The sequence below is a fragment of the Hirundo rustica genome, chromosome 1, assembly GCF_015227805.2.
Source record: "Hirundo rustica isolate bHirRus1 chromosome 1, bHirRus1.pri.v3, whole genome shotgun sequence".
In the NCBI taxonomy this organism is placed as follows: Eukaryota; Metazoa; Chordata; class Aves; order Passeriformes; family Hirundinidae; genus Hirundo; species Hirundo rustica.
This window is the reverse complement of record NC_053450.1, coordinates 124,545,722-124,689,900: the sequence shown is the minus strand read 5'-3', so window position 1 is coordinate 124,689,900 and position 144,179 is coordinate 124,545,722. Positions and strand designations below refer to the sequence as shown.

Sequence of the window (144,179 nt, the reverse complement as noted above, 5' to 3'; positions counted from 1 at the left end):
TGTTTAATTATAGATCTCTTAATTTTTCTTTAAAGCATGTTTTCTATTATTTTACCAAAGGAAATGGGGAAGTTACTTGCCATCAATAGATGGATAGATAGATAGATAGATAGATAGATAGATAGATAGATAGACAGACAGATGGATAGATGAAACTTTTCCATCAGTGCCCATTTAAGTTTGTAGACTCCTCTGGCTGTGACGCAAGAGGCACGTTCATCTCTGGGGAAGCCTGGAAAACCCTGCACTTACACCAAGACAGGTGTTTTCTCTGTCACTCTGTGATTCCAGAAAAGAGATGTAGTTCAAGCTTAGCTATGAGGAGCTATATTGCACATATCAATGTCTCCAAAGAGCAAGAAAAGTTAAAAAAAAAAAATCTGTTTCCTTGAGAAAGGTGGAAAGCGCTCTGAAAGCTGGTTATGTAGTAAATGTTGACCAAGTGAAGCGTGAAAAGCAAACGGATGGCACTGGTGAGAGAGCCAAGCTCCAAGCCCTAGCAACACTGCTGAATTCTGGCTGACCCCTGCAGAGGGGAAAGTAATCGCCTTCTCTTAGAATGTAAGAACAAAGGTGCTCACAGAAAAGAAACCAGGGGAAGAAATGTAATGTCCCCTGTGCTGCAAAATAAGGAGAGTGAAATTCATCAAGCAGCACTACAGTTTTCTGCACAAGGAAAACAAGCCAGCTCCAAAGGTCTGTAGGGGAACAGCCTGGCACAAGATGGATTGCTGAGCATTGCCTCACTATTTGTGCTCAGCTTCTGAGAGAACTGTATGCAGGGCTCTGTGCAGTCAGAGGTACTGGTTTATAAGGTACATTGGTACTAGAACTCAATTCCTAGTTCCATCCTAGATGTTTTCTTGAAAACAACTCAGTGATCACAGAGGTCTCCAGATGCCCATGCCAAGGGCAGGCACATATTTTATAAGGGTGTTTTTGCATTAGCCACATGACAGAAGTCAACTTTTCTGGGATGAACGGCTGTCTACAGAGATGCTCTACAGATTGGCAGACCACCATGGGCTGGTACAGACATGAGCTGCCTACAAGTGCCAAACTGAAGAAACCTCAGAGAGAAACCTGTCACACACCAAATCAAGCTGTCTTTCCTTGCAGCTGACACAGTGGGGGTTTTTCTCAGACCTCCACAGATATTTTGCTTTCACTGGGTTGAAAACATGTATTATGAAAATATCTGTGTTTTGTTTGTGCTTAACCAGATACAGTTAGGCAGCTTTAGCAGCTGTGAAGTTGGGAAGGCAAACACTAGTGACCTGTTCTTTTTTTTTTTTTTTTTTTTTTTTTTTTTTTTTTTTTTTTTTTTTTTTTTTTTTTTTTTTTTTCCGCAAAAAGGGAGCCGCGGAGCTGTTTTAAATCCCAGCAGGAAATAAATGTTTGTTGCACAGTGCGCATAACTTCGGAAAGCAGCTGTCCATCCTCCCACTACCGTGGAAGAGGCGATTGCTGCTCTCATGGCCTGAAGCGTAAAAGATAAAAACTAAAAGCTGCCCAAATAAAACCGCTGTCGGCGCATTGCTTCCTCCTGATCTCCTTGTCCGCGTGTGCCCGCAGCAGCGGGAGCGGGATCCGGCGGGACCTGTCCCAGCGGGAGCCGGACGTTTGTGGTCTGGTTTGCGTCTAGCAACTCCCACCGGACGCGCTGTCCTGGCATCCCCGTGGCGCGCTGGGGAGCAGGTACGGGCAGGCAGCAAACAGTTAATTCGTGGCACTTTTGTGCACAGCTGCCGGAGAGATGCTGAGACAGGGATTCGTATTTCACACGTTCCCCGCGGCGCGGGGGACGATCCGCCAGTGCTGTTCCATAGGGACCGGACGCTGTAAAGGGTCAGGAATTCCCTCAGACCCCGCCGCGCTGCCGTGCCCTCCGCCCCCGGCCCCTCCCGCCGGCCCCGCCGCCCGCCCCGGGGCCGTGCGGGCGGAGGGACCGGGCGGCCGCCGCTGCGCCGGCGGAGGGAGCAGCGCCGTGCCCCCGCCAGCGGCAGCGGGAAGGGGCCGGGGAAGGCCAGCCCCAGGGAGAGGGGGGACGGGACGGGGCGGCAAGAGGCGCAATAAAGGTCTGAGCCGCCGGCTGCGGAGCTACGGCCCGTGCCCCCAGCGCGGCTCCCGAGGGGACCCCGGCAGCGGCAGGTGAGAAAGCCGCCTTTCCCCTGCCGAGCCCCCTGTCCTTTGCTGACCCCCCCTTTCCCCTGCCGAGCCCCCTGTCCTTTGCCGACACCCCCTTTCCCCTGCCGAGCCCCCTGTCCTTTGCTGACCCCCCCTTTCCCTGCCGAGCCCCCTTTCCCCGGCCGAGTCCCCTTTCCCTTGCCGACCCCCCTGTTCCCTGCGAGCCCCCTGTTCCCTGCGAGCCCCCTGTCCCTGGCCGAGCCCCCTGTCCTTTGCCGAGCCCCCTGTCCCTGGCCGAGCCCCCTGTCCTTTGCCGAGCCCCCTGTCCCTGGCCGAGCCCCCTGTCCCCTGCCGAGCCCCCTGTCCCTGGCCGAGCCCCCTGTCCCTGGCCGAGCCCCCTTTCCCTGCCGAGCCCCCTTTCCCTGCCGAGCCCCCTGTCCCTGGCCGAGCCCCCTTTCCCTGCCGAGCCCCCTTTCCCTGCCGAGCCCCCTGTCCCTGGCCGAGCCCCCTTTCCCTGCCGAGCCCCCTTTCCCTGCCGCCGCGGTCCCGGGCAGCGCTGGCGGCCGCCGCGGGTGCCTCCTGCCGGCCCGTGGGGGGCTTTTCGCAGGGAATTTCTGGGGTGTTTTCTTTCCCCCTCTCCCGGGGTGGGTATTGGGAAAATGCAGCGGGGCTGTGTTCATTATTTTCAGTTCTGAAGGGTTTGTTATTTTGAAAACCTGAAGAGCCACCAGCATCCAAGTCAGTGAGAACGTCGTTTCTCGATGGAATCTAGTGTCAGTCTGAAGGAAGAAAAAAAAAAAAAAAGAAAAAAAAAAAAGAAAAAAAGTTGTTTGCTTGGTTTTTGAGGGAACAGGGGTTGGACAAAACCTCAAGCTGACCCCACAGCCTTGGTTTGACCGGCACAGCAGGTTCAAAAATTAATTCTTTGTGCACCTTTTGGTTGCATCACCATGAGACTCCTCTTCTATCTCTTATCCAGTAAGATGGATGCATTTTAAGAATTATTTAAGTCTAGAAACCAAGATGTAGAAATACTGATACTTTACAGTGTCAGTCTTCTTGACCTCTCCTCCCTTGACTGTGTGTCATTTTGAAGACCTTCTGTGCCATTTACTTTGACAAAGGTCATTGATTTATCTGCTGTACTGGCTTTTTAGCACGTGTGTTGAGAGCTAGGAATACAAGAACTGTGTAAAACTTGGTGCCAGTTAAAATCTTTGTTGCAAATGAGTTGTTTTCATGAGTGCAGTGTCCAACAGAAAAGTCTAGGAACACTTCAGTTGTGCAAAGCACAGCTTCCCTTCTTCCTCCTGTCCTTCCAACAGTGGAGTCATGCTTATGCTGTGGCAGGGATCCCCGCTCTTTCCTACCTCCAATTGCTGATCTATGTCACAAGTAGGCTGACCTTCTTGGAGAGGATTATTCCTCTGCTGGGGAGTTGTCTCTGTCCCTCTTAGCCCTCTGCTCTCTACCATTCAGTGGGCTACAAACTCATTTTAGGAGTCACTTACTGCTGTGTATGCTTGTTGGTGTGACAGAATTAACCAATTCCTTTGGTGTGGTCCCAGACAGCACTCGGTTTAGCCTGTACTCTGTAATGGCTATTAACTGTTTCAGGTAGGCTAAAAGCATTTTGAAATGAAATGAAAATTTCAGTTCTGTATTTCTCAGCAAGCAGAGAAATTCACAGTAACTTACAGAGCTGCCAAGCCATGAAATACAGAGCCCTGACAAAGAAGATTCTGAAGAGTTAGTTTATTTTTGGACATGAAGACACAATTTATCATGAAATTATGCTGTCAGAAATATTTTTCTAGTTCCCACTAACTTAAGGAGTCAAGTATATACAGTTGAATGGAGTTAGGTCTGTGGGAGTCTTGTCTCATCTCCTAAATGCAACTTATTGGTATCTGGAAGGAGTACCCTGATTCTATATCTGTTACCTACCAATCAGGCTCTCTGGAAGATAAGACTATATGGATTTTTAGGAGAACAGAGATGACTAAATAACATTATGTATATTAAAATATGGCACTGTTGAAAGGTGTTATGTCATATCCAGGGATGGTTTTCAAAATATGATGCGTATGATCATATTTCCAAGCTCAGAGGTCAGTGAATATCCACAGGGAAGCTGGAAAAACAAGTTTGGGAGGAAGAACAAAGAATATGTATGTTTGTGTAGTATAGGTTATTCTGGAAAACATTTTTTGGATTTGACACTTGCCTATTTACATGTCATGTTTTCTTCACTCCGTCCAAACAAAACATGCTGAGGTTCTGGCTTCTTCTATGCATCAGTTGTTTGAGAGCTCTGATGGGCAGCTGAAGCCCTCCTCATCTATTGTCTGTCTAAAGAGAAACGGGGCAGTGGTGTTGTCAAACCAATAGCCCACATCTCACTGGATTCAGGTGCCACGTGAAGTGGTGCAGAAAGCTGTCTGTGCTATGAGGAACACCACAGAGTGCCTTGGAATGGAGAACAACAGAAAGGGCCTTCAGTTTGGGGAGCTGGCTCAAACACTGCTCTAGCACACAGTGGCCTTCAGGCTTTTATATCTGAATACATGTGATAAAGCAAGAAATAAAAGAAAATAAAAAGATTTATATTTTAACTGGCACCAGAGACAACTGATGCAAAATAGCTCTTATGAAAGTGCCTCTTTTTAAAAAAGTAGCTATCCCACTTTTTATATAATCATCAGAAGTGACTTGTTGCTGGAGGCTTAGTTCTGTGTAGCATGTCACCCCTTCTTTTTATTGCCCTTTGTATAATGGATGTGACTGCTGTCATCTGAATTGTTTACTACATGAAAGATATATTCTTCCTTGTGCTGTAGTGCAGTGCTCAAGTCTCCAGAGCCATTCCCAGTACAGTGCAAGGTGATGTACTTCTTGTCCAGTGTACATCACTGTGAAAGATGAGGCATGAGTCACTTCCCTAGTGGGCTGTGGTGACTAACTGCCTCTCCTTCAGGAGCAGCAACATGGAGCTGCCACACCAGCAGCCGGGCACACAAGGAATCATCACCTCAGATCAGCTCTCTGATGACTACGTGATGTAAAAGCAGTTCATTATGTTGCAAGACTAAAGACTTTTACAGCTCATAAAGGAGGAAAGCTCATAAGAGAAGGAATATTTAATTTTGCACGAGGTTTCCTAAAGTTCCTAAAGTGCTTCTGAAATGTAAATCATAAGAGATTTGTATGCGAGGTTTCACAATGTGTCACATGAGAGCTATTAGGATTAAACTATAAAAACAATTACTTGTATAAAATTTTCTTAAAGAAAAGCACCTTCTTTTAGTGTACATGTCATAAAATTCTTTAGAAATCTTGTGCTTTATTAACAATTTGTAGAAGACATTTAGAATTAGGAATAGATACAAAATGTTCAGGGCATTTTTTGTATTGTAAGTGTTCTGGGACTAACATGAAATATTTACTTTTCAACTTTTCAACTGAGTCTCTATGAACACTTTGAAGAAAAAGGGGAGAGAGAGAGAGAGAGACTGCAACCAGACCAGACTCCTACCTTTGCAATAAAATTTCCTTAAAGTTACGTTGGGAACTCTGCCTTATAGCAACAGTGGATTTACACTTGATACAAAAAGACAACATCATGGATTAAAGGTTTTGTCCTGTTCTTTCCTGCTCCCAAGTCATGCCTTGATCCTGATCTTGGTTATTTGTGTCTCTTTTCCAAAATTTTAAGAAGGTTTGGCTCATCAAAGTAACGTGCTTTTAGATGTTGATACTCCAGTTCTGTGGAAAAATTTCTGATGTACAGATGCAGGTCCAAATTTTGGCTTTAGGGAGAAGAATGTAATGGTTCATGTCCATAACTCAGACTTGGGGAAACCCAAATTTGAGACTAGGAAAGTCAAACAGGTTTCAGAGAACAGTTTTTAATTATTGCTCCTGCATTATTATGGAAGAAAATTTAGTTTCAAAGAGGGAATAAACGTGTACCATTTACGCTGCAGTATTACAGATATTGTGTATAAATACCAATGGCAATGACAGGAAGACGAAAAGTATTCTTTTTGTCTGCTAGCACTTTGTTAGCAGTGTTCAGATTTCAGGTTGGTCATTATCTTTTCAGTTTGATCTTGAGAAGCAGTGGTTATGAATAGGGGCAGGGATAGAACCACAACTCCCCCGCCGAGACGGAAATCTCTTTCTGATTGAAGCCCATGACAAAACTCCCATCAACATCAAAGCAGAAAGATTTCAAGCACAGCAACCTGAATGCATCTGAAATCCACTGTTGGGCAGCTTGGAAAGGTCAAGGTTTTTTTCAAAGATTAGTAGGGAAAAGAAAAAGACTGAGAGCAAATCATGACTAGCATAAAGAGAAGGGGAAGTTGACAACTAAGTTCATAGTTCCTTGCTAAATCTGTGTTTATTAAGGAAGCTAATTTTTGTGAAAACTGATACAGGCATTCAGCTGGCTTAGGTGTTTCTGCCTCAAATGAGAATGGGATTATTTTTTCCCTTGGTTTGATGTTAGAGAAACAAATATATAAGATTTGGTTGTCACAAGTGGTATCTGTAGCATTATTGAGGAAGTCAACTTGCATATTCTGCAAAGAGAAGACAGAATTTCCCAGATTATTGCTAAAGTTTGTATTTTATATAACTTTTGATTTCCCTGTGTTTGTGTTATAAAAAAAAACCAAAACAACAAAAGCATTGTCATCACAAAGTGCTTAAAATTATTTTTAAATATTTTAAAACCTTTTGCAAAGGAGATACTGAAAGGAAAATATAGGGTTTTGACTTGATTATACTGCTCTCTCAGTATATACAGAAGGAGTTTAATTTATAACTTTGGTATTTAAATCTAGCAGTGACATCCAATAACATGGTTTTAGTGTTCAAAACCAGGAAAATAACCCCCCCACAATGACATTTTTGCTCCTTTTTTCCATAATGGAGCAAATCCAAACCCAATCAGATTTACTAAGTCCTCGAAGTGTAAGGAGTTTATTGTGTTAAGGAAGCATAAATTACTTCATAAAGCCACAAATGAACTCGTTAAATTAACGTCTGCCTGAGGAGTCTCTAGGGAGCAGTGTAAGGCATGCCCTCCTCATGGATGAGATGGGAACTGACCTGTGTGACAGATGTCAGGAGGCTTTTAGGAGAGGAGGATGGGCTGCTGGGAGAGCAGGCTTCTGCTGCCCTGGAGCAGCTGGTGGTGCTCAGGGACAGGCTAGGGTGGAGCCTGAGCTCCAAGGTGCTGGAGAAACTCTTTGTTACTTTATCAGGCCCTAAAATATTAGATTCTGGAAGAAGGATGGTGGATAAACCAGATAAATAGAAGTGCTGTGGTTTTCATCCTGGCTTCTCCAGCTTTCTTTTGCCCGCTTGTTTATCTGTTGCTTTGCAATTTTTACTCGCTTATGTGTATGCTGAGGTTGCTCATCCTGTTCATGTCTTCACTGTCAAAACAAGCTAAACTGCACCACAAATTTGTAGCTACTTAAGCAAAAGCAGCTTGCATCACTGTTTTCCTTATTGTTTCCTTTTGTGTTATTTTTCAGTTTCTTGTTTGTAAGTCACTGGCACAGAAAGGAATCAGTGAGACATGTTATGGATGTAGTGGAACATCTCAAGCTGCATAGGGTCCTAAAACTGAGTTCATAGCAAGGGTTCATCTCCTTGAATTCTGTAACTCAAAAGTTACTTGTCAATTTTGATGTTTGTCACTGAAAAATGTTTTAAAGTATTTTTTGGTACAATTAGTGTATTTTAAACTGTAATTGTTTTGTCATATTGAAATATGAATTTTCAGGAAGTTATATTTTCAGTTTATTAGTTTCAAATGTAAGACTTAAACAGTCTGTAGAGTCATCAGAGTTTGGAATCAGTTGAAGCTACGCTTCCAAGGTACAAAACAGAGTTATTCTCTTGAATTACCTTTTAAATGTGTCCTCTGTTGCCTTGAGCATTTAATGCAAAATAAACTCATATCATAAAAGGCATCTTATTGTTTTTGGTGAGACTAACACTAATATCAAAGGATGGCATTAAAAAGGAGAGTGTCACTACTAATTCAGGTGTGCCTCTCTTACTTGTAGAGACAGCAACAATATGAGCTGTGTTCCAGAGAGCTCACAGCTTAAGCAAATCTGAATCTTTATTCCAGTTTGTGACTGACTGCGTACAGAGATAACAAATAATCAACTGTTGGATTAATGAAGATTTATAATCCTGTCAGTAACAAATGTTCTGAAGGCTCTGGCCAGGGTCAACTCCTTGATCTGTGTCATGGCAGTGAAGCAGGTGTGTTAGGCAGAATAGTGTAAGTACTAAAAACTCAGCTAAAACTGAGGCAGAACTGATGAATTGGCTTAAGTGAGAGGGGAAAAAATAGTGTGGAATAGAATTTAAGCTTTAATGCTCCATAAATATTTTATTAAAATGCTTTGCTGTGTATTCTTCATTTCTCTTTTTGCAAATTCTGGCAAAGTGTAATAAAATATATGAAATAAGGTCTATGTAATAATTTATGTTTATGTTAACACTGATGTTTATTCAAAAAAATTATCATGTTACATTAGGAAATTAAATTTAAAAATGCAGATTTTTTCACTTCTGGAATAACTGCAAGGAAACATTCAAAGGATCTGCAGCCAATAATTTTTGAGAGGGTATTTGGGCATGGTTTTGATTAATAAATACAGCTGAAAAGTGATCTGTGTCTTTATAAGCAGTCTTTTACCTCTGTCTTCAGGATTATTTTTTTTTAATTTTTTTTAAATCTTATTCTAGTCAGAACTAAATTCCAAATTTCTGTGTTGTTCATCGTTAAAGTGCAAATAGGAATGGGGATGCACTATCACGAAGTAGTATTTATTTTGAAATTCAGGGGCTGTTTTTGTACTTTGCAGACAAGATTCTAATTCCAGGACACTGCTACCTGCAGTTGAATCAATGGTGGTCACAGCAGATTCGTGACACTGTGAGTAGGGATTCTGCTGTTCTTCTGCATGGCCTCCAAACTGAGCTGAACTTCTGGAAAGAAAGAAAAGATGACATTTTATAAGCAAGAAGAGACAACATTTTATTTAAAAATAAACAAATAAGAGATTTTAGGTGTTATTGCAAACATCGAGGAGAACTTCCTTTTGGATTGCCTGTCTCTATGCGCTTTGAAAAATGAGGCACCAAAACAACTTTATGCTGGGTTTGTTTTGCACATAGTGTTTTCCCAAAGTAATCAGGGTTTGCATAAATTACAAAAGAAAACCTGAGTTAAATATAAGAGAAAGTTGAAGTTAATGTTAAGGGATTAAATAGCAGTAAGAGATTCTGTTGTTCTTGTCCGTCACTTCTAAATTTCTTCCCATGACATTTCTCACACTCTGTAGAAAATGAGTTTGGCTTATATCCAGGAAATTATTGCCAAATTTGGCCATGAATCAGACAATATTGATCAATTATAATAATCATAGCTTGTTACAAGCAGAATAGCTCTTCTTAATTGAAAAGTGTAGGCAAGGTTATTTACTTTCCAAGTGCAAAATGTTGACAGCTGTGATATATGTCCTAAAGTTAATTCGTGTTAAAAGGATGTAAGATGTAATTCAACCCCTAGAAATATAAATTTTGTTTCTAATCCAGTATACCAAGAGTTAACTAAGACGAAAGCTGCACAGAGAGGGGTGCAGGAATTTCTTTTGCCAGAAAAGACACAGGAGGGACACAAGAAAACTATGATAGGAATTACCCGGAAAAGGGACACGAGGATACTTCTGCCGGGAATCGTTAAAGGGAGAACAAAGACAACGGAAAAGGGAGATGGAAGCCCGGAGAACCAGATGATTACATCAGATCGATATCTCATCTGTCTCCTCCCGAAATTAACATCTCCACACCACAACTGGACACAATGATTAAAGGCATTGTCCTCTCGAGCAACTCTATTCAGAACCCCAGAACTGGAACATGAATATCTAATGAGGCTGCCTTGGAAGAGGGAACCTCAGAGTCCCAAGTTTCTCTCAGCGATCCAGTGTATAAAAAGAGACGGCTCCAAGCCAGAAATGTGAACTTGGGGGGTGACATACTGGCTAAGTGCGTTGCCGCGTTCACCCAGCGCCGATCCCGGGCTCGACGCTGTCCTTTTAATTGTGGCTGTCTGAGACTGTCATTCTGTCTCTCAATAAAATTCCAAAATTTTGATTTATCAAATTTGGTCGATCGTATTTATTACAACAGCTGTGTTTAATCCTCATCTTTTTCCATGCTTGTTATTCGGTGTTGTGATGCCATGACGCCAGATGAGTGAGAATTGTGAAGATTCCCGTTCATTCCCCACTTTTTGACTTTTCCAAGGATTTCAGCCAGTGTGTGTCAGTCTTTATTTGCTAGTAGGCTTGGGACATATTTATTCACTAATTCTCTGAGTGTACTTTCATTTTCTATATTTTTGACAGGCAACCTTAATCTTCAACTGTTTTCTTTCTCTTTTGTAAAATTATTGCTTCGGTGTTGTCTGGATTAAAAAAAAAGAAAAATTGTTGAGATCTTAAAAGCCAAAGAAAGCAGCTGTTACCCTGCTTTTCAGGATGTTTTCAAGGAAGTAGAAGATGGTAAGGGTAGAGTGAGTGAGATGTACAATTTGTGTAGTCTTTGTATATCTGCGTAAATGTAACAAAGTAATCCATAATTTGTCTTAACATGAGAGTGTAAGTCATGGTGCTAAGTTATTTAAGAGATGCAGGAGATTTTTATGTGGTGAGATGGCTCATTACTTGTTTGTTTGTTTTATGTGGATACTTTTCCCATCATAAAAATAGGTGAGAGAGACAGAAGTAGCAAAATAAATTAGTATGTGCACTTTTTTCAGCATTGTTTTTGATACTTTAAATGCAGTAAATCTGTAGATAGATAAATTCTACTGCTAAAAAAATCAAGGCAGATAGCAATAAAGAAATAATTAGCTAATATAATACTTTGCATATAAGATTAAACTTTAATGAAATATAATGAAATACCAGCTTCTTACATAATATTATTCAGTTTAGGAGACATTAGTTCTGCCAAAAGCTTATACTTGGAAATATTATTGTACCTATTTTACTCCTGGTTAAAGATTGCTGATAAAGGTTTGTAGTAAAACCTGAAACAGTCTAATGTTTACAAATTTATTTATTTTTTAAATGCGTGTTAAATTTTTGGGTTGTTGATGGAGGTCATAATATTGTATTAGCAAATTGAAATATAGGGAAATAGTTTTAGTGTTGATGTATGCCTAGAAGAAAGGACTGAAAGTTCTCTGTTTCATGAGGTGTCTTTAATTAGCCAGTAGTCTACAGTGACAGAATGCAAAAACTTTAGATCTCTTCTGAAGTTTTGAAGCCGGAGATATGTGGAACACCTACCAGGTGATAAGCATTGCTCACCAGGACCTTGCCACCTGTGCAGGCTGGCATTGCTCTACGTCTCTCATTTTAATAAATTTTTGAGCAGGAGAAGAACAGGCTTATGTTGAACAGAGATCAAAAAAAAAACTGCTTGTGTGAGTCTGAATTTTTCCCAGGTCCTTCTATGCCAGCAGGAGCCTAGAGCAGGTGTGTCATGCCTTCTGCTGAAGGGCAAAACAGCAGAAACTTCTGCAGTCTGTGAGAAAAAGTTGTCAGTTTGTTAAACTTCCAACTTGAAGAAAATGTGGAGTCTCTTTCCTCTTTGACGAAAAAGCCCAAGCCATCAAACATACTCCAGAGGTTGGAACACAGCTCTTTTTCAGAATGCCAGGATGCGCTTGGTGCCAGATAGGTTAGGAGTATCAACTGATACGTAATTAGACCACAGGCCTGTCCAACATACACCCTGTTTAAAATCGCTGCAGGCTTCACACTTGTTTTCCTTTCACTCAAGGTAGGAGTTTCACATTTCCGTGACCTAGGCATCTGTGGTGATTCCTGCTGCTCCTTGGTCTGGTTGACATCACTGAGAGAAACTACAGACATCCTAGAAAGGTGTTGAGCAGCCTTGGCTACCAGAAGTGGAATGGAAACCATCACAGCCACTTGATGAGCCTTCGTGCTATTTCATGAGAAATCTTTAGCTGTAACATGCCACTAAAACCTGCATGTCTTTCTGTTTTAAGTAAATAATTGTCTTGCATTCCTCACTGAGTCTTGGTTATCTTGGAAATTATCCTCTCTTAAGCTAAAGTGCTTTTTCCCTTTTATACTTTTACAGCACTTGTAAAAGCCCGAGATACTGATCTCTTTTTGAAACCACTGGAAAAATACATTCAGCTCTTTTGAAAGATGAAATTCCCAAAGATCTTTAATTTAATCCCACTTTTATTTTACGTCATCTGCTTGATATGGAGCCACTCTGAGTTCTACAGCACGCCTGCATGAGTTGTAGTCACAACCTACTTATTGATCAGGCAGCTTCAAGTAAGGGTCATAAACCACCTAAGTACCTAATAAACAAATGTTACTTGATACACAGGACGCTATTAAAAAGGACATGGATTTAATCTGTGTTTTAGCTGCCTAATAAGCACCAAAATTACATTACAGATACTTTCAATCGGTTTTAGATTATTAAATTTGAAAATGAGATGAATAAACAGTTGTGAGATAGTCATAGTACTGTGTACTTAAAGAACAAAATATGCTTCTTGTCTAGTGAAAAATTCTCTAGGAGCCATATAACCTTTTTAGGATGGGTTGCTGCTCCTTACTGTCCTTTGTTGGTATAAGTTTGCTGCCTTTCTTCTTATCACACTTCTTAGTAGGTATTTCTGTTTGTGAATTTCAAAATGCTGGTAAAGTTGCACAAGCCAAGAAAGTGGACTTTGCAAACAGGCTGTGAATGACCTGCCTTGAGGCATTTTTACGGTCAATAAGCTTTCCCCATGTTTCCACTAAAACCAAGTGTACTGCTGGGAGCGTGAGCACTTTTAAATCTTGGCAGGCAGACATTCTGTAGGGTTCACTGTTCTGGAGCATTTTGTTGATCAGGAAGTAGGAGAATTAGGCTTTACATATTTGTGTGTGCTAGGTTTGATTCTGGGGTTGAGGAAGCCCACTTCTGCAAGTTTACTAAATGATAAAATCTAAGAGGACTCATATTACCTTTCTGTATTTGTTGGCACAATATATGTTACAGGAGAATTAGTACCCAAAGGCTATGGCAGTGTTATGTCAAACAGGTGAATGGATTTCCAATATCACTTTTACTGGGAGGAAGAAACTCCCTTTACTGTGTTATTTTCTGAATGTTCACTGTACAGAAGATGATACGTAAGGGTCAGTTGAGGATGCTCTGGGAGCACCTCAAAAGTGAGCATTTCATTATGAGATAATCATAAGAATCATTTGAGATAAAAATGTTAAAATATAATTGATGTTGGGGTTTGTGTTTATATATAAATTGAAAAGTAACTTTAGGACTGATGTCATGACTACATTTTGAAAAGTGACTTTTAAATTTTTTTTCTGTGGTTCATTTATTTACATTCTAGTCTAGATTTTGTTTTTCACCAAAAATCTTTCCAAATAAGAAACTGAAAAAGCACTGGAGCATGTGAAAATAGCTAAAACTACCTTAAAAAGGTTTAAGGATTTATTCTTTAATCACAGGAATCTGTTGGAGAGTTAATTCACCTATGCCAAGGAATTTAAACCATGGGATTTCACATCTGAGACGTTGTTTTCCAGATTGATATGTTCCCTAAAAGCTCACTGAAGATTGAGGTATTACTTATTATCTACACTGTTGGATAAATACGGTATCTGGGAAATATGGGCTATTGTCAGTCATGCAGACAGCAAGGCTCAGGTTTCTAATATCTGGAACATAAAATCACAGTGCATAGAGAAGAGTTAAGAGGGTTGAACAGGATGAGAATGTCACATGCTGGACAAGGAGCAGACTAGTAATAGCATTAGGAGAAATTGCAAAAGTGATTCCTAAATCCACCCCTTCTTAGTGTTTTAAAAGTTGTTTTTGTAAAATGCTGGTCTCCACATGCAGCCCATGGCTAGAACTTTCTCCTAAGCATGGCACCTGCCCCTAAGAACTAAGGACTCATCTATTTAAAGCTATAAAAATTGTAGTGTTTTAGGCTAGTCCTTGGATGAACACCCTTCCTCTCCCTTTTTTAAATATCTTCCTTAAAGCAAGGGAAAATGAAAAATCTGAGGTCAGGAAAGACGTATTTGTCTAATATTGTGGTTAGTCAGCTGTGTAGGGTGGGAGCAGCCTAGCTTTTGGTTCCTGCTCCTGGAGCCTTTTTATTGCTCTTTACTGAAAGAGGAAACTGTTGTAGTAGGAGTCAGGACTGGCGGCTGATTAGAATTACAGAATCATAAAATAGTTTGTGTTTGAAGGGAATTTTGAGGATCACCTAGTCCAGTTCTCCTGCGATGAGCAGGGACATCTTCAACTGGATCAGGTTGCTCAGAGCCCAATGCAACCTGGCCTTGTGCGTTTCCATCGGTGTGGCATCCCCAACTGCTTCCGGCAATCTAATCCTGTATCTCACCACCCTCGTACTAAAAAAATCCTTCCTCCTAATACTCAGTCTAAACCTACCCTCTTTTAGTGTAAAACTACTATCTCTCATCCTACAGCAACAAGCCCTGCTAAAAAGTTTGTCCCCATCTTTCTTATAAGTCCCCATTAAGTACTGAAAGGCCATGATAACATGTCCTCAGAGCCTTCTCTTCTCCAGCCTGAACAACCCCAGTTCTCACAGCCCTTTCTCAGAGGAGAGGTGCTCCATCCCCCTAAACATCTTTGTGGCCCTCCTCTGGACCCATGCCCTTCCAGGAAATATGAGGCTCACTTCTGGGATCTGAGCTGGAAAATTATGTGCTTTAGCTCTGCAATTATTGAGACAGTGTGCTGCTCCATCCCACCCCTTAAAATACTATCCAAGAGTGAGAAATCCAATCTTACCGTGCCAGACAGTGCCCACCAGCACAATGTCTGACAGTGCCCACCAGCACAATCTGCGAAAGGGATTTGGGGTGAACGTGTTGGATCTCAGCTGTCTGTCATCACAAAGACAGGTTGAGGTGCTTTTGGTGAGGGAGAGCTGTAGGTGCTTGGGAAGAGCATCCTGTGCCAGCATTTTTACAAACGTGGCAGCTTGTGCCCGTCAGAGATGCTGTGCAGCACCACTGCGCGTGCTGATATCTAAACATACAAGGAAAAAGTTATTTTCATCCCATTGGGGCATAAAAAAATTACTTCATTCGAGTGAAATCAGAGACCGTAGAAATTAATTTGGCACATGTTACAAAAGAGGTTAAAGTGAGTTCAATTTTGTTCCTCTGGGAAAGATTTAAGTTTAATTTTCATAGCAACATTTTCTGTTATTGTAATAAATCATGTGTTTATACATGAAAGTACGTGTTTAGGAGGGCTTGCTCTTTTTCATCTAGGTCTTTTTAAATTCAATCTGCTGAAATTGAAATGGACTTAAATGTGTATGCTCTATGGGACAATTCATTTCCGCTTGTGTTTTAATCCTGGAAATGAATCAACCAGGGTGAAGTCTTGCTGGAAATACCTGTTGTTCCTCCACCTTTTCTTTCATAGTAACTATTTAAGATAGCATAGACTTAACTTCTCATTCTGCCAAACCAGAAGGGAAACAGTCAAATGACAAAACCATCTCAAGCATGGGTTTATTACTGACTTTTTTTTTGCAGAGATTAATAATTTTTTATTAATTTTATGAAGGAAATTTCCATTATTATGTTGCAATTTCAAAAGCTGAAAACACTGGTTTATGGTGGATGAAAGGAGCATAGTTAAAGTGAGCAGTTTCTGGAAAGCTTTTCAGAAAGAGAATATACAGTCCTGTAGATTACAGTAATACGTTAACATTGTACCCTGTACACGGGGTATTATTATTTCCTTGTTTATTCAAAAGTAACTTTAAAATTAGAGGTTGTGACACTGGGAGTTTTATAGTGCTGAATTCAAGTAAGTGTGAGATAGGCTTCCAACACAGCTGGGTTCAGTGTCTACCATTTGTTCTTTAAGACAGAAATTAATTTTCTTAAGAATAGATTTCTGGATGGATTTTCCTGATCAGGTGAATTATTTAGAAGTGTCATATGTAGAGACACACTCAGATGGCTTTCACCATTTTTAGTGGATAAACTAAATTTAAGTGAATAAAATAAAGTGAATAAAATAAATTTGGATTAAGTGGAACAAAATACCCCAGCAACATTGCCCAAAATTTTTTTTAAAATAAAAAAGCTTAATTTTTCACATATAATGCACAGAACTGTCAGTTTTGTAAGCTTTTCTTCCTGAGCGTTAGCATGAAATTTACATGCAGTTCTGGTGCAGATACAAAATCATTTGATTATACTCAAAAGATAGAGAATGTTTTTAAAATGTTGGTATAGAATTCTTGCAATAAAAGCTAAAATAATTCCTTACACCATGCTCACCAGCAGTCATGATATGTCTTTATGATAAAACAGACTATCTATTACTGTACTCTTTTAGAAACTTTTTTTGTAATTTTCAAAATCTTGGTGTGAATTCATTGCTATAAATATCCATGAACTCAGAAAATTGGGTTTTTGGAAGGATTTCATCCCCTTCTAACATAAATTCAAATAAAGATGTACTCTGTCATATTATGTAGTTTGCTTTGCTGCCTGCTGGCTAGAGCTGGCAGGAGGGCAGCCAAATTCTGTCTCTTCTCCTTCATTTTCACCCTTCAGCTTTGTGGAGCGGGGTAATATGGATTAAATTCCACTTGAAGTGAGGGGGCTGCTGAAGCCCAGGTGCGTCCAGCTCCAGGTGCAGATGTAATGGGTGCCCTGGGATGACTCTCCTCTTCACTCTCCTGATCCAGAAGGGGGTTCTCCAAGCTGTGTCCCTGTGCTGGCACCTGTGTACCCACAAGGCTGCTGGGTTTGCCCAGATGCAGACCATTAGGAGGTGGGCTATAAGCTTTCCTGGTCTCTGGGAGCTTGGATCTGCTGGATGGCAATTTTGGCACTGTGCTAAGGAGAGAGATTACTGCATGTGTGAGGAATACTTTTATTTTGGTAAGATATTATTCAAACAGGCAAATTTTTGGAAACAGACACAAATATTAAAGTTGTTAAAATAATAAATAAAAAAATTGATTAAAATATATTAATGATACTTATAAGAAAATTATTAACAGAATATAGAGATTTTCTGTTCCATTAGATGGGGTAGGAAGTATATTCTCTGTGTGTATACACCGGTTTTTCTTGCAAGTATATATCTTAACCTAGGTAATTAAAAACCTAGAGGAATGTTTATAAACCAGATCTAAACTAAATGAACTGCTTCTGCTTACTTCATGCAGAAGCCTTGCAAATTTGTTAATGGCTTTGGTCTAAAATCCTGGTACTTCTTTCAAATCCATGGCAAAGCTTTCCATGTCTCAGGGTCAGGACTCACTCTACTGTACTTCTAAGTTTCATTGCTCCTGATAAAATCCTTTAGAATTTAGGGTAAATTCCTGCTGATCCCTGCACAAAGCTGTCTCAAAAAGAAGAAGTGAATGGCAGCAGTGACCTACTGCTGCCTTTTTTCTTCCTTCTGAAGCATCAGGAAACTCTGAACTAGCCTTGTCTGTGGGAGATGTGGATTCAAGACATCCATTCTGAGGTCTGTGTGTAGTTTACCTGGTCTTGCCTTTACCTCTGGAGGATTCCCTGCACACTCAGTATATAAACATAAATTTGGCGACATGCTTGAACAGCAGTTTAAAGCTGCTAGGTAGAGTACAGAAATTATCTCTTTCGGTCAGACTAGACTGTAAGAGGGTTTGAATTGATCCATTTTTGAGGTGATGAGTGCTTCCTTAGTGACTTGACTGACTCAGGACAAAAGCAGCCTTTCTAGCACCGTTCTGAATGAGCATTCTGTGTTGTAAATTTGCTGACTTTCCAGCTTATTGCCAGGGAAAGCACAGTCAATGGGTATTAGTTTTCAAGTTTGAGCCATTCTTCCTCATGCATGCAACCTTAGTGTTGACAGCAGAAGTACAGGTGAAATACCAAGCACCAATTACTGCACTGGTTTTACTGTCACCACTAAAGTATTTATTTTTCAGGTTCTTCAGAAACTATTTGCCTTTGGCTTTTACAGTTCTAATCAGGATCTTTATCAAACAATAGCTGTCATCTTAAAGCCAATTTATTTGTCAGAAGCTTCAAAGTTTGTGCTGTTAAGTGCATGATATATGAATAGTGTCCACATATTTCCAGGAACGACCTTTACATGCTTCTCTATAAGCAGGAATGTGTTTGGTTAAAATGTGACTGGAATTTCCTGAAAACCATAACAGAGCAATGATCTGGTTTATGGTGTGACTGGGGTGGGGGGTGGAGTCTGATCCCAAAAAGGATAAAAGGATGCTTAGCTTTCAGGGCACAAATGTGGGCTTCTCAGAATTACTGTTTTAAATCAATTCTTGATAAGTTAAATTTATAGATCCTTAAAAGCAAGTATATTCTAATTTAGTCAGGACTATATCTAAATTCCTTTATTTGTCTTGGAGAAGTGCAATAGTTCATCCTGTCATAGGTTTTGTATATATGAGTGGGCTTGCACTGTGTATTTACAAAAAACTCAAAGAAACAAAATCCACATTAGTTGAGGGATAGAGAGAGTTAGAAAGGAAGAAGATAAACAAGTTAATTTTATGTGCCTATTCAAAAATGCTGGGTTTTATGTAAATATCCACCTTGGCTGCTTATACTTCTATTTGTTTATTTGTTTTTCAAGTGGCTTGCAACAGAAAAGAGATGCAGACAAGCTGCAAAGAAAAAAACTCTGAGATGATTAATGTTTAACATATTTAGCAAAGTAACAAGTGTAGCTTTAGATGTACATGTTGCTGTTTGTGTTGCTGATGGAAAAAAGCAGAAGGTGCTGGAGCTCTCCCTTTAGAGCCAACATGAGCTTGCATTAATATGCACTTCTATTTTCTGCTCTGCTATTATTTTTCCAAAAATCTTCATCTGTTAACATGGTTAATTACCTTGAGTATTAATAGAGTACATCTGTGCTGTAGAAAATGACTGTTGTTCTGTTGCCTGATACTTGTGGTAGCCATGGATTAAGACAACCTAATTAAATGTAACCGATTCAGAGTCAAAAGATACTGTTTACTTAGTGAGTTGACTTCAAGTATTTGAGTAGCTGAAGTCTGATGTACGTAATAACCTTCTTAATGCATAGGCATAATTTGGCCTTGTAGAAACTTGAGAAGATCTCTATTTAACAGGAGAGTTAACAGGATGAAACAGTATAAAAGTAAGAGGAAATATAGATGGCTATCCCTCTTACTATGCTTCTTAAACAGAGGTGTCACTAGTACATAAATGTACTGATTTTGTAGTGGTACACTTGCATTATATCTTAAACTGTTATTTAAAATCAATCTGTATTTCTAGGCAAATGCTTCATTTGCTAACTCCGTTTCTGTTAAAAGAAAAAAAAAACAAACAGACAACTATCACTGTTAATAGTATCGATCATTGCTTGTTGGTTAAAAGAGAACTGAAAAATCTCAGAAGTGTGTTCAGTGACAGAGGTGAGCTATGTGTTTAGCACTACTATATGCCATCCATCAGATTTTTCTGCCATTGGAAAAACATGTATTTTATACTTGTTTCTCTCTCTCTCTCTCTCTCTTTTTTTTTTTTTTTTTTTTTTTTTTTTTTTTTTTTTTTTTTTTTTTTTTTTTTTTTTTTTTTTTTAACATTACAAGAGTTTGAGGATGATTATACTAATTTTCAAGCCAAGACACTGGATCTTGACACACATGTTACCTCAGTTTTGTGTAGGATTTCATGACTGTTCTAGTTCAGAATCTGTGTTCAAAACCAGTACCCCTACACATGAAAGTGTTTATTTATTATTAGGAAGATAATGTTCTGCAGTGCTTAAATTACAGCTTTAGTTAATATATTTGTGAATTGAATGCCTTGAAATACTGACATATGTACTGCAGCTGGGAATCAAACTGTGTTCTATGATTCTATTCTTGCTTTAGTGATGTTCTGACTGCAGGTTCCTTCCAGAAGTTAGCCCATTGCTAAAGCCAGATCTAGAATGTAATTCAAAGAAGCAGGGAGATTTTCAGCTCACTAACATACTGTATTTTGCATTTGTCTGCATGAGGCACAGAGAATCTATGGAAGGCAGGTGTGTCCAGGCTCTCCATCCAGTGTAGCACATAGTTAACCCGGGTAGTTGGAGCATGTTTCTGCTGGTGCATGTGTTATTCTTACACAGGAATAATGAAAGCTTAAGATAGGAAAGAACTGATTAGAAACAGAATCTTCAAATATGATTTAGGAGTTGTGATGCATTGTACATGAGTAAGTGAAGTCACGTTATTAAGTAAGTATGTCAATGTTCAAGTGAGTGGTTGTCCTGAAAGGCACAAGGATGTGAAATCTCACATTTCTGTCAGCCTTGATGAAGTCTCTAGTGGAGTATTGTGCTCAGGCATTACGCCTCAGGAAAAATGATCTGTTGATAGCCATTGAGGTTGAAGAAGAGAGAGAATGGAGATAAATCTTCAAATACAATAAAGATTTCTGCATACAGGAAGCATATAATCTATTCTCTACACCCAGAACATACTGAACTTAATTTAAAGTGTTTAAGGTTCAAGTCTGATGACTGAGAAAACCACTTTATGCCAAGCATAATGAATTGCTAGAACAGATTGCTAGAGGAGGTGACAGGTTCTTCATTATTGAAAAATCTTCCAGGGAGAGCTAGAAAAACCTCTTTTGCAAATTGCATAGGTACTGCAAACATCTTCTTGGAACGTCAGCTAATTACTCTTGAAGTTGCTTTAGGTGTACATTTCTATGACATTGTATTATATTCAAACTGCGGCAGAGTATTGCAAATTAGATGTGAGTATAAGGCAGTAATAATGAATATTTAGCTAGTAATTTTGAATAAATGAATTTTCCTTAGGTTGACACTTTCAGCATTGTTAGCAATTAAATGAGTATCTTGCATTTAATGTTTATCTTGTTTCTTTCTATATTTGTTTTCTCCCTGATTTCAGATAATACATACGTTATTACATCTACTCATTCAAAAGGCAAATAACTTGTCTTAACTTTACACATAACAATGAGAATGGAAAGCAACTTAAAGAAATCACTTCTGCTTGCCACTTGTTTGGTAAGCTTTTATAGGAGTAGGTGCTCTTTTTCCCTCTAGTAAACATTAGCTTTCAAGTAAGACTTGGAATTTTTATGAGACTCAGGAGGAAGAGCAGAGAGACTTATGAGAGAGAATATATCTGAGGAAAAAAAGGGGGAGAAAACAAGTCAGAAAAGTAGAGGGTAGAATTTCCCTCAAGAGGTGGACTGGATCCTTGTGTGTCCCTTCCAACTCAGAATATTCTGTGATTTAGAAAGTATCAAGAGTGCAGGGTACATGTCTGGAAAGCCTAGTTCCATACTTTTCAGGACCTGAGCTAATCTGTCATTCTTTAGCATTCTAGAATTTATCTATTGAGGCCAAATTAAGAGCATATTTAGAACTATAAGGTTTGTTGGTAAGGACATGACACATACCAACAGTATAGCTTGGTACAGCGCCAATCTCTGTACCTCAGAAATATTTTGGATGAGATTTCATGTTGAGAGTATTATAGAAAGAGAATTCTACTGCTTTCTCTGCTGTTTGGGTTTTTTCTCTTTTTATTTTCATTTCAAGCTTTCAACCATCTTAGAAGCTTTCTAAAAAAAGCCCCTGTCTGTGGCAATAATTACCCTAAATTGCAATATTTCATTACAATTGTTTAGTGAAGAACCAGATAACTGTGAACGAACATGATGAACACATTAAAAAGGTATTGAACAATGCAAAAATAAAAGTGCATTTTCCTGCTGCTTCATAATACCTTAATTTATATTCTAATAAGTGAGGGGTTGAGGGGGAGTATATAATTAAATCATTAATGAAGATATTCTGGTTACTTTGTGAAAGCTTAAATGTTCTAAAGAACTGAAGGAACAAGTACAGACATTTTGTCCTTACTTTTTATAGGAGTCCATGTAGAGTTTTATTGTTCTATGGGGACAAGACCTTCCAAAAAATTTATGGGGGACCTAGACATCCAAGTTATTTGAAAATTGTGCTCTGTCCCTACCTCTTGTCCTGACCCTAAGCAAACATGCTTTCAGGTGGGAGCACAGAGGGTGGAAGCTCCTGTGAGAGCTTTAGACACATACAAATTAAATTATTGAGTAATAAGTCCAGCATTGAAAACTGCCATAGCGAATACCATGCAAAGAGTGGAAAACTAAAACTTTCCACCAGAATTCATTCATGAGGTGGTGTCAGCAAAAGAGAACAAAACTGATTAGGTTTGGGGTTTTGCCTTGCAGATTCTTATGAAGTCCAGAAAATACCTTTATTTCTTAGAAATATGTTAAGTTGAAATCTCTTGAGCAGTATGAAGATCAGACCTACAGTAAATGGAATGTTCAGGTGGATTAAATTTGTCAGTTTAATTTAAACCAAACTAATTAAGCATATTCCTCAAAACCAACTCCTGATGGTGAATTTGATCCTAAGTTGTGTACTTAGAACTGTAATTAAATATGTAACTGAAGTTTGTCTTTGATTTCATAGTCAAAAAATTACAGTAATATTCTAGGGTATGAATGAATCTTAAAATCTTAAGCCTTATGTATTTTTATAGAATCATGCAATGATTCAGGTTGGAAAAGGCCCCTAACATCATCAAATACAGCCTTAAACCCAGCACTTCTGAGTCCACCACTAAACCATGTCCCTAAGTGCCACATCTACGTGCCTTTTAAATATTCCAGGGTTGGTGATTCTACCACTTCCCTGGACAGTGTGTTCTGATGCTTGATGACCCCTTCAGTGAAGAAATTTTTTCCTAATATACAGTTTAAACCTCCTGTAGCACAACCTGAGACCATTTTCTCTTGTCCTGTCACTTGCCACCTGGAAGAAAAGACTGACCTCCACTTGGCTATGACCTCCTTTCAGGCAGTGTAGATATCATAAGGTCCCCTGAGCCTCCTTTTCTCAGGCTAGAGAACCCCAGCTCCCTTCTCTGCTCCTCATCAGGCTTGTTGGTTTTGTTTTCTGGTCGGGAAATCTAGCTGCCCTGTACCTGCTCAGGGGAGAGTTCTTTTTTTAAACAGTAATGAAAGTCATTCCTGTAGTAAATGGTTTCCCCAGGAACACATGCAAGAGTGTGATAATTGCAGTTAGCTCTTGCCCTGTAAAATGCGATGGTTCCTTTAATTTTTCAAACCTTAAAAAGCCCTTAAATCCTTACTCCTAGATTGCTGAATACTAATTAAGTGATGTCTCCTGTATGCTTTCTCATACTTGGGTCATTAAAATGGTATTTTAATGCTTTTATATCTGAGGGTAAATGAAAAGTAAACAAAAACTCATTGTGTTGAGGTTTCTGAAAGGATAAATATAAGATGAACTGTTTCTTCCTTCCCTTTAGATAGAGGTTATTCCTTTATTTAGAGAGGTGAAATATTTGCTGATGTTGAACCAACCCAACATTGCAGAGTCTGCTTTAGCTTTATGTTAGAAAAGGAGCAATTATACGAATCTTCCTGATTGTGGGATATGTAGAGTGTGTGTAGCTTTTCTTTTGCTCTTTAAAGACAAGTTTTATGTAAATTTTAGAAAACTGGTTCAAAAAGAGGTATTGTATTTTGTTCTAATGTGGCCCATAGTCACTTTTTGCTAATTTTTTTTCTTAATAATGACCAAATCATGTTCATTTTCGTAAACCTCCTCTCAGACCCATATAGAAACTCCAGTGAGTGTCTGTGTTACTTTGCCTCCCATATCACACGTTGCAGTAGTTTGTGACTGTTCAAATATGGATTCAAAAGGTAGAATTTGATGGCTGTCAGGTGGTGCTGTCTTACAGACATCCTCAACCATTTTTTTCTCATATAGTCTGCCACACATCCATCCCAGTTAGATTTTTTGTGAGTGACAAGTGTAATTTGGGGGAATTATCTGAATTAAGAAAATCTGGTTAGAAGAATAGATGGGAAAGCACAACAGCTGTCATGTTTCCTACTGACACTAAAAGAAGAACTTATTAAATCCTTGTTTTAAGAGCAGCATCTGCATATGAGAGACCTTTATTTGGTCTGTTTTGGGATATGCACTGCACTGTGAATTCTGTTAAATAGAGCTGAGTGAAAGTTAAACTAGTGCTTTTCATCAAATAATTAAAATTTCTCTGCAATATCAGTGAGTTTTCTGGACCATGGTGAAATTTCTATTTCTGTGCCCATCTGGTCTAGTATTTTTGGTAAGATTTTTGATGTGTGCCTTTACCTGGTTTTCTAGTTGCTCTGAAGTGACTCAAATTTGAGCTTCCCTTTCTTGTACTTTTGATACAGACATAAACCCCCGTCAAGGTATCATTAATTCTTTTCCAGTTGACAAAAATTCTATGACATAGAGTATAGCTTTAGTTAAATATTTCATCCAATGTGTTCTTATTTGTAAGTAGATGTTGGAGTATTCTCACTGCTAATATACAGATTTTACTGGTATATTCCTACCATGTGTGACATTTTTTTCTTTAAAGGAAATGTTACTCTGTTAACTAGGAACTGTACAAAGAATGGAATGCCATTAAGAATAAAGCTCTGTCAGTATAGCACAAAGTAATTTCTCTTCTGGCAACTGGCATAACAGTTAGTCAGAAAAAAGTGCATTTTACTTGACATATGTTGAATTCTGGAATCAGTCCTTTTTATTTCTGTTTTTTCTTAATACGAACATAATCAGTGACAAGTGACATTACCTGTTCTTCATGGATAAGCAGATGGAATTCAGAGAAAGATTTAAAATGGAAGCTACCTTTCAGTGTGATGCAGAAAATCCATATGTTCATCTCAATAAGGTGATGAGGATTCTCAGAAGAACATATTTGCTTGCAATATATTACTAAAAAAGTTAATGATATTTCAATGCACACATTTGTGAGTTGGGTCTTTTCAGTTTTTGTTAGGTTTTTTTTTTTTTGTTTGGGTTTGTTTTGAGGGATTATTTTTGGAGGATTTGTTGTTTTGCTGGTGTTTTGAGGAATTTTGTTGTTTGTGGGTTTAGGAATTTTATTTTTTTTTTTTTTTCCAAGATGCTGGTATAGTTCTAGCACCACCAAATCCACGATTCTTGTTTTTCTTCCAGTGTTGCATATGCTTACCAAAAAAAATTTAACAACTCAGAATACTTTCTCATTTTCCTTTACACAGTCAGCATAATGTGCTCTTGAGCAGAGTTGCCTAAAGTAGACTATTAAGTGTTTCTTTTTTAAAACATTGTGAGGGGGCTTTGTTAACATTTATACAACTTTAAGAAGCGGTTTAATAAGTTAAAGAATAAAGAATATAAAATAACTTCTTTTTATGCAGCATTTCTCTTGTGGTTTCAGTATAGGGTGCTCTGCATGCTTTTGCTTTCAGTGGCAATGCAAATGCAGCTTTGTAGCCTCTTTGCCATAATTCTCTCAGCTTTTCTTATCTTGAATCATACATGCAGGATCTGTAGATTTCACTGACAGGTTAAGTAAGCTCAATATAACCTACAACTGTATTTTGAGTGTTCCTTCCCTCTTTCAGGCAAATCAAGAGCTTGAGAAGCTGGGAAAAAAAAAAAGTTTCTAATGCAGGAATCTACAGAGATACCTGAAGTATCTATTTCAGGCTACAGGCATGTGAAACAATGTTGAAAATAAGCACAGTTCCTCAAGAAAGTGTGGGATATTCATGTTTATATTAATGTAATATTTTTCTTAAAATTAGTTATAGATTTAGAATAATTTTAAATGTTCTGTTTTTAATTTGATCCTAGAAGTGGTTTAGTTTTGACTAAAAAAAAAAAAAAAAATTAAATACCAAAGATTTTACTATTCCTTTTGTTTTTCAAATAGTAATTGCTATCTTTTAGGATACCCAGAGTAAAAATATCTCTGTTCCCAAGTCAACCAATTTCAAGATAATCCCGAAGCAAAACAAACTTTGTTGTTTCCTTTAGAGCTTTCCTAATAACCCAGAACTTGCTTGATTAATTAAAATAACTGAGTAAAAATTCAGAAATCCATTCAATCCAATTCAGAACTCAGGTCTGTACATTAAAAAGCTCTACAAATCTACAAGCAAGAGTCCAGAAAAGTCGGTGTACAGACCTGTGTGGGAAATCAGTCTTGCGAAGTTCTGTTTCCCTAAAGATGCTGCCTTTCATAGGCAAGGTTAAAAATACGTGTACCAAATCCTCTTTCTGTAACTTTGTTTGTAGCACCCCCAGGAGGAGTTGCAGGGCAGCTTCCCAAAATCTCCCAGGTGCGCCTGTACGTTACCCGTGGATATAGGTGAGTGCTTAATGGCGTTAGAAAGTTGTGCTTGTATGTTTTTAACAGGTGTTACAACATGAAACAGTTAAAATGCTTGGTCTTTGAGTTGAATTTAGAGAAGATGGATTATTATGTGTGCTTGCTAAGTAATGGTGGTGTAGGAAAAAAATTAAGGCCCCTGAGCTATAGCTGTAGGATGGGCTTTCTCCTGCATCCATTTATCTGTTTTGTAGCAGAAACTTGTCTTTACCAAATGTTGTTGATGCTTTTATCTGTACTTTCTGCTTCAGAGCAGCATTGATGATTGGACTGAAACCCAGTGGAGAGAGATTAATGTGGAACAGATGGATGAGCAGCTCAGAAGGTTTGCCAAGGTAGGTTCCACAGCCGTCTATTTCTGCAATTTATCTGTCTCAGTGCCGCCCCTTCCTCACTCTTCCCACCCACTTAGATGTTTCGCTGGGTTTATTACTCACGTCCAAGCTGAATGTTCTGGAACATGCTTTGTTTTGGGGGCTTTCCTTTAAAACCTTATTTTTCTGAATGAGTTTCCAGCCCCTGTGGAGTTATATGTAAAAGCATGCTGTCACTTCTCTGAGCTGAGGCAGTATGGGGAACAAAACAGAGGGTGGGGGGTTATGGCAGATCCCTCGAGACAGCAATCACTCTTACAGGTGGAGTTTGCAGATGCTCATGTGCTCTGCTCACAGCCAGCTCCAGAGTGCTGGGAGCTGCAGGGAAGGTACACATTTTTAAAGGGAGGACACTTCTTTTCCTTGAAGTATTTCAATGTTTTGTTGGGAGTAGCCCTGCAGAAGAAAATTCCAATGGGAATTCCAATTACAGTATGAAGTAAAAATAACAACAAAGACTCACTCTCCAGACTATTTGCAGGACACTACAGCTGTGCCTCACAGACAGTACAGTGATTGAATACAAAATCTTGAACCTAACAGGTATAAAGTTTTTTCTTGTTTACATGTTTGTTTCATTCAAAAATAAATTATCTTTATTGCATGCCCATTTATTTGTCTTTTAAGAGAAAAATCACACTTCATCGTGGATGTTTTTCTCCTGAATGCTTCAAAAGTGTGAAATCCACCTACCCGGTTCCGATACTATTTTTTCATTTAAGAAATCCCAGTGATTTTGATTCATAGGCTATAACATGGAGCAGTCATTGGTTTTCAAAATTTGAATAAAATTCTTTTAAACCATTTTGAAAAAAAAAATTAAAGACAAATTTCCAATATTTTTATTTTTAAAATCAAAAAACTGTGAAGCTGACAGCATAGAAGAGAGTGTAAAAGAATTTTTCTGTTTTTCTTCAATATATCAATGGTTTATTACATACAGTTTTAATAAGTGCACAAACTTCTTTTTAATGCAGGAAGCTCCAAAACAGGATTAGCACAAAATTGTGATTCTTTTTTTACAGAAAGAAAATGAAAAAATTAATTGACTGTCATCATTTTAAGTAATAGATACAAATTTTAAAGGGGTTTTTTTCCACTTAAATTTAATTAGTCCTACCAAGTAGCAACAAAGTACTGCAAACATCCCCATCATTCCCCAAGGTTTCTAGTCTGCAGATACTGAGTCTGTATCTTACATCGGCTTCAATGTCAGCTATGCAAATAAACTCACTTTTAGTGTTATGAAGTACAAAATACCAGAGTACATGACAAAAGAAAAGAAAACAAAAACAAACAAACAAAAAACCCACCAAAAAAAAACCAACCAAACAAAAAAAAAACCAAAAAAAAACCAACAAAAAAACAACTGTAAGAGCATCAAGAAATATTTCTGTTAAGCTGATGAAGTCCACGATTCGGTGGCAAATCTGAAAGTACATCTGGTACCTAGAGTGCATATAACTTATTGAATTGTAGTTTTTTGTTAGATTCAATTTGAACACTTTGTTATATGCTTATGTCAGCCTTTTCTTTTTCATTGACTTAATTTGCTCTCTGATGTCTCTTTTAGGTCAGTCTTTTAGTAGCAGAAGACCTACTCAGACCTTCTGGGACTCCAGTTTCATAAAGGTAGAAGATGAACTCCAAAGTGTAGTAAGAGTTAAGTACTGAAAAGGTGAGAGATGTACTTTCTCTTTTCTTCTGTTTTTGCAGAATAGTATGTAACAAATTATTTGAATAGTATGTAACAAATTATTTGTTTATGTTTTGTTGCAAGAAATTAGACATAAACTGAATATTTTCGTGTGACTTACCCAGGTATCAAAATTCCCAGCCCAGCAAAATGAACTTGTCTGTGGTGTAGTTTATCATCACTGTGAATTACATATGATTTAATTAAATTCCTCAATTCCAAATATGAAATGTGATATATATGTATAGACAGATGTTATTATTGTTCTTATTATTCCCAGACTTTGGAAGATATCACCCAAACATGGACTGCCATGGAATTTTCTTACCAGGAGCATAAAAGAATAGAAATTCCTTTAATAAAGTCCGATGAACAGCTGCTTGAAACATTACGATAACAATTAAACAAGAATTTAATTATTAGAAATATTATTATTATTGTATCAATATTAGTCACTCTCTTTATATACTTGGCAAATTAAAACTTTTTTTCCTGAGTCTTTATTGCAGATTTATATTTTCTCCAGATGTTAGTACTGGGAATTTACATGTATGCTGTGTAATTATATGTATTCTGAAAACATTCCTGTTTCCATGTAGAAGTTTAAAAAAAATAACAGCTTTCTAAGCTTGTTATTTCTTCAATTTTTTTTAATCCTTTAATAATATGCTGTTCATTTCAGTGTTTAAAGATGTCTTCTCTGATGATATACAATAATAACAATTTGTTTAAGCTCTTGTTAGCTTTAGTCCTCTCTTTGATAAATTATTTTGATTAGTGCAGTTTTTTTCTGGCATTTTTGTTTTGTTTGTTTTTCTTGTTTCAGATGCAAGTGATTCTGAAAAGTAAATAGGTGGTATATTTCACCGAACAAATGAAAGGCTGGTAAAGTAAATTAACCATGGCAGATTCTGTCATTTCCTCTTGGATGGAATTTCAACGCATGTGGTATCTTCATCAGAGCAATTATCTGCCTTGTTTTACTTTCACACAGACTGGCAGTTGTTGATGTCACAATTTGAAACAAAGATCTGCAGGTCATTCCTTCACATGTCTATAATATCTTATTTTAAAAAGCTACTTCATTAGCTTTTTAACCTCCTGGAGGCACGTAGAAATACAGTACTGCTGAGGTGCAGAAATCTTTTCTGCAAACTCCATATCATATAGGGAAGTGTGGGTTGACATACAAGTTTATGGTCTGTTATTTATTAATGGCTAAAGGTAATACAACAATCAACATAAACTCTTGAACTGACACAAAGCCTTATGCCTTAATTGGTTATTCTGGCCAAAAAAGTCACTGAACCCTTGCATAGTAAAGATGATAGTTTTGTGTTGCCAATACACCTGTAATTCAATCCACAGATGCCAGGAGAAGGTCTCATCATGTACAATTCTGAAAAGCTAATATAAGATAATGTTCTCTAGGGAGCTTCTGTACTTGAAATTTGAAATAGATTTCTAATTGTTTAAATCTTCAATTTAGAAACATTTACAGCAGCATGTCTCACTATATGCCAAAAAACCTACATTTTTGTACAAGTTGAGAACCCTGTTAAGAGCACTGAAATGATTTGGGGTGCTTAACATGCATAAGTTTCTTCATGGTGTGTATTGAAAAAGATGTTGAGCTTTCATGAGAAAAAATACTCTACATTAATAATTCTGCTAAAATCTGTCATTGTTATCTTGTTGAAGAGTTTTAATGGTATCATCAATGATATCTGCAGTTCTCTCTGTTCATTTTACTTTTCCTTTATATTCAGTCTAAACACTGTCAAAATAGGTGTTTGTGGCTTTAATTATTTTTCTTTTCTATCTAAGAAATAGAACTTAAACCAAGCTGATTAGGCATATTCTTCCAGCTCTTTTTCCCATGTCTTTCTTGTCCCAGTTTAGTAAATCATATGAAGTAGAAAAAGTAAACTTGAGAGTTGAAATAGCTCCCTTTCTTTCTGTACAGCTGTTGGTGACTGACATAACAAATAAAGGAAGTGTAGTGGAGACTAAAAGAAAGTGAAAGGTATGTGAAAACTTTGAACCTCTGCAGCAGAGGTAAAATTTCCAGTATGATTACAAACTATTCTAAAGTGTAATTCTACAACAAGAAGGAAATGAGAGCTGTCAGATTTTTGTATAGGTGTGAGGTTCCAGTGATATTTTGTGTCATTTTTTTCTATGTGACGTACTGGATTTCTACTGCTTTTTACACGACCAATTAAACTTGAGGCATTGGTTCATTATTTAGGGGGTGGCATGATGTTAAAATTGTCAAAAGTCTTAAAAATATGTTCTGTTTGGATCAAATTCACTTTCTCTCTATCCCTGTTTTACACCCTGGGAGCTGGGAGCCCTTTCACACTTGCAACAGGAGGTGGTGGATTTGTGCAACCAAAGTTCTTCCACACACTTAAGGGAATGCCTTGAGCTTCCCACCTGCATTCACTCTTCTGGCTTTAGAGGCACTGTCTGTTTCTTCTTGCAGGAAAATATTGCAATAGGAAGTTAAAAAAAAAGCCCAACACAAACCTGTGTCTTGAGATGTCACTTTTTGTTCTGAGAAACACCAAGCTAATAGCTGGAATGCATCAGTCAAACATAAATAAATATGGCTTACTTTTCTTTTCAGATAGGCATATAATTGAATACTTTGATCCTTTATACTTTTTGTGTCAATACCAACATGTGTTTTTCATGTTTTTAACTCTTCGTACATCAAAAATAATAGGTGTATCTTTTTAGAAAGTGATTTCTTTGCTCTCGCACTCAACTGATTCTTATCTACTTCTTCGTTTGGTGGTTTTCTTTTTAAATTTTTCTGCACATAACTGCCTTGTTGAGTTAGAAATTTTTTTCTCGTGCCTTACTTGCTAAGCCTGGGCTCTTTGGAAGGTTGAAGAGGAGTTTCCCCTGGCCAGACTTATCTTTTGGGGGACTTTTCTGGCACAATTCTGTTCCCTTGGTTTCCTTGGTTTGAATTAAATTTTGTTCCCTTTCATTTTCTGGAAAAGAAACATGAAAGACTTGTCACCTTCTCTGTTTCTTACAGTTGTGTTATTATTTTAAATCAATAGTGGATTGATGTTTTAATGTTTGGTCTGATTTTTACCTTAACTGGGAGGGAATTCCCCAGCTTTAAGATTATTTGAGGCACATGTCATTAAAATCTCTCTCTCTTTTGCAGACACTGTTTTTCTGATTTTTTTTTTGGCTGTATACTTAGAAAGCAAGCACATACTTTTTCCTCTCTTCTGTTTTGGTTTTTCAGCAGACTTGCTAGGCATCCTTTAAAGAGGAACACAACCAAAACAGCTGAGCCTCTTTGTGTATTAATGTATTTCATTTTCTCTACAGAAAGTTTTCCAGCTAACCTTGTGATAATATCATTGAACTGCACCACTGCGATGAGGAAATTTCTAACTTACTTTGAAAATAGGAACATTTTGCCTAAGGAAGGTAGTAAACCCTTTTTTTCCCCAGCTAAGACAAATACAAGGTGTTCAGCAAGAAGAGATGAGAGATACGTTACAAATCCCGATCTGTCTTTGCCATAAATTTACCAACATGGAAGTTGCATTTATTTGGATTTTTGGGTTGTAGGTTTGCAGGAATTAGAAATGGAAAAGGGCAATGAGATCATCAAATCTATTCTTCTAGCACAGATTGATCAAATTTCAGGCAAGCAATGCATAGTGATGATAAGTAAGACTGAAAGATCTATGGTAGGCTGTTACTGTCTGAGCTGCTGACCCTTGCACAAGGAATGTTTTTGTAGCCATCCTTCTGTGTTCCTCCCTTGAACAATGATCTGCTGGGTTTTGTGACACCGGTCTGTATGAAAGCACGGGCACTTTGATGTATTTTAGAAGCTTCATACTATGTTATCTACATGCCAGATGATACTCCTGGCCTCAGCTACCATCCAGCCAAAGCCATCAATTCTCTGAGTGCTACAGTTTTTAGTGTGCCTCAGGCAAAACTTTCTTTTGAAGGGCTGTGAGTTGTAACAGAAGAACTGATGCTTTCAGAGGTGATCAAGGCTTGAACATGGAGCCTTTTCAAACGTGATGGTTGGCCCTCATAGATTCTTCACATGACTAAATCTCAGTGATTTGTTTCATCCACATATAAGGCAAGCAAACAAGCCTTCTGTTTTAGGTGTCAGGCATAGGGCATGCTGATGTGTAGACACTGATTTTCAAGTGGTCTTTGGTGAGATGTGTAGCTACAAAAGGCATTTAGACCTCAATAGGCAATTTGTAAAATAAACATTAGCCATAAATAATAACAATTTCAAGACTTCTCTGTTTAATATTGAGCTTTGTCCTTCAGACTCTTCTGACAACTGACGGAAGTGTAATTAGCTCCATTCACTGATTTATCATTTTGGCCTAGTTTTCCCCATTAAAACCTTGTGTGTAGTAATCATGCAACAGTCGGAGAGTCATACACTTTAACAGAGGCACACATTAGTGTGATTGACACAAATCTAACATAAATGGTTTCCTTATGCGTCTGGCATTTTTGGATGTAAACAGCCCATCATCTTACCAAACTTCCTGACAGCATTGCTGATCTTAAATTTCAAGAGAATACAGAGGAATATACAAAGGTTGCCCTTGGGACATACAGGAGAGAAAAGGAGCATGTTCTGTTCCATGACAAATTTAGATCTAGTGATCAGATAGGTTGAGTTATGTGAAATCTCCTTCATGAATTTTGCTCTCTTTGGGATGCAGATTAAATAGGCACTTTCAACTGCATGGAATACTACTTTTAATTATGTAAATTTGGAAAAAAAAGAGAAATAATAATAAACCCAGAAAATTTTGTTACCCAGTACTGTGTAGTTTGCTAATTATTTTATAAATTGTCTGTCTTCCTCTTGTACATAAAATGTTTTTTAAAAGAAGCGTAGAGAGTTTACTGTTTGGAAGCAATGAAAATGAAAAAACCACCAAGTACTCAAAGTCACAGAACTGATCAAGACTGTGGTTGAATGTTGTATTTCTCATACTTTCTCTCTTCTGCTGCTCTTTTTACTTTGTCTTCTGTTATAGTTTCAGATCCCCTCCTGTCTTATCTTTAGCACACACCTCTCCAAACCTCCAGCACTCTCACACATCCCCTACCAGCTGAATTTGGTTTCAGCTGGTTCTGAGCCTCATATTTGCCAACTGGCCAGCCAGTATGTGTGATAACTGGAGAGTGGTAGGTCAGGGAGAACAGATCAGCAACTTCTGAGACAATAACCTATTGTTCTCAGAACAGCGCTGAATGCATAAGCACTCACATTGCATAAAATCAATGTTGCTTGTGGTTCTAATGATTGATTGTCGCAGCAGGGAGGCCCCAGACTGAATGGACAAGTATATGCAGCTTGCCTCTTGGAGATAGTTTCTCCAAGATACAGCTACATCTGAGCACATGGAGACAGAAAATACTGTATTGTCTGTGCTTACTCCGGGGCTGTGAACACAAAAACTCCAGACTTTCATATTTGGAGCTCTAAGACAGTATGTCTGGGTTCAAGTCAAGTGGATATGTAAAAAACCCTGGTATCTCATCTTAATCCTACTGAAGGTACAGTGACAGAGAAAATGGAGGGAAAATTCATTCTCATTTCAAGTTTGTAAAAAGTGCTGACGTAAAGAAAATTCTTTGTGAAGATTAATGAGATGAACTTCCTTTACTTTTAGTACAAAATATGTCATTTATGTTATGTGCATAAATTTATCCATGCTTGGGGGTTTTTTTGCTTCAAAATGTGGGGTCTTGGTTGCTACACCTTGAGGAAACTGTACACAATGCGCTATTTCTCTGCTCCATTTGTGGCCTATGAAGAGAGGCAGAGAGAACAGTGAGTTTTTGACCACCCAGCTCAGGCTGGACTTAGTGCTTCTCAAACCTGGTGGGTTTTAGATGCTGGGCTGAAAGAGAGCTTGACAGCAGCCCTGAAGGATTGCCACAAGAAGCAGATATGGACAGCTCCTTCTTGTTTGAGAGAAAATGAATACAGTGTGAAAATAGTCATATTAGAATGTTTTTTGTATGAAATGTTAAACATATTAACATATTACTATAACATATTTTACAGCACCTACGGAAAAAAGAAATACGGCTTTTTGTCAATTTCTGCTAAGTCATGAGCATTTTTATCACGTCTTAATTACTGGGGTTTTGTGGGATTATTCTGAACTGAGACAAAAGCTAAAAGCAAAGATACTGCTCCAAGGGTGTGCTAAAAACAGATTACACATTCAATATGTGTACAAATATTACACCTGTCTATTTGTGTAATAAACCAAAACTACTGTGTTTGTTTAGTCAAACCAAGCAGTTTACGTCTGTGTTTAGTTTTAGTCCCATTTCAGGAAGATACCTTGTGCCATTTGATTTTCTGCTTTACCCTTTTTTATCTCAAACTTCTCCTGAATGTTTTTCCCCTGCTGTGAGTACTCTTTCTCATTGTGAAAAGTTTCAGTAGTTTTGGTTTTCTACTACAAAGTAGAAAAGAGACTTTAAAGGGGTCATGAATATCTGTCAGAAGTGTCTAAATTTTCCCTGTAATAGAAAAGGCATTATAACTTTCTATTAATATTTCCCTGTATTTTTATAATTTCCTCCTTAAAATTACTTGCAGTAGCTGAGATTGGGGTTCTCCCCCCATTAATATGAAACCTGAATAATACTTCGTCACTTCGTATCACATAACTCTGTATAATCATTTATATCGTATTTTGTTTTCATCTCCTTATTGCTTTGTCTATTTTTAAAATGTCTCTGATCTTTCCTAAGGACTATTTTTAGTTTGCCAATAAATGTTCTCGTACAATTAGTACAATTTTGCAATGCCTGATACGTATCTCTATGGAGATTATAACCACAGAATTTTCAATTTCATTTCATGTACAGCTTCTTATCCATCCGTTCCTCCTACCCTGCCTAGCTGACCACCTGCAGCATTTCTGCTCACCTTGCTGTTGTTTTGGAGATGGTTCAAATTTCTGTTTAAACCAGCATTTTTTTCTGGCATCTCATGCTGAATATCAGAAAATTTGTAGGTACAAGCCAGTTTTTAAGATGAATTAGTTCATGATGTGGGCAGAACTAATTTCTAGTAGTAATAACGGTAGACAGCACTGGAAGCCATCTGGTTTTAGAGGGTTACCTAAATCTTTTCAGGTCACTGAGCTAAATGTTCTTTATTACCATGCTGCTTGGAGAACTTTCCTCAGGTGATCATGAAAAAATCATGGCCATTTGCACCAAAGACATTCACGGCAGAGATGTATCAGCAACCCTTCGAGCCCAGAAGGTGCATTTTTGAATCAGCTGTATTTTGCATTCACAGTTTGTTCTGCCTTCAGTAATTCACAGTGCGTTTTGCTCTCCTTTCAGAGGCATGTGAATCTCCAGAGCATCTCCTCTTGGTGTGGTGACTTTTTATAATTTCAGACAACTGAAATTTTGAATGTTTATTTAAACCAAAGTGTTCACTCCATGTAAACTTTAGTTCAGGTAAAACTAATGCTACTGGTTTGAATGAACAAAATGTTTCACTGAATTGGAATTTAAATAGGAGAGAATTCTTATTTTCGCCCTGAGCCTCAGAAATAAAATGGGCTTTAAAGGTGGCATTCAGATAAGAAGAAACAAGGCTTGAGGAGTAAAATGAAACTCATTGCAGACAAAGAAATGTTGACTCATTAATTCAGCTCCCTTGCAAAGGCTGCATTGCTTATGTTCTGCTGCAAGAGCTCTAGTAAAATTATCTTCTGTTGCACTTGTATCTGTATAAAAGCACAAATACCTCGAGTTGCATCTAATCCTTTATAATAGATTGTAGTAGTTGTTAGTCATAAGTGGCTGGGAGTGAGGTATGAGACCTGCTGAGACAGCTGCAGCTTTGTGATGGGTGCCATTTGCACCACCTGAATAGCTCCTACTTGGCATCATGACTCTTGGATGACTCGTAGGTCTTCAGTTCCAGAGCTTTTGCTTGGCTGTCACAGGTATGCCATAGACGGGGTGATGTCCAGAAACGCTGTCTTGCCAACATCACTGATGCTTGGTTTCGGTACTTTTATGAGTACTTGGGAAATACCCCTTGGCAAGTTATTACACCTTTGACTGGCAGGTAATGACTGCTACCAATAACAGTGCCTGCTTTATCTGTTTCATGGAATGAAAAGCTAAATGCTTCGTAGAAGTTGAGATTTCTTTCCTACCTCATATGGGTATTATGAGGTTATCAAGACACAATATATTTGAGAATGAATGTGCACGTAGCTGCACATACTTAAGAAATGGTATGATTTTAATGGTCACTAGATTTCTAACAACTGAAATATTTTTTGCCTAACTTAGGCTATATATTCATTGTCTAGTCTGAAGGGGAATATGAGCAGATCTTTGCCAAGGTTAATCAGGAGTTTTCAGCAAAATTTTTTTGTTCATTTGTGAAAGTCCAAACCAGAGTAGGTTCCCTTTTCCCTTTTCCCTTTTCCCTTTTCCCTTTTCCCTTTTCCCTTTTCCCTTTTCCCTTTTCCCTTTTCCCTTTTCCCTTTTCCCCTTTTCCCTTTTCCCTTTTCCCCCTTTTTCCCTTTCCCCTTTTCCCTTTTCCCTTTTCCCCTTTTCCCTTTTCCCTTTTCCCTTTTCCCTTTTCCCTTCCATACAGTGAAACATTTTTCTTCTGGGCATGTTTTGGCTCCAATGTGGAATTTCTTGTTAAAATAAGTGATCCAAAAAGATACGCTCGGGCATGCTGGCTGGCTTAATGCTTACAACACTCAGCTGGGAGGCCGGATTCTCAAGACTTTTAAATAGGCAAAGCAGCAACTACTCCTATTTCCTGTCCTAAGTGATCACAAATAGGATCTTCCTTCTTGATAAAAAGTATTGATCTAGTTCATTTTCTTTTCTAAAATAAGGACTTTCCATATAGTACCACACCATGATTTTACATGAATATGGAAAAGATACATTTGTGGTTTAGGACATTAAATTATAATGAGAAAGTGGACTTGGAATAAATCATCCATGAAACATAAGAGTTATAAAAAAGCTCCTGATCTTGTAGAAGTTTGTTGCAATGCAAACAATCCCTTTACATATGTTAAGACGTTATATTACTCCAACCCAGGCTCTCCACCTAGCAGTGAGTGGTGCTCCTGCAGGACCAGCTGGCACAGATAAGACAGAGACCATGGAGAGACCATGCCCTTGGTATGGTGGTGAAAATTATCAACTCTTCAGAACACATGGATGATGAGGTGAGATGTCCCGTTAAGCAGTATGGAGATTGTTTAGCTTCTTTTTCATGCCAATTACATTGGAAACTGTTGCTTTCAAGAAAAACTGTTAACTCTTTTAATTTTAGTCTGTAGAGAATATCTATAAAGGTTTGGTCCAGACAGGAGCTTGAGGGTGCTTTGAGGAATTCAGTCATCTCTTGGTAGAAGTCTAGTTAGTAGTGGCAGTACAATTAAAGAGTATCCACGATAAAATTAGGAAGAAAAAGGAGTATGTTGGGAGTCCTTCCTTGTGCTTTGCAGGCTTTAAATACTGAACCAGTAATATCTTCCTCCAAAGTTCCTCAGAAACTTTGTAAATGAAGGATTAGATGGTAGCACAAAATTATCTGTGTAAGGTACTACCCCCAAATAAATTTCTCTTCAAACTGTAGGAATAAATCTGAGTAAATCCCAGTGTTAAAGTTTTGCTATTGAAATCAGTTCAACTCCTACCATGGGAGATCATGGCACCCTATGGATGAGAAGTTTGGAGGGATTCAACTTTGCAAGAAGTCTCAGTGATTCCAGGACTCCCCCGTGCTTTTGAGATATATCTTGTTTTTCCACTGCCTCGTGTTCACCTTTCTTCATTTGGTTTTTGTTTACTCTGTATTGTCTCCTGGCCTTTTCAAAACCTCTGCATCCCTACTAGTCTCCTTTATTCTATGTTTCAAAAGATGACTCTTCCTACAGACACACACACTCTCTGTGGTTCTAATAGTCCAGCATTTTCCTTCTGAATTCAATACCAGACAGATTACAAAAAGCTGATGCCTACCAGTGAAATACCTCTGCTTGCTAAGGTCTAGTAAGTTTTCTTTTTTCGTAAGTGGTATCTTTCTTTTAACAGAGGTGTATTTCTTGGTGAAACCATTACACTTGAATCCAGAGTTGGAATATTTATTACTATGATCTCTGGATGTGCAAGTCAGAACTACATGAGAGCCTCAGGTTCCTCATTCATACTTAAATATGATAAAATTAAGGCTGGTCATTTAATTCTGTTCAGTATATTTCTGAATGGGGAAAAAAACCCTTGATTTTTTTCAGTAGTAAGAAAGAGCGCTGAGGAACAAATTTGCTGGTTTGTAACTGGCCTGAACACAAAATCCAAGATCTCCTCTTTTCTAGTACGTAACTTAAGTAATGATTTTTAATGAGGAAATTTTGAAATTGTTTACCAATAACATTATTACTTCATGTTCCTTCAAAAATAAGATTTAATGAGTTTTTTTATTTGTGTCATTAAAATTTCTGGGGTTTTGTTCTAAAAGTTTGAGCAGCCATATTTAGAAAAGAAACGGTAACACCTCTAAAGGCAACCAAGCCTTTGTATAAAAGCACTAAAGCGCTCTCTCTCTCTCTCTCTCTCTCTCTCTCTCTCTCTCTCTCAAAAAAAAAAAAAAAAAAAAAAAAAAAAAAAAAAAAAAAAAAAAAAAAAAATCGAAGAGCCTTAAAAGGGGAAGGTGTTTTCAGCAATGGTTGTGTTGAACTTGCCTCCCAGACCCTGTAGAGCTGCTGGCTGTGCCCCCAGTGATCGGTGGCAAGTGACACCACTGCAGCCTGTGCCTGCCCTGAGTTTGGGCACTACTTGTCTGTGTTTCTCAGGTGCCTCTTTTGTGCAGAAATGTTATGGAATACTAACAATCACCAGTGCCTAATTAGCTCATTTTGCTTTGAACCAAGGTCCTTGTCAGCTTTGATTGACATTCTTAATTGTGACTCTCTTGAGGTCTCTTTTTAAAAATGTTTGCACACATCAGACGTTTGATTTAGCTGACTTATTCTTACCGTGCTTAAACACTAATCTGTGTATTTGGATTATGGGGTATTTTTTCTTCCCTTCCCTGTGCCATGGTTGTCCCTGACATTGAACTGGTCTCTGAAACGATGTTGGCTGCTGAAGGGTTTATTGATGCCTGTCTGTTAGCCAGGAAGTTCATCACCTTGTAACCTCTCTGCAGGGAGCTGCTCCCTGAACAGGTGAGTGTTCTTTGTGCTTCTGGATTTAATACGAATCCATTAGCACACACTCCATACCAGTGCAGCTGAATATTGTGTAACAGGAGGGATTTATGCATATTGTCTTATCTTGTATTTTAAAGACACTTTAAATCGTGTCCATCCTTAATGAATTGTCAGACATGAATCTGGAAAAAAAGCGTTCCTTCTTCTTACCATTGAATGTTTGTAATGTGTTAGTTTTGCATTAAATAATTGTATATCACCATTTCATACCTGGGATGACTGACTACATTGTGCTGCTGTGTAACACCAGTGTAAATAACTACCTTCTGGAGAAGAGAATAACAGAATAGAAATTATTTGGAAAAACAGATAGTATATTGTAATTGAATGAATATGTCTTTAAATTTCTCCCTGGTAAAAACAGTGACAACTGTCTGAAAAAAAAAAAAAAGGGGGGGGAAAAAAAGTAAGGGGGGGATGTGGAAAAGCATTTCTAAATAATTCAATTATTGTACTAGAAAAAATCCGTATTCGGAAATATTATCTTAAAAATGTAAACCTTAAAAATTGTATGATTTCTTCCCTGCATGCATGCTGTTTTAATCACCTGCAGCTGCATAATTTTTCACAAGATATCCCTAATATTCATTTTTATCAATGGAATAAGAACTTTAAGAACTCTGCAACCTTAAGCTATAAATTCAAATAGCAGGCAAGGCCTCTATGAAATAAAAAAAATAATAAAAAACCCCCACTTTATTTTTATGCCTAAATTTCAAAATTATGTCTAAATATCCTGAAGATTTCCTGACACATTTTTGCAGTTTTCTAGTGATAATGAAATTAAACCATGCATATCTAAAGATAATTAATATTGCTTCACTAGAACAAGGATTCCTTGAGTCTAATGATTACTTTGTCGAGGAGGCACGTTCTGAATTGAGAAAAGTAATTTATATAATGATTTGTCGCTTCAGTACTAGTCATAGTTACAATAATAATATTAACATTTGAAGCAAAATCTAGAATGTTCTTCTTTGTTTACTTTTTAGCTCTTGTTTAATTTACTCTTGATGGAAATGGGAGAAATCAAATACCTCTGAGGAAAAAAAAATCTGGGCTTCTGCATAAAATATACAGCAGTTCAGAGAGTTCTGAGGTTATTGCTCCAATGTTGGGACTTTTAGAACTTTAAACGGAAACTACTGCAGAACAGGGTTATCAGGGCTTTCAGTGCATGTGTTGTGAAGGGACTTCTGGTCCTCTCATACCGTGGCAAATAAAGTCCTTCTACACTGGACAAGCCAACACCAGTCTTATTTTAAGATATATATCCTTCTCTTTAACACCCTTTCAGACAGCAAAACAACAACAAATTTTTTTTGTGAAACAATAAAAACACACAACAACAGCAAAAACTTTATTACCCCAGATTTTTTTTTTTTCTTGCTGATCATGGACTGTCTTGAGTTTGAAAGTTACCTTTTTTTTTTAAATTATTATTATTCTTTGTGATATACTTAGTGCACTTGTTTCACACTTACAGAGTAACTGGTGTCATGGAAGAGGATAGAGGAATGGCAGCTGTTGACTTAAAATGGTATATTTTTAAGTTGTGAATTTGCTTCCAGTTTTGTTGTTGTTTTGGGGTATGTTTTTTGGGGAGAAGGGGTTGTTTGTCTTTTCCTTTTTTTTTTTTGAAAGGAAGGGAGAATAGATAATACTAGTAGTCTGTATTTATAATGAATTCCTAGGTCTAGCTGCAGAATATGCTTTTAAATTTTACCCAGCTGGTAGCCAGTTAAGAATAGGGAACCAAATAGTGGGATACAGAAAATTAAATAGCTATAGATATATTTCAGCCTGTTGTTTTGTTGGTTTTTTTTAGTCAATCTCTAATACTGACTGAAAGACTTCAAGTGAATAAAAATATCTTGTTTTACTCTGTGTGTAAAATGATTTTTTTCTTAATAAACATTACCACTTAGTTTTATTTCATATGCTAACCTAACTAGTTAAAATGTTTTTGTAGGGCTGTTATGACTGGGGAACTCATGCTATCAAGTCAGCTTTGGTGATTGCAGGGTCCCTGAAACAAGGAGAGAAGAACAGACCTGAGGATTGGGTAAAATATGTTTCTGGTGTTTTGCCTTTAAATAAAAACAGAATCCTAAAAAAAATTACTTCATGCACCTGTGATACCTTGTTTACCCTCCTTTTCCATGTGCTTATGTGAGTGTTAAGAGACTTCAATTTGCATAAAATAGTGACAGATGACATCCCAATTTTCACAGGCCTGATCAGTGACCTGTTTCCAGCTCTGGATGTTCCGAGGATGAGGAACCTACAGCTTGAGCAGATGGTTAAACAATCTAGCCCGGAGCTGTACTGGCAGCCAGAAGAGAACTTTGTTCTCAAAGTAAAAGAATTCATTGTCTTTAATTACTCCCCTTAAGATTTTTGATCAAAATAATTGCCAATGGGTTGGTTGTACTTGACATGAAGATTATTTTTGCATATGTTAAAGCATTGATAAAGTGTCTCTCAACGACTCAGTATTTCAAAGGCATTTCATTATGGCAATAATGTTCCTCAGTATGATAAATAAGTCCATAAGGAAACCTGTGTCCTGATTGGAAAAGCTGTGTACAGTGACAATCTGGAGTGACAAAACCATTTGTTTGTGCACAGTAAGAAGAGTTTGTATTTGGTAGCAAATTCATCGTTGGTCAGATATTTATAGTGAGGTAAGAAGAGTAAGGGAACAAAAACGTATAAATAAGAAGGTGTGAATTTGGAATGCGCATGGCTACATGTGATTTTTTTGTGCTCTGGCTTTTATGTATAGTATAATGCACCTTTTGCTATACACATTAAATGCATGCATGTACATGTATGCATGCATGTATAGTCACAAGAATTAGTTGCCCATAAGCTAAATTTAAGCACTAATTTAGTTTAATTACAGACAGGGTGAAAAAGTGAAACATAGAAACACTGGTTAGTAGACAGACCGAACAAAAAGTGCGTATATCTGCACCTTTCTTTAAGGAACATCCACACCTGCTGTGTGTGACAGCACACCCCTTACCTTTATTGGGGTATGTTGGAAATAACCAAGCTGGTTGAATGTGACTGATCAGAAGATTTATAAAGGATTTTGTGCTCTTCTCTCTCTTGTTCTAGTATCCTGACAGAAGGGTGAAAAACAATAAGGTATGCCTTTGGGGTGTTCTGAACCTTACAATCAGCTTTCTACAGAGTATTTTTTTTCCTGTTAACTGGGTAAATCAGAAGACAAGCACTGAGGATCATGAACTTATTCCTGTTAAGCTTTGGAAAATCAGAGTGAATACTCTTCACCAAAAACAGAAATCTACAAGCAGCCAAGTTATTTCTATTCTGTCACTCATACAACTATTTCTTTCGAATCAATGTATTACTTTAAGAGACTGACTTCATTTTTCTGAATGATACTGTACAACTGATTGTGGAATCCACTCTGCTGAAGCAATGGTAGAACTGTGATAACTGTATCCTTGGGTTTCAGTTCTGCTGGACTGTGTGGCTGTCTGGCAGAATAGGATTTGCTCTCACTTGTTGAGGTAACTGCTTTGATTCCTTTGCACAAACTCTCTGATCATTTTCTGAGAGACCGTGTTGCTTGATGCAACCTTTGCTTTGCTGAGGCGAATCTGCCAAGACAGTGCAAGCTTATTTTCTCCTGTTAAAGGGAATAAGAATGTGGAGGGGGAAAAATCTTGTGAATAATTCTGTTTCTGTGATAAGAACTACAACTGGAAAGTGCTCACTGTGTGTCCCTTCTGCATAGTGGGATGTTCAGCTGGAGGAGCAGCTGGCAGTGTGTCACTGTGTTTGTCACTGGAATTGCAGGGAATGGAAAAGGTAAGGTACCTGCCTGCCTATGTAACAGGTTTTCCATCTTGCATTGTAAGAAATTGCCACAGCCCTTGCATAAAAAATTCTTCATGTTGCCTTTGCCTGAGGCTGCAGGGTAATAACACTCTGCTGAGGCCACCCGGTCAGCCACATGATGAACAATAGAAAGTTCAAATGTTGCAAGCAAATTCTACATTTTTTGGGTTGTTTGCATGTCCCAAAGGACAGTTAATCATGGCATGAAGTAATGAACATTCAATTTGACAGATAGACTAAGTAATACTTTGTTCTGGAAGGAGAAGCAGGATGTTTTAATTAGGCTTCTAGACAGACGTAATGGAATTTCTTGCCAAAACACTAGACAAATAATTCTAATACAAAATGCTTGCCTATTTCTGCTACTTAGTGTTGGCAGCTGCATAGATTTTCTTCTCCATTTAACACTTCCTATTAGAATTTAGTGCAGAATAAGCTATTTCAGACTGGGAGTCTCCTTTCTTATCCTTAGGCTTAATGGAAATTTGGGACTAAACCAGCACAGAGTAAATCGATGTAAACTGTTGGCTGAGTGCAGGGATTCAGTCAGAGATCCAGTTTGGGGAAAAAGACAAAAATTCCTACTATATGGAAATGGTGTCACTAACGCTCGCCCTGTTCCTTCTCTTCAGGTTCTGGAAGTTCTTCATCACAGTATGTGAACACAAAAAAAATACCCATTTGGAATGGACTTAATGCAGAGCTCTGGCAGCTGATGAACTGTACACCTGTTTTGTACGCCAGGAAATCTGAGAGTAGAAAGCTGGCAAGAAACACGTGCTCTTGCTATGATGTCATTCTCCATCCAAAATGGAGAACACAAACATGTAAGAGATAGAATTCTTCTGTTTTTCTGAGGTTCTGATACAATGAGATGTGGGTGCAGGGCACTGGTGGTTCTGGAAGGGTTGGAGGGCAAGGCAGGATGCAGGTAGACACAAAGTATTTGCCTGCCCAATGCAGATCCAGCTGCCTTGAAGGGCCTGTTATTTTCTCCCCAGACCCATGATACCTCCCTTATCTCACCCATATCATTAAGCCTAATGACCGTCTCTCCTGTAACCAAAACAGAAATAGGTCTTTATTACATAAAATGCAGTCATTTTGCTGTATTGAATGCTCACTGAATTTTGTTATTTTTAATAACCACCTTATAAACAAGCAAAGGAAGAAAACATGGGTTTCACGTTACAAAAGCTTCTTGTTTCAGTGATGTGCCATCTTCTGAGGTTTTAATTGCAGCGCAATGTTGTTGTTGATGCACTTAAGTGAGAAGATTCTATTGAAATATAATTTGCATTTCTCCTGTCATCTTCTCTGAGAGGACAAGCCAATATTACCCATGACAGGCCAAAAAGTTTCGTTTTAAACAGGGACATATATACTATGTAGACTGAATCCCTCAACACTGTTACAGATGCTTACAAGGTGAGCCATTGGGACACAATTACAGTGGCTTCCTCTCTACTTGTTTTCCTGTTTTCTTCTTCCTCTATTTTCCTGGAGACTGTTTTGCAGTGTGCATTCCTTTTTTCTTTTATTCTTGTAATTTCTTTGGTTTTCACTAAGTAATTGCTAAGTATTCACTAAGGTATTGCTAAGTAATATTTTAGTACCTAATGGACACTTTGTCTTACCTATCTGGCACAACAAAAAGCCTTAAATTAGCCTACAAATACTGTAATGTTGATTGTTCCTCCTAGGTGTGAGCTGATGTAATTCAATATATCAATGATAAGTTTATTGAAACTGGTATTTGGAAAGTCTCTCAGTAAAACAGATTTAAGATTCCATTATTGAAGTCCTTGCACCACTGTACCTTGGAAGGCCTAATGTAGGAAATTTAAATCAGTCAATCTAAGCACAGTAGGTTACAGACTTCTTCTTTCCTTCTTATTAGTTATACAGCTAAATCAATTTTTTGGGCTCTCTGAAATGTTATAATGTAATGAAATCCAAATCTAAGATCTGAATGTAACCTTCAGAAAGTGAGTTTTATGCTTTCCTGTCTTAGAAAGTTAAACCCTAGTAACTCTATGGTTACTCAGCAAGGTGCCTGGTGGGGTGAGCCATACAATCTAACTTTATCTGAGAAACAGAAAGTGGCTTTTTCAAGAAACATTTTGGAGCACCTAAATTTAGAGTCCTGCTCTGACTCATCTTCTGATTATTTCTATTGACCTTGAGAGAGATTTTTCCCTCCTCTGCTTTTATCTGCTTTCAGGAGCACTCACATCAGCAAAGCAGGCTAGTCACCTTTTAAAGTAATTAAACTCTAACAAACTCATACAAGGTCAAGTAAAATCTTTTGAATTTTTCTTCCCCTGTGATTCTGGTAAAAAACTCTAGGCATGTTCAAACAGAGTTTGTTTAGCTTATTCAAGGAATAGTGTACACATTGTGTTGCAGATAATTCTCTGCAGCGCTGTAATGAACATGATTGCCCTGACCATCTTGTTAAACAGCATATCTTAATTTTCTTTTGCTGAAAATTTGTAGATGATTTCTGGGTTCTGACCCTTACAAGCAATGAATGTGTGCCTATGACTGAGAATGTGGCTGCTGTTTGAGGCACATATTTAAGAGCTGCTCCCCCAGCTACGATATCCAGAGCTGGTATTCATCATCCAAAACCCCAGCACCTGGAGTAGAACTTGTGAGTGTCTGTTGTTACTAGTTGGCATTTTTAACATCCAGTTTGAAGATTAATTGGAACAAACTCCATTATTTATACTAAGTCTTCCTTCTAATTTTCATTCTGTTAATTTATTATTTATTTGGTGGCCACATATACCCTCAAATAGTCATTTCAGAGAATTTTGCCATCAGTTAAGTGGTTTTTTTTTTTTCTTCTCTTATGTCTACTGCTTAATCAGAGCAGTATTGTGGAGGGCTGACCCTGGTTGAATGCCAAGTGCTCACCAAGACACTATTACTCCCCCTCACCAGCTGGACAGCAGGGAGAAAAATATGATGAAAGACTCTTGGGTCAAGGTAAGGACAGGGAAATCAAATACTCAGTGTCATGGGCACAACAGACTCAACTTGGGGAAATTAATTTTATTTATTACCAATCAAATCAGAGTAGGGTAGTGGCAAAAAAAAAAACCCAAAACACCCAAACCTTACAAATGCCTTCCTTCTACTCCTCCCTCTTCTCCAGTTTAACTTCACCCCCAGTTTTCTCTGCCTCTTCACCCCATAAGCACAGGGGGATGGGAAATGGGATTGCAGTCAGCTCATTGTTGTCTCCGCTCCTCCTTTCCTCTCAGGGGAAGTACTCCTCACACTCTTCCCCTGCTCCATCACCGAGTCCCTCCCATGGCAGACAGGCCTCCATGATTTTTTCCAACTTGAGTCCTTCCCTCAGGCTGCAGTTCTTCACAAACTGCTCCAGCCATGGGTCTCCCATGGGGTTACAAGCTGTGCCAGCAAACCTGCTCCAGCATGGGCTCCTCTCTCTGCAGGTTTGTGGAAGGAGCCAAAGGTGGCCTGTCATTTCTTTCCAGTGCAGCTAACAAGCAATTTCCAAGTTCCCATATGAAGCTATTTTGAGAAAGAGAAGTTCCTTTAACACAACAATCTATTCTAAGGGTGAAAAACAAATATAATAACCTATAATAACAAGGGATTTGTCCCATGAGAATCAGTAAAGAAAATATGTAAACAATGCAAGAATAGATAGATTTGATGGACAAGTAGAATACCTTTTATTAACTTTTTACCAGAATAATTAACAAGAAAGCTATTAACCAATTAAAGTTGCCCACAAGGTTTGTAAAGACTGTATAAAAGACAACATGCTGCCATAATAAAGAGAGCCTTCTGAAGATTTTACTGTGTCACTCTGTATGTCATGTCTGCCTCAACAGGGACACAGGTTCACAGGTCCTCCTAGAAACCTGCCCTAGCACAGGCTTTTCGTAGGATTCCAGCCTTTTTCTGGTATCTGCCTACTTCTGTGTGGGGTACCTTTCATCCACAGTAAGAGAAATTCAGGCTCCAAGTCCATTCAAATCATTCAAAATAATGTCCACAGCAACTGTCCACCGCAAACTGAAGCCTTAACGTTATCCTATGGCAACATTTATGCACAGATAATTTTTTTTGCCAGCTTAATTAACTTTGCACGAACAATGTGTATGAGATCTAGAGGAAGCAAATCACTTCATCACCTTTCCGCTACACTCTTGAGCAACTTAAAGAGTTATATTTGTGGAAGACAAGTTGTAGAAGGTGTAGAAAGTATGTTGTATACACTTGTCACTGGAGGAATAGAAAGCACGAGCTATTAGTTGTAATCGCCTCAGTCTGTAGTTATGATTATTTTTGCACTTTTTTTTCAGTGTGTTCTCCATAGGGTATTCTCAAGTGATTCATGGTGTTTTGATTGCATTCCCTTGTATTGTACAAATTTTTAATGCTTAGATGAGTAGGAATTTTCCTGGGGAGATTAGAAGTCTGTGGACATAGAGACATGGATCTGATGATCAAATGATATAATCCATTATCAACTCTCCTGTTCTCTTTGAGGGTTAATATTTGATAGGAAAATGCAGAGCTTGGAAAAGAAAGATTTAGCAGGAAAGGAAGCTTTTAGGTGCTCACAGTAAGTAAAGCTATTTATTGCAAATTATTTATCCAAATGGTTTTAGGTAAGGTGAAATCTAGGCCAGAAATTAAATTGAAGTAGTTGAGAAATTGAACCACCTACATCTTTCACCAGTCTTTGCTTCTATAACAGTTACAGGGAGACTGGTGTTCTGTAAAGCCTTAGGTGAAACGAATGCATTTCAGCTACAATCAGATTTCAAAAGCTTCCTATTAGAAGTTGAATAAAAATTTTCAAGTAGAAATACTGTGTAAAAAGTAATCCAGTAAAACAATTTCTTTTAGTAATTCTTTGAGAATAAAAGAATGGTGTATCTTGTTTCATCACTCTTTAGAATTTAGTCCCAGCCAGAGAGAGAGAGAGACAGAAATTAGTTTGCTTTTAAAAGTAAACTGTGATGTGCAAATGTTTGATGGGGTTTTTTCCGTTTCAGTTCTAGTCAACCTTCGTTCATACATTTTAGACTGTACATCCCCCATACTTTACTGATTTACTTGTAATAAAAGGCAAAGCAGTCTTGCTTGTCGGAAATGCTTGAGTAAGAAAAACAGTGATTATAGGCAATAGGCTTGGTGCTGTCTCTGAAGACAACAGTTCTTTCAATTACCACACAACATCGGCATTGCTCCTGAGCAAGTTCCATACAGATGTGTGAAACTTATCTTCCCTCAACAGCAGTGATAAAATATATAATTACAGCCTTATCACAACAATTGGCTATTGCTCTTGGCTGGGCCTTGGCAAAGTTCATTGCTTTGCAAACTGGAAAACTTTGAAAGTTGTGTCAGGCAAGGGGAAAAGAGGAGGATGAAACTGCTTGGTGTAAACTGGAACTGATACTGTGCTCCCACAAGTTGCTGTCTGATTGCAGACGAGAAAATTTGGCATTACCTCTGCTCACAAGAAGCCTTGAGCCAGCTTTGCCCTAGCTTGGATGTCTCTGCATGGTGCTGTAGGTGTACCAAAATGGGCAGACAGAAGTTGAGTTTGCTTTTCCTAGGTACCTTAAAACATCCAAGGAGGGTCAATCCCTGTCTGTGGAGTTTGGAGTCTCTGTAGATGAAATGCATACAGATCAAAGGAAATGGAAATATAACACACAAATGGAGAGGGCTGCATGTTGGCCAAAAATGTTATACTGGTGGTAGATTTTGGAACAAGAGGGGTCAGACAGTCAAAGAAAAATAGGCTCATCAAAACTGTCTGTTTTGCTCTTCATGAAGAACACAATCGAGGGAGAGCCCAGCTGTCAGTGGATATGTCCTCTTTGCCAACCCTTTTTTTATTCTTCCTGTAACTTGAACAGGAAACAACTATACAGAAAAAACTATGTGCCCTCTTTGCTGTACAACTTTTCATGCCATGAAAAGCACTAGTAAAGTAAATTAATACACTAGCTTGTAATTTTAAATGTCTGGGAGAAGATACCAAATTTTTTTTCAGTTTTAAAAGATTTTTATGATTTTAGAAGACATAAGATAAAACCTTTGGCAGCATTTAAGTGTGTTTGATGTGTAATTCAACTGCTTTTGCAATCAGTAGTCTGATTTTCCAATCTACATGGTTGCTAATGGATTGTATTTTCACCAGCTTTACAAAGGTAAGTATAAATCCACAAATCTTAATTGAGTAAGCTTTTACTCTGTCTTGTCTTTTATGTCTGGTGTTAATTTCTTCTGTATTCACATCAGATAAGCAAAGACCATTTTGTCTTCTTTATACCTTAGTTTATTCTTTGAAGTGTTTCCAAAATCATCTTACCATAGAATCTGGCATTAACAGAACTTAATAGCCTTTTTGCCCATCAAAATCAATGGAAAAATTAGGAGAAAAGAAGTTTGCTGTGCGTCAGAGTGAAATCATGAGCTGTTGCAAACTGTCATAACTCCTTTAATGGGGAATCAGCCTTAAAACGATTTCAGAAATTCCTCTGATCAGGGAGGGATTTTTCAGCTAATGATTGCCATTCCAGTAGCAACCATGGCCATGGCTCTAGACTACAAAAGCATAACACTTTCCATTGCAAAGACAAGCTGATGAAAGGAGCTCCTGGGCAGAAAAGGCTTTGTATTCTTGCAGGAAAATTCTTAAATAAACCAAAGATGTGGAGTTAACATCACAGGGGCTTGTTCTCCAAGCCTGTTACACCCACCAACAGTCTCGTGACATAAAATTTGAAAGTTTATGAGTATTTAAGGATTTGCTGTGAAGTTTTAGTAGTGTACCTTCAGATTTTAAGTCAGTGTTGTAAACCATCCACTGCTCCTTCTAAGAAAAATTAAGACAGGTACAAAGCAGTGGACTCATATCACTGTCCACGGCTCTTCCTTCTGCCCACTGCTCTTCAGCCAGGCTCCTCTTGTTAAATGCTGTCCTACCAAGTCCCTCCCTTCCCCTGTCACAGCAGGTGAACTGCATGACAATCCAGAAACAAGTAGATTGTGTTCCCTTTTCATTGCATTCACAGCATTATCTCGATGAGCTGTGACAGAATGATTCTGTACTGTCATGTGTAGATCAAAATGACGGCCTCTTACATTATTTTGTGCTTGCATGTACCAATGTTTCTTCATGGAAAATGCATTCAAGTGATACACTGAAGTGCCTTCATGTGTCTTATGCCATCACTCCAAGCAATTATTTGGAACAGTCAAATTGTGGATTGTTTTCATAATGGAAAGAGTCATTCACAGGAAATTGCACAAATGAGCAATTTAAATTAAGCCTTAGTTCATAAAAAAGAGCTTGAAAGATGATTTTGTTAAAGTACAGTGATTCACAACTGTTCATTGCTATGTTCTTTCCATAGTTCAGAGGTTAAAAGATTTTTCTTACAGATCATATCACTTTTAATCTGCAGTATTTTCTGTCAGTTCTCATCTTATCTGTAGCCACATAACTTCTTTTGAGTTATCTGCTAGAGTGGGTGAGATTAGTATGTAGTGTAGCGTTTTATTTAGCATTCCCCAAGGCATATGACTCACCCACTCTGTCTCTAGAACAGCAGAAAATTCCAAAATGTTGCCTGATGGAGGCACGTTCTGATGGAAACTAATATTAGTACATTAATTCTGGGGTCCTCAGTGATACTAAAGTCTGGAACACTGCCACAGAAAACAAAAATTTGCAAGTGTTTATAATTTTGGACATTATTTAAAATTTAGATCAGGTTAAGGATCAGTAGGGATGATTCCTAATTTGGGGCTTAAAATTATAGATACACATTGAGCTAAAAGAACAAAATTGTCTTTTATAAAATTAAGAGACTTTAAGACTTTCATATGCGTATAGTTTTTGCAAAAACTATGTGGTAGGAAAGCAGGGTAAGTGCAGCCACAACTTTTGCCCTCAAAATTTATGCTCATCCAGTTGCAAATATGTAGAGGTTCTCCATTTCTGTCCTGTCTTTCAGCACACTTCACTCTTTTCTTCTTGTTTTACTTCTCCAGTCAGTAACCATCCTTTCAGCTGACTGTGACTAGACAGAAACAGCCTTGGAAACATTTGTTACCTTCATTGAGTTCGCCAGTCCAAATCACTGTTGAGGTTTGCAGATGATTAATTTCACTGAAAAATCTATGACAATACTTCTGTAGTCCTACTGGAAACTGCTTGTAGGATGTACAAAACTTTTGAGAAATCTCTTTCTTCTTGCTGAACAGTATTGAATTTGCATTTGATTCTCTGCTGTGCTGTAAGGATTTTAACCATTGTATTCCCTAAATATTTCATAACCCCCTTTGGTTCAAATCCCAGCTCTGAGAGAGAGAGAATTTAGGCTGCTTGTTGAAGATGAGAGCCTCAGTCACTGTGACATACTGAAGTTTTCCTTGAAGTCCACCTGTGGTTTTATTTTGTGCAAAATATTTTCTGTGATAATTTGAACAAAAATATATGAGCTAGGAAGGTAGATTGTTAGTTTTCCAGTCCTGCTTTTATAAATTCCTGGTGATTTCTGCAGGTTTTTGTTTCCATGCACAAAATTGAAAGATTGCAGTTAGAAATGTGTCTGTGGAATACTTCACTAAGTAGCAAAAATCGAGGATCTCATTGTACCAGAGTCCAGCATTATAATAACGCTTAATAAATGTTGTTTTCTTCTGTATTTTCAACATGACTTAGCAGCTTTCTGTAGCAATTTTTTTCCCTTACGCATCTAAGGGAAGCAGTGCAGTGGGATAAAAATTGTATAAACTCAAAGTTTATGTCTCAATGTTTTATAATTCTGATGAATACAGAAGGGTCTTTGAGTTAATTTGTTCACTGTTGTAGTAAAAATGTAACCTGATGGTCTGCATTGACCATTGTGTAAGCACCTCATTTGGGGGAATAGGCTGAAATTTAGTACAATCACCTTAATATTTCTTTGTCTGGGAGATGTTATTGCATTAGATTCCTGATTAAATGATATCTATTATTCATGTTTTTTGCACTTTACTTATTTTGGTAAAGACCTTATTTAATCCTTCCTGGGAGAAAGAAAATAATCTACTCAATGATTAATTTTTTGAGTGTCAGGATACCTGGGGATTTCACATTCAAAGCGTTTCAGTTTCAAAGGATGCAGATGGATATGTGTGAAATTTTCAAAAGCTGTGAAGTAGTCAATCAACTAAATCAACAAGAGTTTTCTGTAACTCAGAATCCCAGAGTGATATATTCTCAAAGACTATCTGTGAGTTTCACTGATTGCTAAGGACTTCAATAGTCAAAAAAAAATCCCCAACCTTGCACATGGTGAAATGTTCCATAAATTTTAGCCATCATGAGTTTGAATTCTTGATTTTGTTTCATTTCAGTGTTGCTTCATATGGTAATAATTTTTATGCCTTTGTGTTACATTTCAGGGATGTTTGGAAAAAAGCTGGAGAAGGAACATGGTCATGTCTATATTCCAGTAAAAGAATGAGGAACTTTCCTGTTATATTGGTGATTTGAATATGGCTGAAGCGTATAGGTGTGGCATGGTTTGGCCTCATGCATTGATTTGGCAGCATATGGATTGTGGATGCTGGTGATCATTTGCTTCTTACTTGATGTTACAATTTTTATGCTGTGGTCCATGATGGCAACCTTAAACCACAGAAAAAACAGAAAGCTTTAAAATTAATTTATTAAAGAGAAAAGCATATGCCCCTGGGAGATTATAGACTGCTTTAGGAAAGAGAAGCAGAGAGTGAAAGGGGCTGTGGAATCTTGGAAGTGAAGTAGCCTTCAGCTGCTTTTGATGGAGCTGCTGGTTGTTGGCCCCACTGATTGGCTATAGAGAGCAGGGCTGGCTGAGATACAGAAACTGATTCCCTAAATTGCAGGTGTTTAACCTATAACACCCTCTATGTTTTCTTCACTTGTAAAGACAACAGACAAAATCCATAGACATTTTATAATACTGGTTCAAATGAACAGCCTTTTTCTGTCACAAGAATAATACCATAGAAGATGGCCACTGAAGGATAATTCAGTTGATTTGAGCAATTAAGGTAATTACAGAATCACAGAATCTCAGACCTCTTAGGGTTGGAAAGGACCTCTGGAGATCATCCAGTACAAGAAGCCAAGACAGTGTCACCTAGAGTAGGTGACGAATGACTTACTATCCAAATGACAATCTAATTTTTTGGCAATTAAAATATATTGTATTCAGAACCTGCGTAAATATAAATTTTCCAGTCCAAAGTCAATGGATTAGTGTTTTAGTTCATTCTTTTACAGCAAGACAAATATTCTGTGTAAATCCTTCACTGTTATAAGTATGCATTAAATTCTTGCTCAGATACAAACATGTCATCTTATATGACATGAAAAAAATATGTGACTTACAAAGAAACATTTTGAATGATCTGTACTGTTCTTGCTTCTTTAAATGCAGTTGAATTGTATAAATTTTTTCACTAGGCCATACTTCATCCCATGAAGGAATGACACAAGGCATCAGCTGAATATCATGTTAAGGAACATGTAAAGAGGGGGAAAAAAAAAAGTGACTACTCAAATCTGAAAAACCTCTGGCTTGGAGGAATCAGTCAGGTCTAATTCAGTGACATGCAAAGGTAACGTCTCAATAGTGTCCTATTTTCTTCCCATAACTATGTTCTTTTTGAGACAGGGAGCCTTTTATTCTTTCACAATGATTTCAGAGTAAAGACCTCAAAATCCCTAGTGCTTAAAAGGGTTGATGATTCTTTCTTTGAATGGTTTTAAATTCTTTTAAAACAAAACTTATCTAAAAATTAAAATTTCCCATTTTTACAAAAGAGATCAAAACAAGAAAAATGCCAACCATGCAATTCAGGGATTTAATGTAACTACTTAAGAATTCCAAAATAGAGTAAACTTCATTACAAACATATAGAAAGAAAGAGAATGCGTTATTTTATGAAGTTCTGGGAAGGAAGGATTTGTTGATTTGAGCAGGGAATAACTGCTAACTAACTCATTATTCATGTGTTTTCCTTTAACAGTATTTCTCTTCAAGACCTGCTTGCCCTAGCTGAGATGTACACTAACATCTAAAGAAACAAGATTCTCTTCCCATTTGGACAAAAAGAATGCAAATTGCCAGCAACTAAGAGCCCTTTTTTGAAGTTTAATTTTATTTTATTTTATTTCACTTTTTAGGTGGTGTCCTTTTAATTCACCAGGACCTGTGTCATCTGGAGAGACAGAAAGAGTATTGGATAATTCAGCAAATAGAGGAGCACATCCCCCCCCCCCCCATTCTCCATGATGATCTTTGCTGGGTGTTTTCTTATTGGGATCAGCTAATTTTCCTCTTATCTGCGGTGAGTGATGCTTGTGTGCATTCTCAAACCGGTTTGTACTTCTTTTGACTGTGCTTTACTCATCTCCAAGTATGTTTGGACCTGGTTTCACTACAAAAATCCCTTTAGCATCAGAACCTTTGTAAAAATTTAGTATCTTAATTGTAACAGAAATTTTGAACAAAATATTATGGGATAGAAAATGTGTGAATATTCTTCGTTTTAATATGTCAATCCCAATTAGATACTTCCATGGATATTTGTATTCCAGATTTCCTATAGGACGGAACTGTTGATTCTTCAACTGAGGTTAAGCCTGGAAATGTACAGTGCTTCAGTGTTTTGTCATTAATATTAATCAAATTACATTTTCTTTCTCAGTTATGATAGGCAAAAGCTAACTATTAAAGAAATCCATTCTTTTCAGTATGTTGGATGTGGATCCAGCTGTTGGCAGCTTCGTTATCAAGCCTAAGCTCCAGCTAGGGTTTGAAGTGTCATATTTTAGCAATCCTGTATTTAATACATGAAATAATTACTATTTAGCTTTCCACTACAATAGGTAGCAGATGAAAGGGAAAAGGAGGAAATATAGTGTTTGAAATTTAGTACAGTTGGAAATCTTGTTGTTCTTATAGCCAAATGGAAAGAGACACACTAGATTTATTATGACGTTGAGAGTTCCCTGAATTGCAGTCTCATGTGGCCATTCACCTGTCAGATGTGCCCTTGGGGCTCATAACCAGACATGCAACTGCTGTGGAACTGCACCAGGGATGAGGCTAGAAATGAAGTATTTTCTGTGACACACAAGTAGCTGTATGCTCACCAGGCTGTATTGTCATTTAACACTTCATTGGCCCTTATCTGCTGTTTGATGCTAGAGAATCTTCATCTCCTTTCCCTTTTTTATTTTCAAAGACATTTTGCAATATTTGTCCACAGCTTCCTTTCTCTAGATCCCTGATTACCATCTACAGAAAGATAGTTTGCTTCCACTTCCAGCCATAAGCTCTTTTTCCACCAATAGTCAAGAATATTTGAGCCATAGTACAAGCAGACATATGTCTTCACCAGGGATTCAAAACTTCCCACCAACTGATATGAAGTTCCACTACGTTCTTAATATGAGAGACCTCTCCAGCGGCTTTCAGGTCTGTATCATGGGCTAGTATACCTGACAACACTCTTTTATTGCTGATCTTTACAATCTAATAATGGACGTTGGATTGTGGGCTGATGAAGAACAATGGATGCTTTTTGTACAAAGTAGAAGATAGTCCCTGCCCTAAAGGGACCATGGTCAGGTAGATCAGATGGACAGAAAGATGAGATAGAAAATTTATTTAGCAGAAATAGAGCAATGGTTTGCAAAGTTTGCTGTGCTTACTTTTTTGGTTTATTGGTTGGTTTTTAAGAAAAGAAAGTCAACATTTCAAAGGGTACAACAACTTTTGGAAGACTAGCTAGAACAAAACAGATTGAAGAAGCTCTGAAACAATCATAAAATCACAAAATCATTCAGGTAGCAAAAGACCTCTAAGATCAATGACACCAGCCCTTAATCTAGCACTGCCATGTCCACCCTTAAACCATGTACCTAAGTGCTGCCTCTACATATCTTTTAAATGCTTCCAGGGATGGTGACTCAACCACATCCTTGGGTATCCTGATCCAGCGCTTGACAACACTTTCAATGAAGCAGGATCTTCAAAGGGAAGCTGAACACCAGAGAAGAGATTAAAGACAGAGGGAAGAATACAATAAGGTCAGCAAATCCTGGCCTCTCTTGTAAAATCAGGTGAGTCTGATCCTGATTAGCTTTTATCTGCTTTCCTGTTCCTTGGAGTGCAGCTCTGTTCTTTTACAGAGTATTTTGTCTACCCACCCCACAGATCACTGTGAAGGCAAGGAGGCAAGGACTTGTCAGGTCCTCTTGTACACCACACACCTTGTTTTGGCGGGGTTGCACTGGCCCATCATGCATGTTTGCACCCATCCTGGTGTCAAAGCTGTGAAAGGAGGATGTTTGAGGTAACAGTTGAGAAAGTGTTAATTTTATCATGATGACCTCTGTCCTGTTTTCTTGAGCAGTATTGAAAAACAGGGCTAGTGACCATGGAAGGTCCTGGCAGTGCCGATGCTTCCGTGTGTCCTGTACTGCCCTGGTACCTCAAGCCCCAATGGCCCGCATAAGTGTGCTAGTCAGTGGAGAGCAGACACTTGTTTTTACTATATTTTTCATGTTCAACTGGCTGGAGAACTGCTAATTTTAGAGACATCCTGGTTTCATGTTCAAGAATATACGGATTCAAGCATAATGTCTATTGGATATCTACAAAGTATAACTAATGTCTTTGCAGAAGATATCAGTTGGTCTTCCTTAAGACATCCTATTTTGATGCCAGATGACAGCATTACAAAATAATGATTTTGTTGTTGTTGTCTTTAGGGCATTTTGTTTGCTACACCCAAGTGTTTGCAGCAACCAAATGATATTCGTTATCTCTGGATCATGAGTTAGCACACGTCTATGGGGATAAACTAGTGGAAAGCAAAGACTGTAATTTCTGTTATAAAATGGTGATGGACGTTATGGACAAGTATTTTGAGGTGTGCTGGTGGCTGGAGAGTACTTTTCCTATTGCCAGCAAGTTAAAACCTGAGTGGTGACAGGTCTTATTTATTGGAACTCTACGTAGCAGTAGGGAGCTACTCGAGGAGTTCCTAGAGGGCTACAATGACATGCCTGCTTCTGTGAACCCAGTCTTGTCTGAGGGTGCCGTGCAGTGGGTGAAACTGAAATACCTATAAAGGGAACACATAATCCATCATGATGCTAACTATGCTTGCATGAAATCATTGCCTTTTGCCGTTCAGGCGTTGTTGCTGTGCAAACTCATCACACGCTTAATGGAAGGTTCATGCAGGGCACCATGCAGCGGTAGAGATGATACACAGACTTCAGTGGTGCCCTTGTGGAAGAGCAGATTGTGTCTCAGTGTTAAAAATAACCTCCATTTTGTTTGTTTGAGCAGAGATTCATCAGGTTTTTTTGCACTCCACAGAAATTACCACCACTTATTTTTCTGAGACTGGAGAGATAATCTATAATGCTGTAGATACTTTGCTTTTCTTTTAATTAGTTAATGATGTATCAGGCCTTTATAAGAAAAGCAGTATTTGTCTTTTGTTTCCAAAAAAGGGAAAATGCTCTTAAAATCAGATTAATTTAAAGCAATGACAATGCTTTAAGCATATAGTAAATAATGCCCCTGCATGGCAGACTGGAGTTGCTTTGCTGCCCAGCCTTGTACTTTTTAGTATCTAAACCAGTCAAGACTTTTAAATGTCATCATATATTTATTTTATTTATCTGTATTCTTTTTTTTCCATATGTATGCTTACCTCAACTCAGTTTAATGTAATTTTTTTTTCATGTCAGGCAATATCTTAGTACCCATCATGGCTGCAAATCTCAGCTTCTGTTTCTAAAATCTGATTTACTAAATTTGTTTTGTTTTCCTACCTGGAAGAAGCCAGTTCTCAGAAATTGAAGATTTTGCTGAGTAAGTGAGGCACAGACTTCACTGTTGCTCCTTGTCATTATTTATAATCTTTCTTTAACAGATACCATCTCTCTGGTCATCTGTAATATCAGTGATTTCCAGAAACACACAGAGGCCCCTGCTGGCAGAGATTAGCTTTGTCAAAGCAGTTTGTGTTATTTGCCGTGTCAAATGGTTTAACACACAAACTTTTCTTCTCAGTGAATTGTACTAGGATTTCAGTGTCATCATTTTTCACTTTGCACATAATCAGACAGGAGCAATATAAGAGAAGGCACTCCTGACAAGGCAATCTATTGTAGGAATTTCGTTCCAAGAGGATTAAAGAAATACTTAAATTTCAAGGATAATCATGTGGACCTTTCACAGGGACTGTAGGGGTTTTTTAGGCTGATTTAGTGGTTGATGTGATAATCATCAGATATGCAGACAGAAGCCTTCTCAGGTATCTCTAGTTTTGCTAGAAAATGTTGGTAAGCCATTATGTTCTCTCTGAAGTCTAGTGACTGAGAGAGGTATCTCTGTTTGGCAAAAAAAGTGGCAGGGTGTCTTAGGCTTACAGCTTGGCAGTCATGGAAAAGTGGTTGTGAAATTAAATCCTGTAAGTTTTTTCTGCACCTTTTGTGTTTTGTTTTGTTTTTTAATGGATCCATTGTGAAATCATGACTAAGGCTGACAAAGTTCTACGGTAAAGTCAAAGAGAATTGGTTTTCAGTAATGTTTTGGTTGGACAGGTTTTTAGCTCTTTATTAGATGCAACCAGATTAGACACATTATGTCTTTATTTAAGAAGATTCTCATCAATGTTTTTTGCAAGGCTTTTTTCAATAATTTTTTTCAGTTGCATGAGACATGGAGAGGATAAAGGGGATATTTCATTGATATTTGTAGGAAAAATTATGAAAAAGGTCCAACTTACTGTCTCAAAGCTCTGGTTTTTCATCCCTTAGAATCTGCATCTAATTTTAAAAAAATGAAATTTTGAAAATAATTTTTAGATGCTTATATAAATTATTAGAATATAAACTACAAGATATTTCTTTCAATGTCTTGAACATAGTTTTCTGTGGGAAGAATTACCTCAATACACACATTTCAAAATTTTAGCAATTAGATCAAATTTTGGGGCAAGTCCTCATCTGTCCTCATTCCTCCTATAGTATCCTATGATCAGCAGATAACAGCATGCTTTAATTAGTCTGGGAGAGATATTCCAAAAGGTAATTAAAGTTCGATGCAAATTTGTCAGTAAGTGATTCATCCTTTAGTCTTTATGGTGCAAACTGCCAGATGTGAAATTCTCATACGCTGCTACAGCCCAGTCAACTTCCTTTCAAGTTCACTAGGTCTGTGTTCTGAGTTCAGTCAGGGCCCATCAGAACCCTGGTGGGATGCTTTGGAGCAACCCAGTGTAAAGAAAGCATAACCAGACAGCTCTGGCCATTGGCAGACCTTCAATATTTGATAAAGTAAAAGAACATTTCTTTCCAGTTGCTCTAATATTGCAAGCAATAGCAAATGCTGACTTGAAGATAATGTACCTTTAGGCATCGGGAGAACAGTATCTCAAAAACGGACAAAAAAAAGAAAGGGGCTGGGAAGGGTGGCAAAGCAGTTTTTATTGGTGCAATAAAAAGGAATTGAGAAACTTTGCTAAGGAGGTTGTTGAAGTTACTTTATGTTGCTCTTACTTTATTGATGTTTTCTCATCAGGTGCTGAATGAGTCCTATCATATAAGCTTCTAAGGGTTATGAACTTCTTTTTGGAGTAAATAGTAAACAGACCTTGTCTGGAGTGGCAGGATATATCTGCTCCCTGGAGGTTTTTCCAAATTGCACAAAGGAAACCAGGGCCTCAGGGTAAATTAGTAGATATTAGTTGAGTCTGTTGAGTTCATGACTTCAAGAATGTGTTTTGTTGTTGCACAGGCTTGAAAAAATAACAGGCAAAACAGTGGAATTTACCCTAACAACTCCTCTGGTTTCCAGCTGTACCTCTTTTCTTTAGTTTTGAAAACTGGGTGGTCAAAATATATTTTAGTGTCCACTTACATGCTTCACAGAATTTTAGGAGTTTCTCCACTTCTTCCAAGGCAGCTGCTTCACAAAGATGTGAAGCTGTTACAAAGATGTGGTTGGAGTTCTGGAATTTCTAGTTAGTGATTTAATACAAAGTTTTGTGTGTCATTGAACATGTACTGGTTTAAGGGTGTAAAATAAAGTGGGTGAACATACAAAATAAAAAAATTGTCCTTGTTGAATGTGAGTCCTTTAGTCACCTAAACTGTTCACATGCAAAGATTAGGAATATAATGGAGTGAGATGCTCTCATCAGGTTTACAGACCTTACCAGGCTGAGTCCTACATGAGCAAACAGTAAAGGAGGGAACATTTTTGTCTTTGCTCTGTGTGGACAAGCAATATTTCTGAATCTCAGTTGTGGCTGAACAAGGATCTGATTGTGGCTCATTTTAGTGGATGCCAGTCCCCAAAAATCTCTTCTGCTACCTTGGTCCATTGCCAAACTACCACGGTTTGTGTAGCTCAAGGCTTTCTCAGCCTCTGGTTTTCAGAAGGAGGTAGATGCTGTTCTGCTTTGAAAAATGCAGCATGTTCTTCAGTGTGTTCATGGTGTCTAACTCCTTGTGCCCTCCTTCTCTGGTCAAATGAGGGACAGTGTAAGATGTCCCTAAGATGTCCCTTAAGATGTTAAGTGGTCATTTCCTCCCTGTTGTTTCCAAGCAGGAAAATTTCTAAGCCTCTGTTAACAAGCCTAAAGGTTTGCTTTGCTAGGTTTTGTGACAGCTTGCATATAACAGCCAGCACTGACCTTATTCTGTATTTCCAATGTGGTCACACTCAAATGCAACTGATGTGGGTTGTTTTCTTTCTGGAAACCCAAGCCAAAAACCATTCCTTGTTTATACCACATGGTCCCACACCATGTCTCCCTCAGGGCAACAGTGCACACCTTAGTCTTGTTGGGGTTTTTTGCAGCTAAGAAAGTTTTCATAAATAAATTCACTTAAAAAAAAAAAAAAAAAAAAAAAGTATTTTAGAAAGAACAGAATTTAAAATAGATTTGATTCTTCCATGCCATTCCCACACGTTTTTGGTATGGTAATGTGGTAATGGCTGTTCTTGATGGGAACTTTCATGGCTGCAATATTCCTTTTTAGTACATTCATGGGGAGATTTCTTCAATCTTTACCACTAGGTTATGTCAAAACTTGAGTGTCTGACACGGGGGAAAAAAGGAAAACTGCATTTCACCTTGGATGTTATACAGCAAATTAGTGATCTGTATCTGTAAGTCAGCAAGTGTTGTCACCACGAACATGTATTTCTCACTTTTTCTGTATCAACATTTTAACAGAATATGAGTGATTGCCTCCTTTCCTTACAGGTAGATCTTGCCAGTTTGTACATCAAGATAGGTGCCAAGAACATGCCCACAGTGTTTTTGCTGACAGATGCCCAGGTTCCAGATGAATGCTTTCTTGTGCTGATTAATGACTTGAAGGCATCAGGTGATTAAACCAACAAATTTCTTGAGAGATTTTTTCCAGTGACAAATGATCTGTGTTTTCATTGAACTTTAAAGAGATTATTTCTCTTTCAGGTATTTGTAGGGGGAGATTTTAGATAGGCCACGTCAAACCATCCAGCTTGAACATTGAGTCATACTTGGTTAAGAAAGCATGGCCCATTGGGGAGACAAATTGCTAAGGCTTGTCATGCATAAATGCATTGATTTGGGGGGAGATGAGAATGTCCCTTTGACTTAATGTTATGTTTGCTTTGGTGTGATTTCACTAATTTCAAGCAATGCCCCCATGACTGCACAAGTGTAGCATGTAGCAATGAAGCTTCACCTGTGTTTTGAAGATGAGAAAATCTGGGCTCTGAATGAGGAGATGTGGGAATAAGATGGAACAAGAAATGCACATCTGGACAGGCGGAGTGTATCTTGAAAGATTTTTTTTTTAAGTCATATTTATTTTTTCAACCAGACTTCTAAACAATTTACCAACAGCCTGTGGAAAAAAAGAACCACCATTCTGAAGGGAACATAATTTATAAGTGAATTTCCTATCAGGGCAAATTCAAAACAAAGTTGTTTCGTATCCCCCCCCCAAAAAAAAAAAAAAAATTCCTTTTAGGGAGAAAAACATAGGGAACAGGAGAAGACTGTTTTGTTACTAGATATATGTAGCATCATACCATAGCTCTGGTTATGTGCTTAAACCCCATTGGGCTAAATACATGTAGAAGATTATTTGTCATGTGTTACCTACCCCTTTGTCTTTTCAAAGGAGAGGTTCCAGATCTGTTCAGTGATGAAGACAGGAAGGTCGTAGTTGCAGGAGTTTGAAAAGAAGTCTGAGCCCTGGGCCTGACGGACGTCAGAGAACACTCCTGGAGGCAGCTCCTGAGAGTGTGACTGCAGTAGAAAGTAAGGCACATTTCAGGGGCAAGAAACAGTGATGAGATGATTAAAATAGCAACACATTTCTGTTATCTCATAACCCCGCGTATGTTGGCATACTTCTCTTGAAATCTTACTGGTTGACGTGTGGCACCGGATTTGCCTCTCCTGCGTTACCCCTGTAATAACCTGCCTGTGTGGAGGCTTGGTGAACACCAGGTTTTGCTCCTAGATCTGGCTGTTGACTTCCTGCCTGTTCACAGGAAAGTCACATAGCTGCTCTATGTCCTAGTTTCATGTCTTGGACATAATGAGGCGCTTCAGAGAGAAGATGCTCATGAGGAGTTTATGGCGCTGTTAGTGCAACTGTAAATACTCTTCCTGATCATACACGTAGTAACTCTTAGACTTTTGCACAAGTTATTGAAATGGCACAGAAAATGTTAATTCTTTCTACTTTTCTAATGCCATATAAAACTGGGAAAATTAAAGTATCCATGTAGGTGTTTTCAGATTTAAAACTGCTTAGCAATACACATAATATGATGCCATAATTGCAACAAGTGTCTCTCCTAAACTCTGTTTTAGAGATGCTCTTTTGGTGGGAAACGATAGTTCTCTCCTGAGAGCTGGAAAGCAGTAGCTGGGAAAAGTGGTTTGGCAGTGGTGTTTTTAGGAACTTTGGGGTTATATAGGCTTCAATTCACGCATCATCTGAAACACCTGTGTAACTGAAAAGAAAATGAGAAGTCTGAAAACCATTAACCCTTAAGAATAAGAATGTTTTGAAAGGGATATGTGCCTCATACTTTTTGTATTAAAATGATTTCCTTGATTGAGCATTAGAAGAGCCTTCTTATAGCAGATTATTCCACAGTGATCTTCTGTGTGGGCTCTGTTTCTTAATTTTCTGACGTGTTTAGCCACCACTATTCTAAAGAGCATTCTGATTTGACTATGAGTTCTTACCAAGTTCTTACACTTTATAACATACCACTTTCTCTTTTTTTTTTTTCCTCTTCTCTTTTTCCAATCCTGATTAAATTTTGCTGAAGTTCCCTCCTAACTCTAATTTTGTTGCCATTACTTCTTCATTCCACAAATTTATTCTACAACTTAAAGGCCAATGGAGAATTGTATACAATCTAGTGCGACATATTCTGTATAATTTTCAATTTTACAGACTTCAGTGACATGGTCAATAGTGGTGCTTACCTTCTGCATTTTTCTTTCTGACAGTGCTATTTGTCTCTGTTTCATTGCTATGGCATTTGTATATATTTTTAAGAAAGGACGGGGAAAAAATATTCCTAATATCTCTCTTCATTTTCTTCTTTCACATTTTTATCCTTTATGTTTTCCTTATTCCCACAGTAATTTCTTCTTTTCTTTCCTTTTTTTTTTTTTTTTTTTTTATTTTTCTTTTAAAGGGCTTTTTGAAAGCCAGCTTTCAAACTCCTTTTACCTTGCAACAATTTCACCAGTCTCCTACTGTGCAAATTAGCACTTCTGGAGGCAAGAACAGGAGATGATGTATTCATGTTGCAGGGAAGCAAAGGAATGACATTATAGTTCGGAAGGAGACATGAATTTCGTGAGTTAACACACTTCTAGGTATCTATATAAACTTTTAGTTAGTGCAGGGTGACCCTTCACCTTCTCATTTCCTTAGATCTGAAAAATAAAAGCCTAATATAATGTGAAAGAGAACAAAATGGTTAATTTAGACAGTTTCATAATGTTAAAGCTCAGTGTGGTGATATAGTCTCATTTTTCCATTTCATTTTAGAAAAATCAACATCCTACATTAAGCCGCATTTTCCCCTGAGCTCACTTATAATCTTGTACCCTGCAGTTCTGTTTATGCTGAGGGATCTGTAGCTCAGGAACCAACACTACACAGTGTTGATCTTTGAATCTCTTTGGTTTTGTGTTGGTTTTCTTTTGCTTGTTTTCAATCTGGACGTTGCAATTCTGCTGTCAATGTACTGAGTACATGCCATGTGTGTAGATGCAGATTTGAGTTGAAAGTATGTCAGGTGAAGACAGTGGGCTGCGCCATCATAAAATATGGGTCCACAGCTGAAGGGTATCTGAGGACAGATAAGCACCTGAGAATTTCAAATACTTTCATAATGAATGATGAAATAAATTATAAAGGAAGAATGATGGTGGAGCAAACAGCTGATGAACACTGTAAATGTTAATGTGTTGATGGGTCTAAGGCACGCACAAGATGAGAGGTTTCTGAAGCTCAGTGATTTACTTGGGTTCCAGATTTTTTTTAATATCCCAAATCTCTGTGCAGTAATCACTCTTAAATACTCTGCACATGACCAAAATTTCTTGGGAAAGTAGACGTCAGAAGAATTATTTCTCATAAGCATGAATATGATGAGATCCATCAGTCTTGCTGTCTCTGGAGCTCCATCTGACTTTACTTTTCTTAACTGTACTTTATTGGTTGTCGTAGCCCTTCAGCTTTTCTCCAAAGATGTGAACACCTGGCCTAAATGCCCTCATGCCCTACACAAACAAACCCTCAAATGAACTCTTTCCAGTAAGTATACTCTTTGCAGTATCTCATCTTTGCATATTTTCCAGGTTCTCACTTCAATCTCTTCAGTGTTCTTAAACATTACTATATATTCCAAAGTCAGACATGTGAAATTATTTTTTTTTAACTGAATCTCTGTTATTCAGTCCATGTGCAGCCAGTTTTCTTCATGAGCTGCTGATGGGTGCTTCAAATACTTGCTCATCCATCCTTGAGCAAGTTTCTTCATAGTGTATTTTCCTCATGTAAAGTTTACAATCTCTCAGTGGCTGTTGTGAAGTCCCAAAATTAAGAACTAAATATTCTAGTTTTAAGGGAATGCCATATCTCCAATTTCCTTCCAGCTTGGCATGACTACTTTAGTCATCACTTCCTTATAATGGTCTCCTCTTTCTATAGTTCTGTTAGGATTTAGCCAGCTCTCCATTTTCTATGGAACTGAGTAGTACAGGAATTTCATGCTTCAACCAGATTTAAAGTCAAACATAAGCAGTGTCCTGCAATGCCACAATCTTCTCTATATTTTTATGGTTACTTTTCTTTTGAATTATTGCTCTCTTTCATTAGGACACATTAACCTTTTCTTTGTTGTTTGTCTTGCTACTGACAGAATCTATTTTTGTCTGAATCTGAGAGGAACTTGTGAAATCCCGTTGGAGCTCAGTTTTGGCCAGTTCTCATGGTTTTTCCTTTGAGGGTATAAATACACATCTATTTGCTTGAGTGCTTAAATCCCAGCCAAGATCTATGTTTTTAGGGTTTATGGTTCTATGTTAAACTAATACTGACCCCAGATTTGTTTTAGATTTTGGTTTGGGATTTTTTTTTGTTGTTGCTCTGTTCAGTGGGGAATAGCTATTGAGGATTTCTAAGTTCTGTAGCACAGAAAACATCTGTTTCTTCAGTTGGCAGGCTCTTACAGAGTTCCTGTTTCTGTATGAAAAGCTCCAGGCTTTTCTGATTTGGATGTCAGCCAACTCTTCTGGAGCACTCAGAGAGCTGACTTTTAAGGATACATCTGTATAAGTAAAATGATGAAGGACATTTTGTGGTCCTGAGGGCTAGTAGCATGAAAAGGCTGGTAACTATATGGCGTAGCTTTCCCCATTCTCTGCTCACAAAATGATGGTGGTGGCAAAGAGCAGGCCAGGACTAATTCCTGGTCTGTGCAACTCCTCACTGCTGCTGCAGCACTGCTTAGTTTCATATGGCAGAACCATGAGAGTGCACTAACGCTTCGACAGCATGGGCTCCGTCAGACCAGTGGCCGAGTATGTGCCAAGGTGCTCTTTAGTTTCTGTCTTGCTCTGTTCCAAACAATCAGTGAACCTAGAGGGCTTGCATATTTGAGATGAACAGGAGGAGGTTGAGCCAAAAAATATAGTGTGAGATGCACATCTGTGGTGAGTGACATGTGTGAGGCTCAAACGGGCACTTGAGAAAACAAGGGGTTTGTGTTCTTAGGGGTGGTGAATACTACATGGAAGTTCATACTGATTTCACAAGATAACTGTTCTTTTATCTGCAAGTAATCATTGTCTTCATTACTCCATTGTGTGTGTTTAAATCTCAAAAATCCTCAAAGAAAGGGATCTCTCTCTTGGAGAGCTTACTATGTTTTTCTGTTTCTAGATGAAATACCTTCACTGTGATATTTATATCCTGGTTGTCTTGAAAGACATTCTTTGTTTTTTATATGGAGCATTTCCTATTCTTTGGGATTTTTTCCCTCTGTCAAATTAAACTGTAATGTATGGCTTGGACAAAGGATAAATGTTTTCAAAATAAGACCTTCTTGCTTATGCAAAGATTGTTCAAAATAGTAAGTAATAATTACTCAGTTTCTCTCACAGCTCTCCTGCTAGCAGATCACATGGCATCTTCATTATTCTGTGTGCAAAGCAAGCAGTGCACAAGGTCCTTTGTAGTATAGGGAAATCACTGGGGAGAATGCAAATGAACCCTGAAAACATGCCATATCAAATCTATGCCTGGTGTGAATTTACCAAACTTCACCAAAGCTAAAGGAGAAAGAAGGGCTATGCTGTGGTCATGATCTGGTTACATTCTTTTTATGACTACCTTTTCAAGTATATCCTGTATCCTATATTTTTGTTCACAGAAAGTAATTAACAAATAGATAGTTATCTAATCAGGGTATTATATTATATCCAGGACTGTGCTGGAATCTCCGGCCTACCAGTACAGTATAGTAAAAATCTCTTAGCATGTGTTTTAAGGAAAAATAATGAAAATTTTGAGTAGAATGTCAGAGTTTGAGCTCTAGGACCAGATATTCCAAGAGCAATTTATTAAATGTTTGAGAAATTGTTTTTCTACACTTCATCCTGTCACAATAATCTACAAAGTTTTTTGTAAGTAATTCATTTTACCTATCTCTATATTTTTATTGGATTTGATAATACCTCTTCATTCCTTGTAAGGTTTCTAGAATTCAGTTTTGCAGAATTCATCTACTTTCTCTCTTAGTCTTTGTAACACCTTGATTCAATTGTTACCTACTACATTGTAAACCTGTGCTTGTAAAATTGTACTCACACATTTGAAAACATCTGCCAAGGGCAAGGAGAGAGCAGAGGAGTTCTGGGTATCACTTAGTAAATCTAGAATTTAGATGCTGGAGTAAGGTTTACAGTAAGCAATCCTAAGAGCCCAGTATTACCTTCTCAAGGATCTGCAGAGCATATAAACTAATGCAGCTCCTTGTACATCCAAGTAATCATTCTAAATCACTCTGAGCAAATTACATTGGATAGGGAAAGCATCCTCTCACTTAAGATTGATATAGATAGTAATCATCCCATACAAACAAATTTTCAATATTTAGGGAGATTAAAATATTAGTTAAAAGAACAAAGAAAACACTAAATTCTGATTTTTATTTTTTTGTTTTCTGGTAAAAGTCCCAAGACTTTGATTTGAACTCTTCTTGCAGTCTAGTATTTGGAGAGTTAAGTCCAAATATGAGCAATGTGAGGAGCGTGGGAGGGTGTAGAAGATGAAACTTCAAGCGAGTCTGTGTATGGTTTGCAGCTTTGGAGGTGTGATAGATTCAGTTTGGCACCCCTGCTATAGCAAGGGCACTTGTGAGCAGCACATCAAAGCATGGGCAGATCTCTCCAGACTCTCCACCGCTGCTGCTACCCTGGCAAGGATGGTGTGCAGGTCTGAGAATGTGGCCGCTAGAGGAATAAAGAAAAGCATGTTGCCCAGGCTTCAACATTGCTCACCATGGGTCTTGGTATTACAAATGAGCATAGAAATTTTTCAGAAAATGGGGTGGCATGAGGGAGAAATATCTAACTGAAGGATGCCAAGAACCAAATTCAGAAAACTCAACAATGTTCAAGAGTTGTGAAAGAGTCATAGCCAGTTCTTCCCCTACATTTTTTTCTTCTCTGATTCAAGAGTTTTGTGGTAGAGACCATTTATTTTTGTCTCTTTTTGGTTGTTTCTTCTGTGTGTGCCCATCTTTATCATCAGCATTAAATTCCAGGTTCTTTGTGTCTTTGTACAGTTTCAGTATAATTTTCACTGCTTGGCTGGAATTCTACATGGGCATTTCTGCCATTTACCTCTTCAGACATTCAAAGTAGATGATTTCTTCCGTACCTTAACCCAACTTGCCAATTGGCCCAACTTTGTAACATTCCTAGGCAACCTGGGTATTCTTGGTTTGACTTGGTTCTACTATCTAGGTTATTTGCATAAATTCCTGTCTTGTGTTTTCTAGTGCAAAGATGTATCTTTAGAAACTATGAGATAGTGGCAATTCTTTTCCATCTTCCATCTTCTTTCAAGATATTATTGAACGATTTTCCATTGTTACTAGCTCCTCATCACTTTATCTCTTCAATGTGACTGCTTTAAAACTCAGTGAAATATTGAGTCAGGTCAACCTCTTCCTTTAATTGCTCCTTTTTCTGCTTCATTTCTTTCAGTTTTCTGGTCTTCTTCCTTTTTTTTTTTTAATCCAGTTTTCTCTCATAGGAATATCAATGCCCAATTAGCCTAATGGAAGAATAAACTTGTTGCTTCCCAGGCACGCCTGACTGGGCTCTGTCTCGGCTACTGTGGTTGTTGGACAAGTTATAAACTCCTCTGAAACATTTTGGATGCTTTCTATTTCTATTCAGTGACATATGATTTGAGAGGCCTTGTGCAATAAAAATTGCTCCTTTAGTAAGAAGCATAGAGGAGAGTCTCTATTCCTGTTTCAACAGACTGATGTCTGTCATTTTACCAATTAACCAAGAGCACATACAATGGCCAAAGCATGTGCTAACTGCAGTAAGCAGGTTCACAGAATCGCCTGAAGACTAGAATAAACCTTCCTTCTCAAATGCAAACTGCTTCGTGTAGACCTGGTGATATCAAGACCCAGGTACATTTTTATTTTCCTTTGAATATTTTGGCCTACCCTTTTTGTATATCTCTTTCCACTTTTATTAAGAATGATCCTTTAAATGATCCCATGCAAGCTAAGATCCAAATCTCTTTTTCTTCCTGCTCTTTTAGAGGGGTTCCACTGCACATAAAGAGGCTTGAATAGATTTAGAACTTCAATAACAGGGTTTCTGTCCCCATGATTAACTGAATGTGCACCTTCTGGCTGTCTGCATGCCAGCCAGTCTGTGTGCCTGCCTTATCTATAGCTATCAAACTGAGAAACTGATACCAGCATGGAGAGAGTAGAAGAAAGCTGCAAAAGTGCCATGTTTGTACAAGGGAAAAGGACCAAAACCTATTTGCCCAAGGTTGCTGACAGAGTTTATTAGCTGCCAGATTTGGCTCAGCTGTGTACTGCCTGGTGCTGGACACCTCTCTTTGATGGCCCCAACTTGCCCTGTGATTCTTTTCTCTCCCTGTTCCCTCCCTCCTCTCTGCAGATTGTCCTGTGTTTCTGTCCCATCAGTGGCAAGCTGTGAGCATGAGCTGGGAACTTCCCAGCCATAGTTAACTGCCTTGCTATTGACTGGCTTCATGAGTGGCCATGGGAACCCCTTCCCTCCAGCAGCAGGAGGTTCATTGAGGAAGGTGAGGGGGTCGAGATGCAGTTTCTAGCTCGTCAGTTTCCTAAGAAAGTAATGGAGATTACTGAAAGATCGATAACTGAATAAGCTGGTAAAAAAAAAAAAAAAAAAAAAAACCAACGTTCTTTCTACTCCTTGCTGCATACTTACTGCCTTTGGTGTTGTTCAAGTTCACCTCTGTTAAAATGTCACTGCCTGATTCCTTCAGGAGATTTCAGGGAGCTGCCTAACACAGGCAGAGAAGTGAGGGGAAGAGAAGCACGTAATTCATAACACGGTCATTGCAGAATACTTCCATTCAAAACTTTTTAGGATCTTAGAATTTATTTAACCCTCTCCAATACATTTAAATATATTCAGTCGGGCTGTAGCAAGTGAGGCTGAAATATTGTTGTGCACAGTCCAGGTGAACTGAAGAGTTCTCCATCTATTCAGCAATCAGAAAGACAGAAATTTCCCCTGGAAAGGCAATCCATGGCACCACGTGGCAAATGCATTTAGCATTTTAATATTTGGGCAATTTTTCTCTTCTTGTTGCTGATTAATGCGGAGTGTGACGTGTTTGTTTTCAGAAAAAAACCAACAAATACACCACATGCATTAGTGAGTTTCTCTTCAGGGGAAAGGAATATTCTTGTATTCTTCTAAGAGTTTTAGCAAGCTGCATCTGATGTTCTTCCTAGCACAGGACAACGTGCAGCAACTCCCATGCTGGCAGTGAGGCTGTTGGAGTTACTCACGTAGATGTGGAAAATGCTTACTCTGCTTCATAGATTGCCATTGCAGAAGCTTCATTCTGGAGTGCTGTCATATTGAGACCATTTATTTGTATAGAGGGGTTTTAACCAGGTAAGGCTGAAGATTTCAGGAATTCCCGAGGAACTGCGGTCTGGTTTTCGTTGAGTGCAGCACAGGGCAACTCTGCATTTGCGGTGTTCACCCTCCATTGAGACCCATACAAAATACAGCAGTAGTCGTGAAATGAAGGTGAAGGAGAGGGCAAGGGATGGCTGGTGCTGCTTCCAGGGATGCCGTGGTCGCTCCCCCTCCCCGGGCAGAGTGGAGCTGCGGGACCCACTCCGGGCTCCCCGGCTGAGGCTCCTGTGGCGCTCCGGCGGCACACGGATGCCTCCTGTAGGGCTGCGAGCGAGGGAGGGATGTTTGCAAATAAACCTGGCCTTTGTATGTTCCATCAGCTGCTCCTGCGCTTTTTATTTTTTTTTTTTTTTTTTTTTTTTCCCTGATTTATGGTGTCATCAGGCTAGTTATTTGTTGTCTGGTGAGCTGAGGGTGGGAGGGGAATATCCAGTTGCATAAATTTTTAAGGTGATACCAACTTCTTATCTGAAAAAAAAAAAGCAGATACGATTGCACGGAGAAAAGATTTTTATTTTTTTTTTTTGTAACTTAAGCATTATGTTCCTCAATAATCATTTTCCTTTTAGATAATTAATAAAGATTTCTCTGATCTTAGCAACTGTTAATGAGTTTCTTTCTTCATGTTGGTGTTAACTGCTCCTGGTAAGTATCTTTCCTGTTTGAGTCCTAGCAAGTGAAATAAATGTCAACTAAGAAAATAACATGACACTTTATTGACAGGGAATTAAGGGGTTTGTGTCATCAATGTGCGTAAAGCAGTACTGGGTGCATGAGTCATGTGCAGCCGATAGGAAGACCAAAAAACAAAGAGCAAAATGCAAAAAATAATAGGATAAGGCAGGGAAAAGGTTTTAAGTGAAAAGGGTACTCAGAACAGAGGCATTGAAATAGCAGAGGAGCAATGTCAGTGTGATGGGTGGGGAGGGAAGGGGAGATGGGAAAAAAAGGCAAAACTGAACCAAAACAGAAGGAGAGGTGTAAAGCCAAGGGTCTGAGGAGGAGTAAAAACAAAGTCAAGGGAGAATGACCAAGTTAGTAAAGGGAGGGGCAACAGGACAATTGCAGAGATGTATTAGGATATCAAAAGAATGAGAGGGGCTGAGTGGAAAAAGACCACCCTGGAGAAGAGGGGATCTTAGAGTCTGCCATCCCCTCTCCGTTGAAGATTTATAGGAGGTGGTGTCCTCTCCTTCTCTCTAGTGCTGCCATGTTAATGTGTCATTTTGCTTGCTCCATTTTAGATATTTCAAGAAAGTCCTTTGTTTGCTCTTAACACAGAAGTTCTTGTTAGTGCTCACCTGCGTCTGGCTCGTGTTGTTTCTTATTGATCAGCAGCAGCATGAGGTCTGCTACTGAGTAATTATTTTGGCATAATTGACACATGGCTCCTAATTGCCTTTTTCACACTTTCAAAAAACTGAGCAAAAGTAGTCGATAAAAGATTTTTTTGTTTTGTTTCGTTTAATGCTGTATAAAAATATTGCCGTTTACTTTTAGTTAGGGTAGCTGGAAGTTAAGCCAATGATTTTTTTTCCTCTTAAAAGTTCAATACAAATACGGGATCATATTTATATTGTTTTAATAAAAAGTGGAAAAAAATCTGAGTTTAATTGGTGAACGAAAACCATAAAAAACTCCCAGTAATTATGGGAACTGAGAAGGAAGGTTGGGGGGGGGGGGGGGTTAGGCATTTTTTTCCCTCCACCTCTTTGTTTTCAAAAAGCAATTACCCTTCTGGTAGATACAGTTTATCCAGGGAAAGAAGTGGGTCACGTTGAGCTCAGCAGGGAGACGGTGGGCTGCACGGTCAGTGTGTTGCATGAAGGGTGCTGCTGTGAACATCCCTTCTACTCTGTGTGAAAATATCTGAACAGAAAGATCCTCCCTAATTGTGCTGCCTGTTGGAAACAGGCATTGCAAGCAAGACCCTTTTCACTGGGAAGGACATTGGCCAATGTGTGGGTTAAGGACAAGAAATGGTGAGTTCAGAGGTATTTGAAGGGAAATGGGAAGTATCAGAAATTTATTCAGTTCTGATGTCTTTGATTTCTTGGCAGAGAGAGGAAAAGAGCCCTCTTCTGTTTCAGTACTGAAATTGCTAAACCTCATTTTAAAAGAGCACAAGAAAAGAACAGGGTGTAGCAGTTCTGAAATCCATGTACTGAGCTTCCGTGGACTTACAAAGGTGCTTTTATACCTCATTTGATATAAGACATGATCTACAGTGTTTTGAAATAATCTGTGTCCAAATTCAGCATGACAGGCCTCCCATTTCTTACTTTCATCTGATGTCACACATCATGCAGTGCAGAGTAAAAGGATCAATATTCCTTAATTCGCCTCTTTGAAAATAACACGTGTGCATTTCTATAATCTTTGAATATTTTATTGTTGCTGTCTTTTATGCTGCTTTTCTGCTGCTTAGCACCAAACAGCATACACTGTTAAGCATACCAAAGGCAAATTCATTATGCTCTTAGTTCATCAAACTCCAAGGTATTTTACAGCATTCAGTGTGGCAAAAGAAGCAACCTGGAGTAATATTTTACTTTCTTTCCTTGCCTCTTAAAGTCCCCTCTGTCTACTTACTCACACTTCCCAGTTACCTTTTCCTTCTAGCAAACACTGGCTTGGCTTTTTTTTCTCAGTTTTGATAATTGCCTGCAACATGTTAATTTTCAGTGACATTGGTCTTTTTTGTTCTTTGCTTGGCATGTTCCAGCTAGCTCAACCTAACTGCAAAGAGTCAAGATTTATATACTTGATAGTAATGACTATGTTACATCCTGAGAAAAGACAGAGGGAGTATGCGGACAAAATTCCTGTACAAACTGCTCATAACTTGCCTTGGGGTTTTTTTTCATGTTTAAAGTCAATCAGCCAAGGCCTAGAGTAGAGAGATTGTATAAGAATGAGCCTACTTCACCCTAATGTTTTCTTTCAAAATATATGTAGGTTTAATCCTCAGTTGTCTTTAGCACTAATGAATGGTTTTGATTTGTACCAGCCTAATCTTCGTTATTGGCTTCAAGCTACTTTATGTTTTCTAGTGAACTGCTGTTAAATCAGATTTTGTTACTGTATCAACTCTTTTTTTTCTCCTTTTTCCCCCCATAAAGAGGGCTAAATTAGCAATAATAATTTCCTTTGCCTACAACCCTGAATGGGCATATATTGAAAAGTACAATGCAGTATTTAAAAAAAAAAAAAAAAAAAAAAAATCCTGGAGATAAATGAATGGCAGAATAAATAATTTATGCTAATGAAATTACTGCAATTAGTAGTTCCACAATGACCCTTTTAAAAGCCACAGCTGTTAATGTCAGGAAGTGCTGTCACCGCTGACCTTATCATAAGAGAAAGTGACAAATTGAAAATGCGGGGAAGACCAATCCTCAAAGAGGTCTGTTCGGGAACGATTAGTGTTTTCTGAAAACCAGTGTGAATTACAACCAGCTGCTCTCTGGCTCGGCGTGTCTCCCATGCTGTGCCATTTTGTTAAGCTCGATAACAATAGTTATTTTGCCCCATTGAGACAAGTTGTCTCGGGCCACTTCCAGCTCTACCGGAACACACTCCATTCCTCACTGATTTACAAGTGAAGCTGTTGTTAGGGGGCTTTCGGGGCTGCTGGGGAGAGACCTCTCATAAGGATCGCGCGTAAGGAGGTTGTCTTTCCCTGGGAAGAGCTGTACTGCAGGCAACGTTTGTGTCACAGACAATAAAAAAGGGAGAAAAGGGTTGGGACACATTTCAGTTGGAAGCTAAATGCTGCTCAAATCTGCATAAAATGTCTATTCCTGCTGACTAGCCTTGCTTTTGCAAACAGTTTTTTTAAAAGATGAATTTATGCTGCTTTGCTTCCGCTAATGATGTTCTGGTTTTTCCTATTTGTAAAGCAATTTGCCTCCGCTTTCCCTAAATGCAAATCATTTTTTATTTAGTTCTTGCTTTAATTTCTGTTTTTCTGATCACTGGTGAAATAAGTATTCTTCAAAACTAGCTCTGAAAAGGCACAAGAAAATAATGAGTTTTCTTACTGAGAAAAATGGCAAGCCTTTCTGCATCAACCTGATTGTAATATTAATGATGCAGGCTTAAAACATTTGACTGCATGAACAGCCACTCATGAGCAATTTTCCCAAAGTTCCCTAAGCATTATTGACAATGCTTTGGTAAATTACGTGTGACTTTCCTCAGAGTTGGTGTAGCTCATTTAATTCATATTAATTGATTTTTAGGCTTCCCTTGATTAATTGAACTGGGTTCGTCTTGTACAGAATGCAATAAATAATCATTAAAATGAGGGAGATGTGACTCCACAAATGATAAAGTTTAAGTTTGTTAGAAGTCATAGAGGACAAAATGAAAGTTAGTTACAATGATGGAGTTAAATGGGTTTTCTTAGTATTTCTCTTTTAATTTTGCATACAATACTCTTGCTTAGACATGTATATTGATTTCTTCTATTAATATATGCAGATAGGGTCGTTTAAAATGAACAAAAATTAATTCTGGGGATTTCCTATTTCTTGTTTATCCTGGGAGAGTATACTCTATTTCAAAGGACTGCAGTAGTATCTTGTATTTACTAGTTCAGTTTTCAACAAATTTAGAAAAAGGACCTTTGAACTTTGATCCTGAACCTATCCTCTTGCTGTCAGAGGTGAATAAAGACAGGCATTTTATCTCTGCATTTTGCTTAGAAACACATGACTTAATGACCATCTGGAGCTGTTTTAGATGCGCCTGGCCTGTTTTGATTTTTATATAGTATGTGAAGAGAAATTTCCGGTCTCCAGCTGCATTTTGGTCTCTGTGATAAGAGAGAAATCCCACGTGGTGCTGTGTGGGACCCAACACAGGGCTACAATAGTGCCCTGAGGTCCCTTCTGCAGTGTGCTGAGATTTGTTTGCAGCTGGAGTTAGAGTTGGTGGTTTGATGCCTTTCTGGCATATAGGGAAGTGTCCATCTGAACTCTATGAAGTCATAGCCACTTTTCTGGTTAATGCCCCTTGAAGCTGATAGAAGGTAGTTTTAGCACAGAAATATTGCTGATTTTCTGTAGTTTTATGGTATCTAGAGGCTCAGCTTTTGGGAGCACTCCACAGTGGTCTAAATCCTGCCCTTGTTTTACAGTTTGCCCATCTATCTTTCAGAAGCACAGATAAGCAGGGATGATACAACTTTGGAAATCTAAATTGTGGTGTTCAGTTCAAACTGAAGTTGATGGCAAAAATGCACTTCACTTCAAACAGGAATTTGATGATATATGAGGTGTGTGAGGACAAGTGTGATTAGAGCAACTCTAATATATTATTCTTTAACCTAGAAAGGATTTCTCTTCAACAAGAGTTCCAGAGGTGAAGTAGAAAATCCATAGAATATTAACTTTGTATATAGCAGTATAGCGAACTGGTTTAATATCTGTTCCTAGTTTTTAAGAGTTTTTACTAAAAAATAATAAAGTATTAAGCACTGAATATTTTTTTATATTAAAAAATATAAAGTTGAAGCACTGAGCTTCTGTGGTCATGAGGACTTGATGAAAGGCAGTGCAAAATTAATTAATTTATGTACAAAACAGTTGGGGAAGGCTCATTTTGCTTTAATGCTTTTTTTCCTGACAACATTGTATTTACGCCTGATTGAAGTAGAGTGTCGTGAATAAGCCATCCTTAGAAACATGCATGGATATACTTAAGTTACACAGATATAATTAAGTTTAGAAGGATTTCTTTGTTCCTGTGTTTCCATTTGCTCTATTTCCTCGGGTATGTACAGCCAGTCAGGCAGGACTCCATGGTTTATGTGATTTCATGGCTTCTGCCCACACCAGTGTGAATGTCCTGAGTGCCAAGTGCAATCATAACAAGGGGCAGTACAACTACACCACTCCAAATAGTTTTCTGGAGCAAATCAAGCTCTATGATATCCTCCTAGACAAAAAAAACAAGAGGCTGCCATTTACTTGGTAAATGGCATGCAGAAGCTTTCTTCAGAAAGAAGGGAGGCAGCGGCTTTTTAGGCAATACGTGGAAGTCACAACCTTTTCTTTCCTTCTTTATAAATAATCTTTGTTTTATTGCAAATTGTCATCACCTTTTCATTAGAGTGATTACTTGTGGAGTGGCATTTTTGTGTTTCATTGAAACAGACAGATTTTCATTATTGGGGTTTTTGGGGGGGGGGTGTGTTTGTTTTGGCTTTATTTGTTTTTCTGGGGGTTTTTTGCCTTTTTTGTTTGTTTGTTTTTGTTTGTTTGTTTGTTCTTTGGATTTTTTTTTTGCACAGAAGCTCTTTGAGCTATTTAGCTGCCTTTGGAAAGAGGGGACAATCTATTTAAGCAAGGACAAAGTCTGGAGGGAGGGAGAGTGTAGTGGGGCTACTGTGAGATGGTGGGAGGGAAACAAGTGCCACAGTAAAAGCTAAGCCCAGGGAGAGAGAAGAGGCAGCTGCATATGTGTGGATTTTGTGCATGGCTGAGGGGTAATGAAAGCAGAAGGAAAGTGTGTGAAGCCTTTCCATGAGGTGTTGTCACCTGCTTGTGAGGCCAGTGCCACTTAGCCCCCAGTCAATGCTTCTGCTTTCAGTTCATTGGTGGTTGATCAGCCCCCAAAGACGGAAAAGAGGGGAAACTGCTGGGAAGGCTTTACCCCATCCCACCCACACATGTGTTCCCTAATCCCCTTGGCAAATGTTGAAGACAAACCATAATCCAGCGATTTCCTTATCGAAAACTAAAATTCTCTGTGCTTTTACGCAAATGAAATGCTCAGCTGTAGTCTGCATGACATTGCATCTTGATGCTGCTTCATGGGGTTAATAATGGGAGCTGGCTGGCTTATTCCCACTTTGTCAGCTGAAGACCTTCAAAAAAAAAAAAATGGTCAACAGAAGAGTGTCTGAATTTTAAAGTCTGTTTATAATAAAGTAGCCCCTGCCAGTAAATTATTAAAATGATCTTTTCCTCTGATTTCTAATTTGATGAGGACGGAATGGTAATTGGACAATTTCATGTGCTACGTGCTGTGCTGGCTGACAGACCCACAGCTCCAGGCACTATCTAGCCAGGCACTTGAACATGGAGCCATTTTTACCCTGCACTCTGAAGCTTTACAGAAGAATATCAAATGAAGCAATCTCCAGTATTTTTCTTAAAGAAAAAGACATAAAGTCAGCTCGATCAAATTGAAAAATAAAGTGAGGAGAGATTTGGAATCTCTACAGTCATCTCTTAAAACTCAGTACTACAGCTTTGTCAAATCAAATGGTCAGATTTTTTAAAGGTAAATTTAGTAGGTTTTGTAAGATTTCAGAGGCCCATCAAATCAGGAGAGCCCTCAAGACCTATCTGATTAAAGTCTAAGCCCTCTAATATTTGTCTTCCACTTTCTCTTACCAACACTATCCAGATCTAACTAACAAGACTGCTCTAGTTAAAAATATATTTTTATTAGCTGCCAGACAAAATGATTAGTAGGTTAGCAGAAAAACAAAAAAACCCAAACCAAGCCAAACTTACAGTTATTTGAAACATCTTCTTTATATGTGAAAAGACATTGTTGCTGGATATTTTCGTATGAGTTTCTCAACTGGCAGGCAATGAATTGCTAGTTCAGCAAACTAGCAGGTAGCTTTTGTTCAGCACTCTCTGAGTGTGCCTTAACCTGACAGCAGAGCTCTGCTGGAATTACCTTCTCAGAGTGAATACCGAGCATTTTTCATAACATTCTTCTGCCTTTGCGCTGGCACGTCTTTGCTGCGTGCAGCAGCCGCGCCTCCTTTGCCCTGCTGAGACACCTTGATTGCAGCCCCAGCCTCCGCAGCAGGACAGGCATCTGAGCAGCTCAGGGGAGCTGTGGGTCTGTGGTGGGTGCACTTAGGCTGTCATTGTTAAATTATTTATGTCAACAATATTCTGGCAGGTACAAATTGAAAAAAAAAATGAAAATATGAAAATACAATGCTCCTCATTAGAGATCCACAAAACATGAGTTCTGTCTTCAGTTCAGCTTTTGGGTCTCAGAACCATGCCTAAAGACCTGAATAATGCATTACATTTTGCCCTGTAGGTAGAAGATCTAAAATCCGAATTTGCTACTCAAGAGGCAGAACTGCAACTGAAAAATCAAGATACTGAAGCTTTGGTTGCTAAGACAGGGTTTCAGACTGAGAAACTGAGCCAAGAAAAGGCCATTGCAGCTGCAGAGGAGCTAAAGGTCAGTCTAATTCTCCTATTTACTGATTTTGAGCTATATTTAGAACAAAATAAACCTTTTTTAGGTGAACAGTTTTGAATAACTTCCTTTCCAGATAGCATAAAGTTTAAAGAATTATTATACTTACACATGTAACAGCATTTCACACCATGATTACCACTTGACCTTTCTTTACATTATGCCTTTTCCTAACCTTTTAGCTGTTTGAATGAGATAAAAGAACAATAAATACTGAGCTCATTCAAGCATTTAATGGATGTGGATCTTGAGAATCAGACCTATTTGTAATACAGTAAAGGTCAAAGAGTCATCTCTTAGCACTTCAGATTTCTGAAGGCTTTGAGGCTCTAGGTAAATTGAACAACTCAATTGATACAGAAGTTCATTCCACCATTTTACAAGGTACAAATCTTGAATCTTAAGATTATAATAGTGTTCCAGATAATGTATGTCTTCAGTGTTGATTTTCCTTGATTTTCCTTCTTTTTGCTCTCAGTTCAGCCTGTTAGAATTAGTTATCAACATCTGTGTTGGAAATGTAGAGGCTCACATGCTTTAATGTTTTCAGAATGAATAGAAACACATAATTTCATCAGAAGTCTAAAATTTCCATCTACAGTTGTAAGCATGTCTTTTGAAATAAAGCACCAGCAGTATTGAGTGCTGTAAAGTGCTTTAAAGGTAGATCTTCTACTTTTAAAGTCTGGAAGGCTCATTCAAGTCTGAAGTTTTGCTACAAAATCTCATGTACATTGACCAATAGTGCAGAGAGAAGTCCTTAATTGGCTTGTAATAGTTGTTAATGTCTGATTTTGAGACATGGAAACTTCGAGCTTCCAGGGATTTTGTAGTTTCCAGATATTGAGCAGCAGAGGAGATTGTCCTGTCTAAACATTCAAAATGGTCTCTCATTTTCTTCTGTTTTGTTTCTCCAATACTTACCACCAGATTATATTTAATACATTTCCAAAAGTCTTGTGTCTAATCCTAATTTTATTGAGAGAAAAGTAATTTTTTATACCGAGATAAATGAAGACATGATCAGGACCTTTATACCTCTCTGGCTCATGCTAACTACAGACTTCAGACTTTTGCTGATCCATATCTCACATAGTACCTAAAAACAACTATGCAGTCTCAAGTCCAAACAGTGCAATTAATTAAACTTGTGCAAATGGGATCCAACAGCTCAACATCCTACCAAACACTTTTCAGTGATGCTTTTCCTGTATTGGTTCCATATGCTTCTGATAAATTTAGATGTTCAAAATACACCCTTAACACAATTTTAATTACTTCATTAAGCAGCTAGGTGAAACACATAGAGTGATTATTGTGAGATAATCACATCTTTGGGCCACTTTGTTTCAGGGATGAAGTTCAGCTCCTGACACTAATGATTACTGTACTCCACTGTTCATTGCTTTATTGCACATCTAAAATGTTTTCATTGGAAATGAAAGTGTCATTTTGTGCTACATTAATCTAAAACTGTTTCATAAGGCTAACGATAGTTTCTAAACACTAATTTTCTCTCATTTTTGTTACCAAAAAAAAACCCAGCAAATGAGCATACATCTTCCGCTAAGTAATTTGTGAAGACTCTTCCTAATTGATTAAAATATGTCACCCTTTAAAAAATTATTTTTGCTTTCCTGTTCTACAGATTTCAAATTGGAGCTTATAAGTGCTTTTTGAGTTTTACAGCCTTAAGCAAGTAAATACCTTGGAGGTATTGGAGTGAAGTATTACTTAAGAAAGAATAGGTGAAGAATGGAAATCTCTTTAGATCAGGCTTATTAGGAAAGGCAAGGTGAGCCTGGATTCCAGATAAGTGTGGCAGGGCTACACACCTGTATAGTAATAAACAAGTGTTTTATCATGAGCATGACACTGGTAAGGTTTTAAAACAGTGGGCAGTAACACTGCTGTTGTTTTGCTGGCCTTGATTGTGCTCTGAATGTTGTCAGCCAGAGCAGCTTACACGTGAAGGTGCACATACCATTGCCTTTAAAAATAGGACTTAACCCTTTTAAAGACAGAAAACAGGCAGATCATGGTGTAGGTATATGTGTGATAGCGACACTAGCTGAAGATTAGGGACAAATCATAAAAGCTACATTACGGGGATGAGGGACATATTTAACTTGATTAGTAACTTGTCATTCATAATGTAATGCATATGGATTTTTATTATTTGTTATTTCCACAGGCAGTAGCTGTGTGTGTCCTGTCTAATAAATGTGTACTTGGAAAATATGCCTGACAATTGTATAAACAGGTTTTGTAAGGAAATTAAATTCTTACGTAGGCTTGTTACTGCCAATGCAGAGTGCTTGATCCAAGATTAACATCTTGATCACTGTAATATTTTCTTTCTCTGTAATTAAACTAGTTTTAAGCAAGACCTGACAGGAGATGAGCATGAGGTACAAGGATAAGGATGAACTAAGTATAACTAACTTCATCCTCTGGCAATGTATCTTTAAAAGTGTGTATAGTAATCTTCCAAATACACAATTGCTGAGGATACAGAATGCCCCCAGGTTTACTCTCCCAGATAAATTTGCACCAATGAAATCATAATCCGCTTTTAAAGAGATAATTAAATGGTTGCAGAAAGTTGTAGAGGCACTCAGATTTCATGTAAGACTGACGTTAACTGATGTAAAGTCACTGATCTAAGCCACTGTTAAGCCAAAATAAGTGTCTTGACAAAGCTGCTTGAATTGATGATTGTTTAATTTCCAAACATGAAATTAAGTAAGTACAGTGTTTTCATATAGGCTATTTCTATTTCTCTCATTCCTTCCCTTGTTGTGACCTACGGTTTCAGACTTGAGGGATAAAAAGAAGACAAATAGCAAAAGATGGGTGCTGGTTTGACTAATTGTATCTGTATTCCTATACCTCAAAACTGGAGTGAATATTTTACTGCTTAGGGAAAGCTCCAGTGCAACACTGAACCCGTTGTTTACTTCTCAGTATTTCCTCTAATTATCTAAAAGAAAACTCTTTGAAGGGGAAAAAGGGGCACTGAGGGGAAAAAAAGTTAATGGGTCTCAAAATCTTAGCAAAAGGTCTTCACTCTCTTGTTTAGCTCCAGTTTTTGCACTTGAACCCAGATCATGAAAGGCTTGCAGCTTGCCTACTGCAATGGCACAGGCTACTGAGTTCCTCCCTGTGCTCAGCAACTCCCCAGGAGTAACAGACTGCCCTAATATTCCCCAGCTTTTTTTGTACAGACACCTTACCTGCTCTCCTGTCCTGCATTGCTAGGTAACACCCCATCCCTCAGGCATGCCAGTCACACCACTCACTTTGGTATCATCTGCAGATTTGCTGAGGATGAACTCAATCCCACAGTCTGTGTCACCGATTAAGGTATGAAACTCTTCTGGCTGTGTCTCCTCACAGCCTCTCATGCAGCCCCAGCCTCACCAGCATGGCAGTACAAAAAGCAGAAAAGGCCTTGGCTCTGGGCAAGCCCTGCTCAGCAATAACAAAAACATCTCTGTATTATCAACCCCGTGTTCAGCACAAATCCAAAATACAGCCCCATACCAGCCACTGTGAAGAAAATTAACTCTACCCCAGAAGAAACCAACATCATGTCACATAAAGGGAAAGGGCCCAAGGACGGAAGCTGTAAAGCCATGAAAATCTTTATAGGAAAGGTAATTATCAAAGGGACATTAAATAGTAGCTGAGATGAAAGAAGAAATTAATAGTTAGAAAAGAGAGAGAAAAAGAAAATAACTCACAATTTCATTTTCTTGCCACTTGAATTTAGGGGGAGAAGATATGACCCTGCTTCGCTCTTTTCTGTGTAACTTTGGTGACAAACTCAAGCCAGCCTGAGCACCACTGGGATTTATTGAATGTAAAACTAGGGGAAAATTAAAGGAAGAGTGTTTCATTATATTTATCCCATATCCCCCTAATTTCTCAAGCAGGACATAAATTGTGTTTGTTACAGTGAATACTGTGGTTTTGGGGAAATATTTTATGTTTATATTGAATAAAAATTCTAAACTAATCAGCTAGACTGGGATTCTTTGAGATGAAAGCAGGATTTAGCTTCTGCTTCTCAAAGAATTGAACATTATATACACTGGAACTTCTCACATGTTGATGACTCTTTGCAAGATTTGATAGACTATGATAAGGAGCATATTTTTCAGAATTGTCTGAAGGTCATCAAGGAACATTACTTGTAGGATCCAGATTTCAACCCAGATTATGTTCATACAAAATCATTTGCAGCAGCTGGTCTCTGTGCCTGGGCCATCAATATAGTAAAATTCAGTGAGGTATGTATAGATCAGCTCTTGAACTGGCCCTGATGGGGGAATTTTGGTTAATGAAATTTTTATTGTTTTAGTAGGCTCAGCTTAGTGTTCTGAGGAGCATGTAACAACCACCAGAGATAAAGAGGGAAGTATTCAGTGCTTAGCAGTATGTATACATGTATTTATTTTTAGTAGGAAGTGGTAAAAATGATGTAGCTGTCCAGGACTTTTCAATTGTCATTACAATGCAACAGTTGGGAATATTCTCTGGACGTACATGTTTCACTTGAAACATCCGTCCTGGCTCTGGCTGTCTGGAGTATAAGACAGGGCTTATCACTTGTGATTCCCTGGAGCACCTGGCAGCAGGATTTCTCCATTCATCCTAGCATTATAACATGCTCATTTAATTACAGAATAGTAAAAACTTATCAATTGTAGATGAAATCTACTCAAGTGTAATGCCTGTCTAATTTCCACCTGTATTCTAAAATCATGAAAGTGATACATATAAATTAATTCCAGTTGGAGGGTAGATCCACTAAAGTTGCATTCAGTTCTGCTTAAGATATCCTTCTATGCACTATCATAAAATCTGTAGTCAGTAATTGTTGGAGTCCAGGGCATTCCTTTGGTTGCCCTGGAGGGTCAGGGACCTGGGCAGGGGGGTCTGGGACCCCAGCCCAGAGCCCAGGGCTCAGAGAGACACTGGATTTGATTTCAGTCCATGGGAGAGGCTTCTTGCACTGCAGGAAGCATTGCAGGCCACAAGAGTGTAAAAATAGTAGTTTAGTATATCACAGGGTGAAAAAACAGTGAGTTTGGGATTCTTGGCATTGAAGTGAATGGGGCAAGATGGAGAATTTAGGGCGTTGTCTCTTTCTTCTTCCTTCTTGTTCCCTCACTCCATTTCTGCAGTGACGTTGGCACAAAGTAGTTAGTGAGGATTGGGTCAGAGTAAAGATGACCTTTTTAGTAATAGTGATAGACATTGGTAAGAAATAGTAAATAAAGAATACGTGGCAATTAGTATAAAAGATAAAGACAGCCCAGAGACGGGGGGAGTCACCAGATGTCCGAGCCGCGGCAAACATCTTTCGGACACTGAGAAAATTGTAAGATAAGAACTAATAAATGAAGCATGTAACCTTGAAGACTCCGTCTTTTCCTGCGTTTGGCACAGAGCTTTGCAGAGGGCCAGAACTCTAAGACCACCTGAATGCCGGGGAATTTAAGCTCCTAAAAAGGAGCCCCCGACAAATGGCGTCCCTGAGTGCGCAGAAACTTCTGTCATCCCTGAGAGTGGACAGAAACAACTGCCGTCCCTCAGATGGGACAGAAACAACTGGCACCTCAGATGGGACAGAAGCCACAGGCGTCTCTGGTCAGGCAGCCACAGGCGTCTCTGGATGCACGACATCTAGCATCCCTGAAGGAGAAAAATAAGACCTCTGCAGCAACATCAAAGCTCTCAGAAGATCAAAGCCAAACGAAGACAACTCCGGAGAAGAAACACCTATCTGGCCAAGAAGAAGAAGAACAGCTCATTTTCAATTCGTCCCAGACGACGGTTTTCCAAGGGGCCCTGGAACCCGTCACCCTGAGATCTGCGGGCAGTGATCAGGACACACCCTGAGGCGGACTGGACACAGCTGCAGCAAGCCTTTCGGCTTTGGTATTTCCAAGGAAAGAAGCTGCAGAAAAATTTGAGGATGCTCAGCAAATTCTGGTTCCTGTTCAGCGGGAGAAAGAGAAAGAAAAGGAAAAAGAAAAAGAAACAGGACCAAATGAGGTGCAGCTTCCAAAACATCCTGGAGAGGATGAAGCAGCAGCAAAGCCACAAACAAAGGAGACAGTTTCGGAGGCAGACACCGCACAAGCTTCTGCCAAACCAGAATTCAGTCCAACAGAATGGACAGACATAAAGAAATGTTCAATGAGTGCAAAGGGCATGAATATGCCAGTGAATTATGGTACACAGAATGTAAACCCGAGATGGGAGAGTTTGGATCGTGAAGTTGTCAGGGATCAGATGAATCTCTTGAAAGGGGATTGTTTTGTAACATCATTGCCATTCTTTCTTGCAGTGTTGGGAGAAAAAATGCCGTTGTATGGGTTGATTTTTCAGTGGGATTCATCACAAAAAGACCCATTGTTGATTTTAGAGTGGAATTTTTTATCTTACAGGTTTCCGAAGATGATCCTCACAAGTCAGGAAATGATAGCTCAGATCATCATCAAAGCTAGGACCAGGCTGCAAACAATGGCAGGCAAAGATTTTACAACAATTTACCTGCCTTTGAAAAAAGAATATTTTGATTGGGCATTGCGGAAATCAGAGGACTTGCAGATTGCATTGTTAGATTACCCAGGTGTTTGTACTATTCATTTCCCAAGCCACAAGCTGTTGAAAGCAAAATTAAGTTTCAGAGAAAAGCCAAAAATAAGTGAGGTGCCATTGGATGCAATAACAGTATTTACCGATGGCTCTGGAAAAACTCACAAATCAGTAAGTACATGGCAGGATGACATCACAGGGGAGTGGAAATCAGATATAAGAATAGTACAAGGGTCACCACAGATAGTGGAATTAGCAGCAGTGGTCAGAGCTTTTGAGCTGTTTCAGCAACCTTTTGGTTTGATCACAAACTCAGCTTGTGTAGCTGGTGTGGTCGGGAGACTTGGAGATTCACTTTTGAGAAAAGTTGACAGTGAAAGTTTGTATTCATATTTGCTGTGCAGGAGGACATTGTTGCAAAACAGGAAACATAAATACTTTGTCTCTGACATGAGGGCACATTCATCCCTCCTGGGATTTTTGGTGGAAGGCGATGCACATGCAGACAAATTGACCATGACAATTTCAAAGACTTTACCAAACATTTTTGAACAGGCAAAAGTGAATCATGCATTCTTTCATCAGAATGCTCAAGCACTAATGGGAAGTTTTCACATTTCCAAAAGTCAGGCAAAGGAAATCATTAGTGCTTGCCCAGATTGTGAGCTTGTGCAGTCTTCTGCATTCATAGGAGCAGTCAATCCAAGAGTAAAACTGAAGGAAAATCCTTCGGTTCTGATCAGAAACCCAGAAACAGGGCAAATTGAAAGGCCATTCAAATTAATAACTTGGGGCAAGGGATTTGCTTGTGTTTTCACAGCAGTTGGACTGGCAGCAAAGCACGTGAAATCGTACTGAGTCCAGAAAACAGAGACGGACCCCAAGACTGGAGGAAGAGAAGTGGGCACGCAGATGGAAGCCGGTGTCAAGACAGCAGACATCCTTTCGTTCTACGTGCAAAAGAGACTCTGGGACTTGAGTTTTCTTTGGGGCTTGGGTGGTGTTGCATTTTTAGGGATTCCCAGGGAAAAGAGGGCATTGGAAATGAAAGAACTATCCTTGTGCCTCATTCTCTCCTTGGTTGCCTCGAGCAGTGCGGCAGTTTTGCCCGTGGCTCAACCAAAAGAGAATGTTTGGGAAACTCTAGGCAATGCATCAGGTTTGGATACCATCTGCCTGACTCACTCAAGACCAGGAAAACCTTTTTCAACTTGTTTAGTGGGGTTGCCAGTGAGCAAATGACCGATTCCTGAAAACATCCCTCCAGTGATTTCAAAGTCCATTGTAAATTCAGTGGACCAATGGGATGTTTGGATGAAATTCCTTCCTGTGGCTCCTTTTGAACCCCAGGAACTGGAAATTCTTGGGTCAGTCCAAATGCAATTCTGTGTGAAATTCGGCCTTTCCGGAGTGACAAAAAATAAAGCTACAGACGTCACTCCAAACCTCAATTTTTACAGAAATTCATCATCTTGGTGTAATTACACTAAGATGCTGGAAAAAACATCCAATCATGTTCCAGATCAGTTGCTGAGGGGAAACTTTTTCATTTGTGGGGACAAAATTTGGTCCACAATCCTGGCAAATGCCACAGGTGGTCCATGCAGCATTGGAATGCTTTCATTGCTAACACCCGACATGACACTGATGAGAAAACTAAAACAGAGAGGGAAAAGATTGAGTTCAAATGTATGATCCAAATTGTGGTGATGAGGTTCACACATGGAGCAAGGCTCAGAGAATTGCAGTTGCAATTTTTTCACCACAGGCAGCGTCAGGAGCAGCCTTGGCACAATTGGATCACATGGGTTGTTGGCTGAGCAAACATGCTTGAGCTGTCTCTCTTGCACTGAGTGACATGTTGTTATACATTGACAGTGTAAGACGAGCAAGTCTCCAAAACAGGGCAGCGATTGATGATCTTTTGCTGACCCACGGGCATGGGTGTGAGGAATTTGAGGGAATGTGCTGCATGAATTTGTTGGATCATTCCAAATCCATTCATGAAAACATCAGGCAGTTGAAGGAGAGTGTCAACAAACTTGGAGAGATAACTGGGTCATGGATGGATGGTTTGTTCAATTTGTTTGACCTTTCACCATTGTGGAAGGAAATTTTGAAGATAGTTATATATATTTTAGTAGGGCTTGTAATCCTTCTCATGATTTTGCCGTGTTTGTTTCCATGCATACGGCAAACCATGGACAGAATGGCCAAGGAGGTGTTCTTAGTTCAAACAGGAGGGGGAGATGTTGGAGTCCAGGGCATTCCTTTGGTTGCCCTGGAGGGTCAGGGACCTGGGCAGGGGGGTCTGGGACCCCAGCCCAGAGCCCAGGGCTCAGAGAGACACTGGATTTGATTTCAGTCCATGGGAGAGGCTTCTTGCACTGCAGGAAGCATTGCAGGCCACAAGAGTGTAAAAATAGTAGTTTAGTATATCACAGGGTGAAAAAACAGTGAGTTTGGGATTCTTGGCATTGAAGTGAATGGGGCAAGATGGAGAATTTAGGGCGTTGTCTCCTTCTTCTTCCTTCTTGTTCCCTCACTCCATTTCTGCAGTGACGTTGGCACAAAGTAGTTAGTGAGGATTGGGTCAGAGTAAAGATGACCTTTTTAGTAATAGTGATAGACATTGGTAAGAAATAGTAAATAAAGAATACGTGGCAATTAGTATAAAAGATAAAGACAGCCCAGAGACGGGGGGAATCACCAGATGTCCGAGCCGCGGCAAACATCTTTCGGACACTGAGAAAATTGTAAGATAAGAACTAATAAATGAAGCATGTAACCTTGAAGACTCCGTCTTTTCCTGCGTTTGGCACAGAGCTTTGCAGAGGGCCAGAACTCTAAGACCACCTGAATGCCGGGGAATTTAAGCTCCTAAAAAGGAGCCCCCGACAAGTAATGAAAGAAATCTTTGACTGACTCACTGTTGTGTAGAAAGATGGGTATAAAGCATGGGTATATATCCTGTAATGATAGACTACTAAGATTATCTTAAAAGTCTTTCACCAGGAGTAATTTGTAATTTTTTCTAGTAATGTGAGACCAATTTCTTCTCTAATGTACCAATGTGGTATGTCTTTTTCAAGATGTATTGTGAGAGAGAACCAAAATGTTGTGTGCTGACTTGGGCTAACACTGATTTAGCAGCAGCTACAGGAAAACTAGAAACCATCAGGAAAAATCTTCTTGTAACTACTGCTTGATTAATAAGCTTCATTCTCTAACACCTTGAGCCCACTTAATTTCATTATTTTTTAATTTCTTTGTTTTAATATGTTTTATTTTTATTGATTTTATTATTATCTAGTTCAAATATTAAAGGCATGCCCTCATTAGGAATTATTATTTTCCCCACAAATGTACTGAAGAACATTCCACAGTTTGGTGACAGCACACAAAGCTGTTTACCCAAAATGACTGAATTTCCTCAAAGCCATCCAGGCACATTATAACCAATAGACTAATAACTGAAATGGTGGTTGATAGAAGTAACTGACTGGGAGTTTGACAAAGAACATATGCCAAGTTTTTAGAGCAGTAATGACCTACTGCAGTAGTAGTAGGTCATTATACTGCAGTATAGCCATAACATCCAGAAGGGGCTTTAGGAGCTCACGCTCGTTTGTGTTAACATTTGTCATTAAATATACAATAAAAGCAACATCAAATCTCTGATTTTTTGAAAGACCCATGAACACAGGTACATGTGTGTACACATGCACACAGAAGAGGAAATTTTGATTAGTCTTTTACTGGCAAGTGTCTTGTGAGTTACTGACGTGATTGAAGACCACACTTGTCATCAAGTATCTGTTGAACTTTTGAGAGGGATTATTTGTTGTTTAAGTATGCATTTAATGGAGCAACTGCAGCACAAAGCACTGTTGATACAAAGACATCTTATGGCATCTTGGGAGGTGGTGGGTGGAAGGAGTTTCGCCTGCAAGTTAATCAACTTTACTTAGCAAAGATATCTTCAAACACTTCAAAAGCTGTGACACTCATTAGGTTTGAAAGACTTCGACTTTGCCTCAGACCTTCTTGTTGGTTATATTTAGACCTGTAATTTAAGATATCAAGCAATGAACAAAGGCTGAACAAATCTGTAATGTGGAGTCTATTCTCACTGTTTTCTCTTGAATTAGCATTTTTAAAGAATGAAAAACATTCACTTTTGTGGAAATTCTTGGAAGCCTGTGAGTTATGATATTTTAGAATTTAATTCTTTATTTCAGGAATTTCCTGGTTTTCTTCCTGCTATTTTAATATCCATTTTTTTCTTGTTCTGATGGAGGTACAGTTTTTATGGGTAAACAAAGATAGCTTTTTACCATCTGACTTTCTCTTCTGACCCCTCTGAACCTCACCCCAAAAATCCCATCAGCTGCTACAGCAGATATTTTTCTTCCATGTGAAACAGCCTTAGCCTTATGAACTTGGAGTTGCCCATTCATATCAAAATCTGCCCTAATGAAGCTTGTATCTGCGCTAAGAGACAGCTTTGTGGAAGTATCATGGTGTTTTATTTCACATATATATACTGATGTATGTCTATTAAGTACAAATGCTTTTGGACAAAAATAGCTTTTTAGTGTTGTTTAAGGGAGTTGTGGGGGGTTGGGTTTTCTTTGCTTTTTGGGTTTTTTTTCTTGTTCTTAATACACAGCAGTCAACCCTGAAATTCATGGAATCTTATATTTTTTTAATGTGTTCCTCTGAAAAAAGCACCAATACATCTCTGTTCCCTTCCTGACAGTATCTCAAATAACTTTTTCCTGGTTTAGGTGACCCTGCATTCAATCAGCCTCCAAATCTGAACCATCCTTTTTTTACATTTATTTACTTCCCCTGTCTTCTCCTCATGCATTTTTCTGAGGGTTGTTAGCAGGGGTCTTTCTCTCAGCTATGCTTAGTTCCTAATAGGAAGAATTCTCCACTACAGGCAAAGTTGCAATTCCTTTGCATTTTTCTGCTTCTGTCATACTGTCTTTTACTACGAACACTTTTACAAATCACTTTTTAAAATCCAGGATTCCCTTTATATGGTGGCAGGATCTCATTAAAACTATTATTTTTATAGCTGATTCATACCCTAGCTGATCCACCTGATGAACTTTTCTAAGGAACCGTAGCTTTAATTTTGAATTCTCTAGCAGGTATTACTCAGAACAAAAAAAAGCTCCAGAACTCATGGGGTTGTTGAATGGATAACTCTATAGCTGGTCAAATTCACTGTTGAGAAATGCAAAATAATACAAATTTGAACTTTCTATGAATGCTTCTTGGTAGCACTTTATTTATTTGTATCTTAGAGAAGAAGACATCAGGGCTAATCAAGAAGAATTCAAAGACAGCCTCGAAGTTAGCCCTGTATTGAGCTGAGAAAAGGAGTGGATTACCCCCCAAGATCCTTCTAAACGACACCATTTTATAATTCTAAAAGTAAACAGAAATTTAGTTCATCCAGTAATATTTTACAAGATGAACTTCATCGGAAGAATAAAAAAGGCAATGCCTGTTTATGCAGTGTGTATAATATGTACGCTAAGATGTTTTTGTAGCATTTAAATAAGTGTTATATAGTAAAAACTCCTGCACACACCACTCAGGAAAACTTGGTTTTGACTTGTTTTTTGTAACTGAGTTGTGAGTTAGCTCAGAAATACAAAGATGCCCAGAAGAGATTCAGTTTTATTATATGAAAAACCTTAAAAAATGTATACACTTAAATAATTTTTTTATCTACCATTTCCGTACTGAGGATTGTTGGGGGGAAAAAAAAAAAAAGAAAAAAAAAATTAAGCCAAATTATACCTCTTGGGCATTTCTACATTTGCTTCTTGCGGTCCACATTGCATTCATCTTCCAGAAAGAATGTATAGTCACTGTTTTTAAGTGCTCTACTATACAGCCCCAAATCACTTCACTTCAAAAGCTTCAGTTACAGTGCAATCCTTTGCACAGGACAGTGCAAAATATTGCTCATTCTAATCTCCTATATAGTCTCTATATAATCTCTATATCAATAGAATTCTCATATGTCATTCTTTTTTCCCATTTGTGAGGTGATTGAAGTTGCTGAATTCCACAAACTGCTTATCTCTATATATGCTATATCCAAACAACTTCTATACACTTGCACTAACAATGATTTCTGTATCTATTGTACTCAAACCATATAATTCATTGTTAATGGAGAGAAAATGTTAAAATGTTATCTAAAGAAAATACTTGAAAGTGATTGAAGTAACCTAGTTTTAATTACATGTCTAATTTATCTAATAGCTATGTGGCAGACTGGAAATGATCAAAATGTCTATAAGTAGTGCACAACATTAAGATACATATAAAAGACATTGATAGCTTCCCCAGGTCTGGCAACTAGAAGGAAAAAAAATAAAGTAAACAGGCACCAGAACTTTAAACAATCTATGAAGCTTAGAAGGAATTTTTTCCAGAATTACAGTAAATTGGGAATATGACTTTATAAGATGTTAATTCAAAAAAATTAGGAAATTATATGGCTGAGAGATTATTTCCTCTGATGGTTAGTGCCATAGTTTCCTACCTGTGAAATATTAGAGGAGGATGGGAGGCTGAGTTCAGTAGATGGAATGATGTCTGCAGATTGGTGAGTACAGGATCCCTTCTGTCTTTGCACTTTGCTCTCTGGGCTCATCCTTTTTCTCAGTCTAAACATGTACAACATGGTCAACAGTGAATAAATTTCTCTGCAGATTTTCATCCCCATGCAATCATCTTGAACTGCACTGTTGAATGTTACATTTAAAATCAGCTCAGCTTCCTCAGCTGGAAGCTTACATTAATCCATATGCTAAAGGACATGGTGTGCAACATGGGGACAACTGTTATGTACAGCAGTAGCATTAACCAGAATTAGCTGATGAAAAGATGCAAATTCAGCATGAAACATTGACATTTTGCTGTCATCCATCTTTAGAGTTCTAATAAAGTGCTGTAGATATATTCAGCAGTTTTCTTTGTCTTTTCTAGAGAGTTTTGCATCTAGCAAGGTTTCAACAGTTCCATTTTTCCAGCCATGGTACTTCCTGATCTGCTTGATTTAATTCTTCATTCAGTATTTTGTAATGTGGACCTCTGGCCTATGCTACCTGTTCCAGCTGGTTCATGTCACGCTTTGTAAAGGTAAGGTTCACTGTGCAAGGAAGTCTGTGAAATTAGTATAAAGGGAAGGCAAACTTGTATTTTTTTCTGGGAAAAGAAAAATGAACCATGCAGGCACTTCTTAGCAACAGGTACTTAGATTTTATTTACCTTAGTGGCTGATAGCCCTGTGTAGCCCATCGACCTGTAGAAAGCTTTTAGTGCTTATCTGAGTTATGTGAGTAAACAACTCAGGGTTGTATCCACAAAAACAAGAATTCTTCTAATGTTAAAGGATGGTCACTCTCTATATATGGACATTTCTCTGTACCTGTCTCTCTGGGCTATCAGCTGACTCTATCCAGTCAGCAAGATTGCCCACTATTCTTTGATTCATTTCTTGCCCTTTTCCCTTTCAGTCATTTATTTGCCTGTCTCTTTTCCATCTTCCTCTATCAATTTTCTGAAGAATAGACTTCAAGGCATAGCATCAGATGCTAGTGATCTCTGGTTCTGCATTCATGGATAACCTGTGCTCCCTAATTCATAACTCACCTTCTTTCCGCTGGCAAAGCGAAAGGAGGAAGGACAGTTGTACATATTTTTCACATGGAAGCTTTTGTGGCCAGAAATTCTCAGTGATGATAACCAGTGCAGCTGTTAGTAGTCAATAACACACCTTCAATCTAGGCAGCACAGTTAAGCTGACCTCCTTTCACTTTTCATGGGCTCCAGAATACCTCTTTAAATGAGAGATGATGAGAGGATCCGCTGCCCCCCCAGTCAGTTCGCAGATAGCACCAAGCTGGGCAGGAGTATTGATCTGCTGGAGGGTAGGGAGGCCCTGCAGAGTGAACTGGACAGGCTCTACTCCCAAGCAACAAGGACAAGAGGGAATGGCCCCAAGCTGTGTCAGAGAATGATTAGATTGCATATTAGGAAAAATTTCTTCACCAAAAATGTTGCCAGGTAGAGTCACCATCCACCCCTGAGGGTATTTCAAAGATGCGTAGGTGTGGCATTTAGGGACATGGTTCAGTGGTGGGCTTGGCAGTGCTGGGTTAACAGTTGGACTCAATGATCTTAAGGGTAATTTCTGACCAAAAGTATTTTATTATCTATGGGCAACATTGTAATAAATATTGTTACAATAATCTTTTTTCGATGGTAAATATGCACGGGCTGGTACTAATAGAAATGCACTATGTAATTCAAACATTTTAAATGTTCTGAAGATGATTTTAAAAAATTCTGTGGAGGATGATAGCTATGAATCCTTTCTTGTATGTTAAATTTTTAATATTTCATCAAGTCCAATAACTGCTATATAGTAAATTTATTACAGTAAATTGAAAGAAGAGGTAGTTAGGAAATATGAAAAGGGATGGTTTCTTCACAAGCAAAATTATTTTATAAGTATTTTAAGTGGAAATAAATCAAATTTCCATCCTTCATGAAACTAGTTATCTACTAAAAATATTTGTGAAAGTTATGATTTTTTGCATTCATATATATTTCACAATAAGTATGCCTATACTACGCAAGGAAAAAAAATAGAGAAGTAAAGTTTAGCAGTGGAAGGCTAAAAAGTTGGGCCAAGCTGATCCTTTTTGCAGAAGTGGTGCAATTCTTATTATTTATCATTACAATCATTGTTATTAATATATGAGAGCACTTAAAATATACTTTGTGCCTGACAAGGATTATACAAGGGCACAGTCCAGCAGGCTGGCTATGGAGAGTAATGGCTCTCTGCTGTGATTTATGGAACAGTTTCCTAGCACTAGCTTCCTCGAAAACAAGTATATTTAAAATACATGGTTTATCCCATAGAATTTAGGGTGCTGGGGTATAAAATGCAATATGTAATTCTGCTGTTGCTAGACTTTATTTATGTTGCGTGCTATGAAAAGATGACAAAAGGGAATGGTGTGCTTTGTAGTGACAACTTTCCTATTCAGAAATCATAGGATAAGAACTGCTGTGATAAAGGAGACTGTTATGTATCAAAAAAATTAAATCCCACAGATATTGAAGCATTGCTTACTGTTTGTCTCACTCTCTCATCTTTACTACCTGAGCCTTTGATGGATGAGTGTACTTGAACTATAGTCAGCTCTATGTTATCATGCAGGCAAACTTGAGCTGTCTAGAAATAAGACTCTCATAAAAAAGAGTAGAGAACTGTTACTGTGCTGGTTCTTCTCATGCCTTGAATGCAGGACTGATGAAGTTTTATTTATAGCCCATCTCTGTTAGATGCCCTTTTTTAGGGCAAGTCCTCATACTTATCGAGTGTAAGTCCTCATTAGTCCTCTTAAGATTCATCACCATAAAAGTTATATTGGCTGCCTCATTATCTCTAAAGAAATCAAGTCAACCTTCTTTATTAATCTACAAGATGAATCTTTTCCCCTTAGCCAATAAATTTCTTATTTTAAATTTATAAATAATGTCTATATTTCCTGGTTGCACACCACCAATTCAATCATCAAACCTGACAGAAGAGAGCCGGATCTCTGATCCCACAAAAATGGTAAAAGCAGCCTTTGTGGAGGTATGCACAAATTGCTTCTGCTGCTGTCCTTCCATTAAGCCCAACGCAGGAAAGTAGAACTCAAGTGGAACTCACTGTTGTTCTGTATGTTACTCTTGAGAAACAAATTGGTTTGAGGCAACTTCTTTAGAGGCACGTGCACTATGAAACCTCTGAAAGCAAAGCCAGGAGTGTTGCTGCCTTCTGTGCAGAGTGCAGAGAGGTGTGGTTGAAGGTGCAGATCAGCGTAAGATCTGCTTGTGAGCAAATTAATGAATGCTTTTGTGTCTCTAGGCTCATATGCAAAATGGGAATAATAATTCTGCCTTGCAATTTTTTGTTTTAAATTGTTGTTAGTTAATGTACTTTCTGTGATCCAGGAGCTGCAGGAAAAAACCACAGAATTTAGCAAAACATTTCCTCTGAATTTTGTATCCCTCAGAGTTAAAGGTACTGCCTACAATTATTGTCATTAAAATATATTATTCAAAATAAAAATAATAATACTTTTAAAAAACAAACAAAATCCCAAAACAACAAACCTTAGTTCCACTATTTACCCATCCCTTTTCTGCATAAGCTCACATCTTCACTTGAGAAAGCAGTTGAAGAAACAGTCCTATATCAAGATGATGTAAACAGAATAAACAAAATTACTGGCCTAGCCAACAGGTTGGTTAAGTGACCTGAGGTAAGAAGATCTTGCCTGAATGTTCATCCTAGTGTGAGGTTTTAAATAGTTGAAATTTTTTGTTGAACAGGAGGCTAAGCCTGAATTTTTGAAGATTGTGTGGGAGAAATAGGTGGAGGGGGAGGACAAAGGTGACAGGATGACAGGTATTAGAAATCCTTTAACCAAAAAAAAAAAAAAACCACCATCCAACCAAACAACCCCAGAATACAAATAAACTCTCAATAAAATTGTGTGAGCTAAAATGCGCTGCACCACAATTTTATTTTCTAAAAATCAAGTATTGCTGAGAAACTGGTATTGGTATGATTGCTGGAGAGAAATCTCAATAACGAAGACACCACATTTATCCACAACTGTGAACACATTGTGACAGCCTGGGCAGCCTCTGGTTAATGAGCAGAAAGACTGAATAATCCTCTAGGTCAGGATGGAGCCGCCCTGCCTCTGCCCTTGCTGCACTTTAGGTTGCAAATAAGTGGAAGGCACCCGCCAGATATTTGCTATTTGCTTTTGGTTTTTTTACAGAAACTAATAATTTTTAAATAAGAATGAAATGCATTTATGTTAAAATTATATGTATTTCGGTGTGATTATTAGCTTTATTTGCAGACAAACATCATTAAAGCTACTGCACGCTTATTTAACAGAACCATTGGAGTCAGCTACAGCATTGTTGAGCATTCTCTCCTGGGTCTTTACAGAAATTTTTGTCTCAATTCATCATCTAGAATTTTAACAACTCCTTTTTCGACAAATAAGTGTATATGGCAGGAAATAGAAGGTACGAGGAATATTTACACTATGACATGAGTTCCCAAGGTAATCTGAATAAATATTTTAAGTTGCATTTCTTAAAATCCCTGTGACCTTGCTTTCTAAGATCAGTGTGGATACTGTGGATACTATTGTTTCTGAAAATACCTCAGCAGAGGTTAGCAATCAATATTAAATCAGTTTGGGAAAAAAAATATTGTAACAGCATAAAACTAATCAAAAAACCCCAGTGCAATTAAAACGGAATAGATTTTTTTTTTACCAGATTCTGAAATTACTATGCTAGAAATGTAAAATATGTAAATAATCTTTCCTTTGGTAGAAAACCAGTGAAGTTGTTGTTACTATCTGCATATGGAAACTTTTGTTTGCCCCGAGACACCTGAGATGGTCCCTATTGGCCTGGCCCTGCAGCCCTCCAATGCCTTTGGAAGCTCTGTGCAAATCCATGGCTTTAGCCCATAGTTAGTCTCCAGCTCTTGAAGATTTACACATAGTTAAAAGAAGTTTATCTCTAAAATTTGAGGTTTTATTAGTGATCTTATTGTGTAAGTTAAGGGGGGAAATATTGGAAAAGATTAATTGAGAATGTCAAGCCTTTTCCTCTGAGAATAAATTCTTTTTGACTAGAACAGGAGACAGTTAACTTCTGAAAAGCATCAAGACTGATGATTTTGTCTATATAGCATTGACCTGGAAGCTCAGCCATTCCGACTAATAAATCAGGCAATTTATATTTAATCATTAACTAACTCCCGAGCTGAACAGCTGTTCAAAATTAGAAATGGGTCACCCCAGCCAGGATGACATTACAGGCAATCTATAATGCATTAGAATAAAATTATAGTGATTTTTAACTGTCTGGAAATTTATTACACTGCATGTTCCAACTTTTAAACCCTTGTTAGCCAATGTCACTAATGATTTATGGTGCTTGGCTGGTATGGTAAAATTACTGAAGATTTAAATAGACAATCCTTCTATGTTTAACAAATCTTCAAATTTCAAAGCTATTTTGGAGAATGAGGTGGGTGCACTTTATTGTTTATGACTTACCCGTCAGTGACAACAAGAAGAGAGAATGGATAAATCAAAAACCCTCTTGTAAATTAATGGATTTATTGTCTTGTTGCCCTCAGTTAATGATTTAAAGAAAAAAACAATGACTTCTGTAGGCAAAAATGGATGTCTAAAACACTTCAAAGCAAAACTGCTACAGAGCAAAGATTGCTGTTAGAACCTTTAACAGGAATGGTCCTTTACTTGTCAGCCGTTGGGTATCTCTTATGGATGGAACTGGGGTTTAGGAGGACTTCTCACACCAAATCCCTGAATCATATTCATGCTAGCTCTTCTAAGCAGCATACTTTGGTTAAAGATACTTTTATTTTCTTAGTGAATCTTCTATATTCCTCTATATTCCTTCTATATTCCTCTATATTCCTCTATATTCCTTCTATATTCCTCTTTGTAGACATTTGCTTTGTGTTAGAGTTTAACAGTCTCTAATTTGTCTAGAGCTCTGCTTTACCTGGAACTTCTCCCTGTCCTTTTCCACCAAAAACTTGCTTGCAGATAAAATCCTTTCCCAGAAACCTCCTTCTGCCTTCCAGCCTAGGCAGAAAAAATTGCCCCGTATATTTTCAATGGTAGGACTTTGGAAATAAATGCCATTCTTAACTCTTTTAAGACTCTTCTGAAATTGATTGAACATTTTTATGAATAAAAATAAACCATACTGTGGTGTTTTACTTTTTAAGATGATTTCACTGAACAGCAGTGAGACAAAATACCTCATTTCAGTTTTGATTGATTTCCTGCAAGTGAGGAAGAGTGGAAAATAAGAGAAAAATACATTTGAAAAGTTATGTTAAAATAGATATTTATTGATAGTCTCCTACAGAAGGAACAGCTTTGTGCAGATACAGTGACAATAGATGCACCTATATATTCAGATAATTTTTGTGCATGGTGTGAAAATTAATATTAGGAACCCTGATAACACCCTAGTGCTATTGTTTTCCACAAGGAAGTATTTCAGCTCATGGAAATTATTGTATGGGATCTCTTACAGTCCAGAGATAAAACAAATCATGTTTTCAGTCTTTTGATATATTTAGATGAATGTATTGCACATGGGAGATAGATATGTTGTATGCTTGCAGAGGGGAGTGTATTCCTGCTGGGACCTTCGTGCTTGTATTTTTCAGCACATTCATCAAAAGTGAGGTTTATTTTGGGCTCAGAGTTTAGAACCAAGAGTCAGACAATTTAAGGTGGTATGTGTTCTGTAAGACTATGGTAGCTGTGCCTCAGAAGCTGCTCTAGAGGTATGGTGCCATTCTTATTACTACTAATTGTGCAAATTTGACTCAACTTAAATATATGTAATGCTTTTCATCAAAAATAACTGCCAGATATACATGGGGGTTGGGTTTTTTTTTTGTTTCAGTGTGCGTTTTTAAAAGAAGCTTCAGTCTTAAAACCAGCAATGAGGACCAGACGTGTTCAGGGAGAAGGAAAATGTTGATGGAAGAGTTTTTAAGATACTTCTGAATGAGGGAGAAGATAGTTCAACCTCAATACTGATGATGCAGTGCTTTTCTTTATTTATGGCTTTTGAATTCAATCCAAAAATCACTAATAAGGAAGCCGGGAATAACACCATGAAGGAATTGGTGGGGGTTTGCCCTTTGCTTCAGTAAGGAAAAAAATTAATTCCAGGGAGCTGGTATAACTCTTCTATTATGCTTTCACCAGTCCCTCTTTTTTTGTTCCAAACAACTTATTTATTCACTCTCTCTTATTCTGTTGTGCTAGGTTGGGCATTTCTCTTCCCAGCCGTATCTGTTTGGTAAGCGCTGATTTCAGACATTCCATCTCTATTTTATTTCATCTCCTTGCAAGTGCCTGTGAGGGGCTGGCATCCAGCAGGTGTGGCTGTGAGATGGCTGCTCTGTGACAGCCCCCTCCTTAGTGAAGGGGCACTCACACGAGAGTTTTGCTGCAGCTGGTGCCCCATAGGGAGCTCCATTGCTGCCTCTGCCCCCAGAGATGGCCTCATTCTCTGGCTTTTGAGGGTAGCTGAACTACATTAATAAGATGCCATGGGAATCCTGCTTTTATAATTTTTTTTTTTTTTTTTTTGTGGAAAAATACTGATTTATGTTCCAGAAATCGGTGCTCGAGAGCATACGTAAGCATTGAATTTGCAATATCAGAATACACTGAATTTTATAATATATGATGCATTTTTAACTTCATTGAACTATAAATATTTTTATGAAGTAAATGTCTTAAGAGAAAACACTTTTTAAAAATCTGTTATAAAAATGATAAACTGCTTCTTGTCACTTTCTTTTCATCTGAAACTCCACAGGGATCCTCCTTATTTTCCTGCCTTGCTTTAATTTATATCCCCCCAGTTATCTTGTGCACTGCACTGAGTCATGTCTTGCTGCTTGGTAACCTTGCTGGATGATTATATTCCACTCTGATTCTAAGGCTCCTTTTCCTATGATGGAGGCCCTGGGCCCAATTGCCACATTGACAGATGATGCTACGGCTCTGGCGTGGAGTAACGAGGGTGATAGGATGTCAACAGAAAATGCCACTGTTCTAACAAACTGTGAGTGCTGACCTCTGATGATAGATCCCCAGGAACAGGGAATTAAATGGATGAAGAATAAATATGGAGCTGACCTTAAAGTCATACGTCTAGGACAGAAAGGAGACGTGCATGCTGAAGAATTGGCTTTCACATTTGCTGCCTTCAAGTTCCCCTGATTTCCGTATGGGATTTTTGCTGAAATGCACTTACTTAAAGAATTGAAATATTACAAAAATTCTGCTCATTTATCCATTGCATCATTTTCCTTTTAAAATGGTGCTTGAGGAGACACCCTTCTTATGTTGCTTTCAACGGATGAGGAAGAAATGAAGGGGAGGTTGAGGTGCACTTCTTGTGAGGGTCAAATCACTTTTAAAACAGGTAAGGCTGCAAAACCTGATGATAAGACCTCACTTATATTCTACATTTTAGTCAGCAGAACACAGCATGTGCACCTCACATGCATGTGCAGCATTCAAGGCAAAAGCCAATATTGGGTCATTTCCTGGTAAACAAACATGTTTTTAATCCTTACTACTAAATTATATGTTAGCACTACCATGTAGCTGATCTCTTAATGTATTTTCTTATCTTTACTTAGGTTTAGGAGATAATGTTCCATTTCAAAGGGCTTTCAGAGTTTTGGGGTTTTTTTTTACTAAATTCCAGATACAACACGCAATTACACAACAGAGTAAATGGTCATGGTAATACCTGATTCTTAAAATAGGTCATAATCATCTAGCCTCATCTGTTTGTTTGAATCAGCTCTTTTCCCTCATCTGTCCTGGATTGCTTTTCATTCTTTTTCCAGCCCTCACAAATAATCATGATTTTTTATTCACACTCAGTAGAACCGTGCTCTCTGAAGCTATATTGTCTGATTACTTATCGTTACATTATTACCTGCTCCTTTTTCCATACCCCTTGAAACGGATGTCATTCAGATTCTCTGTTCTTGAAGTACTTCAAGAAAGTGTTTATAATTTAAATGAGGATATACCAAAAGCTGTAACACAAGAAAATCTATAGATAGATAGATAGATATAGATTAGGTATAGATATAGAGATATAGAGATAGATATAGATATGTGCTCCCCCAACATTTCTATGTCAATTCCAATATCTTCCATGTAGGGCTGTACCATCATATTTGCTTAAAAGAAAGTCCCCAGCAATATATATATATTTAGTATGAAGAATAGCAAGAGCATAGGTAGAAAGATGTTGAACTCAAAACTGTCATACTCTTAAACACCGGGCAATTCTTTGTGAAGTTTTCCATGGTTTAACCATGTGCCTTTAGGAAAACTTCATCATTTATATTATATAAAGGAAATCTTTCTGTAACCAGCATTTATCTAATATTGGAGGGGGGAATTCTATTTTTCAGGTAAAGTTTCTGAAGACCATTGAAAGAGCTTTAGCTTTTGATGAGACTGTACTAATTGCAAACATGTGTGACTATCGATCCCATACTTGATCCTCTGCTTGGAAGACATACAGTTAAAAAAGGAAGGTACGTATGCTTGAGTAATTTTTTTTTTTTTTTCCCATGACGACTGGATCTATATTTCTTTGATTACTACTTTTTGCTTAGTGTTTCGACTCCTCATGTAACAAATGATTTCTTTTTAAAATGCAATGGCTAAAAGCTGGAGACGAGTGGATATTAAAATGTTAGTGTTTGCATCTGATTAGATGGCAAAATTATGTTCTCCGTTTCCAAATGGGACTCAAAATACTGTATAGGCATGTGTTTCTTAAACTAAAGTGGAATCCTTTATTTTTTACTTAAAAAACAAGGAGTAGCATTTATTGTAATTCAGCTTAAAAGTAAGTCTTTCCTTTCCATGTTAGGCATCTATAGCAAGGGGAAAGGCATTGGAAATGACAGGCTAGATTTGGATTTAACAACAGAGGGTTTTCCAGCTGCAATATCAGCTTAAGAAAATGATGCCTTCACTATGCCATGATTGGTTTTTTGGCCACCTCATGAAATAATGAAGCAGTTTAAAAATAAAAACAAACAACAAACAAAACCACAAACAATCAAAAACCACAAACAATCAAAAACTCTGAAAAGTAAGAGAAATGAGGAAAATCTGATATGGTAGGACACAGGTCAGAAATAAGTAAGCCAGAGATGGGGACTGTTTACATTGTTATTGCTGCCAACCTCCCATGCATCAAACCAGTCCAGCTGATCCTGGTCATGAATCCATCGAGGCAGGTGCCATGGTGGTGTTAATTAATGACTGCTCAGTTTTGCCCATAAACCTGGTCTGCTAGCACCAAAACTCACACACCCCATTCTTCATGCAAGTGCTCAGAATATTTGAATTCAGGGCCTGTTCTGGGCTCTCCCTCTCAAGGAAAGGGCAGCAGCTCCCCCCCAGAAGTCTGCAGCTGGGAATTCCAGTACGAGACTCAAACTGGGTGACACAAGGCTGAGTTAATGAGTTTCCTCCGTTCTGACACAGCTGGCAGGAGTAGTAGATGGTAGAAGGGAAGGTAACCTTATATTCTGACCTTTTTGGAGTGATGTCTGTGAATCTCATCTTTCATTCCCATGGCCCCTTTCTCCTCTATATTCTGAAAATTTCTCAAACTTAAAAAATACCATTAAGAATATTTAACATATTATTTAGATACCTTTTAGATACACATTTTCAGGATGATAATAAGGGAAATAAAGGAGTTTGTACTTCATGCAAGAGAATTTCAATCTGTAATGTCTTCCATAACTTTTCACAAAAACTTTGGATGAAGTTGTTGAGTCCTCAATGCAGAAGTCAGCTTGAAGAATAATGTTGATTTGTGGTTGCTTGAGAGTAAACTTATTAAATCTCATTAAATATTTCATCTGATGAACTGAAATGCCATGTCATTTTTTCTGCTCAAACGTGAATTTATTTTTACGTCTGAAAGCATTCCTCTGTTCTATTGTTGTTTGCCAGCAACGCATCAAAAAGACAGATTTTTCATGTTGGAGAATGTGATGTTTATTCTGATAAAAAGCCAGACATACTCCTGGTGCATTTTTTGATGGATCTCATATGGTAGTTAAAGAATGGTTAGAGTGCTTGCACTGCTTGCACATTGTCAAAAGTGAAAATATGAGGGAAATTATAAGTAAAGTAATTATCTTATTTTGGACAGGTTACCCAAGGTTTTTCTCCATCCTTCCCACCCTGTATTTTAGGAATTGGTGCTGGCACAGTAAATCTAAGCAGCAAAAACCAGCTTGAATCTTCTTGTATACATGAGGCTCCTGGAAGGTTCACTCTTGCCCTGCACTGTGAGACCTTGAAATGATCCCCCTTAGCTGCATTTTCCTATAGCTGTATTTGAAGTTCTTCAGAGTAAGAGCATAGAGCTTGCTTTTCAGAATCCATAGTGAAAAACTTCACTGAAAATTAGTACTATACCGGTCTAAAATAGAGATCAGAATTCTCACAATGTGACAGACTTTTAAGGAATGGAAGGATGTGAAGGGATGTGAAACAACAGAAAGAAGTTGGAATGAGAAGGCCAAGGGTCACAAGCAATATAGTTTTGCATTTATTTAGCAAAGGCTTCCACGTAGCACAACGAAGCTGTGTATGTGGACGCAAAAGCAATTATATGAAGCTATTCAAACAATACATTCCTTTGGCGAATTGCATGACCTGGCATTCTGTGCCTGATTGAAGATGTACAAGTCACCTTTGAGGGGCGCATGTGTGTTCAATTATGTGTATATATATATTTTTATATATAAATATATATATACACACACCCACACAATATAGATCCCTTTATTACCAAATAAGCAGAGTTTGCCTCATTCTTGATTAATTTCTGTTATTTTTTATTTTAGTAGTTCTGCCAAGTACTTTGAATTTTTTTTCCTAATAAAGAAAGACTAGAAAGGTATTTGTGATAGATATGGTGCAGTCCAGCAGTTGAAGTTCATTAATAATTGGAATGTTGCAGAGTATGAAGTAATGAATACTAATTACTCCTTTCATGTCTGACAGCACCCCATGGACCAATACATCAGCCCAGACTTTAATTTGGTTCTAGTAATGGTTTCATCAATAGTACATTAATTCTGTGTTTGAAAAGATGTACAGTTGAACCTGACCCACAGAGTAGATACCACTGTCATAAAATGGCCACATACTGACAACAACTGGATAATTACAAATAATTAAATCCACTGAGCTTCAGACAATCCTAATTTTAAGTAAAATACATCTTATCATATCAATCGACAGAAAGCATAGCAAGGGAGATTTATCAACTTGTACTCCTTCCAAAACAAATTTACTAGCTTGTTTATTAGAGAACTTGCTGATCTGTGAACCACTTCATAAAAGTACCTCTCCCCTTCCTTCTTTGCAAGATGGTTCTTGTGTTGTACTCCTGGGTATTCTGCAACACCAGCTCTTGGTACTGTTTCTGAATGAAGCCTGCAAAAGGAATTCTCAGCCTTGGAGGACTTCAAATGAATAAATTTATATTTTCCTCAAAACCAGGTCACAACAGAGTGAACTAAAGGTACTTGTTATCTCTGAAAAGCAGACTTCATGCTTAAGTGCCTTTGTATGTATTTAGAAGCCTAACGAATTTTGAGTGTTCAAATTTGGATACTTTTTTTTTATTATTTTTAACTTTGTAACTGCAAAACTGCTCAGTTTTTTTTTTTTTCTAATGCACTTTAGACCACGGCCTTATGTTCAAAACGACTTTAAAACGCTAAGTTTTTTGTTAAAATATTTCAAGATATTTGCTTTTGAGAAGGAGGAGAAAAGAAAAAAATTAAGAAAAAAAATCATTTTAAGAAAATATCAGTTGTAGTACATAGATTTATGTAAGCATGGAAGCCACAAGACAAAAAGTAAGTAAAATTTGGGAACAATGTGTTAGCAATGTACGCAAAAATCATTCAAGGTTCGAATACTTCGATTTTTTTTTGAGCAGATAAACCAAGGCACAAAAGTAAACAGGGACCAGCTTTATATGGTATTGGATTTTGGCCTTCACCTGCTCTAAAAGAAACTGTGCCATTGAATGCATTTGGTATGGATGGCCTTTAATATTTGAATTTTTACCTGTATGCATCCTATCCTGTTTCCCCAGCATCTCTCTTGGAAAACACTGGCTATGAGCATTAACTATAACAGATCAATGTTATTTTGGCTCATAGGAGAGAAAACAGAGGAATAAATTCATTGTTCAAAAGGCTCTTATTTGCATTTGCATGAGCCATTACACTTCCTGAACTCCTTTAGTCAGGACCAGTCACAAAGAGGTAGTCATGTCTCTTGAGCTGCAAGAATAGGTTATTAAGAGATTTTTTAAGATGTCTTGAAATTTGATTTATGTGCAAATGTAGCTTGTGTGAACAAGTTTCCATTCTTATGAGGAATGACTATTATTCATGAAACAGCAAGAAAATTTGCTCAATTTCTCCACAGGGAGAAACTTTTCATACCTTGAACGTCTTGTCATCTGTGCAGCTTCAAGGTAGTGCTTTCCCCACTGAGCTAGTTTGACCAACTTGCACAGTTTGCCTACTGAGATTGCCTAGTAACAGCTCCATTCTGTGCTTGTTTTCACCTGATTTATTCAACTTTGCTCTCTACATTACTTGTTGGGGATTGCAAGTCGGTTCCAGAAGCTTTTCATCTTAAGCAGCAGGAATTTAACGAAGGCTCCTCTGGAAAATATGTTTATCCCTCTTTTTTCCCACTGAAAAATATTGTTTCCCTTTACTTTCCTGTCCAAAAATTTATCACTTATTTCATTCTTGCTGAGCCAATCCAAAACATCTCACTACAGGAAGCTACAGGAAGCTATTCTAGCATTTAGAGTTACAGTGTGTTTTGGAGAATATCTGCCCGGAAAGGTATGCTTTAATTTTATGTTGCATGAAAGTGTCTGATAAGAAAAGACATTGCTTAAACTCTTGAGCCATTTCATTATATGAAGTCATGTTCCTATATTCAAAATTTCTCACCTTCATGAGTTCCTCTCTTTGAAAGATCTAGGCATTGTTACCTTAGGCAGAACACACACATTGACTTTGTGTCAATCAATCAAGTTTGACATCAGACAAGATGTTACACATATTTAGTCTTCTTATAGCTGAGTGCTCATGTTACCTCCCGGAATTTATTTGTTTTTATATTTCCTTTGGTTAAAAATAATTTATACTCAAGGCATATACAGCTTTTAAAATCCTTTTTGAATCCCTTAATCTACTTTATTTCAAAATCTATGAGATTTTCAATAGGGAAAAACAAAACAAAAAAAAACAGTGGGGAACAACCTCTTTTTAATTTACTTTGTTTGTTCTTAAATACCAGGGAGCTCTGACTCACATGAAAGATGCTGGGTCTATTCCTGGGTAGAGTGGTGCATTAGTTCCATCCATTCTCTCTGCCTTCAGCTGAGGGAATAGGAACTTAGGAAGAAAACATTGCCAAAAGAAAAAAACTTGTCTTTAGAAACTTCTTTGGTAACTATTTTTTTTAATATTTATTTTATCGTGGACTTCCATTATCTCTACCTACTTTGCTGTATTTCTTTATAATCCAGAATTAACCTCTAAGCAGATACATTTTACTGAAAAAAATTAAATCATCCTACTGGTTTCCCCACCACTCTGTTTATCATTTTTGCTTATGCTCTTAAACCATGCGAGAGCAATAGCAAAATGTTTCTTTTTCCCAAATCTGTAATTAACAGAAAACCTAAAACACCTGCAGTAACCCACCAAGTCATTATGTAGGTTTTGCCTTTCATAGGTGATAATCACTTAAATTGGTCATTTATTGCCTCTGTGAATTGAGAACTCCTAAAGGAAATATTTTAATCCAGAGCTCTAAAACTTGTTATATTGCCTCATCGATGTTCTGAAGCATAGTGTGACTCCCTTAACAAAGGTTTTTCTTCTGACAAAGCAAACTGAAGAACCTGTCTTTTGTCAGGTCTCTTGCTTGGTTTGTGTGTGTGTGTCTTGGAAGTAAAGCAAGATTGTTTTCTCTGTGTCGTGCTCTACAGTTTTGTTCCCTCCAGCTGCAGCCAGTTTTGAAGGCTGTGGAGAGAGAGCATGTTGCAGAACTAGGCAGTGAATTCATGTCCACCTGAGAGAGGCTGTGTAATCTGAAGGGCGTGACCATATGGATAAATTATTGCAGTATTATACAAGCATAAGCCTGGAACACCCCTCTCCAGTAGTTTGTATGGCAGTGTAATACAAAATATATCTGATGCTGAGTTTTGTAGAATCATGGGCTTCCCAGCACTGGACATCGTGGGTTTCCTTAAGGAATTCATTTAAAGTATGCCATAAGCAGCTCTCTTTTCTTCCTTCTCCCTGGTGAAACGCAGACGGGTCTCAGCACACTGTTTCATTTAGACTATGTCTTATATCTAAGGGCATTTCAGAAGCAGGCAAGGGTCTTAAGACCCAAAACCTATGTTCCTGGCTCTGGCAATGTCCTGTGATAGCCTTGAAAGAAAGCAATGTTAAAATTTCTACGGAAGGTACTTGTTTCACTCATGTCCTGATGTGACTTCCATAAATCGCATTTTAAGTGTTTAGGATCTATGCTAATGCAATCACTTTGGAAATTGAGTTAACAAATGTCAATTAAATTTGAATTTTATGAAAAGAGTTTGTGTCTATGTTCCATGCTATAAATGTTCTATTGGCTCTTTTTTTAACAGAGTTTTCTTACTGATATTTGAATCACCTTTATGGGCAGAGAACAATCAAAAATTCTGCTGTACAGAAAATACTGGTTTCATGCTCATGCGTGGCAAGTGAATCCTGAAAACTGACACACTCTTCACTGGGCAAGTCAATGACAATAAATTGTGTCACTGTGTCACACCAGATCAGACACATGGCACACACTGTAGCCCACTTGTAATTTTTCAAAATTTTTTTGGTGCTATGCCACAGAATTAGTAAGGTGAACTTCATGCTGCCTCACTGCTGCACTGCTGGGCTCCAAGATGGTACTTCAGCATTAGCAGAGTGGTTGTACAGGACAGGATTCACCCCTCTTGAAGTTAAGGCATCAGGAAATGACAGCTCTTCAGAAAGGGATTTCAGCAAATAAAAGGTGAACCTAGGATAATTCATTCTTTCATCCAACAAATAATTAATTTGGAACAAAGCATTTTGTAAATTACCTTAAAAACCCATTATTTTTGTTGTTTCAGTTGCCAGTTATTCCCTCTCCTCTAGTCTATTCCTTTGTTATAACTACATGTCCCTGCTTAGTTTTTTAGGTTATATGTTTAAGGAAATTATAGTAAAAACTAACAACGATCTCATTGTCATTTTTTTGAAAACTTTCCTAAGTTTCTGGTAAGTAATGATGATAGACATTTATCCCTAAGCCACAGACTCTTTGGTACAGCAGTGAATATTCTCTCTGTGTCTGCTGTATGTACAAATTAAACTACAACAATTAAGAAATACTCTGTGTATTCTTCATATACTTTTGGTGTGTTCAATCATCCTCATTTCATTTCTTAAGTTGCAAGCACCTAAAGTTTGACTTGTATGCATTTGGTGTGCTGCTAAGGTCATACCCATCGTCTGCAACCTGAGATACCTATGAAGTTTTAATTTAGTGAAATCCCCATTCTTGTGCATTTTATTCTCTCCCAGATGTACCAAGATTGAAGACAAAAAATGTGAATTCAACATGAATTTTCATCTCATCCTTCACACTAAACTGGCTAACCCTCACTTACAAGCCAGAACTGCAGGCTCAGACCACCTTCATTAATTTCACTGTCACCGGGGTCAGGCTGGAAGACCAGCTGTTTGCTGAGGTTGTTTATGCTGAAAGGCAAGACTCAAAAAACGTAAGGTAAGGACTATATTTTGATTTGTCTGATTCCTGTTCTGAAATTTTAAGTCTAGAATTAATATGCTTGTTTAAATCCACTGTACTGTAATTGTTAGTAGCCCATAATAGAAAGATTTTAAGAGTCTGGAAGTGTAGAAAGTTCTTTTACTGATTTGCTCGAATGTGTGCTCCCAAAGGGCTTGTCTTGACCTAAAGCTCTGCTAGAAATAAATTTATTGTGATATTATTCCCACACTTCTCTCTCCTGCTTGGTTTTCTCTGTGCATTGCATTTAATTTACAGTGCAGGATTAAAGCCCTCTGCAGTGCTTTGTGCTTCAGCGATCTTGAGCCAATAAGTGTAAATAAAATTCCATGCCAGTCTATACAAGGATGTAATGGCACTGTTAGGAGCTAGGGCATTTGGTTAATAAATCACACTTTATTTCTGCAAGGATGCAGTTCTGTGGCTGCTGCAGTCATACCAATATATAGTATGAGGAGACATGCTTTTATAAGTGGTTATAGGAAGGACCTTGGGCAGACTGTAATCTATGAGATATAGCATGAAAATAAAATACTTAGGGGTGTGAAATGAATAACAAGAATACCTCCTATTTCTCTAGTGTGTCTTTCCAGTTATCTCAAGTAATTAACTAACTTCATCCACAAAGATTTGCTCCACCTGTTTGAGGTACTCCTGCTTCATGCAAGGGCAAACTGGGTTAGGTAGTTTAATTACCCCTTGAAGAATGAAAGCCATACACCTGGAAATGAGATCTGAAAACAGCTGTCCATTTACCTCTGCATCTGCACACTGTTCCACCTGGGACCGCATGCTTACAAGACCTGTATCACCTGGGGTTTTGGTGGGACTAAGAGTCTGGCTGAGAGCTCCCTATAACACTAGTCAAGCTCTTGCACTGCCAGAAGGTCAGTCCAGCAGAGCAGACTATGACAACGTTTTCTACTTTGTTTGCAGCCAAAGTGCGGTTCTTCAGCCTTTCGCTATTCTCTGTTTTTCTCAGCTGCCACATGGGTTACAATCCCTGGCAAGATCACAGTCCTTTTGTGTAGTCTCAAGAGGAAGGGCACAAGGAGAGAAGTAAAGTTCTAGCCCATCACGACCTAAACCTTCTTACTTTGGGTGTCCAGCACCTTAGATCTGCTATACTGGGACAGAAAGTAAACTGGCCTTTCAGAAATTAAATTAAGTCATCTGATGTAATAAACAGAAAATATAGCTCACAAATATTATAAAACATTATTTCTTGCTGCGGTTGTTTAAACGCAGTGTTCTTGCTCCCTCTGCTAGTCAGTCCTCACCAAGAAGCAGAAGGGTTTCATGACAGAGATCAGGCAGCTGGAGGATGACGGGCTGCTCAGCCTGTCAGCTGCCCAGGGCAGTCTCCTAGACAACAGTGAACTTGTAAAGAAAATCAAATCAGCAAAGTCAACTGCAGCAAAAATTCAACACAAGGCAATAACAATTGATCTGTTTCTAACAACTTAAACTCACCTGTAAAATGTCTATTCTTATTAATCTATTATTTTAAGAGAAACATTTCTCTGAGCTAGAATAGGAATAGTCAAATTGCTGTCTTTCCAGAAAGGGCTGTCCTCCCCATATTCACACTTTCTTATCAATAATACATAGTTGTCAAGTGTTTGATTTTTTTTTTTTTTAATGGGTGCTTAAATTAGTACTCATAGAATTGATAAGTATCGACATGAAATTTGAGCAAATGTATTAATATATGATTGCCATGTTTTCACAGGTAAATAGGCATATTTCTGCAGAGGACGGTTATTCCCTAATGTTTGTCTAAGATAAGAAGCTTACTTACTTTAAATATTTGCTACTGTCTGAAATAAAGTCAACTTTCTAGAGTATATCCACCTTCTTTTCTGTATGGATAGGAATATCTTGGTAACTGTGTGGGATAATTGTGGCACATTAAAAAATAAACGGGACAACTGTCATCATTCAGGTAGCTGAAGCCAAAGAAGATGAAGCTCAGGACAGCACGACAACAAGAGAGCATTACAGACTGACAGCCAGAAGAGAATCCGTTCCTTACTCTGGGAGTGTCAGCCTGAGCAGTGTCAACACCATCTACCACTTTTCACTGGAGGTAAAAATGTCTCTAGCTGACTTTTTTTCAAAGTGCAAGAAAGAATTCTGCCTCCAGCAGTGATGCCTGATGCATTAGTTATTACTTGTACCAGATGTTGACATTGGCGGGGCTGTGTGTCTGAGGAAAGAGAACACGCTGTGTTCTCCTGCTGGTCTGTAACACGGTACATCCCCACGGGTCTCTGTTGGCTTGCCTCCATTCTGACAGTGCTTTCTGTCTGTTCTTGTAAAAGTTTCCCTTCCTTCTGTTAAGCCATCCCACAGGGCCACGAAGGAAGAGTTAGGAGGAATTCCGTGTAAACAATTCCTCGTCGTACATCTACCAAATGATCTAATGCTGTGAGTACGGGAGATCACCCACTGTAAAATTACCAGCTTGCTCAGGAGAGAGAGTCTCCATGCTGAGTTAATAACGAAGCAGAAGAGTATTGCTGTTTGCAGTCCTCACTCCTGGTTTGCTGAAAGTTTCCTTTAAAAGCCTCTTTTCAGCCTCTTTCATTTTACACTGCTGAGGTCAGCTCTTTATGGGAGGCTACAGTAGGAAACCAATTACCTTATGAGTAGTAAAGAAAAAAAAAAAAAAAAAAAGGCAAAATTCAAATAAAAATAATTGTGCTAACTTTCAGGCCTTCAATGCATCTTCCGCAAAGCAATTAAGCAGGTTGAAAAATCAGGGGATATTCAGTGCTTTATCTCTAACATGAAAGAAGCTGTCACATATTCAATCTATCTTTTCACATGCCAAGGATTTTTGAAAATTATAAGCTCATTTTCCTGGCCCAAACAGCTTTTCAGGTGAGGAAAAATTTTCATATTGGTGATGATGACATTTACTGGATTTATTGTTTCTTCTCTGGAAGGTGATGCCTGTGCCCAAACCCTGTGGTTGTGCAGTTTCTCACACAGGGTGACTGCTGCTTCTGTATCAATAGTAATTGCAGAAATACCAGAGATGCTATCATGTTATTCTTTTCATTTAAAATGCTTCAATGACATTATGAAGCTAAGTCCAGGATAAATAGCATGATTTACTGTTTGCACTTGGATAATTAGGGTTGAAAATTATCTGGTATATAAAGTAAGAGGTAAATAATACATATCCAAATAACATTCAGGCTGTTGTTTTCCCTTTTCATTTTAGTAACTGTATGCCCTGGAAGAAGTCAAGGCTCAGGTGTTCTGGGAAGCAGAGGTCTGAAGCAAGTCTGATGACCTTTTTCAATTTTGTGTGCTGCCAAGGTTCTTATAAGTAGTAAAGAGATAGAAATCCTTGAATTGGATTTACTTTTTCAATTCAGAGTTGAACACAAAAGAGTCCAGTTGACTTTTTAACTACTCAGCCATGGAGTACCATTAGAGTAGTTTGGGAAAAATGCTTTTCAGTTCTAAATCTTTTTTGTTATTATTTCTGGACACATGCCTCGACTTGACAATTTCAGATAAAGTCATACATTCTACCATAATTTTTCTAGTAGAACTAGCGATGTTTTCAAAGTGGTTTTCTTCACAATTTGAGTGCATTTTTCCTTAGACATCACATACTCTATCTTGTGAAGAAGCTCTGTTTTACCATAATTTTCCACTCCCTTAAAATTAGAATTTTGACTCCGTGCCAACTCCTTACTGCAGTAAATGTCCTATACAGGGTTTGCAGTTTGTCATATCTAGATGTTTAACAGTAAGCAGACAACGGCAATACAAACCAAAGTAAACCTCTATCAATAATAGTATTTTGATGTATGTGTGCTTGCATGTATAGATACGGAACTTAGTATTTTAAGGCAAGTCCTGAGTCTCTTGCTTGCACTAGGGTTTTTTACATACTTCAAAAATTATCAGTGTCATCCTGTTTCAGTCATCATGCAAAAGGCACAACATCTGTATTTGGCATGCTTCCAGGCTATGGCAGTGATGGATGTGTTCAGAGGGGCAGATAAAGATATTTAAAGATCCACCAAGAAATTAAAGAAGAGGGTATTGAGTGGGACTCAATATATCCAAGGAAGGAGAAGTTCCCCTGGGAGTAGACAAAAAAAAAGCTCTTTGCAGAAACTAATAATAATGTCCATCAGGACAGAATACAGTCTGCTCTGAGATAGGAAATCTGAGGGTTCATTTTTCATGGCAAGTGTGTGTGAGGGTGGTGTCTTGCATGTGTCTGACAAATGCAGGTCTTAAGAAGCAAGAAAACAACTTTTAGAACTGGGTGGTCAACCAGAATTTGAGATTGGTTACTTAGTCCTTCACAGCCTGTTCTCCTGGTGAAAGGTTTATAAAGAGGTAGTGTGGCAAGACACAAGTCACAGCATATTGGAGAGCTGTGATTGTGATTTCTTTTAGACTGAATATAGGTACCTGAGGAGAACAGTCATTGATAAATAGACATACAGTAAGCCATCCTGTTAATAGCTAAAAATGTATTTTTCAGAGTTAGTTCTCATTATGGATTTAGAGCTGGTAGGTAACCCCACTGCACGACAATTATTCAGGTCTCCCTTTTGAAAATTCTATGATACTGAAAAAGATACTGTATGTCTTCAGCTGTGGATACTGGCACCTTTGTTTTCCAGTTGTACTGGTTTTGTATTTTGATGCTAAGTGATGGTCTATAGCCTTGTTACTCCACACCCCACAATCACTGTTTATACCCATTTTTAATGACTTTTGAGAATGCAAGCTTGGTCCTGGGCATGTATTTTGCCCAACTGTCCCGGCTTTATGTGACAGTATTGCCTGCATGTAATGAGGTCCTTTTCATTCAGAAGTTGCTGTCTTCTGTCACATGGCCTCTATCCTGCAGGGAAATGGGAAAGATCATCTTCTCTCTTGCTTCCTCACCTGCTTCCCTTCTTGCCTTCAGTTCACTCCCCTGATGATTTCTCTGATAAAATGATCATCAGTATCAGACGCTCAAGTCTGAGAATGGTGCAGACCTGAAGTACTTATCAACGCACATCTTTTGTGTTTAGTGGATGTTTTGTCATGCATGGGAACTTTGTGAAGAAAAATCTTGGCTCAAGGTTTGCGAAAAGGCCAAGGATGGATTTAGCAAAATGCTAAGAAGAGAGCATTCCAGCCACTCCTGTGTTTTTCATCCTGTCTTCATGACTAGACCCACTTGAAACTTATGAGACAATGCATAAGCCTCTTATTTGCTTCTGGTTCAAGGACTACTTAACTGTCCTCCCATTAAAGAAAGAACAATTGACCTCAAAAGTGAAATGGGGCATGCAGGGCTGGAAATGTGGATAAACTGATGTGTGGTTATATGCTTGTGTGTATGTGAGTCTACACGTGTTTGTGTAGACGTATTTTTTTACTGAACAGAACAAAGCCTTCCGGATTCATCCATCACTGGGACGGAATATGCCTTACTGTAGGAAAATTGGGCACAGTTTATTTTCGGCAGAAGATTCAGGTTCCAAAGTTTCTTCCACCCCCACCATATTCATGGCAATGGGGTGGATGAAAAGTGTAAGGCCATAAGCACTACAGTATGAAGAAATTTTTAGAGCATTCCTCTGCTCAGCATAATGCAGGTTTCCTTTGTACTGTTTTCTACCTTTTGACTAGATGAGGGCCAGAGGGCAATTTTCTCCATGCTCATGTAATCTTGTGCCCCCTGTGACTAAATAATGGTCATTATACAAACTATATTCAATTGTATAGGGCTCTGTGGCTTTATACTTAGGATTACTATTCCCCACAGACAATAGTGAGAATACCAGGTTAATACAGCTGTGACCTCACTGTGCTCAATTTAAGCTCAGGCCCCACAAGGTGAGAGGCTTGTGCATTTACCCACTGAACCAATCAGTTAAAAAACTGATGTGATATCTACCACATGTTGCTCCCTTTTTCATAAGGGAATTGCTCTGTACCCCCATAAGAGTTTCTAAAGCTCAGTAACAATGCTGAGCATCTATCAAAATGTCAAAAGGTTCATTATCTTAAAACCAAGGGAACAGATTTCTGCAGGCTTTTTCTAATACCAGCAATAAGGCCACTGTTGAGAGCTCGCAATTTTGCTTGTTGAAATTGTAAGGGTTTAGTGAAGTGCTTCAGAGGAAGTAATATGCATTGCACAAGTGATAGTGAAATTAATGGGGGCATTATCACTCTTTTTCCTTTCTGCTCTGCTAATTTTCCCATCTCCTCCCCCTCCATCACTCACCCTTCCCCAATTATTTCTATTGCAGGCAAAAAGCTTGGGTTCACTTCAGACTCTGGAAGATTTCATAAAATCTCTCTAGGACAAAAGCAGGAGATGGTTGCAAAGGAGGCACTGAAGAAAGCTGCCCCATATGGCCATTGAGTTCTTTCCCAAGTGAGTGTCAAACTGCCTCTGATGGGGAATATCTCCTCAGCTGGAAGGATGTTCCCAGAACACAAAATGTGCGATGGATTACAGAAAAAGTTCTAAACAGCTAATAATCTTGTTCCTTTTGCTTTTGCTTTTGGTTGTAACAGGATAAACATCATATTAATGGGGTGTATGTCATGTTTTGCTGAACGGTGCACTCTCCCGGAAGGAACAGGAGAGATAAAACAGAAAGCCCCTGATGGGTGGGTAGGAGTGCCCTCCAGCACACCCTTCCCCCACCTAATTAAGAGCTCCTATTCCATTCAGCAGGCCATAATGGAGACTTTAATGAAAAGGGTCTGACTGTCCCTGGGGCAGCTGTATAATTAGTCCTGGAGTGCTGCTTTTCTGAGATAGCAGCCACGGCTTTGGCCAGCTTTGTATGGACCGAGAACCCACTCTACAGCGGACAAAGAGATCCGTGGGATGCCCTGGCAAGCCGTGGTTTCCCAGCACAGGAACAGAGTGAACAGGAGCACTGCAACCGTAAATGCCTCTGGAAAAAGATGCTCCCTCCCAGTGTTTTGTGCTAAATAGCCAATGTTTATATGTGACAACCTGTCAGCCCTGAAGCCAAACAACAAGTGCATGTTCCAGGCCGTGACATTAAGGTGGTTATGGGAACGGGGTGATTCTCTCCTCTCCTGGTTTTAACCTCAGCAGTCTGCTTTGTCTGCCAACCAGGTCACCTGCAACAAATGAAGAGATGGGTTAAAGTCAGTATGTCCTCTGAGATGACACTAAACCACCATGGGATTAATGAGATGCCTTGGTGTGCTAGGCGCTGTGAGAGCATGCACAAACTGCCCCCTTTGTCAGCAATGAAACCGCAACTGTGCATAACCATATTTCATGTGAGTGAGCTAATCCTGCCAATCTGAAAACAACCCTGCACAGAAATGTTGTGAAGGGAAGAGTCAAGGTGGTTTTCAGGGGAATTTCGGGGTTCTCTGCTGCTCTGGGGGCAGAATGATAAAATGTGAGACGGCAGAGGCAGTGTTGTGTGTCTGAAACCACAGGGATGGAAGAGGAACATCTGAGAAGCTTCTGGTGTTACAGACCTGCTCCATTTTCCAGCCCGTTATGCCTGGCTTTTGAAGGAGGAGGGAGGCAACAGTATTGCTGTAAAGGCTTCTGTGGTGAAGGATTGTGGAAAGTCTGAAAGGAAACTTCACTAAGATGTTGGACCAAATCCCAAAAGGTGCTGAGCTAGCTAGGACTATTGGGATTTGGATGCACGCAGTGCTTCTCAAGCTATAGTCTTCTGTGTATGGGCCCAAAAACACTGTAAGATTATATTTCAAAAATAAATTGGAGCAAAAAGATGAAGTATTTTACTATGAATTTTATTGGAGACCAGAGGGTATAAAAAACCAAAACAACTTACACCAGCCATTCTGACTAACCTGGGAAATACTTTAAAAATTACTTCAGCTTCAGATCTAGCAAAAGGAGTTGACACAGTGGTTGGCAAACTGGCAGAAGAAAGACTGACTTCAATTTTTTAAGTGTCAGGTTTAACTCTTCTGTCACTCATAAGTTATATCTCAGATCCAGATATCTGATACATATGATTTAATGTTTATTTTGTTATTTTAATAAGGCTTGAATCACTTCCACTTTGCATTGGATGGATGCAGCCTGTATGAAGATTCAGGTGCTGTCAGGCTGCAATCTTGTAATGTGATATGAAAGTCTTCCTCTCTTTCCATTCCCCTATTCCTTTTTCCACATGGTGAGGGACAGTTTGGGAATTTCCCCGCAGCAGACCTCGTAAGAAAGTGATGCAGCAGCCAGGGTGTGACTGACTTGTTGTATTCTTTAGCTGTAATTCCTCCTGTGCTGCATGGAGATTGCCAGTGCAATCAGGAGGTTCTGGCACATCAGTGAAGGGCCAAAGAAAAGCTCATGGATGAGCTGCAATTTGAGTTGAAATGTTAGTACTGTAACAAAGAAATACAGAGTGTGGGTTGATGGTGTGGTTAAAACATCTTTAGCCAGCCAAATTTTAAACTTTCCTCGATATACCTGGGGTTTTGTTTCTGCTTTATTCTGTTTATTTCTGATGTTCCAGGAAGTGCTTTGGAGGCATATACTTTTCCATTATAGCTCCCTTCTCTGATATATCAGCGTCTTTGTGTATTTAGAACCTTAAAGATAGTTACACTCTGAAGTGGTCTGAGACATATTTCCTAAGCAGCAGGATAACTGGAACCATTTTTCTGTCTAGCACTACTGTCTTGTTCCTGGTATGCCTTGGACGTGTTTTGTCCTAGGTCCCAGTTCTACAGGGAACTTAAAGAGAGACCAGGTGTCCTCCGAGCTATGCTTGCCTTTGTATGCGATAACACCCACAACCCCAGATCACTTAAACCTGAACATATAATATTTTCATTAGCTTCAGAATCAAAGCCTTAAATTTTAGAAGTTAACAGTGAAACCTCAATACATACCAAGAAATGACAATGACTTAACTGTTACTCCATTAAAAAGTCACAATGACAATGCCTTAAGGACCACAAATTTATTTGATTTTGTACAATAACCATATTGGCTGTTTTTCAACGGAATATTCATCTAAGTGAGTGGTTCAGAACCTTGGGCAAACTCCTTGAGCAATATGTCATTCTGATTTCTGTGTCTTTATCAGTGCTAAGCCAGCTCCAACCATAGAAGAGCAAATCATTCCCCAAGGAATACTAGGAAATTCAATTAAAATTACTGGTGAACATCCTACAAGGATGCTGGCTAATTTCCATGCTGCTCTCTATGGTTTTGACTGAGTAAAGGTATATATTTATTTTTCCTTTTGTTTGCTTTGATTACTCCTTCCCCTGTGGGGACATGTGGTGGCATTGATGACCGTTCTGAGGGAGACCAGGACTCGAGACCGTTGTGATTCCAAACTAACCCGACAGCTGCAGGGTGCCAGCCCTCTGTGCCCTGCACTGCCTCTGTGCTTCCCATCAGTGTTTGGCAGGAGGAAATGTTTGTGTTATTGTGTGGCAATAACACAAACATTTGTGCTATTCAATATAGACACGCACAGGTATGCTTACAAAGATGGAAAGAGCATTTGTTGCACCAGCTTTAGCCAGTGGTGCACTTATGAAAAAAACCTGTACTTGCTCTAAAGTCAGAGCTCTTTCATTCAATGGTACCTCACATATTTTTTTGCTCTGGTCTAAATTTGGGTTGACTATATGCATAGTCATGGCCATTTTCCCACAAAGTGGATTTACATACCTGGGTGTTCAGGCAATGGCTTAGTACCCTGTCTATGGGTTCCTGCAGTCAGGTATAAAGAAATGAATTAAAGAGCAAGTGTTATGTGCTGTTTGTTTTGTCTTTTGCTCTTTCCCAGTGTAAGTTTTTCTTGGTGCGTGGAAAGAAGGAGGAGAAAGAGGACATGAGAATGTGGAGAGCAGGGGCACCACGAGTTGTGTGTAGCCTCCTTCCCTCCAGATCCCTCGTTATCCCTGTCTGCTACCCCAGGAACTTGTAGAAAGATCTTCAAGCCCAGCATGAGTCAGCTTCCCTGCAGCAGTGGCAGTGCTGGAGCAGTCAGCTTGTTCGCATCAGCAAAGCAGACCACGATGAAGGCAGCCGTAACTGCACGCTCTCGCCTTCCAGCAAGGTATTCACATGTAGCTACTTGAGCACAGCACACACGAGGGCAGAGCTGGGATGTGAAAAGGGTAAGAGTTCCTTTAAAAAGGAATACTAGCCAATGCTGGGGGAAAAATAAAAGAAAAAAGAAAACAAAGAAAGAAAAGCTGTGTCAGAGCTACAAATGGATTGATTCTGATGGTGTGGGATGATTTGGAATGAGATTTGCGAGTAAGGAATAGCTGCAGTTTTGTAGCTGAGCAGCTGACTACTAATGCAGAATTTTGGTCTTTTTTCAATTTTTTTATAACTACCTTATTATAATACTTTAAATGGAAAGCCAAAAAAAAATTTAGACCAAATTTTCAATAAAGGTGGTTCATATACATTGTTGTCCTCCTTCAGTCTGCATTTAGTGAAAGAATATATATGTATGTATTTGAATTAACCAATTTTTAAGCTTCATACTTTAGAGAACTTCCTTTTCTCACCCATTCTTCTGAGCCATGGGTGTTTGTGGCTTACCACAAATTCCTTTGCAGACACTGTCTTTAATATATTTCTGATTAAGGTGTTTTTTGTTTTTTTTTTTAAATTACAGTTAGAAAATCAAAGTATGCCTAATCCAGATGGAATACATTTCATGGTTTTGTGGTTTTATTTAGGGTAGAAACTTGTGTTGTATTTTTCATGGTTGAACTCAGCATTCTGATTTAAAGAGGGTTTTTTGTCAGACATAAAATCCTTCACCTTTGCCCAGATTCTGCTACATGTTGTTCAGCTCAGGATGATCTATTTCCTTTTGAAAGACAAGAGTTTATCCCTCTGATGTTCCCTGCAAACATCATTATTTTCAAGGGTATCAAACTTAATTTTGTTATGTTTATTACTTTTTAAACTAAAGGATAAAATACAGAAAAATGTCAGAGACACAAGGATTAATTTCTGCAGGTTTTACAGGCAAATGCCAAATAATTTAAAAACCATCTGAAGCCCTGTGCTGAATATTATCTTGCTGAAATTCTCTACTAACACTATAAATGATGGAGGCAAAAAGAAAAATATTAAACTTCAATTCAGGCATGACTCTTTGGGAAATGGTGTAAAATTTCAGCAAGTTTGAAGGCTTTTTAATAAATGTTAAACTAGTAAATTTTCTGCTTGAGGTAAGGTCTATGGATAATTTAGCTAAGAAACTATAGTGGTTATCTGAGTAAAATTTATATACTTCTAGGTAAAGATTGGTTTTTTTTGTTTCTGTAGCACAACAGCTCTCCTTCCCTAACAGACATTTGGGAATTAAAATGTCGTTATCAACAACTTTGCCTCTGGAAATCACTGCAAAAAATACTGCCCAATAACCTGTGATTCTTTAGAAACCTGTTTCTCACTCTCCTCCCGAGTCCAGCCTTGTGAGTGCGCCCTTTTGGCAGCTGAGGCTGGCACATCTCCCGGCAACTCTGGCTGTTGTTAGTGCCTAAGTTACTCCTTTTCTCTTTGACAGGATACCCTTGAGCTGCATGCCACAGAAGGGGGAATTTGAAAGCATCCTTTTTCCTCTATGCAGTTTTCACACTCACGGTCCTGGGAGGCTGAAGTTTGGCGCTTGGGGCTGGAATGGAGGGTGCCCGATCGGCACCCGAGATCCCTGTCGGTGTCACGGTCCTCAGCAAGGGTTCAGAGGCCCACAGGAAGGTAAGAATGGTCAGGTAACGGCACATCAAGGTCATTCCCACTCAGTCACATGTTTATACTGCATAAGGGGGACACAGTTCTTTCCCTGAAGCTGCTATTCAAGTAGCTGGCGTTTTATGATGTTGGTGGTGAGTATGAAAATAAACCAGATCAAAGGGGGTGGGGGTTGTGGGTTTTTTTTTTCTGGCAGTGGATGCTTGAACTTTGTAATATAGGTCAAACCAGTTCCACATCAGTAGCTAAGGGGGAAAAAAATGCCCTTCATTATGTTAACAAAAACAGGGGTTTACATGTGCATATATGCCAAATTCATTAGGCAGGTAATGAAGCATTTGCACAAATGTAATTACAAACAGCAATTCTGACAGTTCATAACACTGCATTAATAATCACTACAATTAGTTCTGATGATGGAAGCAATTTACGGCACGTCACACGTATAAATAATGGTGCATTTCCTGAATGTGTCATTATTATGTATTAAGGATGCCACCTTGTTGTGACTTTCTCAGTAATGTTCCCCTTGAGTCAAAGTTAAGGATACGAGAGTGATTTTTTTTCTGAGCTACAGCATATTTCATACTTGTATAGTTTAAATACTGAGTTGAGGCCATTTGTGTAAGTTCTGTATGTGAAAATGTGAAATGCCTAAATAATTATTTGTTACTGATTGATATAGGATATTATTGAATAGATCCTCCCATTTTAGTAATTTAAATAGATTTCAGATTTATAAATAAAGAAAAAAAAAATACAGGTGTGACACCCCTTGAAGATATGGTTTTTTCCACATCTCCCAAGCTTGTATTTACTCTGAGTAATTAATTTTCTCTTTGTCTTCATACCCCTCCTAACCTTTATTTAGTTCGTAGGACATCAAGCTGTTTTTCCTTTTTGTGGTACTTGGTGTCATAGTGAAATAATTGCTTCATTTTATTATGATGATTTAATAATGCTTCGCATTTAGAAAACAGTCTATGAAATCAGCTTATTCCAACCCTTGGTTTTCTTTGCTAATAAATCTTGTTGCTTTAAGCTGTTCTTTTCAAACCACAATGCATAAGCTGGATAATTCATTTTTCTAATTAATGAGAGGGAGGATTCTGATGGCAGGGAGTACTAGAAAGGTCTGTAAGAGCAAGAATTATTTCTTCTCTCCTCTTGGTAATATTGCTTATTGGCCTTTCTCATTGTACTGCTTAGTGATTCATTACCCTGTGGCTTCATAAGGATTTTTTTTAACGTAGATATTGGAGAGAGAAATAAGACAACAGTTTGTTTAAAATGTGAGTTCCGATGTATATATGCATGTCTATCACCTTGCGCATATATACATACATATATATTTAAGAAATCATGTGTATATAATCTTCCAGTTTATTGTCCTTTGGGAACAACTTCCTGAAGAAAATTAAGCATTGACCAAAGAGCATAAACTGGGCAACTTGAGCTAGCCCATCAACTAGTGTAAATTGCCATAACTCTGTTATAATTTCCACCAGTTTATAGTGTATTCCCAAGAATATTTAATCTTGTATCTCAGTTTTTCCTGCTGCTAAGACAAACTCCAGCACACCAACACCAGCACCTGCAATAGTTACGGTGTCTTCATTTGAAGTACAGGATGCCTGCTCCTGCCTCATTGTCCCACTCTTGCCCTCTACTTTCTGATCCCCGCACACATGTTCAAGGTGTTGTTATTGGATGTTCTTGTGGCGGGGAGTAGATTCTGTCCTCTCCATTATCCACCCACCCAGCAACAGCTCTGCGGGGTTTTTGGGTACAACAGACCAGTTTTATCTAGAGTACAATGGCAATTATGTGAACCTGATAGCCCAAAATATTTCTAACGCAAACTCCTCAGTTTTCTCACACTCGCAAAAATGTCCCTTTTATATCACCAGCTTTGATTATCCCAGTATAATCAATGTCCCAGAAGTGTGCAGCTGAATGAGCTTGTACTGCATCAGAATATTGATATACTCTTCCAAAAGACAAAGGAAAAGCAATTTCTTGAGATGAATGTATATGAAATTAGAAAAAACATTAAATGAGTTTTTGTTGCCGACAAAGAGAAAAGCAGGTTTATTCTGACTGCAAGAACGTTTCGTTCTAAATCCAAGTTGCTGGCATTTTTCACAGGGATTCTCTGTTCAGCCTTCTCATCACAAGCATGCAGCACTGCGTATTAAATTCCAGCGGCTTTTTTTAAAATTCTTTTTTCAAATTCTTTCAACTAATTTAAAATAAAGATGGATTAGCATTTCACATAATCAAATTGCTGCATACAAGTTTATGTAGCAAGCAGGCTGGAATAGCTGCAGCTATTTTACTTGTTCTGTTCTGTCACATCATGCAATATTTAAAGCCTATAATTAAGTTTTTACTCAAACTGTTGGGAGGCAAATACTGCCCCCAAGGGTGTAAAGGTTCCTGTCTGCAAAGGTTTCATCACAAACTGGCATATTTTGCAAACCAAAGGGGAGCAAAAGAAGCTTCAAATGCTGTGAAGCCAAATAAAAGAGAAAGACAGTGGTTTCTTGAATAAAATGTTTTACCACCCTTAACCACATGCTTTCTCTGTGGCATTATGATTAAAATTCTACAATAAACTTAATGCTTATATGATGTAGCAGTAATGGGATTAATATTAATTCAATTTTTACTGAAGTTCTTGAATACTTCCCAATTTCAAATAATGTAGAATTTCAGTAACTATATGTTCCCTAGTGAGGAGATGTAAAAGACTGCAATCAGATACATGTTTTTATTTCTCCTCCAAGAAAGGCACAGTAGGTTACCTTCCTGTCACTCATGAGGATTACGTCTTTAAAGATCTGTATGGGAAAATACACGTACTTGTTCACAAAGTTATGTTCTCTCATATCATGTGGTGCTTTGAAAATGTGGTTTTCTCTAAAGTTTTTTTATAAGGGCTAAGGCAGAAAACATAAAGCTTAGATAATACATTTTACACCGTTACTGAATTTTAGTCACAAATTTGCTAATTTTGCTCAGATACCTCTCTGTGGACTGAAATAAAAGAAATCTGGTTTTAACATTATTTGCTGAACAAACCAAACCCAGCAATGCAAATGTATAACCGTGAAGCTTTCTGAAAGGAAGTAGCTGGATTTCTCGTATGTCTCTTAGCAGCATTTATTCTGGACAGCATTAGTTTGTCCTTTAGGCAGCTGACTTGTTTTATTCAGTGATTCATTCTATTCCTCAGGTGGTGCTTTCTCATCCAGGCAGCCCTGCCTGTAGCAAGGTCTTGTCCAGCTGTGTGGGAATAAATTTGTCGATGATTTATCACGAGCAGATTTTGGCTGAAAGGGTTTGTGAGTTGGCAGACTGCTTGTCTACTTTTGTAAGTACCATTAATTGGTAACTTCAGTACTTTATAACACTGCTTGTATAGTGAGCTTAATGACATTGGATACTCTTAGGTTTCCATTTTCCTAGGAAAACTTATTTTAAGGTGCTTCCATTTAGAAAGTTTTGGGTAGGCATGGGAAAGTATCTCTTACGGAACTGCACTTTAAACGATGTAGTTGATACCGTCTCACCAGTTTCAGCAGTCCAGAATGGCACTATCCTCAGAACTTACACTTACAATTAGCATGTTTATTTCCTCAAAAAACAACAACAACAACCAAAAAAAAAAAAAAAAAAAAACCCAAAAAACACCACCAAAACACCAAAAACTGTTATACATTTCCTTGCATCTCACTCTTTCTAAAATAGGGAAAATAGCTTGTAAGACTGTTTTTAATTTTCCACTATCCTCTCACACATCTATTTCTGTAGCTTTGTCAGGTTACCACCAGCTGACATATACTGAATTATTCAAATTTCATTATTGAGTTTTCAGTCCTGGACAGCAGTGTATGTGGAGCATCCATGATTCCAAAGGGCCAGATTGCCAAAGTTGCTTCTAATCACCAGCAAATGCTAAAAGTTTTGAGGCTACAAAAAGAAAATATTGCTTTAACTTTAGCTCTAAGAAGTTTTGCATGGAGACTGCTTTAATCTATTTTCTTATACACAGTTATAAGACATAATGTGGTTGTTTATACAGGGGTGTGCATATATATGCAGACACATATATAATATAGATATATATCTATATTATAAATGTATTACATATATGTATTTATATACTTATATAAACATTTTAAAACCCGGTCTGCTTCTCCTTAGCTGCTGAAGAAGCCACTTTAGAGAGCTGATTGTACACAATTTGCTTAAAACAGCCAAGAGATTTTTCAAGCTCCCTTTCCAGACTTGTTATTTTTTATTGTCCAAAGGTAAAAATCTCATTTATGAGAAAAGAAAAAAATGATCACATTACATATGAGCAGGCCGTTTGTGGACTTGGGCCAAGCTTGGAAAAGTTCTCCTGTCACCCTGGCAGTGGGTTGAAGCCTGCCTTTTGGCTGTGAATGAGAGGAGCAGGCTGGTGTCTCCTTGGTCCTGAAGAAGTAGGATTTCATATGTCAAAGAGGCATGCTCAGCTGAAGGCAATTGGAAGTAACTGCTCAGAAGAAGATGCCCAAGAGTAAGTTGCCATGGAGATGGAAAGGCTAAACACCACTGTACTCCTGACCTCAAAAGAGGCTGATTTCTCCACATGACAGTTGAGGTCGTGGGGGCATGGTGGGAAGCTCATCTTGCAGGCTCCATCTCTGCCTCTAGCCTATGGATAAGTAAAGAATTACTGCTTGACTACTTTAGGTAGTCCATTAACCTTCACAAGCCTGAACTTTCATTCAAATAATTGCAAAATAAGTATAGGTGGTGAAACCTGAACAGAATCACTGCTATTTGTATGCCCTTTAGAAAGTTTAGGGACCCAACCCTTAGCGTGGATCCACTGGTATTTTAAACAGCGAGGTATCTTTTTTAGCTTCTTGCTGTAATTGGAAAAAGCTAAAGCCTGGAATTACCAGGAAAACAAGAAAATCATTCAGTGACTGGCAGCCAAATGAATGTACACAGGATGGTCCTTCATCAGTGGCGGGGCTTTGTATTCGCTGGGGAGATTTCCTTCTCTTTTTAACTTCTTGCGTTATGATGAGTTCTTTTAGCTACAAATTCATTTCACAGGGTCCATTAGAATAACCCACTATGCATCGGCTTTGATGGACCTCACCCAGGAACAGTCGTAAAGACAGAAGGGCAGAAAGTTCCTGCCACGCACCCCAGTAACCCACAGCCTCCCTCTGTGCACGACTCCCCACGGGCGCAGCAAAACCTGATTTAAGTTCCAGCACAGGGACTGGTAAGTACAGATTGTCTGACAGAATTGATCTTCCACTCGAGGTAAATAACAGGGCTTTTTTCAAAACCTCAGCACTACTTCAAAGTGGCGTCTTAAGATACAGCTTATTGTGGGTGAGGTTAGTGGTGCAAGTTCAGGCACAGGTAAATGGCTGGTTGCAGAACCAAAATGACTTCAGAAATAAGTGCTTACTGGTGTTATTTTGAGCAGTAGCTTGTTGCAGACTGTTCTAAATGCCAGAAGCTCTTAAATGTTATTGTGATTTTGTGGAGTGGACCCTGCATTAGGAAGAAATAGCTTTTCTGAAAAGTACCACTTAGAGCTAGAAATATTTTTCAGCAAAAACAACTTCAAGCCTCGTTTAAATTGCAGACAGCTCTATGACAATAAGTTCAGAGAAATTCTTTGAATTCAGTGAAGTCCTTACAGCACAGGAGATGGGGAAGTCTAGAAAATAAATGTGACTGCTACAGCTTTTGTTCTTATTTTGTTTATTATTTTTTTATTTAACTTAGGACGTCAGCCCACTGAGAGTACATCTCACCAAATTCCTTTCTACATAAATCTTGATCTGCTTTAAAGTCACAAGTTTTATCTTAAATATTCTTATGGATATTTCTGCTCTATAGGAACAGTGCAGTTAATAGTACTTGGCTCAATATTGAGTTGATTGAGACCTTAATTTTTTCTCCTGTTAAAATTATCACCACTGTCTATCTCACTGAGGCTGAAGCAGCAGTACAAAGCCCCATACAAGACTCCTACACTTGGAGAGATGCAGTGGAGTAGCAAAATAGCATCAGAATCCTTGCTTGGCTGCTGAAGTGATGCAGACTCTCGGTACTTAAATACACTTGCTTCAGTCGTGACAGTCCTTAAAATAAACGCAAAGCATCCTCATGAAGTAAGAAGCAACCCCGCAGAAAATGGAAGTGTCCCGAAATTACGCAAATAGTAACTCTGCTGGGAATACTTTGGTAACCTTGTTCTATTGTATCAGAACATGCAGGTGTCATGTTCACAGAGTCCATATAAATTTCTGAAACTGTAGATACAGAAGAATGTTTCCTGGTGTCAGCATTATCAATAACATTATTGATTCTTTTCCTACAGCTTGAAGGGAAACTTGGCACCACGTTTCTTGGTCCCACCAAATCTGCATTATGATGGATACCATAAATACATAGATTAAATTCTTCCATCTGAAAGCCCTGTGCTACATGGACTGTACCCCAATGCTGAGGTGGGATTCTTGACAACATCTGATAATCTCTTCAAAACTCCTTTGGAAAAGCGACCCATGTGTACATGGGAGAGGGATCAGGCTAGTCTGCAGTGAAAGAGGTGAAGCTCTTCATCCAGTGTGTTGTTAGGGCTGTTAATGACAGGTGGAATACACTTCTTACTGTGTTTTTTCAGCAACAGATTTAATTTCTGGGTGAGGAGAAATGGTGTCAAATTAGAAAAGATCAGATGAGTGTTAATGGTTGTGATAATGCACCAGCCTGGCCAAGGGGTAATGCACTCAGAAGACATTTGGACCAATTTCTTTTTCACATCGAATTTATCGTGGAGTGGGAAACAGGATATGGATCTGTCTCACTTTGTTGTTGTTGTTGTTGTTGTGTGTACTTTTATTAGCAAGTACAGCAACAATACCAGAAAAAAGGAGTGGTTGGTTGAATTGGTGTGTCTAGTCTTGACCTCTGTCTTTTGTTCCCATCTCCTGCAAGGTAAAACTCCTTAGGGTAGCTTTCCTGCACCTTCCCACTTGTGCCAAGCATAGGAAGTCCCTCCCAGCCCGCAGTCCTGATGTTTTCTGCTGCATTCACAACACAGCCTAGCAGTGGTGTGCAGGCCCTTCCATGCCAGGAAGGGCAGCCCAGACATAGGCTCTCCCACCACTTCCCTTCCTGGGCAATTGATCTGAGCAGGAGCCTTGTGGCTGCTCCAAGACCTCCCTTGCAAGCAGTAGAGGAAAGGGAGGTTTTCAGGGAGTTTCAGTTTTCAGGTAGTCTGAAGAGTCTGGATCTGAACCCTGGCCAAGGAGGGTGTCTGACCATCTCTTAGCCTCAACACCTCACCACAGAACCTGGAGTCTTGCAGAACAATAACATTAATACTGATAAACTATCAGATGCTGGGTTAAAGGGTCCAACCCTAATACCCGGATAAGCTTTGTCATTTAATATGGAGTTAACTGGGACATTGTAGTTTTATTCATAGTCAAGATATGTCAGACACATAGATACATTAGTACAGACAAACTCATTCCAGAAAAATTTAAAACTATGGGTTTTAAGCATAGAACATCACTGATGCTGTGCTTAAGAGATTAAATGAATAAAGGAGCAGGGAAGGAAAATGTGATCACAAATCTCAGCTAGTTCTGTTTTCAGATCTTGCCATCTTCCACATCTTTCTTTCTGAGTGTAGGTCTGAGAAACTATGTCCAGATGCCCCAAAGCCTGGCATATGATGAGACTGAGCCTTCAGCTCCTTATCCTTCCCAGAGTTAGTTAAAGTCCCCTGTGACTGCCACTATGGTTCTGCATTTCTCCATCCCTTTCTGTACTCCCTCCTTTTCCTCTGAGCACTCTATTTTTTTTTTTTTTTTTCCCTCTTATCAGTATCAGATCATGGAGGTTTTGCAGGAGGAAATGTGACAGCTCTGTATGCAAGTAGCCAAACATTGCTTCATCTCCTGGGGGGAGCTTGTGCTTTTCACGCTCAGTTCCCACCCACTTTAGGGAGTCTGGACTATAACACATGGCATTCATCATTAAGTCTGCCAAAGCTAGGGCTGAAACAGAGGCTGAGCTGCATTAATGCTGTGATTTCAATTCCTGCTCATTAGCACTGTTACGAATTGTTCTTCATTTATGTTCTGTCTCAGTTCCAAGCAGGCCTGCAAAGAGAGAGGCTCTTTTGGGGGGTGAGGCATGTGTGTGCCTGTGCTATGTTTTGCCTAATGCCTGAGACAGCAAGGACTGTGGGTAGTAGAGGCAATGATGGAAGCTATTTAGGTACTAAAGAAATACAAACTACTGATCACACTTGATTGAAAATCAAGACAATTCCAGGGTGTATCCTCATAACAGCAGTCATCCCAAGTCAAGGGTCAATGTTACCTGAAAATGTAAAGCTAAATAGAAGCTGCTAAGTGTTAATTGGCTTGTAGGCATTCTTCTCAGTACTGTAGCCAAGAAGACAGCAAAGGTGATGGAGGGAGCATCTCTGTTTTTTATCTAAGAAAATGAGATATTTGTGCTCTTCTGAAGAAATCAGACTTGAAAGTAGATGAGTCAGAAAGAGTTGACTGCTGGGATTTCTATTGGCTCTGTTTTATTTTCCTGGACAGGTTAATAATCTTCTGGATTATATATGCTTCCTGAGAAGCTTAACATTGCAGAAATCATGCAGGAAGACTATTGTCTGGAGACCCTATGCTCTTGTTTGCCTCAAAGAGTAAGGTGATGAACCTTTTCCTTTCAGAGATCTGTAGGTCTTTTAAACAGCTGGACCTCGGTCTGAAAGCAAATTACTTATTTCAGGGCTTTTTGTAGCTTGTTTTTGAAATGAAAGAATAGTTATTATTTAAGTATGCTTTTTATTTTTCTCCAAAGGCAGAGCTGATGTTTTCTGATCAAACGGAAGTGCTCACCCTTCTGTGATGTTGTGCCAGACACATGGACTAAACTAGCATATCCATCCACACACTGATTTGTCCACTGGTAAGTATCCCAGAGCGACAGGGTTTAGCTTCTATGTAGAGCTATTACAGTGATTTCAGCCCAGAAGCCTTGTCCCATTCATATTTCTTCCAAATTTTGTCCTAATGAAAGTCAGTTTTCCTTTGAAGTGGGTTTTGTAGAAACACCAAGCACTTTGCTAAAGGGAAGGCTCCGTCACCTCCCTTTGTCCCAAGCACTAGGCATGTCCAGCATCTTGTGGGATTCCTTTGCCTCAGCCTGCCACCAGCAGTGGTTAGACATGGATGAAACAGGCATTGTTTTTGGAAATTCTTCTGATACCTCATGGCAATGTATGTTGCATTATGGCATTATTCAGAGCCTCTGCCAGAATCCCTTGTGTTCTTGATTTGCATTTTGCTCATGCTTATTGGAAGTTTAAATACCAATGGAGATGGTATCAGGCAATTTGCTTTTAAGAAGCCATCAGCTGTTTGCAAATCCTGGCAGTTTCTCCAGGTGATGTTCAGGTTTCTCCCCAAGACAGCAGATTTAACAGGACTGAGCATACTCACACTCTCTGCTGCCATGAACCCATCATCCCATGCTGATCCCCTTCTACAACTGATTTCAGACGTACTTACATGAGGGAAACAACAAATTCCACTGAAACAATCACCTCATACATACATTTATACTTTCTGGTAACTTCAGCAATGTACTTTCTCTGTAGAGAAAAGGACACTCGAAATCTGTAGTTTATTTTGTCTAAAAAAGCAGTTCACATACAGTTAAGGCAGCAGCTATTGATGCTTCTCTTTTAGGATAACTGATTTTCTCATGCGGTGCTGAGAACTTGACATCTAGCCACAGGACCTTTAGCTGCCAGCAGTGGTGAGGCTTTCCGTCTTGTTCCATCTTCAGAGCTTTCTGAAAGGTCACCAGTGATGGGTGTAGGCACCAAGCATATCTTTTCAATGCCAGACATTTTTCTGTAACTGTTGGTGTTAGCTATGTTTGTGATGCTGTTTGGAGAGTTGATCACAGCTTAAATAAAGATAAGAATCACCTTAACATCAGAATAACCCTTTCCTGAAAGCAGGAGGAAAAATCCAAACTTGTCTTCAGGCTAGTCAGAAGTGTGAAGGCACACCAGCTAAAGAAATAAAAGCTTGAATTTTATAGTTTAAAAAAGGTTTAAGAGTGCAAGTTTTTCTACCATTATTATTTAACTAATTTAGTGCATATATCATGGTTATCATTTCTTCTATAAAAGAGTAATGGGACTAAGGAGAAAAATTAATCAAATCTCCCAATTCTCTTTGTGTAGTTGTTGTCACAGTAGGGGATGGAAAACTTTCAGCAGTGTAGTGAATAAACAGTACATCTCATTTCTTGTCACAGTTCACAGCATATTAGCTGAGTTGGTTAGAGCATGGTGCTACTACCACCAAGGTTTTTGGGTTCAATCTCCATATGGATCATTTATTAAGGAGTTGGACTTGATGATTCTTGTTGGTCCCTTCTCACTCAGAATATTCTGTGAATCTGTGAATGTATGTTTGCATTTATTCTGAACACTACAGGAGTGCTTGGTAACAGTGTAGCTCTAATTCTGCATGGTCACCAATGGCATTGAGCTAAATGCTTCAGAATACTTGGCTAGCAAAAAGGTGTCCAGGAGTTCCTCACAGGTCACTTGGCTGGGCTGCCATAATTCTCCGGAGAAGGGCAGACCCCACACAATCTCAGGCTTGAGGATGATGGCCCAAGATGTTGACTGTTCTGACATTAAAATTACTGTCTGGATATCGAATTACTGAAAGATTTTTTTTTTCTTTTTTTTCTTTTTTTTTTTTTAAAGCTGTAATGCAGATCAGGAACAACTGACTTTTGGATAAAGTGTGCTCCACGGCAGCTGTTACCAAAAAAGACCAAAGAAGAGTGTGACCACCCAGCAACAGGAGCCTGTATCTCTGTGCCTTCCATGCAAGGTAAGAAATAAACTTAAATTGCTTGATCTCCTAGTTCAGGGACTCCGTTAGGTAGTTAAATTGAATTAAGAGTTGCACTAAAGCATTGTGACCCTATGAATAGCACCAAGAAGCTTAGGCATAGTGCTAGATTGCTGGCAATTGTCACTGTGACTTTAAATTTTCCACCGGCTTGGTGTTTTAATCACCAAATATACTTCTTACATTTAAATAACTGTTATGTGTGTCTGAACAAGGTCTTCATTGTAGTAAAGCAGCAGCTCTAATCCAACTGAGGTTCAGAAGTTTAAAGAGTATTCCAGAAACTATAAATTCCACAAAAACGAACTTGCTGAAATTTTTTGCAGCTCTCAGAGGCGCAGAATACGGTTAGTAGTTACCCCACGTTGGCAACCTGGATCAAGTAACCTACACAACTGCAATTTGGAAAAAAAAAAAAAAAACAACCTCACAACCTAACTCCCACAAAAAAACCACCAACCAACCTACCAACAAACCCCCCCAAACACACAAACAAACAAAAAAATCCCACAAAAATTGTCTTTATCTTGATTTTTTCTTCTACCTTGACTGAAAGTTGCCAATTCTAAATAAAAAAATACAAAAAATTATGAATGTTTTATTGGCTGGGTCATAATGCTTATAAAGCTTTTGGGGAGACATACCAAGAATAAAGGAAGTACTTGAGAAAACCTGTATTGTGGGTCCCTTCCAACTCAGAATACTCAGTGATTCTTTGATTAGCAGGAGGTATAATGAGGTATAATAAGATGGGCAAAGTGTAAGAATTAAAAGAGATTTTTTTTCGTCTGGATTTTTATGCAGTTATTACAGTAGCTGTAATATGGTTGTAGGCTGTCCCTGAATGGAAACCATGTTCACCTTTTGAGCTGCAGCCCCTCTTTTAACAACCTTCACATGATAAGTACTGTATTTTAATTATTTGGAATCTGTATCTTCCTGAAACTAAAGATAAAAATCTAGTTCAGGAATGACAATTCAGGCCTGTGGTCAACACAAGATTTTAGTTTTAACTTGGAAAAGCTTGGAAAAGTCAACAAAGCTACAGCTTATTAAGAGAAAGGTGAGTGACTCCCAGTGGCAGTAAGAGAAACACCATCATTACTTACACTCTTCACCAGACCCAACTATAATAAAAGGAAAGCCACCCTTTTGGAAAGGAGTTACAGCAGGTAAACCCCAAGGGGAAAGTTAGGGTGGGGGAATGGAGAAATGGCAAGGATGTCATTTGAATGTTGCGTTTTGAAACGGGGACATCAGCTGTTCAGAGGTTTTTTTAGATATCTGTCATTACAAGGGCAATACAATTCATTCCTGCTCTGGAGATAAGGAAAGTATCAAGGAGTGAGTGCAGTTTGGGCTTGCGTTGGTGTTTGCAAATATAAAATTTCCTATCACTACAATCTCTGCTTTTAGTAAAAAGGCATGTTAATGAATCCACAACTAGAGTCCAGAGTGATGCTATGTACTCATCTCTGCATTTGTACAAGGAGATGATGCGCAGCAGGTCAGCAAAATCTAAATCAACTAAATCTAAAGTCTGCACTACATCAGTATGTTCAAATGTAGCCTTAACGATTAAGCAACTGTTTAATCACAAATGATTCTGGTCTTGCACAACAGAACATCATGTAAAGCAGGTGCCACTATTACAGCAGGCACCACACAGGATGTCCAGTGGGGCCCACAGCAGAAGCATGTCTGGGGAACTGACTTCAGCAATGCCAGACATTTTTTTAAAGGATATTCCAGTGGATCAAAGGGAAACTAAGACTGTTTATGAATGTCCAGCCTATAAAAGCAGGAAGACAGCTAATGTTTTGACTTTCAAACTGGAAATCAAGAAGTCAGGTAAATGGGTTCTGGCAGGAATAACTTTACTCCTGGAAGTTTTGTACTAAGCTTTCAATAAAAATGTGCTGCTTTCTCCATCCATCTGCCTGATAGTAAAAGGAGGTATTTTTCACAGTCAACTGGAGCAAGAGATTTGTCTCAAAACCACAATCCTTAATGTAACACTTATGTGGTCTGTGTTGTTATTTCCTCATCTGTCAGTGTTGTGTTCATGTGTTTCTCCATCATAATGATTATTGATCTCCAAGCACCATTACACCTGCTCTGGGAACATAAATGGAAAACATCAGCATCAGGGTGTAGTCTGAATCACAAAATACTCCTCTTTAGATCAGTCTTTATTTTCTCTACTTAAAATGAAATGTGTATCTTACATGATTTTTAACATGCAGTACAAATATGTTGCATTTAAACAAAGTTGTTTGAAACCTGGTTGTACAAATGGAAAAAAAAAATCTAAGTATGAACTGTAAGTAAAAAAAAAATTAAACCTGAACTCTGATATAGACCAGTTACAGCAGTTGGGTAGATGCTTCATGCAGCAGGTGCACTATGCAAAAACTACTGGTGAGTTTTGTTGCTTTTTTTTAACTGGGATTTTTTTTTTTTTTTTAACACCCTTCTAATTCCATGTTTTAGTGAATAATTGCACTTTGGAATAAAATTTTTAAAAACCATCCTCCCACTGGTCAATTTCAACAGCTTTGGCTGGAATATAATGGCATTCAGATGAAAGTACCTTTTCCTTCTTTGCAAGGACAAGTTCTATAAACTACAGGTGGTGGAACAGGTTCAGAAAGCAGAGTTGGAAGAATGGATCTTTATGGTCGAGCTGGTAGACAAGGGTGTTTTGTTCCTCTGAAGACGGGATGCTTTGAAGGTAGTTGTTAAGCACCCTTTCTGCAAACTTGCACAATTATATAAATAAAAATATTGCTCATTTGGACCTAGCTCTCCATCATGCGGTTGTGTAGCTCTATTAAAAATTAACCACCTAGGGTTCAAGAGTGCCATTTCACTTAACATATAGGTCTGTGCATGTAGATTTCTCTACCAAAACATTTTCCTGAGAGATCTTTTTTGCATAAGACCATATCAATCAAAAAATTCCCAATACAGAAATGAATATGCTATACACTACAATTCTATTTTATATAAAACATAGCAATAAAATTCTGATGTCAAATTGTTAACATATTAACCAGTTGCAGGCATGGCTGGAGTTCAGTGTTCTCAATTGTCCTCTGCCAGTTGTTTTTGTAAACTACAAGATACGAGAAAACAGTATTAGTGCTTTTTAGGAAACTCAGCTTCCCCATAAATTTCCACCGCTGAAGATAAGTTCCAAAACAGCACTTACATACACTTCAGCCAACCAATGGGGATTTCAAAATAGGCAAAAGTCTTTCAATTTTTTAATCAAATTAGTTGTTTAAACAGACAATATACCTCACTTTAAATAAGCTGATTTCAGCCAAGGAAAAAAAAAAATCTGAAATCCAATAAACTTCTTTTGCATAGGTGCAGGAATTTCCCCGGGGCACAAGAAGTCAAATGTTATTTAAAAGGGCTATAACAGTTTAAAAAGGAATGACCAGAGGGCAGAACTCTCACCTTTCCAGGTACTCCTTGACGTTGTTGTAGCCGTAGAACTTGGCCAGGTGGATGAGCATGCCGGTGGCACAGCGCCCGTCCCGCCGCCGGCAGTAGCTGCAGTTGCACACCCCGCGACAAGGAGGACAGATCCAGGCCTGCAGAGCCGTGGAGGTGGGAGGGGGGTAAACACAAGTTATGAAAAATGTTATACTGGCCTTCCTGTTGCTCGGAGAAACAGGAGCATGGCTTCCCCACCCTGTGACTGTTCAGGGCAAGGTTTTAGAAGCCTCTATTAGCCAGCCAGCCGACGTTATTAACATTTTCCAAATTCTGCAGGATTAGAGAAATTATTAAGTGGTTGAATACTTCTTACTCTGAAGCCTCAGGTTCTCTGATGTGCTCAGTATTGATTTTCAAACAGACTGAAGTCATCTGTAATTCCTAACATTCATTCCATGTTAGGCTGACTCTAGTCAACTCCCTAGAAAAAGATGGGTATCCACTGTGACAAGCTCCTTTGCCTCTCTCTGCCTGCTGGTACAGGACAATCCTGGGATCGAATTAACCAGCTGGTACCTGAAGTCAGGCATCTCCAAGCTGCTCAGCAGCTGCACATAAAAGCACATGTGCTAATAGAGCAGCCACTGCCACACTGGGCCTGCACATCAGAGCCATTAGTTACTACAGATCTGCTCTTGGCAAAAAAGTTCGAACACCATGTACCCATGAGTACACTCTTAACATCACAGATTACTAACAAAACTCTATTCATTACCCTTTCATTCCAGGCTCAAGAATGATACTCACTGGATCAAGCAGAGCTGACTTCACATCTTCACCGTACCGATTTCGAAGACATGGTCCACAGAACTGCCCCCTTACTCCTCCACAGCCCTGGTTGCGACAGATTGTCTTTGTATCGGTCGTCTTCTGTCGACACTGGTGGCAAGTACTACCCTAAAGGTGGAATGGAAGAGAAAAACATTTGTATGAAGGACATCTTAAATGCCCATTGATGAGCTTTCATAATAATAATAAGCACAAACTTCAAACCCAAGTCAAATTAAACAATGAAGAGCAAGCTCTGTTACTATGATAAATCATATAACAATACTAGGAATTTTACAAGAGACGGTGCCAAGTTTCAGTTGCATTGGAAGTCTCAAATTACATGAATCTCATAATCACAGTTCTGGTCCTTTCTTCTCTCTAAGAAAAACCTAAAACTATTGAGAAAATGATCTTGTGACTCATCCCTGCCAATACCATGAAGCATGACACACATGGTAAGATGATCTTTATGATAATCAATAATAGCCAAATCCAGGGAAAGCAAGGAAGGAGGAGTTCCATTAAGAACACTGGACACTACACAACCTGTCCAGAAATGTAATTTCCAGGGATACAAAGAACAGCAGGGATCACTATTATTTAATGGTACAACATTTTTATTAGTGAGAGAGACAAAAAGGATGCCACTTACCAGTGGCAAGTAACAGCTATAGCAAACTTAACTTCCTATCTCTGTGGCACAAAAACTCTTTTCAGGGCCAAAAAGCCAGTGAGGAGTTATCAACCATCACAGCCAAGCCCAGAGAATTCTGGTAAAGCTTTCAAAGGTGTACTTGTGTGACAGAATAATGATGAGCTGAACTCCCCAGAGCCTCAGAAAAGGACACCTTTTAGCAAACACCAGTGAAACAGTAAGAGACTTTTCATTTCAAGCACACAGACACACTGAAGAATATGGCAACCACTTACTAGAACTTTGTCATAGATTTTGTCTCTAACAGTGATTGCAATGTTGTCCAAGTCCTCCTCAGTTATGTCTTCTACTGGACGATGAGATGAATACTTAGATGATCTCCTTCTTTTGCGTACTCCACAATCCCCCTGCTAAACAAACTCATCTCAATACCTTTTGTCTGATGTCATGAAGCCTACGTCACCACACTTGGTGACTAATTCAATTCATCTACAATGAGTATGCAGTCCACAGCTACAGGCTCATGCATCACTGGAAGAACGGAATAGTTTCAAAATCATCCCTTTCTTTCTCTTCATCTTCTCCATAATCTTTTCTCTACTATACTTTAAATTCGTTTTACTTAATTCCTTTCCATCATTACTACTTCTATTTGAACAAATCCCTGACATATTTTACTGCTAACTTTTCTTTGCATTCCCTGCCTTCCTCCACTGTAACTCTTCGCACTCCATTTCTTCCCTCTCAAAGTTAGGGACTGCGATCATCTGCCTCCCCACGCTTTCATCCTTCAATTCCTTGTATGCGCCCTAGTTGCTTTCTCCAATGACATCCTCCAATGTCCTACCAAAAAAACCCCCTCTATTGAAGCTTTAGGTTAGTCCTACCATACCCAGCCCTTTCTTACTAACCTGTTACTTGGAAGAGAGTTCTCCACTCACAACTAAGTGATTTTTTTTCCTTCTAAATATTATTATCTCTGACCCCTATTCAGGAATAAACCTCATCTCATTCTTAGCCTTCCCCATACCTGTCTCTGAAGACCTCATTTGTCCTTCACTCTAGATCAGTTCTGTGTCCAAAACAGTCATTTACCAGCCCAGGCTTCCATTTGGTGCTACTCCTCTTCTTCTAAGAGCCAAGTTCCCTCTCTAATGCTTTAACTGTGCCCAGCACTTGTTCCTACAAGCAGAACTGGGATCCAGCCTGTAAGAATTCAAACTTAAGTGAAGACTTAAAGGGTCTTCCTCATAAGGGCTATACAGAAAATGTAAGCAAGACAAATGAACACCATAAGCTAGAGGAGGAAAAAATCAGATTTTTAAAAACAGGAAAGAGTGAAACCTTCAACTTTTCAATTATTAATCTGTACATCAGCAGTCTGCTGGTGCAGATTCCATTAATTCATTCTCAGTTCAGCCATATAACTCATATCCTCCCTCTGTTATTTCCAGAGAAGGATTTTTGCCTTTTTTTTCCTGAGTTTGGTAACAGAGAAGATCTGCTTTGCCACCCCACTGCCTTTCTTCCACTCCAAGGCCTTGTACATTACGGGCTCTAGTAATTTTCAGATGAAGAATTAATAACAGACCTTGTTAAGAGCCAAATTAACTACCTTGTTATGCCTGAATAACACTGGCCACAAATAGAGCCCACTTTAAAGGAAAAAGATGAGACAGAAAGGCCTAGAGATTACTTTTTCTGTAGCTAATCCAAACCAAAGATTTTCAATAACTTTGTGTAGGATGGGATGTCTGGTCTAAGTGCTGGCCAACAATTTAAATGTTTCCTAGTTCCTGACCACTGGGGATATCAAAATCTGGTAAATACCACACTGAGTCTCTTCAAGAGGTTTTGTTGTCTGTAGCTACGGATGTGTTCTGCAAATTTAACAGCTGACACAGTAAATTTTTCCAAGGCAAATTTTTCTGGTGGACGAGCATTTCTGGTTGGGTTCATTCGACGTGCTATCTGGCCTTCAGAAAATGTCCTCCTTGGGGTTTTCTTCTGTTTCTACAAAGAGAAAAAAATTCCACTAATGTCTTTTCAGTTTTGTTTGCAGTGTTAAACACTAGAAACAACCTAAAAATGTCTGTACCACACTTGTACTATCATGAATTGATCTACTCTGCTCCTACTCCTTATTTCTCAAGCCAAACACCACCAAATATACTCCCTACACACTATATACCTTTTTGCTACTTTTAAAACATCACACCTTCACGTCAAATTCCATTCCAATTAACATCACAGAACCATACTAAAATTTGACATGTGGCATATTAAGGTGGAAGCTAGTTCTCATTCTTTGGTAGCTAAATATTCAGATTTTCCCACAATCTGAATAGAGTTTGAAGAACAAGTTGAATTCCAGTTAATTTTCTTTTAAACTTTTTAAACTGAAAGGGCATCAAGAAGCTGCTTCATTTAGTTCAAGATTCCTAATTTTGGAGATTCTTGGGAGGTGCAAGATACCCTCTTCACACTGTCACACCTGCCAGCTACTGTGTGATTGAATTCATGCAACAGAAGTCCTGCATGAACATCTACCAAAGACATGGTCCTTCAAGGTTTCCTCAAATCTTTTCAGTTTATAATATACATGGAAAAATGCTGCTCTACAGAGAAATAAGGGTTGACACTCCTCTGCTTAAAGGTGAGGAAAGTCAACTGAAGTAACTACTGTATCATGTCTGTTTGTGTTGAATGGTTCAACTTCATGAGCATAGCTCTACTGGGAAGCATGCATTTTAGGAGACAAGCCTACAAGAAGGAAATTAACAGGATCTAAACCCAAAGGAAAGCAACTACTCTTCCTTATTCCCACATACACAGACATTTGTCTAAGATCTCAACAGTATTTCTGGAGCAAAAATGATAAAGCAGCATCTCATCTTAGTCTTTGTATTTCTTCATAAATTACCTTATAAAATTCCTTTTCCTCACATAATTTCTGGCACTTCCTGACCAATAGGAAATCTATACAAATGAAGTGACCAAACCCAAAGAAAACCAGAACAAACTTGCTGAAAGTTTCTGATGAAACATGTTAATCCTAGGTCTAACAAAAGTACTGTCACCACCAACCAGTACTGGGAACTTACTGAAGGAGTCAAGGTGGGCGTTTTCACTGGGAACAGGTCCGGTATGGAATTCAGTTCTGCCAGCAGCTGGGCAAGCTGGAAGCAAGCGATGTCACATTGAAAACTCACTGCAACTTGCAAAACAAAAGCAACACCACCTACCATCCATTCTTCACATGCACTTCAAATTATAGGCAAACATGTGCAAGGAACCTATATGGAAGCACTTAAATAAAGTGGGGCTCATAAAGGGGGTTTATTTACTCTGCCATGAGCAAAATCTCTGCCAACAATACTAACTTCATAACTCCCACTAATTCTTACTGGAATTAGAACTAGTCAGATTTACATTGTATGTTGTCAAAACAGCACCAAAGGAATGCATTACAACATGGTAATGATTGATAATGAGAAATTAAGTTCATATGATAGGAGGGAGAAAGGAAAGACAGGGTGCCAGAAGACAGTAAGATGTTCCCAGTGAGCTTTTACTGACTGCAGATACACCTGTGCTCTTCGTCAGGGAGCTCAGCGTCCCCTTAAGCAGTGCAGACACTGGGTGCACACTCATTACAAAGTCAGTGAGCAACTAAGCCCCAGTGGCAGCTCCCCCAATGCATGCATGCTCTGATCATGCACAACGTCACAAGAACTTCAACAGGATGACGATTTCTTGTGCTACGTACAAGATGTCTCAGAGGTACATTTCTACAGAAGCAGTGGCTGATAGGTACAAAAAAAACCCAAAACTGACCTGTTCTGGAATTCCAGAATGAGGCCAACTTCTGAAAAGCCAGTGGTAGTGGGGATGAGCCAAGCTGCTAGCTCTCTGAGATTGCCACAGCCATCAAGAGATTAAAAGCTGAATACAGTTTTTCTCAGTAAATACTTCAGTGTGGCATTTATTAAGAGCTATTTAAGGCCATTACAGTACTGGTCCTAGGATGCCAGTGAATTTCACAGTGGTTGAACTGCAAAGAAGAGTGGAAAGTGAGAAGGACCAAGGAGCAGCAAGACCAACACAACAGCAGCGGGGACACATGACAGATTAGAGGTGCAGGTACAAAGCTGAAGCAAGTTTTTACACAGGAGCTGCAGGCCCTGATTTAGAGGTATTGCTTGAGGCACAAGACTGCTCGAAAGCTGCAACTTTCCCTGAAACACAGTAAAACTGGAGGAGCTACTTAAGACTGAACATCAGTTCAGATTACATAGCAGCATGATAATTAAAGAGAGCTGGTGGCAGGTTGCAAAATAGAGGAAAAAACATGAGGAAATGATCAGTTGCTCTTTTCCGCACCTACACGCCCATACACACAGGTTAAGCAATTCTATAGTAAAGCATTATTGTAAAAATCACATCCCACACACCTGAAAAACTACATTTATCACTCTCGGCAGCTTTTACCTGGATTTACACTCAGTAACTGCAGCAGAACAGTCACACACAAACAAAAAGTAGGAACACTATAGTGCAAACGACACCATAGAGCACCTGAAGATACCAGCTGGTTTTCTGATATGTTCTGAAGGCTGCATAACCTGGTCATTTGTAACTTTGTCCACATCCACATTAAAAATTCTTAGTTCTACTCTGGTTTTAAACTTGACCAGGCTAGTCCCTTCTTGAGGTTATTTTAGGGGTAAATGTCCAAGTGTTGAGAGTCCTCTAGGGTTTTCCCAGGTAGAAAAATTCACCATAAGATCTTCCCAAAGTTCCAGCACAGCACCAGCACAGATTCTAAAATTCAACTACACTAAAGCTAAGTAATTTGATGTAAATGTCAGAGAACAAAACACTGCTCTTAAGTCTTACCATAGCTTTATTTTCTTTAATATTCATGGCTCTCTTAAGCAGTGCACTGGAACTTTCCTCCTGTGTTTCTTTAATGTCTTCTTCAGACTCTGAAGCAGAGCCCTCTACTTTGTCCGACCGCTTGAGGCTTATTTCTTTTGAAAGAGGTGTGAGAGATTCACTGTCCTTTAGAGGTAAATCAGACAAAGCCTGTTCAGGCACTTTTTTCTCAGATGACTTCCTGGTAGGAAACTGTAAAGCAACACGAAGGCCAAAGCTTCTTCTCTTGGGGGAAACCCTCTTCACCTCTTCCTCCTCTTCCTTCCTATTATCCAACAAATTGTTACGTTCTTCATCACTCAAGTCTGACTCCACCATCTAGAGGCAGGAAAAATCCCGTGTTAGATTATCAGCTCTGACACAAGAGAGGTCATTTTAAAATCACTAGTTCTAGACAGCAGTCTTTCCACCCAAAGGCACCAACATAAATTGACCTAAATTAATATCTTTTTACAAGTTCGTAGGATGCAACTTCTGCCTGTGCAGAGATCTAACATCTACATATTAGTATTATCTGGGATACAGACATGGCTGTCTCCAGAGGAACAATCTTGCCCGGTACAAGCAGTAGAAGTAGTTCTCATTTCTAATATGTGATACTATATTAAATAAAGTATTTTTCTCTTTTAAGACAACACGTTTTAATTCGGCATGAAAAAAGAGCATCACGGTGCATCAGAAAAATTCCTACAAGAACAGTTTACAGGGAAGAGACAGAAAAAAAAGAAGTCAACATATACATTCACATGTAGGTGTGACTGCCTTTACCAGAACTTCTTTCTTGTTCACATGCACCTCGTTTGAAGTGAAGCCCTCAAACACTTCTGTTTCAGAGTCAGTGTCCTCAGTGAAAATCCTCCGCAGCTCTTCAGTGAGGTGTCTGGACTGAAACCGGAGCCCCTGCAAAAACACCACTCAGTAGCTGTGAGGGACAGTCAGATATAAAGCACTCACACAGACACAATAAAAAGGTTTTGAGGGTCAAGACAGTGCCAGCTAAATAGCATACTGTGAAAGCACTTTGCAGGCAAAGCCTGTCAAAATAAACAAACAACAAGACAACATTCAAAGTTTCAAAGTTGAGTTATTTTAAATTTGGAAGATTTCTTCATTTTGAGGACTGGATTTTAACTGACCTACTTACTGTAGGAGAAACTTTTTTCACCTCTTCCCTTCTTCATTATTACCCAATAAAAATAAACTGTCAGTTTTGTTGTATGCAAATTATCAGCCTGTTTTATGTATTTTCTTCTGGATGAAAAACCAGGCCTTGAATAGAAGAAAATACAACTGAGAGATGAGGTCTGCTCCTCATGCTGTTACACCATCACTGGACTGACTGACAC

At 38.5% G+C, this 144,179-nt stretch overlaps 2 protein-coding genes and 1 long non-coding RNA gene across 3 annotated transcripts; 2 read left to right on the top strand and 1 right to left on the bottom strand.

Moving 5' to 3' along the window:
* The first annotated feature begins 35,843 nt into the window (after positions 1–35,843).
* On the top strand, positions 35,844–119,447 carry DNAH11 (dynein axonemal heavy chain 11). Its single transcript, XM_040060947.1, is given in 29 exon segments — positions 35,844–35,963; positions 36,625–36,785; positions 37,769–37,858; positions 37,860–37,920; positions 38,028–38,170; positions 38,792–38,868; positions 56,249–56,293; positions 56,296–56,372; positions 57,671–57,728; positions 57,731–58,011; positions 79,783–79,929; positions 83,508–83,606; positions 84,060–84,242; positions 89,652–89,753; positions 94,541–94,567; positions 96,807–96,902; positions 101,199–101,429; positions 102,704–102,762; positions 102,764–102,829; positions 109,988–110,063; positions 110,065–110,181; positions 110,879–110,888; positions 111,484–111,644; positions 112,156–112,299; positions 113,899–114,008; positions 115,271–115,433; positions 116,494–116,615; positions 119,217–119,284; positions 119,287–119,447. Coding segments are annotated over 29 exon segments (3,255 nt in total).
* Positions 39,804–42,028, top strand: LOC120752431 (uncharacterized). The gene is made up of 3 exons (XR_005700705.1): positions 39,804–39,924; positions 41,456–41,509; positions 41,942–42,028. It is a non-coding gene; the product is annotated as an uncharacterized LOC120752431 (long non-coding RNA).
* Positions 119,448–135,136: 15,689 nt separating the features above from the next.
* CDCA7L (cell division cycle associated 7 like) lies at positions 135,137–143,727 on the bottom strand. The gene is made up of 8 exons (XM_040063414.1): positions 143,602–143,727; positions 142,795–143,151; positions 141,000–141,074; positions 139,726–139,908; positions 138,171–138,302; positions 137,217–137,366; positions 136,428–136,564; positions 135,137–136,077 (listed from the first exon to the last, which is right to left on the bottom strand). Exons 2-8 carry the CDS (start codon positions 143,149–143,151, stop codon positions 136,047–136,049), a joined length of 1,065 nt encoding a protein of 354 aa, XP_039919348.1. The 5' UTR covers positions 143,602–143,727; the 3' UTR covers positions 135,137–136,046.
* Positions 143,728–144,179: the final 452 nt, after the last annotated feature.

What these genes read in the sequence shown, in the direction of transcription:
- CDCA7L (XM_040063414.1), bottom strand. Translation starts at nt 143,151, where the DNA reads ATGGTGGAGTCAGACTTGAGTGATGAAGAACGTAACAATTTGTTGGAT. An exon ending in AAATCTATGACAAAGTTCTA is followed by an intron (nt 137,367 to 138,170) that starts GTAAGTGGTTGC and finishes TTCCACCTTTAG; the next exon opens with GGTAGTACTTGCCACCAGTG. An exon ending in GTCAAGGAGTACCTGGAAAG is followed by an intron (nt 136,078 to 136,427) that starts GTGAGAGTTCTG and finishes CGTATCTTGTAG; the next exon opens with TTTACAAAAACAACTGGCAG.